This window comes from Mesocricetus auratus, unplaced genomic scaffold (genome assembly GCF_017639785.1).
Source record: "Mesocricetus auratus isolate SY011 unplaced genomic scaffold, BCM_Maur_2.0 Super-Scaffold_15014, whole genome shotgun sequence".
NCBI classification, from domain to species: Eukaryota; Metazoa; Chordata; class Mammalia; order Rodentia; family Cricetidae; genus Mesocricetus; species Mesocricetus auratus.
In genome coordinates, this window is record NW_024429186.1 from 46863167 (window position 1) to 46999178 (window position 136012).

Below are 136012 nucleotides of genomic sequence, written 5' to 3' on the forward strand. Positions count from 1 at the left end.
GAACTTTCTTCAAAAGATAGTAGTTTATTTTGCCAAACCCTGACATGTGGAAGTCTGTTGGGCTTTCACTGGAAGCTGTCCAACCCTAATGGCAGCGACTGTGAGCTCTTTGTGTGTGTGTGAACCAGGTGGTATGGTGTATGTGCGCTTGAAGTCTGGCTTTGGCCTCTGGGGCCCTACTCTGGTCAGATTTTTTCTGGGTATATTTAGAGGAGCAATTGTGAAATAAGTCACCGGATTTTTAACTTTTTATTACTGTGTATGTATATGTGAGTGGTCATGCCATGTCATGCAAATGCAAGTTGCAGACCTCTGTGGAGTCAGGTCGTTCCTTCCATTTTTACATAGTCTGTAAAATTGAACTCAGGCTTGGCAAGCTCCTTTATCCAGGAAGCCATCTTACTAGACCCAGCTAGTTTTTCCTAATATATAAGGTGAAAGGAAAAGAAAAAGATGCCTAGGGATGTTTTCAATCAGTTTGTACTGTGGTGATGTATTATTTATGATTTATTAAAGCTTGCCTGAGGGTTCAGAATACAAAAACCAGCCACAAGCCATAGAGGCCAGGCAGTGGTGGCACACACCTTTAATCCAGGACTCAGGAGACAGAGGCAGGCAGATCTCTGTTAGTTCAAGGCCACACTGAGCTACACGAAACTGATGCAGTTTAAAAGAGAAACAGAGTTTACATAAAGGTGATCTCAGCACTTGGAATCACATGCCTTTAATCCTTGCACTAGTGAGATGGAGACAGGAGTGATATGGCTGGGTGGAGAGAGGAATATGGGGGGGGCGGACAAGAGGCTTGGTGGAGAGCAGTGCAGTCTGCACTGCACTCTGAGGATTCCTGGAGACAGGCACCCGTTTCCGTCTGAGGTAAGAGCTATTGGTCGGCTGCTTTGCTTTTCTGATCTTCAGCTTGAACCCCAACATCTGTCTCTGGGTTTTCATTATTTGTGTTACATTGTACCCACTGAAAAGTTTAAGAATGGAAACAAAGACCCAAATGACTGAAAGGAAAAACAATGTTGATATCGACAGACTCTACTTCCTGCCTTCAAATTCTGCAAAAGGTCTTCTTCTCTTTGTTGAGTGTTACTTTCTATTATCAGGCTCTCATGTCAAAGTTATCTTATGTTAAGATTCTTTTTGTTCTGTGGATAAAATGAAGATTTTTGCCTTTTAGATGTGGCAAGAGGTATGTAATGGTATGTCTGAGTCGCTCAGGGAGAGCCCCTTTAATCCAGCAGATCTGAGAGACAGTGCTAAAAGAGATCCCTCTCTTTACTACCAGCAGAGGCAGAGGTTGGTGGACCTCTGAGAGTTCCAGGCCAATGAGAGCTGTCTAATGAGACTACACCTCAAAAGAACCAAAACAGGTCTCTGAGTAGAAAACCTTGATTTTCAGTCATCTTTGATTATCTTTAAGATGACTTCTAACTTCGGTGCTCTGGAACAGTGATGGGGCAAATAAAAGGGTTGTAACAGTCTTGTTACATGCCCCTTTGGCTGAATTTTACTTAAATGTGTCCACTGAGAACATAAGAGATGTCATTGATCTCTATATTTACTAAACAATAATTAAAATTATGCAAATTACTACTATTTGGGGGCAAACACGTTTTTATTTTCCCTTTACTGAGTCCCTTATTCTGGAATCAGGGACCATGTACATAATGATTATTGACAGGTCCCCGGTTTGGATCTATACTGAATAGATGATGAATTCATTGTTGTTCATAGCCTAACTTAATAACTGGTGGGACTTGGAAAGATTTTGTTGTATTAATGGAAACAAGAGCTTAAATGGTATCTTTCCACCTTTATGATAGGAGTTGTTGTGTGGGACAGCAACTTATAGAAAATGGTTTCTAGTCTTGTAGTAGTAGCAATAAATAGTGTTGTGACCTCCGCATCATCCCCAGAGCAACTGGAACACTATTTCTGTTGAAGAACAGTCTGCGCGTAACATACTGACACATAAACGTTGCTTGCTTTTATTTCTCTTGAGGGTAGAAAGCGTAAATCAATCAATCCCTTAGAGTTTCATTGAAAATTATAGTTGTCCCCTTAAATGATTACCCAATCATGTATGTGTAAAAATAAAAACCAAAAGGCCATGAATTTGAAAGAGAACGGGGGGGGGTTATCGGAGGGATTGAAAGGATGGAAAAGTGATATAATTATAATTTAATTAAATAGAAAGTAAATTATAGTTGCTGTTGGGAAGATGTTTTCGACATGCCATGTCTTGCAGGAGGTTGTGATTTTGAAAAGCCTGAGCATCCAGTGAGGGTCAAGGGTGCTTTCTCTCCACACTGACTCCAACTTCTTTCAAACAGGTGCTGTAAGTGGACTAAAGCTGTGGCAGAGAACCATGAAAGTGAGCAACAATAACATTTATTATTTCCTGTGGTGTTGCTTTGGTTTGCTACAGAATGACAGCACTTGTAACTTTAAGTAAATCGAGGAAGTATGAAATAGTAAATGGGAGAAATGTCAAATAAATTCTTGATTTTTTTTTCTGTTGGAGAACATCAGTAGTAAAAATATTTAACTGTTTTTTTAAAATATTTTTTAAATGCATGTTATGTATACAGCATTCTGCCTATATGCCAGAAGAGGGAATCAGGCCCTGCTATATGTGGTTGTGAACCAAGATCTCATTGCTAGTAATTGAACTTAGGACCTCTGGAAGAGCAGCCAGTGCTTTTAACCACTGAGTCATTTCTCCACCCCTCCCCCAGCCATTTCTCCAGCCCCCCCCCCCACTCCCAGCTGTCTTTTAAAATGAAAAATGTCCTTGGGACATTCGAGTTTTGGGAGATATTATTTTAAGGTGTGGGACTTTTGTTTATGTTGCATTTGTTTAACTCTGTGAAGCTGTGTTACTCTGCCTGTCTAAAACACCTGATGGCCTAATAAAGCGCTGAACGGCCAATAGCGAGGCAGAAGAGGGAGGTAGGTGGGGCTGGCAGACAGAGAGGATAAGTATGGGGAGACATCTGGGAGAGAAAGGATCTGGGAATGAAAGAGGAAGGAGGGGGACTTCAGGGACCAACCACCCAGCCACCCAGCTACACAGCCAGACATGGAGTATGAAGGAAAGGAGCGGTATACAGGAATAGAGAAAGATTAAAGCCCCAACGTCAAAGACAGATGGGATAATTTATGAAAACTGGCAAGAAACAAGCCAAGCCACAGCTGGGAATTCATAATTAAAAATAAGCTTCCATGTGTGATTTACTATGGAGTTAGGAAGTGGGCCCCCCAAAAAAGAGCAAAAACCACCAACAACATCAAGTTATTTTCCAAAAACCATCTTTCGGAAAAATGAAGACAAAATCATTAATATGTAATTATTACATATACATAATATATATTATATAATACACAATAGTACCTGTAAATTCAAATTGTGTTTGAGTTTTTTGTTACATATACAGATACCCCTTTATAGTATATATTTTAATATTTTCTATTTTAATACTTGAAGCAAAAGTTTATGTTCTTCCTGAAAATTGTTAATTAAAATGACTTAATTAGAGCTGAGTTTGATCCCTAGTCCCCATGGGCTGTAAAGAAAGAACCAACTCTTAGAAGTTGTCCTGTGTATACATGCACGGGCCAAGTGCAGGCTTTCACGCACAGAGGCTAACTAGAGAAATGCTTAAAAGATGACTTAACGTTGTAAATAAATGATATATTCATGAGGATGAAAATTCAAATGCTGCAAAAATTCTAAATGAAAATTCTTCCTCTGTTTGACTCACCTGGTTTTGTCCTCATGGTAAGAATCCTGTGTTGCCTTGTAGGCATTATATTTACATACTTAAAATGCCAGCTACCTAAAAAAATGCAAGTGGTATCATCTGCATATTACTGTGTTTTTACTTTGAAGCATATCTTGGAGAATGTTTTACAGAAGCCTGTTTGTTTGTTTGTTTATTTAAAAACCTTATGTTGGGAGACTGAAGCAACTGCTCAGCAGTTGAGATTAAGAGTGTTTACTGCCCCCAGCGGTGGTGGCACACACATTCAATCCAGCACTCAGGAGGCAGACGCAGGAAGTGACTTCCAGGACAGTCAGGACTACACAGAGAAACCCTGTCTTGAAAAAACAAATAAAAAAAGAGTGCTTATAGCTCTTGCAGAGGACTCCAGTTTGGTTCCCAGCACCCACATGGTAGCTCACAACTATCCTTAACTCCATTTCTAGGGAATTCCCAGTCCTCCAGAGATTTTTTGTGGGCACTGAGCTAGCACGTGGTACACATACATATTTGAAGGCAGAACACTCCTACACATAAGAAAAATACTTAAAATAGATAACTTTATTATACTGACTTGCTATTATTCATTAAAGCAACACCATATTCCTACTGTTATATAAAATGGTGTGTATGTGTATGTGTGAAACTATACTAACACTGCAATGGATAACCTTGTCCCTGAATGATTTCACATACAGGCAGTTATGTCTCTGGGACATATTTCTGGAATTTGTTGGATCGATAGTTATGTAAATTTGAAACTTTGATAGGTATCATGTAGTTTGTCCTTGATGGAAGTTGAGACAGTGAGTTCCTGTTTCCTCAGATCTTCACTATCACTATATCTAAGCTTTCTAATCTAATGGGTGATAAATGGTGACAGTATAAGTTTGTATTTCTTCTAATATGAAGGAAATGTAGTTTTTATGTTTAAGAGATATACATTTCCTTTTTTGTGAGATACTTTTTTCAATGTTTTGGGTTTTTTTTTCTTTTCATCATTTTCCCCCTTAAGGCTTAATTCCCCTAATTCATAGGATCGTATCTATAGATTAGGGAAATTAGCTCAAAAGTGAATTGCTGCAATTATGGTTTTTTTCTATCTTATCATTATTGTCTTTTAGATTTGCTTGTGGATTTTTTCAGGCATTTAAAAAATAGATGTATCAGTCTAGATTTTTGTGTCATGTAAGTCTTTTTTTTCCCTCTTAGGTCAACCCCTCCTCCTTTTTTTGGAGACAGGATTTCTCTGTGTAGCCTTGGCTGTCATGAACTCACTCTGTAGATCAGGCTGGCCTCGAACTCACAGAGATCCACCTGCCTCTGCCTCCTGAGTACTGGGATTAAAGGCAAGCACCACCATTGCATGGTCCCTTTTTTGTACATGTACATCTTTGACATATTGGGGATTTCTGGCTGCATAGAGTATGAGATATGGATTGTAGTCGGAATAATAAAAACCCAGACAGATATTGGGGTTCAAGCTGAATATCAGAAAAGCAAAGCAGTCAACCACCAGAGAGTTCTGTTAGTATCCAGGCATCTGTACTGGCCTGTCCTTGGGGTTCTGACTGGGTATGTTCTCAGTTGCAACCACAAAGCACACAGCCTGTGTGTACATTTACTGTGTTCCCATTTAAAAGGGCCCTGTCCACTGGGTGGTGGTGTACACCTTTAATCCCAGCACTTGGGAGGCAGAGGCAGGAGGATCTCTGTGAGTTTGAGACCAGCTTGGTCTACAAGAGCTAGTTCCAGGATAGCCTCTAAAGCCACAGAGAAACCCTGTCTTGAAAAACCATAATAATAATAATAAAATTTAAAAAGAGCCCTGTCCACCACCTCCCATTGTTCTGTCTCTCTCTGTGTCTGTCTCTCTCTGTTTCTCTGCCTCTCCTTCTCTCTGCCCCTCCCTCTTTCTCTCTCTCCTGCTGCTCCTGTCCCCTGAGGCTGGACTTCCCTCTTCCCCCCTTTTCCCACTCAATTCCCCCCCAATATATAAAAGCCCTCCACCCAAGCTCTTTTAAATCACAACACTGCTTCTTAAATGGTAACACTCACTTCTACCAAGGCAGGGGCGCTCCTGTCCTCAGTGTGACTGCAGATTGGATTCCCTGCACTCCTGTCTCCTCCTGCTTTATACCCCCATCTAGTGCTTGGATTAAAGGCGCGCACCACCGCCCAGCTTCTACGGCTGACTCTGATCTTCAGGCATGCTTTATTTTTTTAGATCATAAACAACGTATCACCACAATGGACTCCACCGTTCTTGTTTTTAAATGGCCACTTGTCTAACTGGGAAGCTTTCCTGGTGTCATTCTTGGATTCCCGCCCCCCCCCATGTCATGTGGATCACATTTCTGTTTGCCTAGCTCAGAGATCACAGGGCAGATGCCTGCAGAGACTCCGCAGGTTACATAAAAGGGAGGAGAGTGCCAGATAGGGAGGACAGCCAACTGGAAATGGGGGGCACACTTGTGTAAAAAGGTCAGTCTCTCCACCGCCTGTTTGCGTCTTTGCAGAGATGCAGTAGGCCACGGTGTTGCCAGAGTTTTGAGGATAATGTTGGAGATGGACAAAAAAAAGTAAGCTATTGATAGCAATTTAAAAATTTTAATACTGGCTTGGCTTTACAAAAATGCATTCAGGCCAGATTTGGCCCAGAGGAACCTTCCAATATCCTTTGCCAAGAATAAAACTTCCTGCCAATGAGTTTCCTATGAGAAAATATAATCGCGGTCTGATAATTTGACAGCCTTGTGTTTTATAGCGGGGGTCTGGGAACTGTAGGGAAAATTAAGGACTCTCTATAAACCAGAGCATATTTAGTACTCTGGGAATGTGAACATGGCCATTTATTAGAAGACCTTTAAAGAAACTTTATTGTGCATGTGTGCGTGTGAGGGGGAGGGGCGGGCATGCATGGCACATTTTAGATGTAGAGGTCAGAGAACAACCTGTGGAGTTGGTTCTTTCCTCCTCCATGTGGGTTCCAGGAGTGGAACTCAGGTTGTTAGCCTTGTGCAGACGGTGCCTTTACCTCAGCAGCCCCTGAGGACATTTTTGACACAGTAGATACTTGGATTAAAAAACAGGTATTCTGAGTCTGCCCTTCTTTGTGGAGACAAAATGGTGTATGCTGGGGGAGAACAATGCTCACTACCGATTCTGGACTGAAATTATGGCACACGCTGTCTTTAACAGTTTGCTTCTCCGTTCCCTTCCTCCTTGCTGGTGGCTGGGTGCATGACTGTTCACAGCCTGTTGGAGCAATTTGTTCAGCAACTTTAGTGGGATGAAATTTGGGCGAGTGAAAAAGTTTCCAGAGCTCATGCCTCTTCAACTCAGAAAAGCTTAGGGTCAGAGCATCTTTTCTGGTGCTAATTAGTATGACTGTATGCCAGGATCTAGGTTCTGTAGAACCTGAAATGGAAAGGATTTGAAGGACATGATTAACACAAGAGCTACTTATGAAAGTTTTGTGAAGATACCTATTCTTAGTGATACACTTAGGTGAAATGCCTCGAAACTGAAGTCACCCGGCCCCGAAACCGCGCGCCAAGCGCTTTCCACGTCCCCACGTGCTTTTCTGAAACAGCTATCAATCTCCTAAATATATAAAGGAGCCAGGTAGAGCACAAATTAAATATCCTATCAGACAAATGTCCTTCTCGCCACACTTCCGTCCACTGTCTCCCAGTACTGCGTTCACCGCTCGAAGCTCCCCCGGAGCGGCACGGAATCAGGACTGTCTGCAAGCACTGAGAACGCCGCCGAGTGTGTCTGGCACAGCTCCCACCCCGCCCGGCGCACATTCCCAGGAGACACCGACTACCCTCCCGGTCCCCGGGCCCCGCACCCGGCGCCTTGGCCCGCTCGGCGGCGCGCATGCTCCGTGCTGACCTTCTCCCCAGACTCGGGAGTGCGAGCGCCGGGCCGTGTGGCTCCGAGCCGCGGCTGCAGGGACCCGGAGCTCGGCAGCAGCCCGCGGGGCTGGAGGGGCGGCGGCGGCGGCGGCGGCGGGCAGCGCCGTGCACGCCGGACACGCGCGCCCGCTCGGCCCCGAGAGCCCTCAGGAGGTGACTCGGGCGGGCCCGGCCGGGCGGCGGCGGCGACGGCTGCGCGGAGGGCGGGGGAGGCGATGAGGACACTGCGGGCCGCCGCGGGCCGCCCGCCGCGGCCGTAGCGGGAGTCGGGGCGGGGGCGAGGCCGGCGGGGCTCCGGGCTGCGCACCCAGACAAAGGAGGAGGAGCCGCCCGACGAGCCGCGGCGAGAGCAGGGCGCCTCGGGCCGCCGCGCTTCCTCGGGGCTGCGGGGCCGCCGAGCCTCGGTGAACGCCCGCCTGCCCGCCCGCCAGCCCGCCCGCCGGCGCCGCCCCCGAGCGCTCGGCCGTAGCGGCGGCCCGGGCGGGAGGCGGCGGCCCGGGCGAGGCTCGGCTCGGCTCGGCGGCCCGCGCCCTGCCTGTCAGGCCACCGGGCCGGCCTCCGATGCGGAGGCGCTGCGGCCGGGGCCATGCAGCAGGCGCCGCAGCCCTACGAGTTCTTCAGCGAAGAAAACAGCCCGAAATGGCGGGGACTGTTGGTCCCGGCCCTGCGGAAGGTCAGTGCTGGGGCCGAGGGAGGTGCCGCGCGCGGGCCGGCGGGCTGGGTGGGCCGGGCCGGGCGCCCGCAGAACTTGTAACCGGGAGCACGGGTCGCGCCCGCCTCGGGTCCCCGGGCCGAGCTTTCTCTCTGGCCGGGCGCCGGGTGCTCATCATTGCCTGTTGCATCCCGAAGGACGTTTGCTCAACTTTTTTTTTTTTTTTTTTTTTTTTTTTTGGGCCTGGTCCCGGAAGGAAGGTTTTGTTATGATCATAAAACTGGATTTCATGTTACAGTCATTTCGTCAGGCAACTTCCGCCGTTGACCAATTTGTTGTCCTCGGGCTGGATTCGGGCAAAGACAAAGTCCCGCTGGTTTTTAGTTTCAAAAACGAATGCAGTTTCGCACCGAGGAACTACTTTTAATTAAGTTCTTTGGGGGGGGGTGTTCGCCTCGGGCGGTTTGCTTGCCCATCCGCTCGTGAGGCTTTGCCTTTTTTTGTTTTCTAATATGGATGTGTGTTTCACATGTGTGAAGTGTCAGTGAGTCATAGTATTCGTTTTCCAGCTCTTGAGGTGAATCTAAAGCGCCTCTCCACTTCCTGCAGAAGTCTTACCTGAATACAAGGACTGCCTCGTAAAATTTGGTCAGTTTGTTCACAGCGATGAGAGCTTGCAGTCATCTTTAAGGGACAGTTGGGGGGCAGCTTAAGCAAATCCGTCTTTGAAGTTTGGATGCGTGGCTAGGTTGCATGTCTAGTACTGGTTGGTGTCAGTCTCTTAGGAAGTTAAGTAATTATGCAGTGGTTTTTGTTGCTGTTGTTAAGTTCTTTCTGTAAATCAGACATGGTCTCAGGGTTATCGGTCGTGCCTCCTGAACATGGGCTGCCCCTGAGACATTTTGCCTTTTCTGCAAAATAAACACGATTTAAAGTAACATCATAACAAATAAATAAATAAATAACCCTGGGCTAGCGAGAGACTCAGAAGGGTGATTTGCTGTCCAACAGCACAAGCTTGATGGCTTGAATTTCACTGTTGGAACCCACGTAAAGATGGTAGGATGGTAGGAGAGAAGTGACTCCACAGAGTGTCCTGGTCCTCATGCAGGATCCACCTCTCTCTCTCTCTCTCTCTCTCTCTCTCTCTCTCTCTCTCTCTCTCTCTCTCTCTCTCTCTCTCTCTCTCTCTCTCTCTCTCACAGACTCATGCACGCATGCACACACTCTGGTTAGTTCAAACCCCGCACTTGAGGGAGCCTGAAGATGAGTCAGGGAGTAAAAGTGCTTTTTTTTTTGGCAAGCTTGATCACCTGAGTTCTCGCCCAGAACCCAGGTGGAAGAGAGAACTGGCTCCCAAAAGTTGTTCACATGCTCACACACACTAATAACAACAATAGCAACTACAGTTGAAAAATAATTCATCACCCATTTCTAGGAATGGAAAGATACCTTCATGGTAAAAACATTTCCTGGTACTTTCAGGATTTCCAGTTTTCCATTGACACAATTCTCATGAGGAGGTGTTTATTGGTTTCCTTGGGGAAGCACACCGAGTCATGTCCTTTTAAAGAACCTGGTGGGCATGGAAAGCGTGTTAAGTAGTGGTAATGAACTCTGTCTTGAATTAAAAGCAATGGGGGAATACCCAGATAGTAATTCGCCTTCTACCTCACAGAATGGCGAATGCCTTTATCAGCTAGATCTGTGTTGGTGGCGTGTGATGCAAGGGTATACCCATTAGTACTTCTAACAGCGAAAGCGGCCTTGGACTATATAATCCTTGATGCACAAATACAAATTTAACTTTTTGGATTAGATCAAAAATAAAACGAGAACTAACACCCAACCCCAGTCTCTTGCTTTGGGCCTACTACTGTGTCCTTACGTGGTCTTGTTTTTTTTCAGGTGCTCTGTAGGTAATAGATTACTTCATAGTAATGGAAAGAAACATTATCTGTGACATTTGGTCTTCTGTGGTGAATGTTAAAAGCAGTTAATACTACTTTATTAAATTAGCATTATGGGATTGAAGTACATACCCATGGAAAACATCTAAATTTTAGAAAAAGTTTATTGATTGATACTAATTCATATTTTATGTGGTGTGATATATTCTAACTTTATGTATTCACTTAACATCTGTTGAACACAATTTAGATACTTGATATCATGCCAGATTCTAAGAATACAAAGGTGAATTTATTATTATTATTGTTTACTATGCTTTTTTTTTTTTTTGGTTTTTCGAGACAGGGTTTCTCTGTATTGTTTTGGAGGCTCTCCTGGAACTCGCTTTGTATACCAGGATGGCCTCGAATTCACAGAGATCTGCCTGCCTCTGCCTCCCGAGTGCTGGGATTAAAGGCGTGCGCCACCAACGCCCGGCTACTATGCTTTTTTTGACACAGGGTTTCTTTGTGTAGCCTTGACTGTCTTAGAACTCTGCAGACCAGGCTGGCCTTGAACTCAAATCCACCCATCCTGCTGGCCCCATACTCCCCAGAGCTGGGATTATAGGGGTCCACCATACCCAGCACAAAGACAAATTTTTAAAAGTAAAGTTATTCTCTAATGGCATTTATTATCTAGGCCAAAATTCTGGTTTGAAGGATTTGGCTTATGTAAATGAACAGTTTTGACCATTTTTCTGTAAGGAGTATCTTTCTCGGTGTGTTTGTGTGTGTATAAGAAGCAGTGTTGGCTCAGTTAGATTAGTCTACTCGTACATTTTGATGAAGTCACCAAAGCATTTCAAAAAGCTGAAATCATGACTTTAATTCAAAATGTAAATGAACACACGCCAGTAATTTAAACTTAACTTATTTTTGAGAGAGGTGACACACATAGCCCAAGCTGCCCTCAGACTTTTCACGTAATGGTGGGTGACCTTGGACTTCTGATCCTCCTGTCTCCACCACCTTGGACAGAATCCACGGCTCCTTGCATGGTTGGGTAAGCACTCTACCCGTACATCCCCGGTCTTCAATGTTTTCATTGAAAGATCTAGTAAGATGTTAAAGCCATTAATATGACCATTTGGATATTTATAGGATACTTACTGAAGTAATATTAAAACTATTGGCTTATATATAAAATTAGTTCATATTCTAGTTAAGAACATGAAATAGTAAGCTTTGGCTATCCTTTCCATTAGATAGAAATTACTTACATTTTGGCCAGCCAGAATTCTATTTCATAGACTTGTGAAATAAATTAATCAGTAATCAAAAGTTTAAACTAAGTACCACACTGAAAAGTACCTAGTATTGTTTTTTTTTTGTTTGTTTGTTTTTGCTTATTTTCAAGTTTGGGGTAATTTTTTAAAAAATGAATACTGAGTGTACAGGTTTTTGTGTATATTTAGCAAAATTACCAGTGTCAACTTGAGCATGAAAGGCTTGTTAATTTCTGCACCACTTACATTAAAATTGGAGCAATACATAACTTAGTGAATTTAATTTCAGTTAATGAAAATTGTTTTTAAAAAAGTAAACAAACAAAACCAGAAAACAAAATACTGGGCATGGTGACACACATTAATCCCAGCACTTGGGAGGCAGAGGCAAATGGATCTCTGTGAGTTTGAGGTCAGCCTGCTCTACAGAGTGAGTTCCAGCCAACAAGAGCTATAGTGAGACACTGTCTCAAACAAGCAAACAAATAGTAAAAAAAAACGAGAAGGAGGTGTTGGAGGTTGTAGGGAGAGACTTTAGATACCTGTGCCGCTGACCATGCCCACTTTTGACATGGAGGGGGGGGATCTTCAAGAGGCCACTCGAGGAGTTTCCAGATTGTAAAAGGTTACCTTGTTTGTCTGTGGTCGATCAGCATTCATTGGTCCAGTGTCGAACTTTGCCACATCTACTTAATCAGAAGGCTGAGGTCTTCTATTTGAATCATTCCTAGGAGGAGCATTATTTATAGGAATGCTCTGTCTACAATTCCTTCTTAGATGTCCTATTCTTCCACAGTTAATTTAATATTTCAATGTCTTTTGAAACCTCTGGAGATTGCCTCTCCTACCCAAGCTTCTATATCATCACGGTTAAGGCATTTGGCATCTTGGTGCCTCTTCAAACCTTCAGAAATCGCTTCTCCTATCCAAGCTTCTGTATCCTGATCCTTATATTCAAGGTTAGCTGTATATAGGACCCATTCAAATGTGTGGCTTATTTTATTTTATTTTTATATATGTTTTTATTTAAATTAGAAACATGAATGTTTCACATGTCAATCCCAGCTCCCTCTCCCACCCCTCCTCCCTTGTCCCTCAACCCCCTACCCAATCCCCACACTATTCCCCAGGGAGGGTGAGGCCCTCCATGGGGGGGGTCTCCAGAGTCTGTCTTTTCATCCAGGACAGGACCTAGACTTGCGGTTTATTTTGCAGCGACAGGAGGTGGTGATGGTTAGAGACATGGTTCAGCAGTTGCTGTTCTTGTAGATGACTTGAGTTTGGTTCGTAGCACCCACATCAGAAGATTCACGTCCTCTATCACTACAGCTGCAGGAGAGTTGGCATTCTCATGTGGGCTCTTACAAGCATCTGTGCTCATGTGCACATCCCCATTCACAGACACACATACACATAATTTTAAAAAATGGAAAAAGTAAAACCAGCTGGAATACAGAGATTAGCATGGCCCTTGTGCAAAGCTGACAGCAATTTTGTGATGTAGTCTCTTGAAAGAAAGATAGGAAAATATAAAAGTGCTGACTTAAAAAAAATAGGTAGAAGGAGAGAACCAACTCCTCCTGTAAGGTGTCCTCAGACCTCCATGGCACAAACACACCTACACATTTAAATAAATAAGTAAAAGTTTAAAAAAATGGACAAAATTCAGCTGGGCATTGGTGGCGCACACCTTTAATCCCAGCACTCGGTAGGCAGAGGCAGGTGGATGTCTGTGAGTTCAAGACCACTCTGGTCTACAAGAGCTAGTTCCAGGACAGCCTCCAAAGCCACAGAGAAACCCTGTCACAAAAAATAAAAAAAAAATGGACAAAATTCTCCATATTCTTTAATAAAAGCATCAAATATTCATTGTACTGTGTAAAACATAGAGGTTTAAAGGCAGACTTAGAAGAAGTAATTTTGGAAGTAGAAATGAATTTTTGTTTTCTTTTTAATTAAAAATTTTTCTGGTGTTAAGTATTGGACCTTGTGCATGCTTAGTGTATACTCTACCACTAATAACACTCTCAAACCTTTCTTTACCTTTAAAAAGAAAGCTTCACCTAGAGCATTTAAAAGCATACAGAGTTATAAGCAGGGTAAAATGACTACTAATGGATAACAATATGGATTGTTAACATTACTGCTAAATTATGTATCATCCCTAAAAGAGCCAGGAACTTTATAAATGTCTTTGCCACTACTCTCCAAGAACAGTGAAGCTATCATATTACTTGGTGGCAACAAAAGAACATGGTATACATATAAATGCGATTTATTACCTTTATGTTTAAATGCTTTTGGTATTTTGTGCATGTGGTATTTGATAGTTCATTGAGATAAATCAACACTTTTTATATAAACATTTGCTTTAAGATCATTTAATCAGGGTTTTGAGTCTCACATTTCCCTTTGGTTGATACCTTTTCTGATGGTTCTCTTTATCAGGCTAGCCATGGAAAAGAAAATGTTTGTTGTCTTATCTGTAGTTTCAAACATAAGAGGGAGATATAATTGGTTGAATTCCTGGGTCTAGTTTGATTTGGGTTAAATATTGACCTTCCCATTCTGTGACAGCTTGACCTTAGTGATGTGAGAAAATGTCTGGGTTAATTGATAGTGTGTGGCAAGGTAAAAGCAGGCTAAGAAATACATTTGTAGCATCTGAGAGGGCCTGAAGCTTTGCTTCCTACCATTGCTTCTTGGAGTTCATTTTAGAAGACGACACCAGATCTTTTCTCTCCAGAGAGTCTGTAGGGTGACTTAAGAAAATAGAGTTGGTGCCGCTGATGTATAGTAGAGTCAAGAAGCCACCTTTGATGAAGCTAAATTCCAGAGATTATAGGCAACTGTATTAACTGAGTGCCACCTATGTGTCAGGTGATAGTTTCGATATTGAAGCTCTAGGACCGGTCTTGCTGCCATAAAGCTTGCATTCCCATGGTTGTGGTAGGGAGCTCTGAGAAACAGACCAGCAAGCTAGTATCGGAAAGACCATATGAATTAACCACGGAAGAAAAGATTTGTAGCAAAGGGAAAGATAGGCAGTAAGGATTGTCTTCTGAGCCAGGAGAATAAGGAGATTCGATGTAGATTATATGTAGATCAAATTAAGGTTTTCACCAGAGAATAAGAAGTCCTTTAGGGTTATCATTCTTGTAGAAAGTAATTAGATTAACCTGGTCATAATTGGGTTTGGGAGGACTACACCTCCAGGTGAAATCCATAAACTAGTGTCACATGCGGTGTGAGGCCGGTGTGAGGAGCAAGTGTCTGCAGCCCCAGCAGCTCCAGAGCCACCGCTTGCTTCAGCTGTATCCTCCTGGCCCAGGCATCCAACAGCATCACTGTTGATGGCTCTGAAAGGGCTGGAGGAAGAGGACAAAGAGCCCCTCATCGAGCTCTTTCCTAGGTTGGGAGTGGTGGAGAAAGCATAGGTAACAGCCCCTTTTCACAGAGGCTCTTCAAGATTCTTTGGCCCAAAGAAGTTGTGTTTAGTGTCACAACCATTGACCTAAAAAGGAAGCCTATGAACCTGCAGAACTTGACTCCAGGGCCCCACCCACCATTTATAACTTTCAACAGTGAAGTCAAACGATGTAAACAAGATTGAGGAATTTCTTGAAGAAGTCTTATCCCTGTCCCCTCCCCCCATCAAGTACTTAAATCTTTCACCAAAACCTGCAGAGTCAAATACTGCTGGAATGGACATCTTTGCCAAATTCTCTGCTTATATCAAGAACTCAAAGCCAGAGGCTAATGAAACACTGGAGAGGGGGCTCTTGGAAAATGCTGCAGTATGGAAGAGTATCTGAATCCCCCCTCCCTGATGAAATTGATGAGAACAGCGGGAGGACTGCAAGCTTTCCACATGTAGATTTCTGGATGGCGTTGAGATGACGTTAGCAGACTTCAAACACACTGCCCAAGCAATCCTCAAGGTGGTGGCCAACAAACACCACATATTTCTACAGAAGTGACTACCCACAGAATGCTTACAGTAGGGTTGAGTTCATCAACACTTGCCTACTGATAAAGAAGTAGAAATTGCCTACAGCCTTGTCCCCAAAAGACTTACAAAGTAAACAGCACTTTTGAGAGAGCTACCATCCCATCCTCTAAGAATATGCTTTCCTAACAGACTGCTTTGCCTCCTCTAAAGTACAAGTGTATTTTGCATGAACATGTAGTTACTCAAGACTTTGATTAAGGATAGACAAAGTATAGATAGTAGTTATCTCCAGTTCGCACTCTTAAGCAGTACTATTCTAAAGTCCTTTGCCTGGCCCACCGTCCTGCCCATACCCTCTCCTCTAATTTGGAGGCACTAGTTTCTCACCTGAGAGGCATTTGGTGTCACTCTGGAGTCCTGACTGTCACAACCAGTCACTGTGTATAGATAGCAGAACTTGGGGGACAGTGTTTAACCATTAGAATAGTAGCTGTGACCTCAGTAGACCCCCCACATTGGTGTATAGTACCTGGTACAAGGAATATTTGTGTATTGGGAGAGAGTTGTAATTTTTTTAAAGATTTATTTATTTGTTATGTACACAGGGTTCTGCCTGCAAGTATGCCTGCATGCCAGAAGGGGGCACCAGATCTTGGTGGGTGGTTGTGAGCCACCATGTGTTTGCTGGGAATTTAACTCAGGACCTCTGGAAGAGCAGCCAATGCTCTTAACCTCTGAGCCATCTCTTCAGCCTGGGAGTTGTCATATTGAGTAAGGAATATGCTCAAGTGTTGCAGCTCCAGAGGGAAAGATATCCTGACTTGTTGGGAAGTCAGGCTATACCTGAAGTTGGGGTCTGGTGGGGGATGGTTGTGGTGATGTTTTGTTTTGTTTTAATAAAGCTTTCCTGAATTTCAGACTGCAAAACTAGCCACAGTCATAGAGGCCAGGCAGTGGTGGTACATACTTTTAATCATATCAGTCAGGAAACAGAGGGAGACGGATCTTCTAGGGCTATATGAGAGTGAATCAGTCTAAAGGAGAAACAGTGCTCATGCCTTTAATCCCAGCACTAGGGAGGTGGAGACAGGAGTAATATGGCTGAGTGGAGAGAGGAATATAAGGCAGGAGGAGGCAGGAACTCGGTGTAGTCTAGGCTGTCTGACGAGCAGTGCAGTTTGGAGATGCAATCAGAAGACACCATTGCCCCTTTGGTGTGAGCATTGGTAGAGGTGAGGACTCTAGTGGCTGGCTGCTTTGCTTCTACCCCAATATCTGTATCTGGGTTTTTATTTTTCATGCTGCCTATCGACTTCCCGCAGGATGTGGCAATCCTGTTTCTCTCTGAGAGAGAGTGGTTACTGCTGAGCTCGGCTTTGCCTCGCCTCCCCCCCCCCCTTTCCCCCCCTGCCAAGGGCGTTTCCCAGCAGAGGTATCTGTTTCTTCTCAGCTCCTGCCCAAGATGTTACTTCTTCTGCTTCACTCTACTAAGGGGGAAACCCCTGAAGAAATGTAGCAATCTGCTCTGCTTCCCTAAGGGAACTTTTCTGCCAGGGTGGAGAAGGGCAGCTGCCAACAGAACAGGTATAGGGCTTCTTAGAGGCAGAGTCTTTCCAGGGAGAAGATTTTCAGGGAAGGAATTGAGATATTAATCCTCTTGAGCTTGAACAAACTCGGATTGGCTAGATTTCATGTAAGTGATTGGTTGGTTTTCCAGCTCAGAGATTGATTGGTTTTGTGCTCAGTTGGTCAGGGGCAGATTTGGCTCTGGTTCCTGGTCCAAAGTATGTTTCTCTCACCGGCCCTTTTAAAAACCTTTTGGCTCTAGTTTCAGGGCCTGGGTGTGTTTCTTTCACTGGTTCCAGTTCCAGGGCAAAGTGTGTTCCTTTGGCTCTGGTTCTAGGGCCAGGGTAAGTTTCTTTCACTGGCTCTTGTTTCAGGGTCAGGGTGAATTTCTTTGCTGGTCCTTGTACCCTACAATATGGAAATTACTACTTTCTTGGACATACTGTTTTAATGTATCCCCTGTTTTGGTCCTGGAGTGTGCCAAAGGAAGAGAGACTTCTGTAGAGAGACTTGCTGGTGTTTGGTAGATACTTAATTTTATGTAAAACATGTATCCTTCCTATAAATTGTAACATCCAATAGATACTATGTAGAAACTGAAAGACAGGGTGGGAAGGCATTCTCAGAATTACAGGAGATGGTGAGTGGGTTCTCTGTTCTTGGGTGTGCAAGTTTCACCAGGGTCAGTCATACATTGATAACACTGTTGCTGCCTTCAATGTAACAAACTTTTTCTTCTCTTTTTCCTCTGCTCCCCCCCCTTTTTTTTTCTATAACCTTTGGGATGGAACTCCCGGCTTTGTGCAAGTCTGACAAACTCTCTGTCCCTGAGCTATACCATGCCCCACCTCTATCAGTGTAAAAAGCTCTTTTTTTGGGGGGGGGACCATATATCTTCCTGTCTTTGAGCAGCATTACATAAGCTGAAGCTCAGCTATAGCAGCCCAGCGACTAGTATGTAAAAACTAGCAGAAATTAACCCTGGGCCTGCAGCATGACCTTATTAAAATATCAGGCACACTTAAAAAAAAAAGAAGAGAAATTCAGAAACTGATAGAGGTTCTATGATTTTAAATTTTTATTTATTTTTAACTTGTAGCCTGTTCTGGGTTTCCTAAAGCTGCTGACTATAACAATAGAACCCATGGGAATCATTTGGAATTATTCCAAAGTAATAATGACCCAAACTGACCCAAGGGCCTCAGCCAAACTGAATGAGTATTAGGAATGCATAGTTTGGTGCATTTAGTTCCCTGTCAGCCATGATTTAGTAACCGTTTTCTGTTATCAGTTTAATTTTAGTATGGTATATTTAGAGCAATAATATTCCAGTAAATGTTTTATGCTGTGTATCCAAAGCATTACCTGTGTTAACACTTGGCATAAATCAAATATATGTCTATTATATTAGTCATGGCCCTTTTTTCAAAGGAACAAAAGTTTGATTATATCTTGTGTTAGGCTGCATATTTGAGTAAGGGAGGAATTTTAATGGAACTAATAGAGTTGGTATTATTTCATGTAGTCATGTTAAAATTAACAACCCAAAATTCTTTTCATAAAAATATGTGATTATGGTGATATTTTGTTTATGATCTAACAAATAAAGCTTGCCTGAAGATGAGAGTGAAAAGCTAGCAACACTAGTTAGCCATAGAGGCCAGGCAGTAGTGGTACACATTTAATCCCAGAGGCAGACAGATCTCTGTTAGTTCAAGACCACCCTGGGCTACACAAAATGGATCCAGTCTAAAAGAGAAACAGCTCACACAAAGGTGATCCCAGCATTTAGAGTGACATGCCTTTAATCCCAGCACTAAGGAGGTGGAGACAGGCGAAGAGAGGATTGTAAGGTGGTAGGAGACAGGAGCATAGACAGCAGTCTGAAGCAGGCAGGCAGTCTGCGGATGCAGTCTCAGGATTCCTAGAGATGGATGCAGTCTAGGCAGGAAGACCGCGGATGCAGTCTGAGGATTCCTAGAGATGGATGCAGTCTAGGTAGTCAGTCTGAGCATGCAGTCTCAGGATTCCTAGAGATGGATGCAGTCTAGGCAGGAAGTCTGCGGATGCAGTCTAAGGATTCCTAGAGATGGATGCAGTCTAGGCAGGAAGTCTGCGGATGCAGTCTAAGGATTCCTAGAGATGGATGCAGTCTAGGCAGGAAGTCTGTGGATGCAGTCTGAGGACAGGATGGGGCGCCCTTTGGTCACAGCATTGTTAGAACTCACTCGTGGCTGGTTGCTTTGCTTCTCTCATCTTTGAGCTCCTCCTCCTCCTCCCCCCAATATCTGACTGGGTTTATTATTATTATTATTAATACTGACTAGAATTCGTGCTACATGTGATAATAGGTAGAACGGTTTTTGAAATGTTTGAAGGGTTATGCATTTAAAAGTCACAGCTTAATGCTTAGAGGTGAAGCAACAAAGTGAAATAACATTAAGGTAATTCCAGCTGGTCCATGTCATCTTCATCCTCCCTCCCCTTCCTTCACTTCCTCCCTCTCTTCCTCCCTTCTCTTTCTCAACACACTCCTATGTATCCCTGGGCCCATATAGAAGCCTTTAGTTTTCTTTATTAAGTCACTTTGTAAGCTCTACTGCACTCTTAACAAAAGAACTTTGTAGTTCTTTCTTCATTGCTCCATTAGCAGTATTTGGCAGTTGATCTCTTTCGCCTTACAAATCATTTCAAACAAACAAACAAAAAACACTTATCTTCTAAAGACTTGGAACTCTCCTGGTGTGTCTGTCTCTTTCCATTTCTGCCTCTCTCCTCTATTGGTCTTCGATCTTGAGGTCTTGCCTCCTTAGCCTCATCATTTTGGCCTTCTCAGAGCATAGGGACACCTGTTTCCTTTATCCCTCCCCCCATCCCTCAGTCTTCACATATCATCTATATTTGGTGAGTTCCAAATTAGTTTCTTCTGGTTTCATAATTAATTTCCTCATCTTCCCCCTGCCCTTGCCTTTTTCCTTCTTCTTCCTCCCCTTTTCCCTTTGTATTTCAGACCAAACCTAAGGCTTTGTATAAGCCAATAGATCCTAGCCCTAAAGTACCTAACTTCCTCTCCTAAACTTCAGATTCTTCCGTGATGTTTCCCAGAGTTGCTGTTCCTTCATGTAGCAGCTCCAGGTCAATAAAGAGCTGCTCCCTTCTTCTAGTCACTCAGACGAGTTCTTTTTAATCCCCTTCTCATGCTACACACGATAGCAAGCCCTTTTAGCTCTGCTTGAGACGGTAACTGTTTCCAGTTATCAATTCATACTTTCCCTTTTCTTCCACCTGGAGCCAAGTCACCACGGCACCAGTGTCTTGGAGTACTGAAATAGTTCCCTTTTGGGGCTTTCCTACTCTTAGCCCACTCAGTCTTGACTTTCTCAACACTGTAGAGATGAGATCATGGCACTCTTATTTAAAACTGCCATTGTGACTCAGAATAAAGCTTCCTATATACCTCTATATTCTGATTCTGTGCCCACTCCCCTACTGTCTCGTTTAGACATATAGGATGTGTTGGTCTCAAGACTTTTGTAATTGACTGTATCTTTCTTAAAAATTTATTTTTATGAGTGGGTACTTTGGTTGCATGTATGTGTGTACAGCATGTGTGCAGTACTCATGGAAACTAGAAGAGGACATTGTATCCTAAGGAACTGGAGCTCCAGACATTGTGAGCTGCCAGGAGGAAGCGGAGAATTGAATTAGATCCTCTGCAAGAGCAGCCAGTGCTCTTAATGGTGGAACCATGGCAGCCCCTGTACCTTTTTCTGTGAACACCCTTTTCTCAGAGACTTGCATGGTTTATCTCTTTAAATCTTTTTCTTGAAATGGACTTACCCTGCAGCCTGTGTAAAACTGCTTCAGTCTCCTGTTTTGTTTTGTTTTTTTCTGGACAGTCCCACATACATGTGTATATGTTCACAGAGTAACCCAAACCAAACTCACAGTCTTGTTTCATAAACCTACATCTCCAGTATAAACTATATTGTGTTTGAGTTCTATTCCATGGTAAGATCAGTTCACAGCTAGTACCTAACAACAGGTATTTTTAGCAATCTAGTTCTAAGTAATAAACTTCGGAAGCAAATTATTGTTCCTTACAGTCTAGCAATTCACGAGACTGTTATGATTAGTCAACTCCTGTGGAACTTAACAGTAATGCAGATCAACACCCACCTACCCCTTTGAGACAGGGCTTTTCTGTGTGTATGACCAGTCACCTCCTAAGTTAGGGATTAGAGGTGTGCCACTGTGCACCTTTTTGCCTCTTGGTGATTTAGAGGGATTATCCGGAAGCCAGTGTAAACACTTTATAATATTTGGTCATTTTCTAATCAATACAGTGTGTTTGCTCCATACTAAGCAACATCTTTTAGCAAGAAAATGCTAAATTTGAATAAGAAAGACAAAATGAACTGCAACAATTAAAATTTGCTAAAAAAAAGTCTTTGTGGGAAAAGATACCACACTTGAACTTAAGAAAAACACTTTCACACTCTGGGTCCTTCCTTCTCATCTGGACATCTCCTAAGTCAGGGTTCCTGGGGCACAGCCTCCTTTCTGTTACTTCTCACAAAGTGCGTCTCTGGATGAATAGGCTGTTGCCTCGGTTGAACCCAGGTGCCTCCCTGTAGCTTTGTGTCTGTCCTGGTCCTTTTCCTTCATCTGTTCCGGGAAGCCATCTTGACCCTTACCCTGTTTGCCATGCTCTCTGTGCATGGAAACTCTCTTGGCCTTGACACACTTGTTTGCAACAATGCCAACAGCATGCTGAGATAGTAGACATTCCCAGTTTTGTCATGGCAACGATTGTGAGGCATTCCTTTGTGAATAGTATCTAATCCCTTACTATCTGAGTATCATTCTTGTAGAAACACATGCATGTGGCCAAAGAAACAACTGTTTCCTAAAAGGCTTGGAGAACATGCATCAGGGCCTCTCTTCTTCTGTGTGCTTTGTCATTTGGAGAATTACCTAAGGATTCAGTACAGGTGCCTCTGGCTTAGGAAGACCTTCCCCATACCCTCATTCAATGTTCATTGTATTCACTTTCTGTTGCTGGGTAACAAATGATTACCAAAAATGTAGGCTAAACCTACATCTATTTACTTATATGATAGTTTTGTTTTTTAATCAAGTCTAGGCATAACTTAGTTTGGGTCTCTTCTTGGGGTCTCAAATAGTGAAGTCTGCTTTTTGGCTGGGACTCTGGTTTCATCTGAGGCTTGTGCTTCTCTTCCAAGCCCATGTGGTCTTAGAATTCACTTCCTTGTTAGGTAGAGCATCAAAGTCAAAGCTTCTAAAGGTCATGTCCCATTCCTAGACACATGGTGTTCATCATAGTATGCTCGTTTAAGTTCAACAGGAATTCACCTTGGGATGTTTTGTGTTTTGTTTATTTGTAGTACTGGAGATTGAACCCAGGTCTTGTGCATGTATAGCAAGCATTTTTCTACTAAGCTAAACTCTAGTCCTCTTGTTTTACATTTCTGCATCCACTTAAAATCTTTTTTACCCGATCAGGTTGGGCTCAGCCAGGGTAATCTCTCTTTTTATTAGCTCAGGGTCAGCCGATTAGTGGTCACCTCTTTCATATTTGGTATTTTTTTAACACTTCTTAACTCCTGTGTATGCATGTGTGAATGTATGTCACATGAGGGCGGGAGACTGGAGGTTGAAAAAGGGCTTCAGGTCTCTGAACTGGAGCTGTAGACGGTTGAGAGCTGGGGCAGAGTCCTGGGAACTGAACCATCTCTCTAGATCCACCTTTGCCATATTTGTACCCTCCTTACAGAAATGCTATCCCCTGTATTAGCAGGGTCTGTTGCACTCAAAGGTAAGACACCACACAGGTCATGAATACCAGAGGATAGATAGGGGCTTTGGGATTATTGTAGAATTCTGCTTACCATACTCATTCATTTTATGGAAAATATCTCTACATAACCTAATTAGTAAGACCAGTGGTAATTGCCAAACCATAATCTTGTCAAAGTCCGACTTAATATTTTAGTTCAAATGAATGTATTAATACTGTCATGTCAGCCACCTCACTTCTGAGTGTAAACTATAAGACAGAGAGATAGGTAATGTGTGAAAACTGGCACTGAGTATTTTTTTCCTGGATGAAGTAAGATAATATTGCCTGAAGTATTTCTTAAAGATACACTGTTTGTTTTCTAAGGCCTGTCATCTCAGGAGGGTGTAGTTTTGACAGAAGTCAAATGAATGGAAGGGAGAAAGTACTTAAATGAAAGCAGTTGTAATGGTGTCCTTGTCTAATGTTATAGAATGTAAGTGCATGTGTCTGTATTATGCTTGGAGCAGCATGCCATACCATGAGAGAGGGCATTTGGGAAGGCCTAGGAAAACTGGCCTTAATTATCCCTTGTGAAAGAGTCTACATAGTGTGTGATTGGTGTGGGTATTAAATGAAACACATCTAATAGTTTTGGTCTTTTTTGGTTTCACAAGGAGGAAAAAAGCCATCGTGTGTGTGTGTGTGTGTGTGTGTGTGTGTGTGTGTGTGTGTGTGTGTGAGCATGCGTGTGTATGTGTGTGTGTGACCCTGCGCGCACTCATGCGCGTGCGTGTGCATTATACAGACATGTGGACCAAAGTGCATGCACCCATGCAGAGACCACAGAAGGATGTTGAGTCCATTCTCTTTGAGACACAGGGACAGTTGGCAAGCTCCCATGATCCTCCTGTGTCTTTCCACACACTTCTAGGGTTACAGGTATATCCAGCCATGCTTGTTTTTTTTTTTTACCTGAGTCCTGGGGATTAGAACTCAGGTCTACATTATTTGAACAAGTGTTCTTACCCACTGAGCCATTTTCCCAGCCTAATACTATTTAAATTTTTTCTCTTAATTTTTTTTGTTAGATCTTTGGTGTTTAGTTTATTTACTAGTGAGATTATACATGAAAGATACAGAAGTTTTAAAGAGAAAAGATATTTTATTTTTTGTCTTTTCCTAAAATACCTATAGGCTTTGTTTATTTGTCTTTCGAAACAGGGTTTCTCTGTGAAACAGTCTGGCTGTCCTGGAACTCATTCTGTAGACCAGGCTGACCTTGAATTCATGTTCTCTCCTACCTTATGCTTTCTTGGCTTTATAGACTAATGGCCTGCCTTTATGGAAAAGTGCTTATAGTTTATATGGTATGTGGTTCTACTTGGGAAATTTTTAATAACAAAAATTTTAGACTCAGTAGTCTTTTGTTTTGTTTTTGTCAGGGTTTCTCTGTGGCTTTGGAGGCTGTCCTGGAACTCACTCTGTAGACCAGGCTGGTCTCGAACTCACAGAGATCCGCCTGCCTCTGCCTCCTGAGTGCTAGGATTAAAGTTGTGAGCCACCACTGCCCGGCTCAATGGTCTTTCTTACATATTTGATTATTTTATGCGAAGTCCTTTCCTATTACAAAACTAAGTAGAATCAGATTCCTAGTCTACACTCACTATATTTTAAATAAGTCAGTATATTTAGAGTGTGTCAAGAATGCAGCTAAGAGACTGACTTTGAGACGTGACTGTTAATGGACAGTGGAAGCAGAGGACATGAATAGGAAGTCCCTTTGGGGATGCTGTTGTGGGGTAGCAGTCACTCTTCTCTTCCTTCTGCTTCCCTTTCCCCTCTCTCCTTTCCCCTCTCTCCCTTCCATTCCCCCTCACATTACATTATATATGGTGCTATAAAACCAAAAATTTTATCATGTTCCTAACCACCCCCCAATCTCCAGATAATTTCACTGGGGTCATGAATGCCATGAATCTCTGAAACGTGTTTAGAATTCTTTATGGAAAGGACTATGACTTTAATGACATGTTATGATATGGAATGAGTTTACCTGTGTGTTAGAAACAGAAGAGTGGGACAATAGAAGCAGACCAAAACCAACAGAGGGCTCTGAGTTTATAGTGCACAGTTCTTGACTATCTACCCTCATCAGGAGAATGCTCCCCTAAATATTACATTCTGTAATAGCTATGTTGATGACATAATTGATGTTTAGAAAACTGCATATGCCAAGCACTAGGCTAGCTCCTGGAGTTCAGTTGAAGAGAGGGAGGACGGATCATTTGAACAAGCGGGCTTGAGAGCATGATGGGAGACAACCCCACAACCATGGACCACAGAGACAGCTGACCCAAGCTACAGGGAGCTCACAGACTAAGGACTGACAGCTAGGGAACCTGCATGGGAACGAACTGGGCCCTCTGAATGTGGGTGACAGTTAAATGACTTGGTCTATGGGGGGGCCCTGGCAGTGGCCCCAGGATCTGTCTCAGGTGCATGAACTGGCTTTTTGTAGCCCATTCCCTGCTCAGCCTTGATACAGGGAGAAGGGGCTTGCTCTTGCTTGATGTGCCAGACTTTGTTGGCACTTTGAGGAGTGGATGGGGGTGGGGAGAGGGAAGCCATATGGAGGAGGAGTGGCGGGAAACGGGGAGGGAGTGGGAATTGGGATTGTAAAATGAAAAATAAATATATTTAAATTAAAAAGTAAAGCGTCTAGAGGGAAAATGAAAATAAAACCCTGCATATATTTAAAGGGTATAGTTTGGTAAGTTCTTATAATCTATACACATCAGTTAAACTACAATACAGTGAACTAGAGATGGGAATGGGACACAGACCTGCATGTAGTCCTGCCTCTTAGGCTTCTATTTACCTGTTGTAATTAGATGCTAAGATCATGGGTATTACAAACAAAATTACTGTAAGCATTTTGTGTACAAGTCTTGGCTAATACAAAGACAGTACTTTTGATAGCTTCCAAGAAACTGTCAAATCACATGCGGTGGCACAGGCCTATAATCCTGGCTGCTCAGGAGTCTGAGGCAGGAAGATCATAAATTCAAGGCCTGTGTAGGGTCCAAGCCAGGCTGGGTAACTTAATGAGATGCTGTCTCAAAACAGAATATATATAAAGGGCTTCTGAATGCAACTCAGTGGTAGAGTGCTTGCTAGCATGCATGAAGCCCTCGATGCAATCCCTGGTACAACTAAGTACAAGTCTGACCCCCAAACTAAGAAAATAAATTATGGGGTTGGAGAGATGGCTCAGAGGTTAAGAGCACTAACTGTTCTTCCAAAGGTCCTGAGTTCAATTCCCAGCAACCACATGGTGGCTCACAACCATCTACAATTCAATCTGGTGCCCTCTTCTGGCATGTAGGCAAAACACTGTATATGTAATAAATAAATAAATCCAAAAAATTTTTGAAAAAAAAAAAGAAAATAAATTATAAGAATTTTCCATTGACGCCAGCCTGGTCTACAGAGTGAGTTCCAGGACAGCCAAGGATACACAGAGAAACCCTGTCTTGAAAAACCAAAAATCAAAAACAAAAACAACAACAACAACAAAAAAACAAAAACAAAAAAAAAACTAACAACAACAAAAACTTTTCCAGAGTTTTACCTCCTACTGGCCCTTAATAATTTAACTTTAGCCCTAAATGGCTATGCAGTGGTGTCTTGTGGTTTTGGTTTACATTTCCCTATGGTTAGTGATGGATATTGAGTACCTTTCATATGATTTGCTAGCTCAGCAGCTTTCTCTAGAATTTGTTCATATTAATCCCATTTTGTTTTTTCTTAGTAAATGTTAGATACAAGTCCTTTATCAGATATGTAAACTATACAGAGATTTTCTTGCAGTCTTTTAATGTTTTCATTCTCTTAACGCCAACTTTTTTGTTTTTGTTTTTTTGTTTGTTTTTCCTGCTGAGACAGGGTCTCTATACATATAGTCCATGCTGGTCTGGAACCATCCAGAATTTTATGAAGCGTTGTCTATTCTTTTTAAGACTGTGCTTCTGATATGTCTTACATAATAACTCCTTGCTGAATCTAGACTAGAAAATAAATGCTCTCCCTGTTTTTTTCTTTGGTTTTGGTTTTGATTTTATGAGTCAGTCTCACTGGGCAGTTCAGACAGGCCTGGAATTTGTTATGCAGCCCTAAATTTGTGAGCCTCCTGTTTCAGCCTCCTAAATGCCACAATTATTAGTGTATACTACCATGCCTGGCTCCTAGAAGTTTTGTAGTTGTAGGGCTTATAGTTTAGACTTACGATCTGTTTGAATTAATTTCCTAAATGATGTGCTAATTCTGGATTTGGTGCATGTGTTACATGTGGACAGTTGGCCATCTCACCGTTATTGACAAATGTCTTCTTTGCTAAAAGTCTTTGCACCTGTATATAAATTTCTTGTACATACACATGTACACACTTATTCTGGGTAGTCTGTCTGTTCCACTGATTTTGTTGATTATCTTTAGATCAGTTCCACTCAGCTCAGATGGCTGTTTATAGACACTCTTAAAGTTAAGCCAGGCATGGTAGTTCATGCCTGTAATCTCTGCACTCTGGAAGCTGGGGCAGGGAGACTGCTATTTTCAAGCCACCTGATTATCTAATGAAACTCTTGATTTTGTTTTTGCTATATGATAATGTTTGGTCTATATTTCTTTTATATCAAAGTTGTTTGCATTATTTGAGGCTCTCTCTTCTTATGTAAGGATTTTGAAATCCATGTATCAATTTCTGTTGAAAAGTCTGCTAGGATTTTACATGGCATTTTGTTCAGTGTGTAGGTCATTTGATAGGATTTGGGATCTTATACTGCTGAATATTCTGATCCAGAATTAAAGTCTTTATCTTTCGATCACTAATTTCTTTCTTCGTGTGCATGTGTGTATGGTGTATATGTATGTGTATGTGTTTGTATGTGTGCACAAGTGTGTAGAGGTCACAGGTGGGCGTAGAGGGTGTTTTTCAGTTGCTCTGTCTTATTTGTTTGTTACTTCTTTTTTCTTTTTCAAGACAATGTCTCACTATATAGGCCTGGAACTCACTCTGTAGACCAGGTTGTCTTCAAACTCACAGAGTTTGCCTCTGTCTCTGCCTTTGCGTCCCGAATACTGGGATTAAAGGCGTGTGCCACTATACCCAGTTTCTACCTTATTTGTTTTTGAAGTTAGTGTCATTTTTGGAGAACATACGGAATGGGGACAGTCTTTGAGATTTGAGAGTAACTTTAGAGTGGAGGAGGAGGCCATTGTGGGAGAAAGGTTACCAGTCTGTGAAGAAGTTGTCAGGGAATGCTGAAGGGGACAGTGGAGGACAGTTTCCAAGGGGCTATTATTTTAACATGGCATGTTTATTTTTATGACTTCTCTTATTTGAGGAGATGCAGTGTCTTCAGGGTTGTATGACCATAGACCATTTTCTTATCTGAAATGAAGTTTGGCACAAGAAGCCTAATGTTTAGTGCTAAAGTTGCTTTTCAGGGTATTTACCCAAAAACTTGACTTCAATTAGACATATCTTAGTTTTCATGTATAATATTTCACTGAGTAGGCTCTTTGCCTCTTATGGAAAGATGCTCTGGAGCAGCAGGAGAATGTTTTCATAGAAATAGGGTGTTTATAGTCAGTGAGATGGCATTTGTTGCCAAGCCTGACACCTGAGAACAAAACCTGAACCCACGTGGTGGAAAAAGAGAACTTGACTTCCTCAGGCTGTCCTCTGGCCTTCATATATGCCATGGCATGTGCATGTCTGCACACATTTGTACACACATGTTTACACATACCTATACACATGCACATATGTGCATAAATAAATAGAAAAAAGATTTTTATATCAGGACTATAGTGGGCATGTACAGTGCAGATGTTACCGGATTTCCTCTCATCAGGTGAAGGAAGTACATTGTGGGAGAGGACTTTCCCCAAACCTCTCTGCTATGCGTTCCTTCCTGCCTCCCTTACATGTGGCTGTATATTTATTTTGATTGGTTAATATTCACTTTATATTATTATGACTCATGCTATTTATATTAAAGCACTTTTTGTTTTTAATGACACTAATAATAATCTAGTGGCACTAATAATTATCTTGTTTTCTTGCCTGTTTGGTCTTCTCTGAACTGAGTCTCAAGCTCAGGCTGTCTGCTGGTTGTTTCAATTTTCTTCCAGAATTTTTAGTTCGGTTAGGTATGCTCTTGACTTCATCTGTTGAGACAGTCTTCGAAGTGTTCTGACGTGTTCCAGTCTACACTGGTGACCCTGATGCCTATTATGTGGTTCTTGTCATATAATTTACTTTCATTTACTCCTGGGCATCCCTTTAGCCTTTCCACTATGTTGATTTCTTTTTCATTTTCCTATTTTCATTCTTGATTTATAATTTTGTTGTAGTGCTGTATAAATCAGAGTCTTAATGAGAAGGGATATGTGGGATATATATGTGTATATCCGTGTTATGTCTAAGAATGCCTTTATTTTACCATCATATTTGTTTGATAATTTTTGGTTTAGATAGGAAAACCTTACTGTTAAGCTTCTGGTCTTACTGTCTGGAACTCATTAATGTTTGCTTCGTGTATGTAATCCACCCTCTCTCAATTTTGTAAACTATTCTGTGTCTCCAATATTCTATCATTTTAATTTTATTCATTGAATTGGATGCTAAGGATATTATTTAAAATTATCTTAGGGGTAATGTAGCTCCTTGATTTATCCAATCTCTGTTAAACCATTTCAGCTTGCCAGATGGTTCTCTTAACTTTTTAAACATTTGCTGATATTTGACACAAATCAGAAAACATAAAAAGGATAAACATCAGAGAACATAAACATGTAATTGTCACTCGGGTGGCAGCACATTGGCATCGTTTTACTCAATAAAACACTCCAGCAGGTGCTGTCTTTTATTGGTCTTTTCTCTTTTCCATGTCTTCCTGAGCAGTGGTTAATTTTCTTTTTACTATTTAATACATTTGATTATCGAGACTGGGCCTCACTATGTAGCCCTGTGTACATGGTACATATAGAACTCCCTATGTAGACCAAACTGGCCTAAAACTCACAGATATGCGCCTGTTTCTGCTGACTGGGTGCTGTGTTTAAAGGCGTGGGACACCATCTGTGCCCATCAGTTTTGTCTGATCGTGAGCCTTATCAGATGTCTTCTTTTCACCTGTGTCTTTGATATTGTTTTAAGGATTAAAGCATGCTTTACACAGTTTTCAGTACTATTGTATTTTTTGCTATACTGTTTTGTATGGTCTTGTGAGTGGTCTATGATAACCATGTTTTGCTTTGAATGAGTGAATTTATTAAGCATACAGCAGTATGCTTAGTACATAACAGAGTAAAAGAATAAATAGCAAATGGTAGATTTTGTTAGGTTCCTCTTTGTATTTTCTTCTACATTTTGAAAGTTACCTTGTCAATTGAATTACGAGTTCTTTTGATTGAGATTGTATTAACTTGTGGGTTAGTGCTTCAGGGTGGGTGCAGAGAGGGGCCTGTTGAGTTCCTGGGCACCCATGTTATGATACTGTGTGAGAGGCACCTTGGTGGGAAGCCTCATGGCTGGTGAGGGACAAGCATGCCAGGCAGGACAGAGCTTGCCTGAGAGGTTTTACTGGGGGAAGGGAAAGGGGAGAGAGAAAGTAGAAGGGAGGGAGGGAGGAAAAGAGGGAAAGAGGGAAGGAAGGAAGGAAGACCTGCCTGCCTTTTCAGAGGAGCAGCGGGGAAGAGAGAATTGATATACTTATGTCTGGTAATTCACAAAGGAGATATTAATTTGTTTCATCTTTAATTTCTCTCAGTCTAGTTTTCTGAATAGGAGTCATGTTTTTGGTATGATTTAGTCCAAGGCACATTATTTAAAAAATTATAAGTGCTATTATTTGAGTATTTTTTGGGTGGGGGTTTGAGACTGGGTTTCTCTGTGGCTTTGGAGGCTATCCTGGAACTAGCTCTTATAGACCAGGCTGGTCTCAAACTCACAGAGATCCATCTGCCTGCCTCTGCCACCACCGCCCAGCGAGTTGAAATTTTTATTCCTAGCTTTGTTGATGGTATATAGAATTAAAAGTTTTTTTAAAAAATGAATTAAAACAATTTATTTGTAAAGTATTTTTGTCCTGCATGAGTATATTAGTCTGGAGTTTCAGAGGAAAATAACTAATCACACATGTGCTTATATCCACATTTTAAAAGAGATTTACTATGAAGAAATTGGCTTACACAATTAGAGACACTTGAAGCTGCATGCACGGGACTGGCAGTCTGACTTTGTAATTCTACCAGTTTAGATGATAACTTCATCTGACTCTCAGCAGGACACTCACACATGTTTATCTGGATATATCAGTACCCAGGAATCATCAAAAGGAATAACCAAATCATCTGCAAATTACACTGTTATAATTCTTTTTTCTGTATGTGTGTATGCATGTGCATGTCCGCTAGAAGAGGATATTGGTGTCGGCTAGAGGAGGATCCTGGTGTCCTGCTCAGTCGTTCCCTGTCTCTTTCTCTTAATTCAGGCTCCCCCACGGAACCTCGAGGTAGACTGGTGTCCAGCAAGCTCCGGGGATCCTCCTGTCTCCACTCCCCACACTGCTGGGTTACAGATTTTCCTGTGTGGGGCTGAGCTTTGGATTCAGGTCCTCATGCTTGAGCAGCAGCCTCCATGAACCGCTGAGCCATCCCTCAGATCCTGTCTTTTGAGACAAGGTCTCTCACATAGTCCTGGCCTTTCCTGGAACTCACTTTGCAGACCAGGCTGGCCTCCAGCTCAGAGAGTCCACTTCCTGTCTTGAGACCGGGACCCCATCTGGTACAGACCCATGTAGGCCCCGTGCATGCTGCCACAGTCACCTGAATTCATATGTTCATCGCTCCTGCTGTGTTTAGAAGGCCTTATTTTCTTGGTGTCCTCCATCCCTCTGGCTCTTAAAATCTCTCTACCTCCTCTTCTTCAGGGCTCCCTGAGCATTAAGGGGAGGAATTTGATGGAGAAATCCCATTTAGGTTCCCATTAGAGTTCCAAGGTATCTTACTTTCTGCACATCGTCTGCACATTGTTGTGGTCTTTATATTTGTTCCCATCCACCATAGCAGTACGTTTTCTGATAATGGCTGAGCAAGACACTGATCTGAGTATAGCAGAATGTCACTAGAAGTCATTTTATTGCTGTGTTCCTTTAGCAGAACAGTAGTATTTGGTTTTCCCCTAGGTCTTTGGCCTATCTATCTAGCAGTGTCAAAGATGGGTTCCATCTCAAGGAGTGGACCTTAAATTCAATCCGATATTGGTTGCTTATTTCCACATCTTTTGTGCCAGCAATGTATTTTGCAAGCAGGCCACCATTGTAGATTGAAGGGTTTGTATCTAATGATGCTTACCTTTCTCCTTCGGTAGTGTGCAGAGTGCCCTACAGTGCCAGGAACTCTAGTCAGTAGGGATGAAGGCTCTATCTAGCACCAGCTCGAATGCACCATGTTCTATGAGTTGTGCTGGGATTGTCTTACCATCAGTTTGTGGGGAGCAACCAGTAGCCTCGCCTTGCCTTCTCTTGATCTCAGAGTCAAGCTTTCATTATTTTATCATTATGATTTTATTTTAGTATTCTTATAGATGCCTTTTCACAAATAAAGAAAAAATTTCCATTAAATTAAGGAAACACTTTGAAAAAAAGTTTTATCATGAATGAATGCTGAATTTGTTTTCAGATGCTTTTTCTACATCTGTTGACATGGCTATACATTTTCTTTTTTTTTTTTTTTTTTTGTTTTTTCGAGACAGGGTTTCTCTGTGGCTTTGGAGGCTGTCCTGGAACTCGCTTGGTAGTCCAGGCTGGTCTCGAACTCACAGAGATCCGCCTGCCTCTGCCTCCCGAGTGCTGGGATTAAAGGCGTGCGCCACCAACACCCGGCTACATTTTCTGTTAATATGTTAACATAGTGAATTTTATTACTTGATTTTCCAGCATTAAACCAACTTTCCTTATCTAGAAGAAAACAAACTTGTTTGTTCTTTTGTGTGCCTGCATGCTGCGGGTGTGTGTGTGTGCGTGCGTGCGTGTGTGTGTGTGTGTATGTGTGTATGTGTGTGTGTTGGAATTTAGCTTGCTGATATTTTATTTTGACTTTCCTTTCTGAGTTTTGGAGTGAAGATGGCATATGTATCATTTTCACCTTTTGTTTTTATTTAAGCTAATCTCAAAATAGGTATGTCAGTTTTTTTTTTTTGTTTTCTGAGTGAGTTTGCTTAAGATTGTTGTATTTCTTCTTTAAATGCTTGACAGCTTTGTCAGTGATGCCAACTATAGTGGACTGTGGTCTCAACAAATTTCACAAAACTGAAATCATCAAGTTTTGTGTTGTGTTCTTTTATGCTTCTGGGTATCAAACTAAGAACCTTGACTATACCAGGCAGACACTCTGTCAACGAGCTAGAGCCCCTGAATCTCATAAATGTATGTTTTTGTTACATGCAATTACTGTAAAACCCAATGCAAAGCATCTTCACAACCCTTGTGTAACTCAGGAGTGACAGTACATCCCTGTAAAATCCTAGCACTTAGGAGGCCAAGGGCAAGAGTCTAAGCCACCCTCGGCTACACGGAGATACTTAGCCTCAAAAACAAAACAAAATCCCTTATGTTTAGGAATTCTGAAATAATTCTTGGGTTCTAAAGTATATTAGAAAGTAGGAATTACTTTGATTATGAAAATTTATCAAAAAACTTAGTTTTTCACAAAGGTAGGTTTTGTAGACAGTATACGTGGTAGAAAAGATGAAAGACAATGACAAAGTAGTCATCTCAAGAAGTTAGCAAAACTAAAATGCAGAATACAGATAAAATAGAAATAGAAGAAATGTAAAATAGGAAATCAAGGAAGTCAAGAGTTGGTCCTCGAAAACATAAGTTGGTACCTCCCTGAGATTCTGCTCAAAAGAGAAAGACGACACAAATGCTCATGTAGGCGTGGGAGAAGGAGCCTCACTACCTACCCCACAGACTCAGAGGATGGAAGGCAGCTATGCTCACCACTATGCCACCAACGCCCACTGAGGATGGAATAGGATGAAATACATCATTTTATGCCTTGGTAATTTTCAGGAGTGGTCTACTCTGTATGTGAGGGAAATTTTCATGCTAAATTTTGATAATCAAATTATCTCATGCTAATTTCTTTGTGGAAGGCTTTTCAGTACTGACCCAGTTTGTGAGGATATTTAAGATTTCTGTTCTGTTTTGTATGTCGATAGTACTGATACCCTTTTAATAACATGCCATAAAAAATTGGATAAGTGCCTAGTTTTTTCAACAACTATTTGCAATATTCAGGTATAACTGTTACTTACTGTGTTTTTATATCCAGTCACACTGGATTATTAGGATAAATTACTAGGTTCTGGCTTTAGAAAAAAAATTGTAAGGGCTCAGCATAACTGAGTAGTGGCAGTAAGGGGCACAATGTCATTGTGCAGACTGAGCAGCACCTACTTCAGACTGTCTCTGGGTTTCAAAGGTATCTCTGTCTGTTACTGGGACTAAGAACCTAGTTTTCACAGTCTTCTAGTAAATAAGTAGGTTAAAGATAGCTATAGTTCTTCTAGAATTATAATATTTTAGGGGACTATGCTTTGTCGTATGTGTGTATGCGCATCTATTTATGCTGGAGTGTTTGGGTGATTGCATGAGTATGTGTGTGTATTTGTTTGTGTGGGTGCACGTATTGATGTGGGTGTGTCTGGGTGCATGTGTGTGCATGTGGACACCAGAGATCAGCCTTAGGCATCACTCCTCACCTTGCTTTTTGAGGCAGAGTCTCTCTATTGCCTGAAACTCACCAAGCAGACTAGGTTGATTAGACAGCTGAAATGATCTAGCCAGCTTTACCAACCGAGGGCTGTGATTACAGACATGTACTGTCATGTCCAGCTTTTACATGTGTTATGGGGATGGAGCTCAGGTTCTCATGTATGCAGGACAAGCCCTTTATTGACAGCTGTCTCCTCAGCCTTGAACATGGTTTTTTAATTGTGGGAAGTAGAGGGTCCAATGATGTTTTATAGATTCTCAGAATTTTAAAGAAAGTTTAAAGAAGGTTTAAGAAAAAGAAACACAGACCAACAAAGTGTTTTTATTTACAAATTGTTTTAAATGTTTTTGTTTTTAATTTTGTTTATGTGTATTGGTGTATGTATGTTACATCTGGTGGCCAGAGAGGTGTTGGAATCCATGGAAATGGAATTCCAGGCAGATGTGGTACTGAGAACTGAACCCAGGTCCTCTAGAAGAGGAGCAAGTGCTTTTAACCACTGAGCCATCTCTGCAGCCCCTTTATTTAAAAATATTTTTATTTTATGTGTATAACTGTCTTGCCTACATGTGTATCTGTGCACCAGATGTGTGTGGGGCTCAAGGAGGCCAGAAGGGGATCTGTAGTTACAGATCCAGAGTTACAGACAATTGTGGTTGGTCATGTGGGTACTGGGAACCTAACCATGTCTTCTGCTAGAGCAGCAAGTAGTCTTCATTGCTTAGCCATCTCTCTAGCTACCCTTACATTTTTGGGTTTTAAAATATTCATATTGGTATATAACCATTTTAGTAAAATATTAACTACATGTAGGATTCTTATTGAATTTGCTCATTTCATATTATGTTGCTAGTGCCTTACCTGAGAATTTTTCTTTTCAAGGTTCAGGAGCAAGTACATCCTACCCTTTCAGCTAACGAAGAGTCTCTGTATTACATTGAAGAACTGATTTTTCAGCTGCTTAATAAATTATGCATGGCTCAACCAAGGACTGTTCAAGATGTGGAGGTAAAAGTTATGTTATTTAAAAACCCATGAGATTAATTTTTAGGTCTGATTCTTTGACATTCTAAATTTCTATGAAAACTAAAACCACCCAAATTGCATGTAAAATGTTCGGTTCATTTTCAAGAAATATAAAGGAAAATTGCTAGGCAGTGGTTGGCGCACGCCTTTAATCTCAGCACTCAAGAGGCAGAGGCAGGTGGATCTTTGTGAGTTCCAGGCCAGCCTGGTCTACAGTGATACTCTATCTAAAAACAAAACAAAACAAAACACACCTTCCTCCCCCAGATTTGCAAAATTCTTGAATAGAAACTTTAGAAGGAAGGTTTGCTAATTGTCTATAAGCACATGAAAAATTGCTGAAGCTCAGAGGCCACCTGAAAAATAGAAATTCAAATCACAATGAATTTCTTCACGGCCACCAAAAGTGAAAAAATTTTAAAAGGCTGGTTATATTACATATAGGCAAATATGTAGACTGCCTAGAACTTTACATTATTAGTGGGAGTATAAATGGTATAACAACTATGCAGAATTGTTTGGCAGTTCCTACCAAAGTTACTTCTATATCTAACATATGGCCCAGTAGTTGTACTCTTAGCTATTGAGATTAAAAATATATGTTCATAAGTGATATACACACGAACAAGCAGTTTAATTCCTAATAACGAAAAGTTACAAAAAGCTCAACTTTCTATCAGTAAGAAAGTGTGAGCATTGGTTCCTTATACATAGCTGTCATCAGAATGCCTGCGAGAGGATAGCTTAAAGGCAGAATAATTTATTTCAACTCACGGTTTCAGAGGGTCCAGTACATAACTGCTTGGGTCCCAGTGTTGGAGCAGGTCACGGCAGTGGGAATGGAGCAGGGAAAGAGAAGCCTGCTCACCTCACAGTAGACAGAGCAGAGTGTGGGGTGACTGGGGACCAGGGGTAAACTTCAAAAGCATGTGTTCAGATTTTGTTCTACTTTCTCCAACTTCCCCTACTTCATAAAGTTCACAGATCCTCCCAAAATAGTACCACCAAGTATTAACAAGCATTTCAACACAGGAGTCTACAAAGTATATTTCTTGTTCAAACCATAACATTTCCCCTGGCCCAAAGACTAATTGCCAACTCATAATACAGAGTGCTTTTTGTCTATCTCCAGAGCTTTCAAAATTCTTGACAGTTCTAACATTGTTCATAAGCTTTAACCCAAAGTTTCCAATAAAATCAAAGCAATCTCTTAGTTGTGACCCTCTGTACTTTCAAAAAGAAAATTGCTTCCAATATGCAATGACATGGGGTGAACAGGCCCATTCCAAAAGGGGGAAGAGAGGGTACAGAAAAGCATGATAGGACCAAAGTAAGACTGAAACACATGAGGGAAAACATAAGTATTGCAGCACCATGTCCAGCATCCAGGCTGTGTTGAGAAGTGAGGTCCAACAGGCTTGGGGCAGCTCCACTTCTGTGGTCTTGCCATTTGTACCTGACATGACTTTCTCTCTGAAGCTTACCTCAGTATACATTCCACACACCTGGTATCTCCATCGCAACTTTCTTACAGCTTCACACACTGCCTTCTCAGGGGCTTCCCGCAGGGATCCTAACCCTGCCACTCATTGCCTGCTTTATAATCTGGGTGGAAGCCTACAGGACCTTCATCACTTCTGTATTTTGCATGCCTAAAAAACCAGTACTGTTTGGATAAGACCATGGACTGCCACAAGCTTAAGCTATTGCCAGGTCATATAAGACCACATCAGTAGCTGCCTCTGGGTATCTGAGCAACTGAAGCTGAAAAGCACCTTCCCAGATGACTGGGCAGGGCACCTGGTAGCTCAAAGCCAAGTCTTTTAAACCTCTGTACCCTGAATCTACAGTAGATAGGTTCTGACCAATTCCCTACATGCCTTTGTATCAATTTTCCCATTGCCCTGGTGAAGGATTCTATTTCTTTCTGTGATGTGGGGTGAAGATAGGGCAGCTGTTGAGACAGACTGGCCTTGAACTTACTATGTAGCCTTATTCCTTCCACCTCTCGAGTGCTAGAATTACAGGCATGCACTGACATGTTGGTTTAGTTTTTTTGTTTTGTTTTTCTTTTTTTTTTAATGTGACTAATCCTTTTTCCTAAGATTTATTTTTATTTCATGTGTATAGATGTTTTGCAGAAATGTATGTCTTTGTACTGCATGTATGACAGGTGGCCAGAGGCCAGAAGAGCATGCCGGGTCATTGGATCTACAGTTACAGGTGGTTGTTGGCTGCCCTGTGGGCACTGGGATTCAAACCCTGGTCCAATGCTAGAGCTACTGGGCCACCTCTCCACCACACCACTGATCTTCCTTGTCTGCAGTTTTAAAACATTCCTTGTTGGTCAAACTGCGTGTTCCCAGTCTTTCTGTTTGGCATTTTGCTCTGGATCCTCTTTGTAAACCTAGCTAAAAAGCATCAGTAGCAACTGTGCCACAATATGAACACTGTGCTGTCTTAAAATTTCCTCTGCTACGTTATTTTTAAACACAGCTTTACTCCAAGTCACAGAACACCTTCACAGATTCTTTACAGAATGTAGCATAGTTGACCTCTGGTCTCGTTTCCATCTGGAAACCCGTCAGTGTAGTCTTTACGGCCCACATTCTAGTAGCATTCTTGCCTTCTGACTGCTCCCTAAAGCTAAGTCCTAACTGAAGCACCACAGGCTTTTGCTAGTCTTTGTCTCCAGACCTTCTACAACCCCTTTCCAAAGGTTCCAGAATCACTGCACAGGTTATCATCACAGCAGTGGCCCAGCTGTGTGGTACCAATATCTTGTATTCATCAAACTTTGTCATGGTGATGAAATACCTGATGTGAACAGCTTGGAAGGAGCAAGGACTCATGGTTTCAGAGGGTACAGTCAGTGGTCACTTAGCTCATGTCTAAGTCTGTTAACAAGGCAGTCTATTTTCATAGCAGGAACCTTTGGCAAAGGCTGTTTATTTTATGAAGAAATGAGGGGAAAATACAAGGAGTGCAAGGAGAGAGATACAAGAAAAGACCATAGCAAGATTAGCCTTGTCTCCAAATAATTCTACTATATAGCAAATTCACTGAGGGATTGACACATTGATTAGGTTAAAACCCTTAGGATCCAGGCACTTTATCCAAAAATGTCAACTTGCAAACAAGCCCCTAATACATAAGACTATGCAGAAGATTTCATATCCCAGTAACAAGGAAAAGTCAGGTTCTCTAGAGACACAGAACCTATAGAATAAATATATATTAAAAGGGGAATTATTAGGTTGGCATACATAATATAGGTTAGAGTAGACCCACAGTTGGCTGTCTTCACACAGGAGAGGTGATAGCCTAGTCACTTTTTAGTTCATGAGACTGGATCCTTCAGCAGGCCCAGTCTGCAGCTGGATACATACAGTATTTCTGGAGAGCCACTTGAGGTCACATTGGAAGGCCAAAGAAGTTGATTTCTTGAGACTGGAGAGATGGCTCAATGGTTAAGAACACTGACTGTTCTTCAAGAGGACCTGGGTTCAGTTCCAAGCACCCACATGGCAGCTCACAACTGTAACTTCAGTTCTCAGGGACCCAACACCCTCATTCAGACATACATGCAGACAAAATACCAATGCACATAAAATAAGTTAAAGACAGACATACATATATATACATCTATCTGTCTATCTCCTGGCTTCCCAGGTTAGCAAGGCTGAGAGCATGAGCATGATAGATACAAGGGCAAAGGTAAACAGGCACAAAAGCAGAGGCTTTCCCCTTAGACCTTATATCTAGGCAGCTGCCAAAGGCAGCCACTCTAGGAGATGGTCTTGCTGTCTGAATGTCCTTCTAGGAAATACCCCCACAGGCCTACCCAGAAGCTGTCATAGTTGGTTCCAGATCCAATTACACTGATAACCAAGATTAACATTCCCAGTGGGTAAACAAATACAGTAGATTCATAAAATTAGTATTAGAAATAAAATAAGAAAATGAAATATGTGTGGTAATAGCTGCATTTCACAAAAACATAAGGTACAAAAGGTCATACCCCAAATAATACATGTGATATTTCTTAGAAGCTGCTAGTACCAATGGTGTTAGCAATCAGGGGCCAAGATGGCTCAACATGGAAGGTGCTTGTCACCTGATGACAGAATGATGACATGAGTTTGATCCCTGCAACCCACATAGAGTTAGATGAGGAGAAACACCAACGTTGCCTTCTGACTTTCACAGACATTCTGTGGCACACACATGCACACGCACAATAATAAGGAATGGGGGTGAAGGTCAAGATTATAGAAATGTTCTATGTCTTTTTTGTTTTTTCTAGACAGGGTTTCTCTGTGTAGCTTTGGAACCTGTCCTGGAACTAGCTCTGTAGACCAGACTGACCTTGAACTCACCGAGATCCACCTGCCTCTGCCTCCTGAGTGCTGGAATTAAAGGTGTGTGCCACCATGGCCCTGCTTCTATGTCTTGATTTAGATTATGGTTATATAGGTGTAAAAATTTCAAAATTCATAGAACTGCATACTAAAACTGTTTGCATTTGGGCATAGTAGTACATGCTGATAATCTCAGCACACAGGAAGCTGAGGCAGGAAGAAAAGTTCAAGGTTATCCTGGGTACAGGGCAAAACTCCATCTCAAAAGAAAAAATATGCTCGTTTTAGTACATAAAATATTACTTTGATTAAAGATTAATGTAAATATTATGGATATTTGCTCATTCTTTACATATGTAGAGAAAAACACACACCTCTGTATGTGTATGTCGATATGTAAATCTCTCTGGGTCTACATGATTTAGTATTTTTTGCATTGGTTACATAGAATTTTTAGATTTTAAAAGATATTTATTAATGCAGTTTCTAGAAATTATTTTTGCATTGTACTGTTAACTTTCTTTTGAAGATCATATAATAAAATTGCAACTTTCCATATAAAGGAAAACTCTAATTTAGAATGATTGAGGTATTAGGACTTTTAGGCACTCTTAAAATAAAGACACTTATTTCCCTTTTCTTTGCTATAAGATTTCAGCATTGAATAAATATAATAAAACATCCTTTCAGTAACTACATTTTCCTAAGCTTGGTAATTCAGCTTTCGTATAGGAAACACTACATAATTGGAGTCCGATTCTGATACGTAATTCTTCTTACCCGTATTAGCCGCTGGTTAAATTCAAAATTAGATGAACAGGAGCTTGGGTTGTTTTTATGGAGACCTGTATTTCCACAACCATTCTGAGCACCACATTCCAACAGTATTCTAACAGTCACGTGATAGCTGTTCTTTCTAACTCTTTCCATATTGCTCTAGGGTTACCTCAGGGAGAGAGGCTTTCTGGTGATGATGAGATGACTTCTAAGTAATGATGCTAACATTAAAAATCAAATTTAAAATCACTAACAATTTCATGTTGATATAGATCTCCTGATTCATATTTTTAAAACTGTGCCTAGAGCTCAGACCTGACCCCAAGATTCCCATGTTACATAGGCAGTGTATTCACATATTACACAGGCAGACTGTTGAACTATTCTCCCTACTGCTAACATGATAAACTTAGGAAATTCATATGACAAAAGTATATAACAGAATCTTGATTGTCCTATTGACCTTTTTTCTTTATTTTGAGATAGGATCTCACTGTGTAGCTTGGACTGGCCTCAACTAACCATGTAACCAAGGCTGACTTTGAACTCCTAGTTTTCCTGTCTCTACCTTCTTCATGCTGGGATTATAGGTGTGCCACCATGACTGGTGACTTTTTTTTAAAACAAAACATTTTTTTTCATTCTTGGGATCAGAACATACTACATACCTGCATCTTTTGTATTAAAAAGACTGATCAGGGTGAGTTATGTAATTGTTTTCTATTTATAAACACTTCTGCTGATTCTAAAGGCCCCACTGTGATCCAAACAGGAACGAGTTCAAAAGACTTTTCCTCATCCTATTGATAAATGGGCAATTGCTGATGCACAGTCTGCCATCGAGAAACGTAAACGAAGAAATCCTCTTTTACTACCTGTGGACAAAATCCATCCTTCCCTGAAGGTAATACAAACTGGGGGAGTTCTTTGTAATAAGCAATACTTTATATAGTATTGGTGTGTGTATATATGGTAGTAATGGTCTGTTTGTATATGCATTATAACATGTGTATGAAATAAAAACAGGGAACTAGGGTGTATGCCAGTGATATGCTTTGCCTGAGTGATACTCTGGGTTGAATCCCTAACATGTTGTCCATCCACCCCCAAGGGAAAGAATGAAATATATAAATAAATGTACCCTAATGAAATCCATGACCCATACCCCCTCCATTAATACTAATAATACATTGTGGCACTTAGGGGTATCTTCCAATGACTGCTGCACTACTATCTCTTATCAGTTGTAATGTAGCAGACCCTGGTTCTCAAAGTTTGTTATTAAGCAAGTGCAATATCAAATGGCACTGAGTATTTTTTTTATTTTTTCTTTTTTAAAGCATTTTTTAGATTTATTTATTTATTACGTATACAGTGTCTGTCTGTATACCCACAGGCAGAAGAGGGTGTCAGATCTCATTACAAATGGTTGTGAGCCACCATGTGGTTGCTGGGAATTGAACTCAGGTCCTCTAGAAGAACAACCAATGTTCTTAACCTCTGAGCCATCTCTCCAGCCCGGCACTGAGTATTTTTAAATTAACCTGTATGCTCTGGAAAAGGACTCTAGAGAATAATTTATAGAATATGGTTGGTGAGTGTAGCTTTGAGGACCTTTTGGTAGAAGTAAGTTTCAATAACTCCCTCATTCTAGTTTGTTTTCTGTTGCTGTGATAAATACCACAACCAAAAATAACTCGGGGAGAAAAGGGTTTATTTCAGTTTATGCTCTATAGCCCATCGCTGAGCGAAGCCAAGGCAAGAGCTTCGAGTACAAACTATGGCAAGATGCTGCTTACTGGCTTGTTCTCCACCGCTTCCTTGGCTTTTGTTGATTTTGTTTGTTTTTAATGTAACCTAGGGCCATCTGCCAGTAACGGCACTACCCACAGAGGGCTAAGCCCTTCTTTGTCAGGTCATTAATCAAGAAAGGTCTTCACAGACCTGCCTACAGATAGAAAGAACAACCCTGAAACTCTTCTGAAAGGGACTACAGTGGTTAAAAGATAATAGGGGTTTTGTTTTGTGTTTGGTTTTTCAAGACAGGATTTTTCTGTGTAGTCCTGGAACTCACTCTGTAGAGCAGAGAATTTACAGAGACCCACCTGCCTGTGTCTCCTCGTGCTGGGATTAAAGATGTGTGCCACCACACCAGGTTAAATAATGGCTTTAAAGCAGGGTCCTCGCAGAAAGAAGGTATTTGTCATGTGGTTTTCAATCAGATGTGGAGATGCTATCAGGAAAATGTAGCTCAACATTTTTTTCTGGTCTTTTGTTTGTATAGTATCTTTTCAGATTTTGCGTTTTTTATGGATTTTCTTTGTGTTTCATGCCTTTTTAAAAAATTCTGGCCGGGCGTTGGTGGCGCACGCCTTTAATCCCAGCACTTGGGAGGCAGGGGCAGGTGGATCTCTGTGAGTTCGAGGCCAGCCTGGTCTACAGAGTGAGTTCCAGGACAGCCTCCAAAGCTACAGAGAAACCCTGTCTCGAAAAACAAAACAAAACAAAATTCTGTTTTTTATTTGCTTGCTTTGTTTTATTTGGCTGCTTGTTTTCTAATCAGAAAGATAAAGAAGGCTTGGAGTTAGATAGGTGGGGAGGATCTGGAGGAGATGAGTGAGAGGAAATAGTGATCAGAATATACTATATGAAAAAATTAATTTCAGTTAAAAAATATAACCCCAGATTTTCTGTTAGAATCACCTACTGTTGTTTGATGAGATAGCAGATTTGTTGATTATGTTTTTTGTAAGATTAATAATACTAAGATCAACTGTTAATTTTATATCCTATGCAAGTGGTTCTCAACCTTCCTAATGCTGTGACCCTTTAATACAGTTCCTTATGTTGGTGACCCCAATCATTAAATTGTTTCGTTGTTAATTCATATCTGTAATTTTGCTATTATGAATCATAGTGTAAAAACCTGTGTTTTCCAGTGATCTTAGATGATTCCCAAAGGGGTCATGACCCACAGACTGAAAACCACTGTCCTATGGTACCCATATATTGAGATATTCAGCTTTTAAAAATGTGTTTATGGGGTGGTTGGTGCTGGCACATGCCTTTAATCCCAGCACTCGGGAGGCAGAGGCATGCGGATCTCTGTGAGTTCGAGGCCAGCCTGGCCTACAGAGAGAGTTCCAGGACAGCCTCCAAAGTCACAGAGAAACCCTGTCTTGAAAACCAAAAAAAAAAAAAAAAAATGTTTATGAGCAAAACTGGCAGGTGGGGATTTTTTCTTCAGTGGTGAAGCTTAAACTCAGGGCCTTGCTGCAGCACTTTACCGCTAAGCCACCCAGTGCCAGAGCGGGAGTTTTGAGTGTTTAACTGATATTCGACACGGCTTTTGTTTTGGAATTGAATTATATTTTTTTTAACAGGAAGTTTTGGGGTACAAAGTAGACTACCATGTGTCCCTCTACATTGTGGCCGTGTTGGAGTATATCTCAGCAGATATTTTGAAATTGGCTGGTAATTATGTTTTTAATATCCGGCATTATGAAATATCTCAGCAAGACATTAAAGTGTCAATGTGTGCAGATAAGGTAAGTGTTTAAAAGTACTGGAGCTTAAATTGAGTGTCTATATGGCATTTGCTTTACTCTTTTAAAATTTTAATGGTGTTTCTTCTTAAGTCTATGAAGGTTTTTATATATTAAATACGCACATTTTAGGTTAACACATCAAATATAAGCTGATATTGGAAATACTTCTTCCTGCAATACAAATAATTAGTTCCTTTTGTAGTACTAGGGATCAGAGCCAGCGCTCTGCAGGCTTCTGACAGGTGCTTTGCCACCGAGCTGTGCCTTCCGTACCAAGAACAGGAATTCCTTTTACATTTCTGTGCCTCTCCTGTGAGTGTGTATTTGTGAATGTGTTTGTGCACACGAGGGTGAGAGTGCATGCGTGTACATGTGGAGGTTGGTGGACACCTTTCAGGTATCCTATCTCTCCTTCTACCATGCGCTCAGGGATGGAACTCGGGTTGTCAGGCTGGTGCACATGCCTCTACCTGCTCGGCCACCTTACTGGCCCTCTTGTTTTGGGGACAGGGTTTCACTGTGTAGCTCAGGCTGGCCTTGAACTCACTGTATACCTCAGACCAGCCTTAAATTCACAATCCTCCTGATTAGGCTCTAAAGTGTTAGGATCCTCAACTGCATCACCACATTGGGTTCTTTTTTTTTTTTGTAGATGATGATATTAGGTTTTTGTTTTAAAGCCATAGTCTCACTGTGTAGCTCTAGCTGGCCTGAAACTTGTTTTGTAGATTAGGCTGACCTCGAATTCCTAGTTGTTTCCTTGCCTCTGCCTCCCAAGTATTGGGTTTAAAGGATTGTGCCCTCATACCAGGTAATATATTAGTAAATTTTATAATTCCTGATACTGGAACACAGAAAATATTAGCTTTGCAAAATATGGTATTTCCAGAGTTTAGTGTCTGTGGCAGGGGAGGTGAGTTCTCTTTCCATCATGAATCTTTATAGACAGGGGGACAAAATATGCACAAATCAGTTGAAGAAAAGTAGTTTTATATAATGTTTATTTTATTCAGTTTTTTCTTCTTTCATTGTTTATAATGACAGGGTATTACCATTTTAACTCAGTTTGGCCTAGAACTTGCCTAGACTGGTGTGAAATGTGAGATCCTCCTGCCTCTTTTGTGCTGGAATTCTAGGCATGAGCTACCATACACTCCTGAGATTTGAATTTTTAAAAAGCTAATATGCAGAGTTGTTTCTGGTACATTAAATGTAAGTAATTGTTAAGAACATGCTTTGGCTACTGCCCTCTGGTCGCTTCTTTCTGAATCACCGGTTCCTTCCTTCCTGTCGATAGGTACTGCTTGAGGGAAATTCAGTCTCCCCTCACCTCCCTGTCTCCCCTCTTTTTTCCTCCCTATGTTTCTCACCTACTAATTTGACATTGCCTGAAGGATCCGTCCTGACAAGGAAATGCAGCACTGAATAAGATAGCAATCCTGTGTTAAAGTGAAAATGTCACAAATAAATAACTCAATACAACATGATTTCAACACTATTCCAGTAAATCCAGCGTGCAGAGGAGAAAGCAGTCAGCTCGTGTGAAGCCGAGGAGGGCTTAACAGAGAAGACTGCTGAAGCTGGCGCCTCTGGCCTAGTGCGCGCCAGTGGATGCCAACCTCAACTGACACTACAACCACTAGGAAGTTTTGGCGAACGGGCCATTTGCAGAGATTTAACTGACCCGAGTTCAACTTCGAAGTCACATTATTTTTTGAAAATGCTACTTTTTAAAAACCTATAGTTGAGATCTGTTACTCTGTACTATAATTTAAAAACTGATTTTTACTTGTATATTATTGTAGAAATCTGTCATTTTTATTTTGACTTCTAAAATCATGATTATATACTTTTTGTTACTCTGAAAGTGACTTAAACAGATAGAAAAGCAGGAAGCACAGTACATTCTGAGTCATTCTGCGAGTAAAGTACCTGCATAGGATGCCCTACTGACAAGAACATTTTCCTACAGTATGGTGGTAAGACAGAGTCCAGCACATTGGCCCACCCATGCAGTGTGCTGCTGTTCCCGTGATACCCTTTATAGCAAAAAGGCTTACTTCAGAGTCATACCTTAGTTACTTAGTTGTTATGACTATTTTCTCCTAGAAAAGTCCTTTCTTCTCTAACTTTTATAACCTTGACACTGGAGAAATACGAGTCAGGTGTTAGTAGCCCTCAGTTTAGAGTTTTTCTAATGTTATGTTTTGACTAGAATCAGGTTGCAGTCTTCAGTGGGAATTCGTAGAAGCACACTGTGCTCTCACTGTCTCTTGCCACGTGGCATACAATGTAATTTCAGTGCGATTCATTAGTGACGATGTTGTCTACCAATCTTCTCCTTCAGTCCCTGCTTTCCCTTTTGTGATTAACAAGTATTTGTGAAGTCTTTTGAGACTGTCTATTATTCCTTATTATTTTTTAGGTTTGTTGATTCATTTAAATATGGATTTACAGGTTCTAACTCTACCCAGTGAGTGACAACTAATTATTTAGATGTTCAAATTATCCCAGATTTGACCAGGTCAAGTGGAAGCTCCGACTTGATTTTATTCCTGTCACTTTTTGGAATAATTTCTTTTTTTTTTAAAGTGTAAATCGACAACTTGTAGGTTTACACTTCAGTAGTTACACTGTGGCTATGAGTTATAAATAACAGTATGGAATGAACTTTACTAAATTAGCTGTCAATTCAAATATGTATATTTGTGGTAAGAACATTTGAAATTTATTCTCTTAGCAATTTTGAAACGTACAATACATTTATTTAGTACATTCTCCATGCTCTGCATTAGATATTATTTTTTTCTCCTGTCTAATTGAGACTTTTTGCCTTTTGGCCCTCATCCCCCTGGGTTCTGAACCAACATTCTGTTCTTTGCTTCAGTAAACATGATTATTTTAAATATGTAGACTTTGTCTTTTGAGAGTACTCTATTTCAGCAGTAGACAGTCTTGGTTCATCTTGTTCAATATGGCACTTGCCAAACTTAGAATTAGTTGTTTCTCTAAAACAACAGCAATAGTAATATCCAAAACTTTAGATCCTTTGTAGTACATTGTATTTATAAACCCAAGATGAGGTTAGAGGATCTCATTGCTGTTGGAAGCACACAGTATCACTCATGACAACCCCCCAACCTGTTTCTAGTTCTCTAACCCAGTCATTAAGATTTCATATTTGTCATGGAAGAATCTGACTCTGTTTTTCTTAACATGTCTTCTTATTTGAGCAATCCTCCCATATGTAATCAGTCTCTCTTCTCCCCCTACCACTGTAGGCACCATCCTCCTACCCACTCAGTTCTGTGAGTCTGAGTGGGCATGATCTCTGCTCTAGTTGGTCATGCTCTCCCTAGCCTTCCCTATCTCCGTGCCTTCCCTATTCACCCACCGTGTCCCTGTTTTTCTTAATGTTTATACATCAGTTTTATTTTTGTGTACATGTGAATTTATGTGCACCAAGTGCATGTAGTGTTCACAGAGGCCAAAGACAGTTGTCTAGATTTGGTTTTTACCAACACTGACTATAATCAAATTGTCCTCTCCTTGATGTTTTATGCTCTTTTTTTTAAAGCTTAAGTATTAACTTTTTAAATGTCTGTATAACCCTGTTATTTACTGAGCTTGCAGACATCTGAACCCCTGAGGACTTTTATAAATGAAGTACTCTTCTGCTTTTGATTTCTTCAACTCATACTATGGTTTTTTAAAATTATGAACTTAAATTTAACTGCAGAAAATTTCATACTGTTTTTGAAGTTATCACACATTAAGATTTTTTTTTTTTGGTTTTTTGAGACAGGGTTTCTCTGTATTACTTTGGAGGCTGTCCTGGAACTTGCTCTTGTAGACCGGGCTAGCCTCAAACTCACAGAGATCCACCTGCCTCTGCCTCCTGAGTGCTGGATTAAAGGCATGCGCCACCAACGCCCGGCTCACATTAAGATATTTTAAAAGCCTAATTCTGGCATTCATTTTAGATACCCTATCTAGCTTTTGGTAGTATATGTAAGTTTGAGGAACTTTGTTTTAGTTGAAATGGCTCAATAAAAGTATCTTAAAAGAGCAATATAAAGAATAAGGTTTTAGCTGGGCGGTAGGGGCACACGCCTTTAATCCCAGCACTTGGGAGACAGAGGCAGGCAGATCTCTGTGAGTTCCAAGCCAACCTGGTATACAAAGTAAGTTTCCGGACAGCCAGGGCTACATAATGAAACCCTGTCTCAAAAAAACAAACAAAAAATGTTTTAATACAAATTAAAGACATCTTTCTAGGTTTAAAATGTACCACATTTCTTCTATTACCTCTTGTCCAGTTTAGCATCAACAAATATGTAAAAAGCCAGCCAAAAACTGGGCATGGTGGTATATGCCTATAATCTTAGCACTTAGCAGGCAAAGGCAGGAGGATTGCTACAAGTCTGAGGACAGCCTGGTGTCCACAGTGAATTCTCAGCTAATTCCATTCCAGAATGCATATTAATACTCTGTTTCAGGACGATTAAACAACAGCAATCCCTTGAGAACCCACAAAAGCTAGATAATAACTATTGTCGTCTCTTTTTACAACTACTCATTTTCACCCTGGCAGCACACACAAATATCCTTAAACAAATGGGCATGTGCTGTGTTCCAGTAAAACTTCATGAAAATAGGCAGTGGGCAGGATTTGGCATGTGTACTGTAGTTTGCTGATCCTTGCTTCAGACTTCCTTTTCACAGTCTCCTGTTTGTCACAAGAGACCGTCATGTGCTTAGCTAAAAATGCAGATGACTGTATTTGTGATTCTAGTTATGTGAACGGGCTGATGAGCTTGTTTGACATGGTATGATCTTTGTAAATCTAAACTTGTTTCAAGAGTTCATGAATCATTTGTTTAATAACTGTCTGAGAAACTGATTTCTTGAGATGCTTAATTTCTAGACAAAAACCATGAAAACTTTTTTTTTACATTTACAAATAAAAGCAGTATTTGACTGTTGCAAAGTGCTCTGACAAATCACAGATTACTGAGAACAGTCACATCACAGTGAAGACAGTAGAACTTAGCTTTGATCCTATCTGTCACTACTGAGGAAGGCAGTATTTAGACTGCCAGAGTAGAATATATGCTGGAGGAGATTGCTGTGTAAGATGGGGAGAAGGAGGGCAGAGTGTTTCTCTAAGAAGCTTCATTTGTCAGTCCTTGTGATAGGAACAGGGTGTCTTATTTTTTGTCTTAACTTTTTTATTAATTTACTTTTTTACATTCCAGTTCCAGTTCTCCCTACCCCCTCTTCTCCTGGCTATCTTTTTCTTGCATGGTAATATTCTGTCTGTTCAAAACATACCTGTCTGTCTGTCTGTCTGTCTATTATTTATCTATTTATTGTTTGTTTATTGGCAACACTAGGAATTGAGCCAGCACACACTAAGCAAGCTCTGTAGCATTGGGTCATAGCCCGAGCCCTTTTTACTTTATTTTGGTACAAAGTCTTTGAAATTCCCAAGTTAACCTCAAGTTTGCAGTCCCCTGCCTCAGCCTTCTGAGTAGTTGAGTTTGTAACATTGTCATCACACTCAGCTTGGCTCTGCTTGTTTAGCTTGTTTTGAACATGACTCCCAGAATGCTTTGTATTGTGCTATTCCTTCAGTCATTTGGGGCTTTAGCATGCATTCACACTCGTAGCTTATAACCATTTATGCTTATACAAGCCCTTTAAGCAAATGCTTTTTTGTGCATGTTTTTAAATCCTTAGACAGTTACTGTCTAGTTAAAGAAAACATGAACAGAAATTTCAGTATACATTGGGCAATTCTGTGGGAAGAGAGAAGATTGCTAGTAGGCAGTGGGGAGTCAGAGAGAACCTGAAAAGCGGTGTGAAGTTTTCATTTGCACTAAGTGATGGAAAGATGGGTGGGGTTTGTAACAGGCTTTCTTAGACCACAAGCCTTCAAATCATGACACAGAGCTTCTTATTAGTTATGAATGCTCAGCCTTAGCTCATGCTTGTTTCCAGCTAGCTCTTATAGCGTAATTTAGCCTGCTTGTCTTCATCTATGTTTTGCCTTGGGCCTTTTACCTTTCTTTGATTCTGTATGTCCTATTTTTCCCACTGTTTCCATGTCTACCTGCCTGGCCCTGGGCATCTCCCTCCCCCCCATCCTCTCTTTTTCGGCAAGCCCAGATTGCTCCTTCTACTCCTTCTACTCATTCTCTCTGTCTGCCAGCCCTGTGTATTCCTCCTCTGCCTTGCTATTGGTCATTCAGCTTTTCATTGAACCAATCAGGTGCCTTAGGCAGACAAAGCAACACATCTTTATGTTATTAATCAAACGTAACATATCATTTACATAGTTGAAGTAATATTCCACAACAGGGATTGAATATGTGAGAAAGACAGTCTAGACAGGAATACAGGGAACTGACCAGATTAAGAAGGATTTCTGAGTTAAGAGTCAACAGGATTTGAGGAGTGATACAAAATATTGTTGGCATGATGGTAAGTTGAAGGCAGTAACACATTTTACAAATCTAAAAAAAAACTCATGAAAATCTAGATTCCGGTCTTCGTTCAAAAAGAAAATAACTGACATTGAACAGTAAACTTTTATTTTAGATGTATATACCTTCTAGCTAGCTCTAGTTTTTGTTTCTTATATATCACTATGCTATACATGCATTTTTACTTAGGAGTTTTGGTATTATGCTTTCATAGTCTTTCAGTTTTCTGTTAATGTTATCAAATACTGTCTTTGAGAGGGCTGATGTGGTCTTATAGTCAAGGCTTGCTTGTACCTGCTTCTTTGAACTTGTAATCGGAGGACATACACAAGTGAGCTGCTCACTTTACCATGACCAGGACACAGAGAGAGGATGGTGTGGGGTCCAGTACTCTCTTCTACCAGTGCGTGTGTGTGTGTGTGTGTGTGCGCGCGTGCACGCGCGCGTGCGCGTTCGTGTGTGCACATGTGTGTGTGTGTGTATATTTTTTTGAGACAGGATTTCTCTGTGCAACAGTCTTGGCTGTCCTGGAACTCACTCTGTAGACCAGGCTGGCCTGGAACTCACTGAGATCCACCTGCCTCTGCCTCCAAAGTGCAGGTGTGCACCACCACTGCCCAGTGCTTTTCTGTATGTTTTTGTTGCACATTCCATTATTCTGTTTATTTGTTTACAATATTTCATCTGAACATGGCACAATATTGGCTTCCTCAGACTCTAAAGTGGATGGGATATGGAAGTCGTGTTATTTAGTGACCAGATATTGGCTTCACAGAACCAGGAATGACGAGAAGGATTATGAGGTTAGGAGAGCACATTGTGGTTAAATTGTCATCTGGCTTTATTCTAAAGAAATTAAGCTCTTATGCAGAAGACAGTAAGTCCAATATCATCTTTATATGAAATAAGTTTATTTTTAGGAATATAATTTTTGAAAATGAGATTGGAAAAGACTTTGGTTGACACATTAAATTGTGAGACTTGTGTGTCATTGTAAGAGATGATGACTGTTTAGTTTAAAGCATAGAGGTGGCTGACCGTAGTGGCTTCTACCTGTAATCTCAATACTTAGGAAACTAAGGCAGGATATGGTTACAATTTCAAGGCCAGTCTTGGCTTCATAGTGAGTTCCAGGTTAGCCTAAACTACAGTGTAAGTCCTTGTCTAAAAGCAAAAGCAAATGCCAGATATAGTGGCACACTCCTTTGGTTCCAGCACTTGGAGGCAGGCAGAGGCCAGCGTGGTCTACATAGTGAGTTCCAGGACAGCCAGGACTAGATACTGAGACAAGGTCTCAAAAAGCAAAGCACAACAAAACCAAACAAAAAACTAAGCCAAAGCCATCAGCAATAACAGAATGGAGGTAAACAGGGAAAACTGACCAGTTTTTAAAAGCTGTGGAGTTACATTGATCAAGACTAGGAAGGCAGGGTTCTTTATTCACTACTGTAATTGACCAAGAGTTGGTGCTGTTTTTGGTAACTAATAGATGTTTTGCTGAATGAATGAATATTACCTCTTACTATCTATCATAATTGCCTTCTATCTGACAGGGCTTTGTTTTAAGAGGTATACCTTTCTTTTTTCCCCCTGACTCTTAAAGAAATGAAATTGTGTGTGTGTGTGTGTGTGTGTGTGTGTGTGTGTGTGTGTGTGTGTGTGTGTGTGTGTGTGTGTAATTCACACAGAGGTCAGAGACCAGCTTGCAGGAGCTGCCTCTCTTCTACTGTGATAAGTTAGGGGTTAACTCAGGTTGCCAGGCTTGGCAGCCATCACCCTGCTGAGCCATCTTGCTAGCTCCTTTCCCCTTTAAAACTGTAGAACGCACTTAACTTACTTATTTATGTGTGTGTGAGTGTTTTACCTGCTTGTATGTATGTGCTTGGGGCCCAAGGAGGTCAAAAGGAAGCTTGAGAGTCCCTAGAACTGGAATGAACCTTGATCATTTACACCTCCAATGCCCCACAGGAATCCTGACTCCTCCCTCCCATTCCTTCAGGTATCCCCAGTGTGTCCCCCTCCCCACCCCATCTTTCCTGAACTCTTTTTTAAAATTTTATTTATGTCTATATGTGTGTATCTACAGCAGTTTGTGTGCAACATATGTGTACAGGTACCATAGAAACCAGGGGGCATCACATCCTCTGGAACTGGTGTTATGGGTGGTTGCAAGCAGCTCTGGCTGTCCTGGAACTTACTCTGTAGACCAAGCTGGTCTCAAACTCAGAAATCTGCCTGCCTCTGCCTCCTAGTGCTAGGATTTTTAAGGGCATGCACCACAGATGCCCAGTTTCCTGAACTTTTAACAGTTTTGAATATATAATTAACTAGATCTAATTTAAAAAATAGTATTAAAATATATAGTCACCTTATTCTCTCCCATTGCATTTAGCTTATGAATAGTTCTTGCCTGTTGGCTGACACTTGCACACCGTGCACACACATATACAAATACACATAAATAAAGTAATAATGACAAGAAAATGTTTGTTTAGTACAGAAGTAATTTTCATAAAAAACCTTTCCGATGCAAAGTTGAACGAGAGCACTGTGCTTTAGAAGCTTCACACGATCATAGACACCTGCCTTTATGACGACGTTTTGGTTTTTCCTTCAGTTCTGCCCAGCTGCATACTGCCCTCTTTGCATCACAGTAGGGATGCCTGGTACCAGTTATTTGCCAGATATCATCAATCCTTCCGTTAGTCATGTTTTAAATAAAAATAGGCTTTCATAAGAATACTTATCTATAATCACAGTTGTCTAGGTAGCAGAACTGTGATTTTTTTCCCTAAAAGCACACTCTTTTTGCTCTTGTATACAACTATGTGTATGTGTGGGTATGTATAAGTCATATGCACATTCGCACTTACATGTGCTTTCCAGAATTATTAATTTTTCTATATCCAGTTTAACATCATCTCATTTGACTTTCCCCTAAATTTCCTAATCTAAATTTGTGCGTGCAGTGTACAGTTCGTACTGCTTAATAACGTCTTAATTGCAATACTTTGGGACAATTTTATACAAGGGAGAAAAATAAACTGCTTTCCTGATTTGTGCTTTCCAGGTTCTGATGGACATGTTTGATCAGGATGACGACATAGGTTTGGTTTCTCTCTGTGAAGATGAACCAAGTTCTTCCGGTGAGCTTAACTATTATGACCTTGTTAGAACTGAAATTGCAGAAGAAAGACAGTATCTGCGGGAACTGAATATGATCATCAAAGTATTCCGGGAAGCCTTTCTTTCTGACAGAAAGTTGTTCAAGCCTTCTGTAAGTACTTCGGGTGCTTGAAACTCTGCATATCCCTCAAGCAAATAGCAGGTTGAAATTAATCATTCGTTCATTATTTACCTCTCTAATGTGTAAGTGTTCTTGTTACATATCTCTGAGTTTTAAAACCATCAGAATTGTTTTCTCGGTGTAAGTGCAGTGACAATAGAGACTCAAGGAAAGGGCTTTTCAGTGGAATGATGACATTTCTGCTGCATAGCAACAGGTCTAGTCAGATGTAATAAGATTGAGTCACTCACTTGGAATGGTGAAGAAGATGTCCGGAAAGATATAGCCTCCTTCCTCCTGGTGGGTGCTTGAAGGCTGCCAGCTTCAGCACTGAGCATTTTTAAATTTTGTAGTTTTGCTTTGTTTTGTTTTTGAGACAGGTTCTCACTGTATAGCTTTGGCTAGCCTAGAACTTACTATGTAGTTCAGGCTGACTTTGAACTCATAGAAACACCTGCCTCTTCTTCAGAAGTGCTGGGATTACAGGTGTGTTCCATCAGGCTCACCTAACAGTGGGAGTTTTGTTTATTTACTTAACTTTAAAGATGATTAATTTTGTGTGTGAATGTTGTGCCCGCATGTGTCTGTTCACTGCACGTGTCCCTGGTGCCTGTGGAAGAGAGAAGGGGGACTTTGGATCCCCGGAACTGGAGACAGGTGCTTGTGAGCTGCTGTGTGAGTGCTGGGAATGAACCTGGTCCTCCAGAAGAGCAGCTGGTGCTCTTAATCACTGAGCTGTCTATCCAACCCCAGGAGCAGAAGTTTAAAGATAACATTTTATAAGAATCCGAAGTAAACATCAAAAGCAGTGGTCTGTTTGCAGACAGCACAGGATGGGTAAAGGACTGGTAAGAGTGCCTTGGCCTCTTTTCTCTCTGTAGCATTCAAAGTCAGTCTCTCAGAATGTGAACTTCATAGCTATAGGCCCAGGATTCAGAATACAGAGGCAGGAGGATGGGGAGTTGCAGATCTGCCTAGGTTACATAGTGTCTACAACTCAGAAGCTCATCAACCTTGTCCTAGATCTTTGTAGGACTTGGCCTCCATTTTCCTGCCCTGCTCCAGAAGTCAATGGGCAGAGGGAGAACTCCATCCCTTTAACCTTTAGGGACCTTGTTAGCATGAACTCAGGCATAATCAGAAACACGCAGGAAATTCCCAATGTTTCAGGAGCTCTATCCAAAGAACCAGGACAAAAGCCAAACATTCACATATGTTACACAAGTGGTAGAGTCAGGATTCCATGTGCAGGTTGATCATGTTCATAGCCTATTATATTTCCATCGCAAGATAGCAGGATAATAGTTAACTGTACCCTGGATAATAAGTCATATGGTCTGTCTCAGTCTACAGTGCTCATGACTTAATCTAAATACAGTAGTAATTCAAGCATGGCTGTTTGACGACATCTTTAGTTCCTTTTAAACTTTAGCACATGAACAATAAATTGAACAATCAAATTGTATCTTGATTAGGGTCATTTCATTTTGATCCTAACTGTTGTCATAGCCTTACTCTTCAAGACAGCATTCCTTCATTGTCTTAGCCCATTTTAAAACACACAAATGCATTTATTTTTATAAAGAAGTGCTTATAATGTTTAGAGAGATGTCTATAAGATTTGAGGATTATAACTTCAGGCTATCTGGAATTTATATTTTCTAGTATATTTACTGTCTCTGACCCAAGAGATTCTTTTTTTTTTTTTTTTTTTTTTGGTTTTTCGAGACAGGGTTTCCCTGTGGCTTTGGAGGCTGTCCTAGAACTCGCTGGGTAGACCAGGCTGGTCTCGAACTCACAGTGATCTGCCTGCCTCTGCCTCCCGAGTGCTGGGATTAAAGGCGTGCGCCACCAACGCCCGGCGTGACCCAAGAGATTCTTAAAAGTTTCTTTGTAGTCATGATTGATTTTTACTGTCTTAGAATATACTTTCATTTAAACTAGGTGAAAATACATCTTTGACATTTATCCTGTGTGTGTGTGTGTGTGTGTGTGTGTACGTACGTACGTACGTACGTACGTACATACGTACGTATGGAGATCAGAGGACAACCTGTGGAGATAGGTTCTTTCCTTTACCCGTGTGTCCTGGGAATGGATCTCAAATAGTTATGTCCAGTGGCAACCACCAGCTGAGCCTTCTTACCACCCCTTGAGACAGGCTCCCTCAGTGAACCTGGAGCTCATTTATTCTGGGCTAGCTGGCCTGCCAGTGAGTGACAGGGATCCACCTGACTGCCCCTCCACCCCAGGGTCACAAATGCACACCAGCACACCTGACTGCCATGGGGGTGCTGGGACCTGAACTCAGGTCTGCATACGCTTTGCCGAGCCAGCAGTCTCCTCAATCCACTTCCGTTTCGTATAGTAATGTGCGAGCATGGTTCCCAACCTTATATGCCTTAACCTTTTATTTTTCAGGAAATTGAAATGATTTTCAGTAACATTTCAGATATACATGAATTGACTGTGAAACTTTTAGGGTTAATTGAAGACACAGTAGAAATGACAGATGAAAGTAGTCCTCATCCATTAGCTGGTAGCTGTTTTGAAGATTTAGCAGAGGTGAGTATATAAAATCTTTTCACACTGTCATTAAAGTCCTAAAACATATATCAAGAAATTTAATGATATGTGCATGTATGTGTGTACACACATATATAATTTAGAAAGCCCTGCTGACTACTATAAAAAATACACAAGATTCAGTTATGCTGCTTAAAACTTTAGTTGCATTTTGTGTTTGTAGCTGTGAAGTTCCCACCTGATGCCCCCTGCCTCTCAGGTGGCTATGGTGTAAGATGTCCAGCTAATGTAACTTTCTTTATAGTGTACTAATGATAACATTTATTGTGAAAGCTTATTCTAAAGGAATAATGTAGGAATACTTTAACACTAAGTACACTTAAGATGAAGGGGATAATTTGTTGATAATCATTCTTTAACTTTTATGGGTTCATAGACTTCATTTTCAAAAACCTAAAGAACTGCATTTTTTCAAAGTAAAAATCTCATTTTGTTCTTTAAAGTGATTATAAAATGATATACCTTTTGTAAAAGCATTCATAATTAAAAACATATATATGAACACTATATCTTATAACAAGCATTTCTGATGAGGAATGAACAGCTGTATCATGTTCATTTTGCTCACTATTTGCTGATGGACATTGGAGAATACTGCTCAATATGTGATGTTTTCAGTTACTTGGGGTATACTTAACTATGAGAATACTGTATTATGTGGTAAATATTTTTTTGAAGAACTGACAAGTTGCTTTCCATGGGCTGTACTATTTTAACCTTCCTAGCAGTGGACAGTTCTGCTTTTTCAGTATCTACCTAGCTGAACTCTAGAGTAGGTAAAACAAAGGTATTGATTTTGATTTCTTTAAGAGTATCATTTAGTAAATTCGTTTCAACCAAGGTAACCTTGTATTTATCACTTTCTTTTACTTTAAATTTTCTAGGAACAAAGTATACATTTTAGTAGTTGGATACCATAAAACCAGCCATTTAGTTTTAAGGCTTGTTACTGTATATCTACTGTTTAAGGACCATTATGTTTTTTAAAATGTGTATCCCTTGTAACCATAACTATTATTTTCCCTAAAAATTAGAGAATCAAAGATGGTAAGACCTAGCTGGAAACATGAACAAAATATTGTTGTTAAATAATATGTACCAAACTCGTATAAATATATATTTTCAATAACCTTAACACATAACATTATTTTTTAAAATAGGAGCAAGCATTTGATCCCTATGAAACATTATCACAGGACATTCTTTCCCCAGAGTTTAATGACCACTTTAGTAAGTTGATGGCCAGACCTGCAGTGGCTCTACATTTTCAGGTAAACTTGAATTCAGTGTTGTTATTGCTTTACCATGAAATTATGGAAAAAACTCGCTAGTCCTTCCAATCAGTTGTATATGTGTGGGGGGGGCACTAAAACACAACTTCAGTTATTGTCCTTAGGTTCTGTCCACCTTCTTATTTGAGACAATCTCCCACTGACCTGGCATATACCAAGTAGGTTGTGTTGGCTGTCCAGCAAGTCTAGGGATCTGCCTCTCACCTGTGCCCAGCACTGAGGCTGTAGACACAGGCCACTCTCTCCAGCTGTCTCCACATGAGTGCTGGCAGTCTACTCAATTCCTGGTGCTTCCGCGAAAAGCAGCCCCTGTCTTGAGTTCTTTCAGTCTGTTTTAATGTGCATTCTACGTGCTTAGAGACCGTGGATTCTGAAAGTTTAGATCAGGGGTATACAGAGGAATCTGGTAAGCTATCTTAGTATCTGTAAGAGAAAGATTTGGAGAAGTCAATAGAATAATTTGATATGTAGCTATACTTATTTCTTCATCAGCCATACAGTTTAAAGGAAGTTAGAGATGGCTCAGCCTCAAGAGTACTTGCTTTTCCTGCAGAGGACCAGAGTTCAGTTCTCCCCACCGCACTGGGTGGCTCAGAACTTCCTGTAACTGCAGCTCCAGGGGATCTGACAGCCCTCTTCTGGACTCCATGGGCACGCAAACACACACAGACACAGAGACACACACACACACACACACACACACACACACACACACACGGATTAAAGGTGTGGGCTACAACCACCTGACTAAAAAGTACCTTTTTTCTAAGGAGATAATTACCTTATAAAAAGTGTATGAATATTTGTCTCCTAGTCCTTGTTGCCTTTGGTTTCTTAGTCTTCGTTATGTTATTCTTGTCCAAGTTCTGTTACCAGCTCCTGCTTCAGTGGTCCTGTGCTCTCCTTGGTGACTTCTCCCTCATGTGTGTGCTTGTTATTTCCTAGGTCTGTTTCTAGGCCATAAACCTCGTGTGTGTGTGTGTGTGTGTGTGTGTGTGTGTGTGTGTGTGTCTGTCTGTCTGTCTGTCTGTCTGTCTGTCTGTCTGTCTGTCTGTCTGCCTGTTTGCCTGCCTGCCTGCCTGCCTGCCTGCCTGTCTGTCTGTCTGCCTGCCTGCCTGCCTGCCTGTCTATACACATGTGCACGTTCCTAGAAATTGAACTCAGGACTGTTTGCTAGGTAAATACTCTACTACTAAGCTTCATCCATAGTCTTTTTTTCATTTCTATGTTTTTTGTTTTGTTTCTCTTTTTTGTGTTTTTTTTTAAATTTTTCCAGACAGGGTTTCTCTGTGTAGCTTTGTAGACCAGACTGGCTTCGAATTCACAGATATCCGCTTGCCTCTGCCTCCTCAGTGCTGGAATTAAAGGTGTGTGCCACCACCACTCAGCTTCATTTCTATGCCTGAGATAGGAAATTACTACATTGCACAACACAGGATGATCTCAAATTTGTGATCTTTCTGTCTTGAACTCCTGAGTAGCCAGGGGTACAGGTATACACAACCACACCTGGCTCAAATCTAACTTCTTTTTTTTTTTATTGCTGCCTGCAGGCCAGCAGAGGGCACCAGATCTCATTCAAGGGGGTTGTGAGCCACCATATGGTTGTCGGAAATTGAACTCAGGACCTCAGTCTCTCCAGCCCTCAAATCTAACATTTAAAACTGAATGAACTGTCTTCTCCTTGCCATCTGTAATGTGAATTCCTTTCAGTAACTTCTAGTGTACTACTCTCAGAAATCTGTCAATATAAAATGAAAATTTCATTTAATTCACAAAAAAAGTTTACTTCAAAGTAGGATTCTTTTCAGAAAATTAGTGGTATTCATATAAACCATAAACTGAATAACATTAATTGGTTAGTCCTCATCTAAGAACCTGGTATAATAATTAAACACACTAAGAACATAGTTTTGGGTTCGGTTTTATTTTATTAGGAAGTTGAGTTGTGTTCGTAGCATGGTGATAGATAGAGCACTCATCTAACATGACAGGAACAGCCTTGGTTTCAGTTCCTAGGCCAAAACAAAACAAAGAGCCAATAAGCACCAGGAATTCTTTTCTGTGAGATTAGAATCTGTAGAATCGGGGGGGGGGGGTAGAGAAGGGGTACTTGGCTCAAACCCAGTGCCTTGTGCAGACTAAGCAAACATTTTACTTCTTAGTCCCTAGGATCTGATTTTGTAAGCTATTGCTCTAACTATCCATGAAATAGATAAGATCATTTTTAAGGCCAAACTCATTTGTACTATATTAACTTTAAAATATCATTCAGTGAAGTACTGCATCATTAAAAAGAAGACAAAACCATGTTTAGAAACTGTATAGTGAAGAGTCAGGTTTGGTGATTGAAATGCCTGTATTTTCAGCACACAGGAGATTGAGGCAGGAGGATTGCTACAAGTTTGTGATCTTTTCTTTAAAACAGCAGAAGACAAAAGCAACTGAGAAATAAAGTATAATTTAAGAAAATGATCTCATAGGCTGGGCATGTAGCTCAGTGGCAGAAAAGTTATATCAGGTGCAGGCCTTGGGTTTGATCGTTTCCACATGAAAGATGGTGGAAGTGCTCACATACCCACTTAGGTCCTGAGCAGGTTATCAGCCCCATCTTGAGAGTGTGTCCTCTTATCCTAATTGTAAAACTATTCCATGGGAGTTAGATTTCAACAGAAGCTTTGGAGAGCAGGGGCACCCAGACCATCCAGCAAATACTAGAAGAACTTACTCTCAGGCTGCCTGACAGTCCAGGCTGGCACAGCTGTTCATTTTGTAAGCAGAATTAGCTTTGTCAGTTGATGTATATACCAAACATTTTTCATAAATAAGCTAAATCTGAAATTTGTGTATTTACTGGGGAATTTTTTAGAAACATTTATAGTATACAATATCCTTAAAAGCATTCTTTGTAACTATTTGAATTTGTAATTTCCTCTTACTTATGGGTTGCCATTGTTTCTTTTTTAAGATAGGTTCTAGCTCTGTAGCCCAGAATGACCTGTAATGTGTAACCATCCTTCCTTGGCCTCCCAACAGGTGGAATTGTAAATGCATGCCACCTTGACTAGCCCATCTTAGAGAATACAAAGAATATAAATTGCCAGGAGATGGTGGCCCACACCTTTAATCCCAGCACTTGGGATGCAGAGGCAGGCAGATCTCTGTGAGTTTGAGGCAAGCCTGGGAGTCCCAGGACAGCCAGGGCTACACTGTGAAACTTTGTCTTGAAAGGAAAGAAAAATAAAAGGAGTTTAAATAGCTTTACTTTTTTTGTTTATGATATGTGGAAACCCAGATGTTTAAAGAAAATCTATAAACAACACTATCAAAGTTACTTTGCCTTCTAGCAGATGCAGAAATGTGTGTATTTATCAATAATAGGCAGGGAGTAGGGAGGAGAAAACTTGATTTCTAGCACTTCAATTTCACTAGGATGTACTTACTATCATCAACTTGATACATCTGTATCTTGCATTTTAAAAGCTGTCTCCTAAGGCAGAGCTGCTGCGTCCCTGCTCTCAGATATTGCTGTATCTTTTACTTTGCAGTCCATTGCTGAAGGCTTTAAGGAGGCCGTTCGGTACGTCCTTCCACGTCTTATGCTGGTGCCAGTGTATCACTGTTGGCATTACTTTGAATTATTAAAGGTAAGGCGATAGCTTCTTGTAACAAACTTGTTAGATTTATAAAGCCTGAAACTTAATCTTTGATCTGATGATGTTATTCTTAATACTTTCTTACTCATAATAATGTAGTGTCCTAGGTCTAGGGCTAGAGCTCAGCGGTAGAATGCTCGAGTGCCTGTCATGTGAAGCCCTAGGCTTATCCCTGGCTGGCCAACCAACACAAGAACCCAGAAGGATACATGCTAACATTTCCAACTTCTATTTTAGGATCTTGGAGAAAATCCTATGGATTTTACCCCTTGTTACATTGTTTTCATGTGTAGAAAGATATAAAGAAATTCATTTTTTCTTCAGTTTGTAACATAGACTCTCAGATTATTAACCTTAATGGAAGAGTGTTTGCTTTTTAAAATTAACTTTTGGAGATCCATAGTACCAATCTTAGAAAAAAAAATAGTTTTAACTTTAGAATTATTACAGAATATCTTTTATTATGTGACTATTTCATATCTGTGAACAATGTATCTTTTAACTTTTTACATGTTACTCCCAGCTCCCTCTCCCTCCCCTCCTCCCCACTAATCCCCCAACCTCCCATCCCATCCCCGCTCTGCTCCCCAAGGATGGGGGGATTTTCAAAGTTTGTCATATCATCCTGGGCAGGGCAGTCTGAGAGAGCAATTCTCCAAGTGGAATGGGCTCCCAAAGTCCATTTGTATGCCAGGGATAACTGCTGTTCTACTATCTGAGGTCCCATAGATTGCTGAGGCCTCCTCACTGACACCCAGGTTCAGGGGGTCTAGATCAGTCCCATGCTGGCCTCTCAGTCACCAATCTGGGGTCCATGTGTTCCCCCTTGTCCAGGTCAACTGCCTCTGTGGGTTTCTCCAGCCGGGTCTTGACCCCTTGGCTCATCACTCCTCTTTGCAACTGACTTTCAGGAGTTCAGTTTAGTGTTTAGCTGTGGGTGTCTGCCTCTGCTTCCATCGGCTACTGGATGAGGGTTCTAGGATGGCATATAAGATAGTCATCAATCTCATTATCAGCGGAGGGCATTTAAGGTAGCCTCGATGCCAATTGGTGTCATTCTTGTAAATCTCCAGAAATCTCTCTAGTGCCAGAATTCTCCTCAAACCTATAATGGCTCCCTCTATTATGGTATCTCTCATTCTGCTCTCCTCTATTCTTACCCTGACTCAATCTTCCTGCTCCCCCATGTCCTCCATTCCCCTCTTCTTCTCCCCCTCTCTTTCTTCTATCTCCATCTCCCTCTCCCCACGCTTCCCAGGAGGATACCCTTCCATTCCCCTACTACAGATTACCATGTATATTTCTCTTAGGGTCCTCCCTGTTTCCCAGACCCTGGTGGTGGGATTGTAGGCTGGCACTCCCCTGCTCCATGTCTAAAATCCACATATGAGTGAGTACATACCATGTTTGTCTTTTTATGTCTGGGTTACCTCACTCAGGATGGTTTCTTCTAGTGCCATCCATGTGCCTGCAAATTTTAAGATTCCATTTTTTTTTCTGCTGAGTAGTACTCCATTGTGTAAATGTACCACATTTTCTCTATCCACTCTTCAGTTGAGGGGCATCTAGGTTGCTTCCAGGTTCTGACGATTACAAATAATGCTGCTATGAACATAGTTGAGCAGATGTCCTTGTTGTATGAATGTGCATCTTTTGGGCATATGCCTAAGAGTAGAATTGCTGGGTCTTGTGGTAGACTGATTCCCATTTTCCTGAGGAATCTCCATACCGATCTCCAAAGTGGCTGTACAAGTTGGCACTCCCACCAGCAGTGGAGGAGTGTTCCCCTTTCTCCACATCCTCTCCAGCATAAACTGTCATTAGTGTTTTTGATTTTAGCCATTCTGATGGGAGTGAGATGGTATCTCAGAGTTGTTTTGATTTGCATTTCACGGATGGCTAAGGATGTTGAGCACTTTCTCAAGTGTCTATCAGCCATTTTAGACCCCTCTATTGAGAATTCTCTATTTAGTTCTGTACCCCACTTTTTAATTGGATTATTTGGTGTTTTGGAAACTAGCTTCTTGAGTTCTTTGTAAATTTTGGAGATCAGCCCTCTGTCAGATGTGGGGTTGGTGAATATCTTTTCCCATTCTGTGGACTGTCATTTTGTCTTGTTGACTGTGTCCTTTGCCTTGCAGAAACTTCTCAGTTTCAGGAGGTCTCATTTATTAAATGTCAATCTTGGTGTCTGTGCTACTGGTGTTCAGGAAGTGGTCTCCTGTACCAATTCATTCAAGGGTACTTCCCACTTTCTCTTCTAAGAGTTTCAGTGTGACTGGATTGATGTTGAGGTCTTTCATCCTTTTGGACTTAAGTTTTGTGCATGATGATAGACATGGATCTATCTGCATTCTTCTACATGCCAGCATCAAGTTATGCCAGCACCATTTGTTGAAGATGCTTTTTTCCCCCATTGTGTAGTTTTAGGTCAAAGATCAGGTATTCATAGGTGTGTGGGTTAATATCAGGGTCTTCAATTCGATTCCGTTGGTCTACTTGTCTATTTTTGTGCCAATACCAAGCTGTTTTCATTATTGTAGCTCTACTATAGAGCTTGAGGTCAGGGATGGTGATGCCTCCTGAAGTTCCTTTATTGTACAGGGTTGTTTTGGCTATACTGGGTCTTTTGTTTTTCCATATAAAGTTGAGAATTGTCCTTCCAAGGTCTGTGAAGAATTGTGCTGGGATTTTGATAGGAATTGCATTGAATCTGTAGATTGCTTTTGGTAAGATTGCCATTCTTACTATGTCGATCCTGCCTATCTAAGAACATGGGAGATCTTTCTGTTTTCTCGTATCTTCTTTATTTCTTTAAAGACTCAAAGTTCTTGTCATACGGGTCTTTTACCTGTTTGGTTAGAGTTACCCCAAGATATTTTATGTTGTTTGTGGCTATTGTAAAGGGTGATGTCTCTCTGATTTCTTTCTTGGCTCCTTTATTGTCTGTATATAGTGGAGCTACTAATTTTTTAAGTTAATTTTGTATTAACTTAAAAACTGAAGGTGTTTATCAGCTGTAGTTCTCCGGTAGACTTTTTCTGGTCACTTATGTAGACTCTCATATCATCTGCAAATAGTGAAAGTTTGATTTCTTCCTTTCCAATTTGTATCACCTTGATCTCCTTTTGTTGTCTTATTGGTCTATCAAGAACTTCAAGTACAATATTGAACAGATATGGAGACGGTGGACAACCTTGTCTTGTTCCTAATTTTAGAGGGATCGCTTTGAGTTCCTCTCCATTTAGTTTGATGTTGCCTGTTGGTTTGCTGTATATTGCTTTTATTATGTTTAGGTATGTTCCTGTTATCCCTGATTTCTCTGAGACCTTTATCATGAAGGAGTGTTGGATTTTGTCAAAGGCTTTTTCAACATCTAGTGAGATGATCATGTGGTTTTTCTTTTTCAGATTGTTTATATTGTGGATTACACTGTATGGTAGATTACATTGATGGATTTTCGTATGTTGAACCATCCCTGCATCCCTACTTGATCATGGTGTATGATTTTTCTGATGTGTTCTTGGATTTGATTTGCCAGTATTTTATTGAGTATTTTGCATCAATATTCATGAGAGAGATTGGTCTGTAGTTCCCTATCTTAGTTGTGTCTTTGTGTGGTTTAGGTACTAAGGTAATTTTAGCCTGGTAAAGAGTTTGTCAGTGATCCTTCTGCTTCTATTGTGTGGAACAGTTTGAAGAATATTGGTATTAGCTCTTTTTTGAATTTCTGATGGAATTCTGCACTGAAACCATCTGGCCTTATGCTTTTTTTTGCTTTTTTTTTTTTTTTGGTTGGAAGACTTTTTATGGCTGCTTCTATTTCTTTAGGAGTTATAGGTCTATTTTAAATTGTTTGTCTGTTCTTGATTTAATTTTGGTGAGTGATATCTATCCAGAAAATCATCCATTTTCTTTAAATTTACCAATTTTGTGTAGTACAGGTTTTCAAGATATGACCTGATGATTCTCTGAATTTCCCCAGTGTCTGTTGTTATGTCCCCCTTTTCATTTCTGATTTTGTTAATTAGCATGTTCTCTCTCTGTCTTTTGGTTAGGTTGGATAAAGGTTTGTCTATCTTGTTGATTTTCTCAAAGAATCAACTCTTTGTTTAATTGATTCTTTGTATTGTTTTCTTTGTTTCTACTTTATTGATTTCAGTTCTCAATTTGATTATTTCCTGACATCTACTCCTCCTGGGTGAGTTTTCTTCTTTTTGTTCTAGAGCATTCAGCTGTACTGTTAATTCTCTAGTATGGCATGTAGTCTTCATGTGGGCACTTAGTGCTGTGAACTTCCTCTTAGAACTGCTTTCAGAGTGTCCCATAGGTTTGGGTATGTAGTGCCTTCATTTTCATTGAATTCTAGGAAGTCTTTGATTTCTTTATTTCTTCCTTTACCCCGGGAGTGATGCAATTGTGCATTGTTCAATTTCTACATGTTTGTGGGGTTTCTGCATTTGTGCTGTTGTTGAATCCTAATTTTAAGCCATGGTGGTTCGATAAGATACAGGGGTTATTCCAATTTGTTGTTGTTGTTTTGTTTTTCAAGACAGGGTTTTTTCTGTGGCTTTGGAGCCTGTCCTGGAACTCACTCGGTAGACCGGCTGGCCTTGAACTCACAGAGATCCGCCTGCCTCTGCCTCCTGAGTGCTGGGATTAAAGGGTGTGCCACCACCACCTGGCTCCAATTTTTTTGTATCTGTTGAGGTTTGATTGTTGCCAAGTATGTGTTCAATTTTAGAGAAGTTTCCATGTGGTGCTGAGAAGAAGGTATATCCTTTTGTGTTTGGATAGAATGTTCTATAGATGTCTGTTAAACCCAATTGGGTCTTAACTTCTGTTAGTTCTTTTGTTAAGTTTCTGTCTGCTGGACCTGTCCAGTAGTGAGAGCGGGGTGTTGAAGTGTCCTACTATAAGTGTGTGGGGTTTAATGCGTGATTTGGAACAATAACTTGATTGAATTCACACCTCCTCCTCCTCCTCCCATTCTCCCCTGGCATTTCCAAGACTCCCCTCTCCCCTTTTCATGTCCTCTCTTTTGTTTTGAACCTACATAGTACAGTTATTTCTGCCGGTTGTAATGCTGGCCTATCATATATAAGCAATTAATAATTTTATCTATAATGGTTATCTTATTAAGAAAATCATTTTATATTTTTATTTTATAAGTGTTTTTCTTGCATGCATGCATGCGTACCACATGAATGCCTGTTGCTGGGGAGGCTGGAAAAGGGCATCAGGTCCCTGGAACTGGAGTTATAGATGGTCATAGGTAGCCAGTGGGAGCTGGCTAGGAACTGAACATCGGTCTTCTTCAAGAATAGCGAATCCTCTTAATGTCTGAGCCATCTCTCTAGCCTGGAGAAGATAATTTTGAAGTCCTTATGAAGTATAATGTGCTTCATCCCTTAGTATATACCAAGAGACACATTTGTGTGCATAAGAGAGAAAGGGATGGAGAGAGGAAGAGTAAGTCAAAGTATGGGTAAATTGGTTTTCTGTTTATGAGACAGGATCTCATGTAGCTCAGGCTGGCCTTGAACTCACTGTGTAGCTGAGAATGTCCTTGAAGTCCTGATCCTCCTGCCTTAGCCATCAAAGACACAAGATTGCCAGAATGTTCTATATATGTAGCATAAATAATGATTCTGTTTTAGTTTTCTGACTGGCTCCTGGTCGTAGTCACAGTGGCTCAGGGGACTTCAGTGATTAATTGTAAGAGAAGTGGCCTCCAGGTGAGTCAAGCTGTCATAGTTCAAGTCATCTTGCTCTCAGATGCATGGTAGCAATGAAGGCATCCTTGCAGTCATCCAGCTAGGGTGGAAATAAGGACTTTAAAATGTTAGCAAACTTTACAGTTAGGACAATTGTAAAGTAGTGACAGGACTGTTAAGATTAACTTTTTCAGTTTTTTGTTTTGTTTTTCGAGACAGGGTTTCTTTGTGTAGCCCTGGTTATACTAGAACTAACTCTGTAGACCAGGCTGGCCTTGAACTCACAGAGATCCCCCTGACTCTGTCTCCTGAGTGCTGGGATTAAAGGTGTGCACCACTACCACCTGACTCCTTTCACATATGATTTATTCAAAGTCAAATAACATTCTTGTAGTCCTTGGACATTTCCTTGAAATTTATCAGTAGAATAAAAATTCTCTTCAAGAGGCATATAAAATGTAAGATATATTATTAATAGCTTAATGAGATTAATTAGCCAATATTAAGTTTCTTTAGGAAATAATTTTTACCATTTCCTCTGGAACCCAGACGAACATCTTCCACCCCTAGTGACACAGACATTCTCTTACTTATCTTAATGCTGAAAATCAAAGTAATATTTAGCAAATTATTGAACTGATATTTTGCCACACAACCATTTTTTTAATATACTTCCACTACTGAGAAACTAACTCTCCTGACTTTTTTTTCTGCTTGACAAAGTTGTAATTATTTTATTACTGTTTGAAGACAACATGTGGATTTGCTTGAATAGGCTTAGGAAGAGGGGAAAATTAGTAGCTTTATAACTGAACTTAGGACAGCTCCAATTTTGGTAGAATTTCACTGCTGATAATTGAAGATTTCAATCAATAAAAATAAAAGCCTATAATAGACATTTTATGTCATCAACATCCTTCTTTATTAAAATATATAGAGATATGAGAGAGAGAAGAGAGAGAGAGAGAGAGAGAGAGAGAGAGAGAGAGAGAGAGAGAGAGAGAGAGAGAGGAAGAGAGAGAGAGATTTCACTATGCAGTTCTGGCTGTCCTGGAACTATGTAGACCTGGTTGGCCTTGAACTCACAGAAATCTACATGTCTTTGCCTCTCGAATGCTAAGATTAAAGGCATGTGCCACTATACCCAAATAGTAAGATGTTTTAATGTAGAGCCAAGATGACTCTTTTTGTTAGAAATCTTTTTTAATTTTCACTTTTTATGTGTATAAGTGTTTTGCCTGTATGTATGTCTGTGTACCATGTAAGTGTATTGCCAACAAAGGCAAAAAGAGAGTATTGGGTTCCCTGGAACTAGAGTTACATATGGTTGTGAGTTGCCATTGGGTGCTAGGAACCAAACCTGGGTCCTCAAGAAGAGCAGCGAGTGCTTGTAGCTACTGGACCATCCATCTCCCAAGGCTGAGAAATCTTTATATAGACAAAGGAAGTGACTTTGCTTACTATGTATGATCACCTTAAAATTCCGAATAACCAAGCGCTGAGCCTTTTTCAAACTTTGGGTGGTTTTGGTTTTGTTTGCTCATCATATTTCAGTGTCTGTTTAGTAGTCTAGAGATTAAGACACTACTTCTAATACAATCATTTAAATTATTTTCATTGTTAATCTTTGGGTGGCAAAAGGTATCTTAGGAAAATCCCATGGTTGTGTTCCAAGTGGGAACTGTTTATAGGACAAAAATGAATGGTTCTGGGCCAGATCTACAGCAACAGTCAGTGACCTATGAACTCCTTGAAATATGAGAGAAATCTAAATTTATCACAGATTTTTCTGGTTTAATATTGTGAAATAAATTTGAGTGTTTACATTTTTCCAAAGTGATAATTTTTTCATAGTAGCTGTTGCTTAAATATACATTTGTATTTGTATAATTTCCATATACTATCTATAACTTGGATCTCTATCAGAAAAGTTTAAAATATTGGCATGTAATCTCATATAAATTACCTTATTATAAAGTATTTTTTGTTTTTTGAGAGAAAGTTTTTTCTTCTGAAAGAAATATAAAAGAATTCAGCTGATGAAAAAGCTAAAATTTGAGGAATTAAAAACTTACTTGTAAATTTTATTTCTAAGGATTATTAAAATCTTAAAATATTAACCTTTATGATTTCTTCATACTAGAGTGGTTGAATTTAATGTTATAAAAATATCCTCTTGTGCTGAGTGGTGGTGGCTCACGCCTTTTATCCCATCCCAGCACTCGGGAGACAGAGGCAGGTGGATCTCTGTGAGTTAGAGGCTAGCCTCGTCTACAGAGCGAGTTCCAGGATAGCCAGGGCTACACAGAGAAACCCTGTCTCAAAAAACCAAGAAAACAAACAATTCCTCTTGCAAAGGATGTTTTTCAATTGCTAGTGCTCCCTTGATGGTTCACATCCATCTGCACCTTCAGTTCCAGGGGATCTGGTGTGTATATATACATGTAAACAAAACACCCATACACATAAAATAATTTAAATATTAAAAGTGTACCAGTAAGACCCTTTATAGTACTTACTTAAACACAGCTTATGACATGTTGCAGTGTTAAAATTTATCTCATTCTATTGTATAACAAATATACGTAACGTTTTTGAAATTGCCAGAGCTTAAGTGTTTAACTGTTAGAGAGTCTAATAATTTTGGGAGTTTATCTGATTTTCTGTCTTCATATCAGTGAATAAATGTAGCTTTAAAAGTCTTTTGGTTGTGTGTGTATCGTGTGGGAGGGCAGAGGACAAGCGTTGTGGAGTTGGCTCTCTCCCTCTGCCTTTAAGTGGGCTCTGGTGTTTGAACTCAAGGCATCAGGTTATGCAGCAAGCAGTTTAGCCACAGAGCCGTCTTGCCAGCCCTAAAAGTAACTTTTAAACCTCACGCTTTAAATATTTAAATTGCTTGTATGATGAAAAGTGTCTGGGTCATTTTCACAGTTTCTTCTTCATTCATTGTTATGCTGATAATGCTTTATATCTTCACTGTATTTGTTAAGAAGAGTGTTGGTTTTAAGGGATCAGATGTTATAATTATATAAAGTTATTGCTGTCTGTATTAACTGTGTTAGTCTATTTACTGTGTTCAAATGTCTGACAAGAAACAACATTAATGAGAAAGGGTTACTCTGGTTCACAGTTAAAGGGTACAGTCCACAGTGGTAGGGAGAACATGACAGCATCCTATCAGGGGCAGAGGACAGGATATGAGGACAGGCTGCAGACCTGAGGGTGTGACCCAGTGGTAAGCTCCGCCTCCCGTGGTTCCACAGCCTTTCCCAAACTGCTGCTGGCTGGAACTAAGTGTCCAGTGTCTCTTATGGGAGACGTTGCGTATTCAAACTGCTGCATTATATACAGGTTCAAACATTTGTTGCTGCTTTAACTACAAAGAAGTGGACCAAGCAATGTAATTTTATCTTCCCCCCCCTTAGCAGTTGAAAGCATGTAGTGAAGAACAGGAAGACAGAGAATGTTTGAATCAGGCTATCACTGCCCTCATGAATCTCCAAGGCAGCATGGACCGAATTTATAAGCAACATTCACCTAGACGCCGACCAGGGTAATTCGAGACTGTTTCAAATATGAATGTTTATACTTCCTTCATTGTGTGTGATAGGATGACGCTGTATTCCTAAAAGTTATGCATGTCCATTTTTAGTCAGATAATTATCAAATGCCATTGTTATGGTGTAGGATATATTTATTAATTTAAATGTATGTTTATGCAAACAATGTGGGATTTTCCCCTACAATTTTAATTCTTATGGCTCTAGAAATGTAGTACTTTGACAGTAGTGATCTGGAATCTTTGACATTCAGGGCCAGGGCTAGAAAAAAATAATTGTTAGTAATATAGTTTAATATTTGGTTATGAAGCTTTCGAATGCTTAGTATTCAAACTCAGGGCCTTTTACATGCTAAGCATGTACTCAGCCATTGAACTATACCTCTCAACTCAGCTTATTACTTTTGTTATTTGATTTGGTATTACATAATCAATATAATTGAATAAGACAGATTACCTTGCCTTTTTTTTTCTTCTTCTTTTTTTTTTTTTAGGGATTCTGTTTGCCTTTTTTACAATCGTCAATTAAGAAGCAAGCACCTGGCTATCAAAAAAATGAATGAAATTCAGAAAAACATAGATGGGTGGGAAGGCAAAGATATCGGACAGTGTTGTAACGAGTTCATAATGGAAGGGCCGTTGACCAGAATTGGTGCTAAACATGAGCGGCATATTTTTCTCTTTGATGGCTTGATGATCAGCTGTAAGCCTAATCATTGCCAGACTCGACTTCCAGGTTATAGTAGTGCAGAGTACAGATTAAAAGAGAAGTTTGTCATGAGGAAAATTCAAATCTGTGATAAAGAAGATACTTGCGAATACAAACATGCTTTTGAATTAGTATCCAAAGATGAAAACAGTGTAATATTTGTTGCCAAGTCAGCAGAAGAGAAGAATAATTGGATGGCAGCCCTTATTTCTCTTCACTATCGAAGCACTCTGGATAGAATGCTGGACTCTGTTCTGTTGAAAGAAGAAAATGAGCAGCCACTGAGGTTACCAAGTCCAGACGTGTACCGCTTTGTGGTAAAAGACTCTGAGGAAAACATTGTTTTTGAAGACAACTTGCAGAGTAGAAGTGGAATTCCCATTATTAAAGGAGGGACTGTGGTGAAATTAATTGAAAGGCTAACATATCATATGTATGCAGGTATGCGAAACTAGCAAGTGCTTTCCTAGGGTCTGGGACCAATGCAGAAAAACACATCAGAGTTGATGGGTGCAAATAGTGCTCCCCAATAAAAATAATGAAAAATCAAAAGGACCAAATAAATCATTAAATGTTTCTTAAACGTGTTATTAATTTCAGTGACTAATAAGTGCTCATAAAATATTTATTTGTAAAATTAAAATTGAAAATAATCCTTACTCGAATTTATGAAGAAATGGTTTAGACCAGTGACTTAAGAAGTAGAATAGAGGCAGGAAGATAAGGAGCTCAGGGTCTTCCTCAGCTTCTTAGTGAGTTTTTGAAGCCAGCCTGGCCTACATGAGCTCTTGTCTCTATGGGGGGGTTGGGGGGGAAGAGAAAGGTGGGGGAGGGGGACTGAGGCTCCATCTGTCAGGAAAAAAGCTACACTGGGAGGATCCAAAGTTAAACTAAAAAGGAGAGAAAGGAAAATGTGGTACTCTGAGTTAATTAAAATGGATAAATTAACATGAAATCTATTCTTTGATCTTTCAGATCCCAATTTTGTTCGTACTTTTCTTACTACATATCGCTCATTTTGTAAACCACAGGAATTGCTAAGCTTGCTGATAGAGCGGTAAGAAAGATGTATTTCACTTATGTTAACATTTTTGTACTTTGCAAAGGTCCTAGTCATACTTGATAGTTCTTGAATGAAACAATACTACGGTTCTCTTCAACAAGCTTATGGAGCCTCTGCCAGTAAGGGATCTCTTGAGAATGCAATAGGCTTTTAAGTGGGAACCAGGAAAAACAAGCTTAAATGATAAAAACTGTATTTTAGTAAAGTTTATTTTGTTCCTTAAAGATGTTTTTTTACCTTTTACTTTGCAATAAATGTGTTATGAAAAATTTCAAAATATATACACAAATAGAAGAATATACTAGGCCCTTCTATCCATCATCTGACTTCAGTAACACTGATCTATCTCATATTTCCCACAGACTAAATCATCCTAGCCCCAGGATTATTTTGAGTGGATTATTTCTTATTTTTAAAAATCATGTATCATTGGGCCTAAAACTTGACAATTCCTATATGGCTAATTTCTAGATACTAAGATTTGAACTGGAATTTTTACTATATTTTTAAGTAACATTTTAAATGCTTTGTAGTTGAAAATATAAAATGTTGGCCTTTTCTGTGCTGATTAGTGCTCCTATAAAACTTTTTCATTTTGTTTTGTTTTTGTTTTTCAAGACAGGGTTTCTCTGTGTCATTTTGGAGCCTGTTCTGGAACTCTCTCTGTAGACCAGGCTGGCTTCAAACTCACAGAGATCCACCTGCCACTGCCTCCAGAGTGTTGGGATGAAAGGTGTGCACCACCACTGCTGTGGCTATAAAGCTTTTTTTAAAACAAGAACAAGAATACAAGAACTAGAAAGATGACTCCAGGGTTAAGAGCAGTAACTGCTCTTCCTAAGAACCAAGTTTGGTTCCCAGCACCCATGTGGCTTGTAACTCCAACTGCAATGGCTCTAGCCTCCATGGGCACCTACAAACACATACACATTCCCTCATGCACACATTCATGTACAAATAATAATAAAAATAAATTCTTAAAGAATTTGAAGAATACAAAACCTTGGTACTAAATAGCCAAAGACTGTTTTCTTGTGTGCATAGTTTCTTTTTTTTTTCTCAAACTTTCACAACTGCAGTTTATTGGTTGAGTAAGGAGCAGAGTACACAGACATTTCAACTCTTAACACACACACCCAATCTCTGAAGTAATACACTGTGTTCACAAACCCCAGAGACCTGCATGCTGCTTCTCTTTGAACTTTTCAGTGATGTTCCAGCCTCTCACATGTCAAGTTTTCCCTAAGATCTCACAGAACACTCAAATGTTCACACTCCTCCATCTCACTGACTCACAATTTTATGTCACACCAGTACATACTCAAAATGTTCATCTTTCATGTGCATAGTTTCTTAAGGAGAGTAAAACAGCAATTGTGCTTTTACATAATGGTAGAAAACGGATTGCTTAGCCGAAACCTTTTTTCTGTTGTACCCAAAGTCTCTTTCATAATATATGAACAAATTTCTTTTCCTTTGATTTTATTCTTAGGTTTGAAATTCCAGAACCAGAACCTACTGAGGCAGATAAATTGGCACTAGAGAAAGGCGAGCAACCAATCAGTGCAGATCTGAAAAGATTTCGCAAGGAATATGTCCAACCTGTGCAACTCAGGTTTGACCCAAATGCCACAGTTTAAAATATTTTACTGTGTAGTTCATATACAAGTTCTTAGCTCTTAATTCAAATCCTTCTGTCACTAACTTTATTTCAGCTAAGTTTCCTTACTTCTTTCTCTGTAAAGATAATTCTTAGATAAATGACCCTAATGGAGTTTGATTATTTAAATATATCACATTATTTGTATCATCTGTATATGCCATGTAATAGATTATGTTTATATACTGATATAACTATTTTATTTTGTCTGTATTTGTGGTGTGCATTCATGAGTGTATATGTGTATATGTGGAGTCCCAAAGTTGATATCCAGTGTGTCTTTCTTGATTGCTATCTGTTTATTTATTGAGACAAGCTAGTGTAGCTAGCCATCTTTCCCAAGGATTCTCTGATGTCTCTGCGACAGGAGAATCTGCTGGGATTGTGGATAACCACATATAAACTTGCCTATTCTAGGCCTTTTTTTTCCATATCTCACTATGCTAATATAGTAATTGTGAATGCTTTCACAGCTGTAGCTTTTTTCCTTCTCAAAATATATAGACATTTGATATTCTAAGGAATCTTCATAATAGGGAACATATATTTAATTGCAGTAGCTAGATACTTACTGTATGCCAGTCATTACCCATTAATACTTTATCTCCTCTATATTATTCTTGCAAAGCCATTTTTGTAGTGTTATGGATGTAACATAATTTTATGTGTACTTCATATATAAGGAAATCAAAACTGAGTAAACTAAAGTAATTTGAAATAGTTTATATAAAGGGAGTGGGAAGATAGGTTAAAACCCATACCTGACTTCCTTAGCTAGCATATTTTCTTTTTTTCTCCTAAGCATTGAGAATTTGAAATTCCTTTGACTAGTCCCTATAGCCCAAATGATAGCCAAAGTATCTACTTCTTTCTACTGTAAATCAAGTTATCAGATTAATTGTATGTTTATAACCCTTCTCTCTACAAACACCATGTCCTTCGTTGCTGTTGATCAATAAGTTGCAGCTCTGGAACTAAGTGTGTTAATTATTTATTTTCTACAATAATTGCCACAAATAAATACAGTATCAGGTAATGATGGTGCTGATAGCTGTCTACTCCTAACATGGCTTTCCTTATATAGGTTGAACTTATTTACCAATTAAAAATAGAGAAGTAATTAAGTTTTCTCTAAGAGCTGTAATAATTTGTTCTAATATACAGTCAAATTAACTCTTCTTATATGAGTCATACATTTACGAAATTGCTATTTGGAGAAAGAAAATTATTTTAGACTCAGTCATGTTGATTTTTTTGTGACTTTGCTTTTATACTTATACCAAGTACAAAAATAACTGACTGTTATAATCTTATGGTACCAAAATTCTGTGATTCTATGGTGAAAAGGGATATATGGAAGTTATATGTCATTCTACTTAGAATGCTTCAATGGCTTACAAAATACACCTTTATATATTATAATTTCAGGCCTAGCAGGGCCTGTTATCACAGGCCTGTATCCCAGGTGCTCATAGTACCTCATTAGGGAGATCACAAGGTCACAGTTGGTCTGGGCTGCACAGAAGGTTCAAAACCATCCTAGGCAATTAAGTAAGACCCCTTCTCAAATAAAATGTAAAGACATGACTAGGAACTGAAGATGGAGGTTTCTATCCCGCATGGTCCCACAGCCACTTTGCCCCAAATAAACACAGACACGATATTAATTATTTAACTGTTGGCTGATAGCTAGGGCTTCTTTCTGACTAGCTCTGTCTTAATTATTAACCCATTTCTTTTGGTCTATGTATTGCCACAAGGCTGTACCTTACCTATAATCTGGCATGTTACTCCTTGGGCAACATGGTGTCTTTCTGGGGCTCTCTCCTTCCTCTCCTCCTTCCTCTCATAGCCCCACCTATACTTCCTGTCTGGCTATTGACCAACCAATGTTTTATTCATTAGCCAATAAGAGAAACATATATACAGAAGGACATCCCCCATCAGGTACAATGTTTAGTGGTAGAATGTTTGCCTAACATGCTTAAGGCCTTAGGTCCAATCTCAGCAAAATAATTAAATATTCAAAAATAGTAGAGATGAGGTTGGAGTAGTTAGGGACGACATCTGAAAAGAGGTAAAATTTAAGATTATCCTGGGAGAATGTGTAGAACTTAGATACACAAAGGTGATTGTACACAGAGGAAAATGGGAGATAGCACAGACAAAGGTAAACTTGAGAATTGATGTTAGAGGACAAAGGCCGTGAAATGAGATTATGTGTATGAGTCAAGAGGCTTGAAATACAAACCAGCTGTCAGACCCGTTCTGGGAGCAATGAAGACTTTTTGGCAAAAAAGACTTTTTCAACATCTTTCTGACTTTTTAAATATACAGCAAATTTAGAGAATTTTATAGTGACATCCATAAAACCATATAGATCTGCTATCCATATTTTACTGTACTTATTTATATCACATACATTTATTATTCTGTCATTCCATTACTTACCTAATTTTTTAGATATATTCTAGGTACATATTTTTTTAAATATTTTGGTGTTTTGTTTTAGAGACAGGGTTTCTCTGTGTAGCTTTGGAGCCTGTCCTGGAACTCGCTTTGTAGACCAGGCTGGCCTTGAACTCACAGAGACCCACCTGCCTCTTTTTTTTTTTTTAAAGAAGTTAATTTGTAATTTTATTTATTTATTTTAAGATTTATTTATTTATTACATATACAGTGTTCTGCCTACATGCCAGAAGAGGGCACCAGATTGAATTGTAGATGGCTGTGAGCCACCATGTGGTTGCTGGGAAATGAACTCAGGACCCCTGGAAGAGCAGTCAGTGCTCTTAACCTCTAAGCCATCTCTCCAGCCCCTAAAGATTTATTTATTACATATACACCAGATTAAATTGTAGATGGTTGTGAGCCACCATGTGGTTGCTGGGAATTGAACTCAAGACCTCTGGAAGAGCAGTCAGTGCTCTTAACCTCTGAGCCATCTCTCCAGCCCCCCCACCTGCCTCTTTTTGGTTTTTCGAGACAGGGTTTCTCTGTGGCTTTGGAGGCCCCACCTGCCTCTTAAGTGCTGGCATTAAAGACATGCACCACCACCGCCTGGGTCTAAGATCTAACTCTAAGACACATACATCTTTTTACTGCACCTCAGAAAGATCCTTTGTGCCCTTCTAATAAAATTGTGTTCCATGTCCAAAGGTACTATTTCTCCCTCCATAGACTAGTTTTATCTTTTTTAAGAATTACATTTAAGTGAGTCTTTATTATTTTCATTTCAGTCAGAATGCTTTTGAGGTTGATCCATGTTACTTATATCAGTAATTTTAAATTTTATTGACATGACAGTGTTTCATTGTGTGAATGTACAGATTTGTTCATTTATTCCAATCTTTATTATGACAAAAGCTCCTAAGAACTTGGTCATAAATCTTATTGTGAATCTTAACTCTAACTTAGTATAAACGAATGACGAAGAATGACTGGTGGGAAGTTTTAGGTGTATGTTCAATTATGAAAGAAGTTGTCAAAACTTCCTTAGTATTGTCAGGAAGGTAGTATGTGAGTTCCTGTGTCCCTTGTGGAAGTGTCTGTTTTATGCCTTAACTGTGTGTCTGAGTGTGTAGTTTCCCACTGTGGCTTGTCTCCCTTAGTGATTCATGATAAGAACTTCTTGTTTCTTACTGATTATTCATACTTGTATAGTATAGAAACTGTTTAGAACTTCTTGCCTGTTTTACCGAGTTGTTGATTTTTTATTTTTTAACTGAGGTGCAGGGGGTGAACTGAGAAGGTTGCAGTCTGCTGTATTTTGCCAGAAAAAAATATTTTGCAAGTATTTTCTTCCTCTTGGTGACTAACCCATTAGTTTTCTTACTGATGTTTTGATAAGCAGAAACTTTTAGATTTGATAAAATCTGGTGATGAGACTTTCTTTTTTCATATAGCAACTTTAGAATTGTATTGCTGCTGGAGAAAACAGAGCTACTTGAGTTGATCTAAGCATAATCTAGAAGCTAACAGTTCTGTGATCTCTTGATGTGTTCCTAAGCTGCTGTGCTAACCAACCCCTCAGTGATATGAGGTTGTTGAGTACAAACAGCATGACACGCACTGCAAGTTAACTGTATCCTCTCCTCCTGCTGTGAGGGACAAATAGGACCTAATTGGAAATAGTCATTTTTTGAAATAATGAAACAAAAAATGCTAATGCAACTAATTTATATTACAGTGTGTCTGTGGTAGTGAGTGGAAATTGCATCTGTATAGATGATAAACCTGTGTACTTGCTATATCATAAGTAATCATCTTGTGGTTTTACAAAACAAATGCTCTGTCCAAAGTAGTGTTTTGTCTTAGGAAATAAATTACAAGATTATAGACTTGTTTGTAGCTTACAAAGAAATGATAGCAGTTGAATTCAAAATCAAATATACTAAATGACAGTTTTTCCATTTTTGTAAAAATGTATCAAAAATTGTATTTCAAAAATGATTTTTAGTTGACCGGGGAAGGGTGAAGTCCATAAAGTGTTTACCATGCAAACATGAGGACCTGGGTTCAATCCTCAGCACCCATGTAACAATCTAAATATGATAGGGTGAGCCTACAGTCCCATCTCTGGGAGGCAGAGACAGGAGGATCCTGAGAGCATGCTAACCAGCCAACCTAGCTCAGTTGGTGAGCTCTAGGTCCAGTGAGAGACCATCATGATGATGATGCTGATGATGCTGATGATGATGATGGCCGGCAGCAGCAATGGCAACAATAATGATAATGTAGAAGAATGATTGAAGAAGACACATAATGTTGACTTCTGCCTGCTTGGGCAGACCCCCCCACCCCCACACATGTTCTGTTGAAGAACTAAAAATATATTTTGTACTATGGAGCATGATTCTTTTATATAATAAAGAAAATGTCCTTTTTCTTAACCTGAATGGCTAATAAAGCACAGAAATGAGGTTTTCTACTTGAAAATATCTTTAGGGTATCATTTTAGTGCACAGTCTGAAAACAGCCCTTGTGTTTTTAAAGCATTGTAGTACTGGGTATAGATGAAAGGTTTAAGTGCTGTATTGTCTTTGCATATGGAATTCAGTATATCAGTAGAGAAGTGAAAGAACTTAACTGAACACTTGGTTTCACTCAATGTTTCTTTCCATTTTATCAGGATCTTAAATGTCTTTCGCCACTGGGTTGAACATCATTTTTATGACTTTGAAAGAGACCTGGAATTGCTTGAAAGACTAGAATCCTTCATTTCAAGTGTAAGAGGTATATTATTGAAAGGCTTGATTGAATCTTGTGTTGTACGAGTTTTCTCTAAAAATAAACTAGTTATTCACATTTAGAAAACTGAAATAATACTTAGGATAACTCCCATCTGCTCTGAAAATTGGATGTATTTTAGCACATCTGAAGTCGTAGAACCTTGCCTTCCCAGGTGTTTGTCATCTTCTGCTTTTGCTTTCCGTCAGTGTTGGAAACTGAGCTCGAGCCTGCTGAGTACCAGGCCAGTGCTCTACACTCAGCAACCCCTCATCTTCTCAGGGTTTTGAGAATACTCGTTTGAAGAAGTCAAAGACTCTAAAAACAAATCTAAGCTGTTTAGGGGCTAGCATGCTGCTGTGTCAGAGGACTCACGTCCTGTTCTCACCACCCCATCGTGTTGATTGTTGCCTGAACTCCAGCTCCAGCTCTCCCTCCCCCCCTCCCCCTCCCCCTCCCTCTTTCTCTCTCTCTCCCTTCCTCCCTCCCCCCTACCTCCCTCCCTCCCTCCCTCTCTCTCTCTCCCTTCCTCCCTCCCTCCCCCCTTCCTTCCTCTCTCCCCCCTCCCTCCCTCCCTCCCTCTCTCTCTCCCTTCCTCCCTCCCTCTCTCTCTCTCTCCCTTCCTCCCTCCCTCCCCCTTCCTTCCTCTCTCCCCCTCCCTCCCCCCTCTCTCTCTCATACTCATGAAAAATTATCTTAAGAATTTAACATTTAAGCTGGGCGTTGGTGGTGCACGCCTTTAATCCCAGCACTTGGGACGCAGAGACAGTCTGATCTCTTTGAGTTCGAGGCCAGCCTGGCCTACAAGCCACACAGAAACCCTGACTCAGAAAACCAAAAAAATAAATAAATAATAATAATTTTTTTATGCCTCCTCACCTCAAGGTTCCATTCCTTTAAATAAAAATATGATTAATTTTTCCTCCTATTCTTCTTAATCTTGTTCTTTAATTTTGGACCATTACATTGAAAAAACAGTACTTCCTTCTGGAAAAGTATTGCAGGAAATCCCTTCTGCCCCAAAAGATAAGACTTTCCTGCTTGACACTTCAGAATCACAGCCTATGAAATGAAACTCCAGGACATGATAGTTAAAAATACAGATGTTACCAAAAGGTGTGTTATTAAATAAACACACAGTATTTGACATTGCCTAAAGCCAATATAGCAAGCCTAGCTTTCACCATGTGCTGCTTGATGTTTTCAAAAAAACAGGAAACAAATGTTTCCGCTCACAGCTTCCAAGGGCTCAGTCTGTGCTCATCTGACTCCATCGTTAGGGGCTGTGATTGAAAGAGTAATGAATCAGAGGGTGTAATAGATAAAGCTGCTCACCTCATAGCAACCAGGAAGCTAAGAGCTTACTTGTTCTTGAAGGGAAATATTATTTAAAGTAGAGAGTGCATTCCTTTGTCCTAACTTTGAGATGTCAAAGACAATTTTGTTGTGTATTTGTATCTGAAAATGGTTGATAATACTAAATTAAGTTTAAATTTTATTTTTATTCATTTATTTTTTTAAATTTTATGTGTATGGGTGATTTTGCCTGCATGTGTGTCTGAGTACCATATTCATTCCTGGTACCTGTGGTGGTCACAAGCGTGCTCTGGAACCGGAACTGAACTTACGGTCATGAGCCACCATATGGGGGCTGAGAAGTGGACCTGTCAACTGCAAGAGCAGCCAGTGCTCTTAACTGCTCAGCATCTCTCCAGACCCTCATTTATTTATTTAGAAAGGGTCTCATGTAGCCCAGGCTGGGTTTGAACTCATTCATGTAGGCAAGGATGATTCTGGGCTCTTATTATTCTTTCACCTTCTGTATACTGGCAATAAGTGCCTAAACTATTAATGAGAACAGTAAAATGAATATAATCTAAGCTTTAAAATGTGTACATTCGATTTATTTATTTAGTGTGTGTTAATGTCCTGCATTCTTTCCTTTACAAATTATACCTCAGAATAACCAAATATTTCATGAGAGAAAGTTGATTTTTTAATTGAAGTAGTTCACCTAATAATTGAAGAAGTAATGCTAATAAAATAATAGATCTAGGGGATAGAGAGATGGGCTCAGTGGTTGAGAGTGCTTATTGCTCTTGCAAAGGACTTATATAACTCATAACTGCCCATAGCTAGCTCCAGGGGAGCAAACATCCTCTTCTGGTCTCCAAGGACTCCTGTATACACACACACACACACACACACACACACACACACACACACACACACACACAGATACACACACACACAGATACACACATGTGTACACACACAGATACACACATGTGTACACATACATGGATACATACAGAGATAGATACACATAAAGATACACACAGACACACACACTTATGTTAACATTTTTAAATAAGTTAGAGACTTAGTAAATACCACAAAAAAAGAAAATGAGACATCTTATATTAGAATTAGACTAAGTGTCTATATCTCTGGTTTTAAGAAAATCTAGGGGATAAACATGGCAAATGATGCCATAGACACGAAAATGCAAAAATGCAGCCTTTGAAAAATCCATAGAACAAATAGCACAGGATAAGTGATTCAGTTTCTTCAGCAAATAAATTGCAAGCATTTTGAGTGATAAAAGGGGAACTTGTATATTAAAGAAAATGATATATTGACTTAATGTCATGTTTGTATCCTTTTCAAAATTTTTATTTATGTGCTTGGATGTTTTGCCTGCACATATGTTTGTGTGCCATGGAGGTAAGAAGAACACATTGGATCCCCTGGAATTAGAATTACAGACTGTCATAGGTGCTTGGTACTGAACCTAAGCCCTCTGGAAGATCAGCTAGTACCCTTAATTAATGAACCATATCTGCAGCCCCTTGTGTCATTTTAAAAACAAGTCAACTACATGAAAACATTTGAAAGTTAAATTTGGATACTAGAAAAACATTTGAAGATATTAAGATATCACTTTGCTGGGTGTGGTGGCACATGTCTATAATATCAGCATAGGAAATGGAGGCCCAAAGATAGAGAGTTTGAGGCCTGTGTTTGTATTACATAGTGGGAATCAGTCTGAAAAAAGGTGTTGGGGGGGGAATCAGTTTTTATATGTAACAGTGGTATTGTGAATATTTTGGAGTTTTTAAAATTATCTACTTAAATGTGGACAAAGTGATAAAATGTCTTGTAGTTGTTGAAGCCAGGTGATAGTTAATCCTGCTGTTTGCAGTTGTGCTTGTCAAGTATGCGTGTCAAGTACAGGGCATTTCTGTCTGTCTTTTTCCCTAGGGAAAGCTATGAAGAAATGGGTGGAGTCCATTGCTAAGATCATCAAGAGGAAGAAGCAAGCTCAGGCAAATGGAATAAGCCATAATATTACCTTTGAAAGTCCGCCTCCACCAATTGAGTGGCATATAAGTAGACCGGGCCAGATTGAAACATTTGATCTTATGACCCTTCATCCAATAGAAATTGCACGTCAGTTAACACTTTTGGAATCTGATCTCTACAGGTAGAAAATACTCATTTCCTGCTTTATTTCAAGAATGTTGGATATACTTCTTACTTGTTTTCAGAATATTTTGCTAAGTATTCATGAATGTTTTAAGAATAGCTCTGAGCCAGTACAGTGAAAAGAGAGAACTGGCCCTCCAGGTTGTCCTCCGACCTCCACACACGTGCTTGTGACACACACACCCCTACTCCCCCACTCCCCCCACCCCCGTAAATAATGGTTAAAAAAACAACTTGTTCTTCTGAGTGATGTGTTTTTGTTTTAAGGCAGGCTCTTATGATGTAGTGATGAAGCCTAGGTTAGAGGCTAGGGACAAGAAGATGATGACTAACTCCACAGACTAGCAGCTGCTTCCAAGGCCTCCTGCCCCACTCCTGACGAATCCTAGATTGCTTTAGTAGAGATAGTGCAGTCAGTCAGCGTGGAAGTGAGGTTCTCGGCAGATGAATAGTATTAAGTGATGCGAGTCTTTCCTTTACTAACCAGACCCCGGTGACTACTGTAGACCATGTAGTAACTGCTCCCTGTTCAAAGATAGGCCCCTTACCAGGATTCCTTCACAGCCTTTCTGAACTCAGAAGCCCCTCTGGTAGCAGGCGTCTTTGATGGGATAAGCCTATCGTTCCAGCAGTCATGAGGTAGACAGACAGAAACATTATCAAGAGTACTAGGCAAGCTTTGGCATATGGCAAGTGTAGGGCCAGCCTGAGCTACATGAGACCTTGCCTGAAGAAAAAAGAGTAAACACAAAAAAGTACAAGTATCCTAGAGAAGTTATCCTCAAGAGGAGATTTTTTAAAAATAAATTTTATTTAAATTAGAAACAATCTTATTTTACATACCAATCCCAGTTCCCTCTTGTAATGGGTGGTTTGTTTGTGTGATATCTGCATCATGTTGCATGCCTGTTGCCTGAGGGTATTGGATCCTCTGAGACTGGAGTTACAGACACTTGTGAGCCACCATGTGGGTGCTGGGAATTGAACCCGGGTCCTCTGGAGAAAAAAAAAAGAGACAAAAAACAAACAAACAAAAAAGTCTTTTTAACTGATAGCTCATGTCTCCAGCCTGGCAGCCTTTTTTATTTTATTTATTTATTTATTTATTTATTTTTGCAATCACACTGGGAAAAGGCAAGGCTATGTAAACATTAGTGCTCTGGATACTGTAGGAGAGAAGCAGAGATAGACCATCTTCATTAGAATTGGTATCAGTGGTTTGCCTAACTGTGCCATTTAGAATCTGACCTGCAATGTGCCACCAAGAGTTTGTAAACTTCTGATTAAGAATATCATGCTATATTTTAAGTAATGCGGAATTCGGTTAATCTTCAAAATAGATGTGTGTTATGATTTGTGACAGGCAGGCATAAAGGAACTTGTTACTTGAGGCAGCAAAGCAAATAGTACTGAATAAAGTTCTCCCTCACGATTGAATATGAGATCAGTTTTAAAAATGAGGTGGATATCAGTTTTTAAAAGTATGTAGTTTTGTGTAGGCATGCTTGTGGCATGGAAATTTATTTCTTTTTCTGTGATTCTTTTTTGATAGAAGAAAGGTAACATACAGACATTGATACTATGGGTAAATGTCTAGTGAAATACAGTTCTTAGTAAGAAACGTTATTCTGAAAAAAGCCAGATATATTGGCGCATGCCTGCAGTCCCAACACTTGGAAGGTTGGAGGGAGAAAAAGCAAAAGTTCAAGGCTGTGTTCTGAATCAGAGAGAATCCAAGGCCATCTGGACTATATGAGTCCCTGTCTCAAGAAAGCAACACACACTCCAAAAACTGTTAGCAAGTACCCATTTGTCTTCAAGACTACTGAAACAAAAAGAAGTTTTTAAATATTGAAAACTAAAGGGCATTGACGGCAATGACATTGGCCAGTTTTTAAATTATGCAGTCCTGACTCATTAATGGTCTAATCTTCTCTTCTGATTTTAATAGTTATTTCAAGCATTCCAGAAATACAGATAAAAATGAGTGTTCATGAACAACAAAACATTACAGATAAGATTGAAATTCTTAAAATTCTCCCTAATTGTGCTGTTCTCTGTTCCTTCCAAGAAATTACTATTACCCAGGACTTGATGTTTATTCTTCTTGTTTATAAAATTAGGTGTCTGTGTGCATAGCCCTAAATGATGCATGGTATTATCTTACATATCTTAAAGCCTCATATATTTATGATACCACTCTGTACCGAGTTTTTTATTTAGATTGTTTCTGATATTTGTTCAAGTTGATGTCTAATTCAATTTACTTACTTTAGCCAGTCATAGAATGTGACTATTCTTTGGTTTCTCTAGTTTCTTGATACTGAGCTTTTCTAGATTGGGGTTTTTTGCTTTTGTAAATAATATGACACTGAGAATAATTGTAAGTACATTCCTACTATTGTGTACGTTTATCCTTGATCTATTCATAGAGACTGAATTGCTTAGTCAGTTAGTATGTGTCTTCAGTGCTGTAAGATATTACTAAGTTGTTTGTCAAATGGTTGGTGTACCATCTTTACCTCAGTACCAGCATTGGAGACTTCCTGCTTTCTACCTTAGCTTTTGGTGTTATCATCAGACTTCTGTTAGTTTGACAGGTATAAGATGAGATCTTATCATAGGTTTAAGGATTTTTCCCCTGAGTGATAAAGCGTTTTTTTCATGTTTATGCCTGATTGGGTTCGTTTCTATGTGACTTAACTTGCACATATATATCTCAGTTTATCTTGTGGAAGCATTTAGATAATCAACTACTAATCTTTTGTAGGGTGAGTTGTATTGACTGGTGATGTTTTACAGGAAAGTCCAACCTTCTGAACTTGTAGGGAGTGTCTGGACCAAAGAAGATAAAGAAATAAATTCTCCAAACTTATTAAAAATGATTCGCCATACAACAAACCTCACCCTCTGGTTTGAAAAGTAAGTTTTTATTTACTCTATCTTATTGTTCCTCAGTAGTAATAATTTAAGTCATACTTAAGCTAAAACCCTGACTTTATAAAGAGGTTTCTTGTTTTCCAAGTGAGGTGAAGAAGTTTTTCTAAGGCACAAATATTTTGTTGTTGGTTAGATGCATTGTGGAAGCAGAAAATTTTGAAGAGCGAGTGGCAGTGCTCAGTAGAATAATAGAAATTCTGCAAGTGTTTCAAGATTTGAATAATTTCAATGGCGTGTTGGAAATAGTCAGTGCGGTCAATTCGGTATCAGTGTACAGACTAGACCACACATTTGAGGTAAGTTTTAGCTTCAATATTTCATCTTTTGGGAGGGCAGATAAAATTAACATGAGATTCCTTCTACCTATTCTTAAGCAAAATTTTTTAAATCTGTCCTCTCCCTTACATATAGAGGTTATAGAGGTAGAATTATTAAAGTATGTATCAGCATATACTTACAAGTGTGGACTTTTTTCCAGTGGCACATTGGTAGTCTCATAAATGACAAAGAATTTTAAGAATATAGTCAGTATACAAATACTTCTTAGTTACTTTTAATGTATAGTCAAAAAAGAGATAACCCTTTCTGAAGTCTAAAATGTTATTTTAAATTACAGATTGTTTTATTCTCAATTGTGAAGTAATGTTTTATTTCTTTTAGAAAGTTTGGGAGATACAGAAGTATACAGATATTTTGTGTCTTTTAATTTGAAAATGAACACCAATCATATTGTATGTAGATATTTATGACATGCGTTTTATTTTTATATGTTGTTCTGTTTGTTAGTTTGTCTCTCAAAACAAGGGTTTTGTGGGGGGTTTAGTGGCTGCATAGTTTTCTGTTTTGTAGATGAATTATAATGTAGTCTGTCATTCTATTTGGGAATAACTAGGTTATCTCTGATTTTCATTTAGATGTGTAATTTATCATGGAGCAATCATCCATTTACTAGTGTCTCTGAAGCCCCATTTCTTTCTCTAGAATCAGTTTCTAGAGATGGAAGTTCCAGGTCATTTTCAGATTTTTGGTACTTTTGCTAAGGAGTTTGTTATCAAGAAATGATATGCGCCCTGGATATTACTATATTAAATTTTTACAGATTTCATAGGCCAAAAATAAAAGTTCTAATTTTTTATTGTACTTAAAAAAATAACTAGGGAGGTTACTATTACTAATGTATTTATTAGCCACTTCCACTTTTTTCTTTATGATTTCTCTAGGCATGCCCTCTCATTTTTCCTGTGGGTATTGTATTTTACTTTCTTATATAGACTTCTGAATCTGTTAAGGACATTAAAACATACTATCTATAGGCCCCTAGTTTCTGTATCAAGCAAAGTCTCTTCACTGTGGTTTCTTCCTTTGTTTTTGTGCCTACAAGGGTTTCTCCCAAGTGAGGTGAAGACAGTAGGATCTCAAGTCTCTTATGATGAGGCCTTCAGAAACATAGGTTCTTAGCATCACTCTGAAAGTCAGTCTAGCATCAGGTCTCTCTTTCCACCATGTGGGTCCTAGGAATCAAGCTCCGCTTAGAAGTCTTAGAAGCACACACTGAGCCATGGCGCTGGCCACTCAGACTATCATCTACTCTCTTTCCACTTTAGACTGAACAGTGTCTTAGGTGGGCTTCTAGACCATGGCAACTCTTACAAAGGAAAAACATTTAGTTAGAGTGGCTTGTTTACAGTTCTGAGGTTCAGTGCATTCTCATCACGGTGGGAAGCAAGGCTGCATGCAGGCAGGCGTGGTGCTGCAGCTGAGAGTCCTTACATCTTGATGCAACCGGAGGGGGGGGGCGGGCTGGAGAAATGGCTCAGAGGTTGAGAACACTGACTGTTCTTCTAGAGGACCTGAGTTCAATTCCCAGCAACCACATGGTGGCTCACAACCATCATATATAAGGAGATCCCACACCCTCCTCTGTCCTGTACATGCATAATAAATAAATAAATCTTAAAAACAAAAAGAGGCTCATGATAACATCTTGATCCAACAGCAACAGGAAGTGAACTGAGACACTGGGCAAAGCCTGTCTCCACTATGACACACTTCCTCCAACAAGGCCACACCTCCTAGCACTCCCTTTGGGGACCATTTTCTTTCAGACCACCACAAACAATCATGAATTTTATGCTTTTAATTTCCTTCCCCTATTTTTAATATTTGTATCTATATCATTTCATTTGACATTTTTCTTGATTTTTTTAAAAGTGGTGTGTGTGGGGTGCACATGTGTGCAAAAGCATATAGACCTGTGTACATATATTCCTCAGGACTGTATGTTGACAGAATCTCTCTCCCTAGAGCCCTGGGCTTGCCAGGGAGCCCAGGGACCTACCCATCTGCCTCTGCCTCCTCTGCACTGAGATTACAAGCAAGGGCCATGACACTGGCCTTTATGTGATGCTGGGTTCAGACTCGCCGTCATGCTTGCATAGGCTCAGATGTCACCTCCCACCCCAGCCCACCTGTGTTCTGTGATGTTCGGTTCAGCAGGACCCCAAGGCCCAGTCTAGTGCTTTGTCTTTCCTGACCCTCAAGGCCTAAAGCAGGAGAATTGGGAGGTCAAGGCAATCTTTCACTGTATAATGAAACCCATCTCAAACAAGACTAAAGAAAGATCTTTAATTTAGTTGGAAATTCATTTTGAATATGGGGTAAGGTGAGTTTTGATTTTATTTTTGTTCTATATGATCGCTCAGTTGCCCTCACACATTTATTCAAAGTTCATTTTTTCCCCTACATTGACCTATTTTGCCTGCTGTATCATAAACTGAATGTGCATACATTGGTTTGTTTCTGCTCCATCTATATTTTAACCTCTTTGATTTTTTTTCTGTGCTGCATGCCTAAAATATCATTACTTTAGAATCAACCTAAGTTTCACATTTTTAAAGATTTTGAAGTTTAACAGGAGTTGTGTTTAGATCTAAGTCACTGTGAAAGACGTGACAGTTTTATAGCAGTGAGCCCTCCGAACTATGACTGTGGTGTATCTCCATCTGTTCCCATTTAGTACTTTTTTGATTTCCTGACAGACACTGTTACTCTTTTTTTATCTATATCCATGTCTCTTTAACAATTTCCTTTTTTTGTGAAAAAATTTTATATCTGGAAATACAGTTGAATTTTGTTTGACTTTTTAATTTTTTTAATTTATTTAAATTAGAAACAAGCTTGCTTCACATGTCAATCCCAGGTCTCTCCCTTCCCCCCCTAAACCTGCCAACCCCCCATCCAATCTTGGCTCTCCAGGGGGGATCTCTACAGTCTGTCATTTCATCCTGGGCAGGGCCTATGCCTTCTCCCATGTGTTCAGGCTGAGAGAGCATCCCTCCATGTGGAATGGGCTCCCAAAGTTCGTTCAGACTCCAGGGATAAATACTGATCTAGTACCCGAGGCCCCACAGATTTCTGAGGCCTCCCCACTGGCACGCACGTTCAGGGGTCTGGATCAGTCCCATGCTGGCATCTCAGCCATCAGTCTGGGGTCCCTGAGCTCTCCCTTTTTCAGGTCAGCTGTTTCTGTGGATTTCACCCGCCCAGTCATGAACTCTTTGCTCAAATTACCCCTCCCTCTCTACAACTGGGTTCCAGGAGTTCAGTTCAGTGTGTAGCTGTGGGTGTCTGCCTCTGCTTCCAATCAGCTGTGTTAGCTTTTATATACAGCAAGATTGTTAAATTCTCCTATTAAAATTCCTATTAACGTATATGTTTGAGCTATTTTTCCTCAGAGATAGTTGAGTATGATGTCGGGGAGGTGGTAGTATTATTCCCTGGTCTCTTATTGTCCCTTGTTGGTGTAGGCAGGGGCTTGTGCAGAGTATTGACTAAGAGCTATTTATTAAACAGCGACATTTGTGTTCTTCTTAACATAAAGGAAATAGATACTTGGTTCTCAAGCATGAGGTTACTATGGGTTTGTATTTAGGTATATGTGCTTATACTCCTCATTGCATTGCAAATTATTTTATTTCCAGTAAGAAAAATGTAGTAATGAAACAAAAAAGAAATGCCTATGTTTACTTCATTCACTAGATTTTCTTCAAGTTTTCTTACCTTCCTACAGTTTTCTTATTGCTAAGCTTTGCCCTCAACCTAAAAAAACAATTTAGTCAAAGAGCATTTAGTCCTAAAGATCATAGTTCTTCTTTCTGACACTGCAATTTATGCCTGGGTGATTAAAATGTTAACAAATAAGGTCCATGAAGAATTTTTTATTCCTTAGTCTTCTAAATTGTCGTAGAAAGAACACATTCTTAGTTTTTATATTTATAGATTAAAAAACAGGATTACTCATTTTTAGCAATTTCCAAAGGAACAAGACTCTCAATTTTTAAAATCATTTTAAGTATTTGCAAAATTTCACAAATTCTAAAGTTCTATATTTTATGGATCCTTATATGATTGAATTATATTGAACTTCCATGTTTTAAAGGCATTGCAGGAAAGGAAGAGAAGAATTCTGGATGATGCTGTGGAATTAAGTCAGGACCACTTTAAGAAATACCTAGTGAAACTGAAGTCAATCAACCCACCATGTGTGCCTTTTTTTGGTAAGTTACTAAATATAAACTGTATTTTGAAGATGAATGTGTTGTAACCAAAAGGGACAGGGTTTTTCTAGATAGGCTGTCCTTATACATATGAATTTATTATTTGTCTGTACTGATAAGTAAAAGGCAAAAATCTCTGTTTCCTTCTCTGTATAATGAAGATCAAGATAATTACCTCCAGAAGTTGTCACAGTCTTATGAAGACTCTGATGAAGTGCAGCTATTATTTTTATTTTTCTGTATCACATTTGCAGTGCTTCAGTGTTTGTTTTTAATTATTATAAAGTCTCAGAATTATACCATTACTATTATATTGGGCAGAGCTTTAGAATGTGAGCTTTTCTTAAGTATGAGTATGTGGAGCCACAAATACACATCCTGAGAAAAGCATCATTGCACAGGTTTTGTGTAAATATCAAGTACACTTACACACACCTAAGTGGTGCCAGCCAGTCATTTATTATGACCGCTTTGGAGTTGTTTCCTTTGTTGTTGTTTGTTTTGGATGGAGTCTAGCTTATATTGCCCAGGTTGGCTTCAAATTCCTGGGCTCAAACAGTTCTGCCTCTCCCAACATGCCATGCCTTTAATATGGCCTTGAGATACAGTAAATGTGAGACAAATGAGACTGGTCCAGTGTAGCACAGAACACTGTTTTCCTTATAGGTAAAACTACACTTTAACTGATAAAACTCTAGCATAATAATGTGTGTGCAAGTAACATACCCATTTGTTATGATTACGAAATATTATCCACCTGACAGTTATATTGCCATATGTTCATATGAAGGGTCAGCAGCAGTCAGTTGTTTATACCAAAGTCACCAGAAACACCCGAGTCATGCACTGTCCTATAGAATTACAACTGCAACAATTCCTTCGGCTGCTTTTTATTTTATTTTTTATTTGTGTGTGTGTGTGTGTGTGAAACTGGTCATTAAATATATACTATACCCCAGCTCCTTTTTGTAATCTCATGGTACCACTGTTGTATATATTATCTGTGGTTTAAGCATAATTATATGTCATGTGACTGACTTCACTATTGTAACTGGATGATTTATTTAAGTCAAAAGTTTTAACTGAAGCACTGTTGATTGAAGTTAAGAGGGGAAATTGTGGTGAAGGGCTGTCAGTTACCTCGTAAAATATTTAGCAGTCTCCTGTTGTTTAACAGCTAGTGGTAGTACCCCAGACTTGTAATTACAGAATGTTTAAACATATTCCCAACTCTCCCTGAAGGTCAAAATTGCCTTTATCAAAGAACCACTGATTTAAATGGATCAGTGATTATGCATAAAAAGGGATTAGAACCTTTTTCACTGTCTAAGTGATGGGCTACAAGAAGCAGTTTGTCTACTCTTCTTAAACAAAATTGCTTACTTTGTTAATAGTCACTTAAAGATCATTGGCATTAATTTGTTTTTCTCTTTTTGGTTTTTTGAAACAGGGTTTCTCTGTGACTTTGGAGGCTGTCCTGGAACTAGCTCTTGTAGACCAGGCTGATCTCAAACTCAGAGAGATCCACCTGCCTCTGCCTCCCGAGTGCTGGGATTAAAGGTGTGTGCCACCACCGCCCAGCGCCATTAAATATTTTTAAATCAACTATTAAAATATTTGTTCCGACTGAGGGTTGTTTTTTTTTTTTTTTTTTTTTTTTTGGTTTTTCGAGACAGGGTTTCTCTGTGGCTTTGGAGGCTGTCCTGGAACTAGCTCTTGTAGACCAGGTTGGCCTCAAACTCACAGAGATCCACCTGCCTCTGCCTCCCGAGTGCTGGGATTAAAGGCGTGTGCCACCAATACCCGGCTTAGACTGAGTTTTAACCCGTGGGGTTTGGATATGTTTAGTTTGCCATTTCCTAGAATAATAGCCTTTGATTTTAGTGAAACATAGTCTTCATTTTCTTTTTATTTAAACTTTGTGTTACAAATTAATAACAACCCTGGGCCTGGGAGTTTTGCCTTTTGGCCTCTTCAGAAGTGACTGCTGGGTTCTGCAGTGTCTTTCTGCTCTCCCAGACCAGGCATCTTACCCAATGATTGATTAAACGAGACTAGTCTTAAAATAACTTGACGTGCTTTTTAACTAGGAATATATTTAACGAATATTCTGAAGACTGAAGAAGGGAACAATGATTTTCTAAAGAAGAAAGGGAAAGATTTGATCAATTTCAGTAAGAGGAGGAAAGTAGCTGAAATTACTGGAGAAATTCAGCAGTATCAGAACCAGCCATACTGCTTACGGACCGAACCAGAAATGAGGGTAAGTATTTCTTTGTCTTTGAGAGAGATGGCGGTAAGTCCTATGTAATTGCTAAGAAATGTCACAGTGATGCAGTGTTCTCTTTTGCTTTTGGAAGTAAGTTAACTTTCAGCTAGCAATGTAAATATAGGTGTCTACACTGCCAGCACTCACTACTGTCAAGTAAAGGTGTCTACACTGTTAGCACTCACTAATGTCAAGTAGAGGTAATATACACTGTCAGCCCTCACTACTGTCAAGTAAAGGTGTCTACATGTTAGCACTCACTAATGTCAAGTAGAGGTAATATACACTGTCAGCACTCACTACAGTCAAGTAGAGGTGTCTATACTGTCAGCACTCACTAATGTTAAGTAGAGGTGTCTACACTGTCAGCACTCACTAATGTTAAGTAGAGGTGTCTACACTGTCAGGACTCCTCATTAATATCAAGTACTTTCTCCTGGGAGTGTTGCTTCTTTGTGCATCAGTTCAAGCATCTCTTCTAGAAAGTGACAAAGAGAATGGAACACCCATACAATAGAATAAAACCCCACTGCTGCTGAGTGATAGCCAGTCTAGATATTCCACATATGTCAATACAACATTGAATGATTCGTCCCTTCATAAGATCACTGTGAAGTTTTGGAGAATAGTAGGTATATATGCATCACAGATTTTTTTTAACATTCTGTCATTTAGTGTTCCATTTTGAGTAATAATATTTAATGTTGGTTATACAATACCACAAAACATGGAATTAATTCTAAATGAGAGTAAATTATAATGCCATCTTCATGTAGAGTTTTATGGTATTGTTCTTGCTTGAGGTTGAGAGCTTATTGTAACTATCAGTCCCTAGTCACATTGTAACTGTCAGTCCCTAGTCACGCTGTAACTGTCAGTCACTAGTCACATTGTAACTATCAGTCACTAGTCATATTGTAACTGTCAGTCCCTAGTCACATTGTAACTGTCAGTCCCTAGTCACATTGTAACTGTCAGTCCCTAGTCACATTGTAACTGTCAGTCCCTAGTCACATTGTAACTGTCAGTCCCTAGTCACATTGTAACTGTCAGTCACTAGTCACATTGTAACTGTCAGTCCCTAGTCACATTGTAACTGTCAGTCCCTAGTCACTCTGTAACTATCAGTCACTCCTCACATGCAGACAACTAAAAATACAGAGCTTCTTTAAAGCCCAGATTAGAGTCTGCAATGCATTTCCCATAGAAGTAATGTCATACTCTGTCCCGCGCTACCGTCTCGCCAGCAAGAACGACGCAGAACACTCGGATCCTTCTGCAGTAAAGCTTTAATGCATCTTGAGAGATAGATGATCAGCTTCTTAGAGGGAGACCCCAAGCTAAGAAACCCAGCCCCTTATATAAGCCTAGGAGCTCCGAGTGAGACGTGTAGAGCCGGGATTGGTGGTTTGCACATCACCCCAGATGACGCCACGGGAGAGGCACAGCTTAAACGGTTAACTCCAACTGACAGCAGATGTCAGCGCCATCTTCTAACGGTTAACTCCAACTGACAGCAGATGTCAGCGCCATCTTCTAACGGCAATAGCGATAGCGAGGGCGGCTCCTCACATCTCCCCTATTCATTTATTTTTGAAGCAATAGGACACCCACAACTTTGGAGTGGAGATAGAGGTCAAATCCCCATGTGCAAATTCGAACATGTACAAAGCTCCTCTCCAGGGTCTTATCCCCAGAGAGAGCCCTGACCAGTCCGATGTCGTTTTTCTGGGGGAAGGAGATCATGACATAGAACCTTCATGCAAGATGACTTATCTCCCAGGAGAAAGTCGTTATACCGCAGACCTCTCCTGTGCAGTGCTTAGCCTTGCAACTCCTTGGGCTGCTGAAGCCTACCCACTCTATCCCGTGCAATGAGACTAGCCTCGTGGGGTGCAAGAGCTGGGAGGCCAGCGACCTATTGCTTTAACATGGTTAACCAAATGTCAGGGGAGGCTCCGTGTTCTAAGGCAGCAAGTGCTTGTGCCACCACCACTTTGTCTCTTTTGTTTGGGCTCTGAGCTTACACACCATCCAAAGCATCAACACTATTCCACAGCAGAGAACTAGGCTAAATGATCCTACCCCCACCCATTCCTTAAAATAAGAAAATGCAGATGAAATCCAGGAGGAGAGGCCTTCCATCAGAGAAAGATCCAGATGCGTCGAATTCACTTGCAGGATCGCCATTCTCAACTCACGGAGTGTCTGCTCAAACTCAAAAGTCCAATTCTGTAATAAATGTTGAGACAGAGCTTGTGACAGGTTAGCTGCTCTTGTAAAATTCTCATATTGTACTGAAGTGACACAAAGGCCAGGCAACTTTTGTTCACATCCCAATTGGGCCATCTGCCACAATATATCCAATTGTTCCTGAACCAAATTAATCTGTTGGTTTACCAACATCAGGCCTCCTTGTATCTGAGAATTGGCAGTGGCCTGTTTATCTAGGACCATGGTCACAGTGGCCTATAGTTCATTAATGGTTTGAGTTGTCTGCACAGTGGCAGAAAGTGCAAGGGCCGAGGCGGTAACCGAAGCAGTAACCGCGGCGGTGGCTATCAGGCCCACAATAATAGCAGAGATCCCAAAAATCTCGCTTTTCCCTAAACAAACTCAAACTACTTGGCACCTCAACAGGAACTGGAACAAATCAAGGCATGCGCATTACCAAAGCAAAAGGGTGCTTAATAGCATCCCAGCATAATACATAAAAACAATTCTAAGCAGAGAAATTTATTTCTTTCTGATTCTTACCTAAGGTATCATTACTCACAACCCAAATAAAGGGCAGCTGAATAATTAGTTCTCTTAAAAGGGGTATACTTAACATTGGAGGAGGACCAATCAGATGATCCATAGCTCTGTCCCTCACTCAGACTGTTGCCTAATGCCCCTTTCCAATCAAAAGTAATCTGTCCCTTCTCACTATCATAGGAGAAAGATCAGTACAGCTTCCATTAATTCAAAAGGATTAGCATTAGATCTTTCTGGATCCATATGAATAAAATTATCCTTTAATGAAGAAATCACAGTAAAGCACAAGCTTCCTACTAATGACAAGGTTCTCTCATCCTGAAAACTCTGTATCTGAGGATCTAAAGGCAAAAAGGCAAGCCCCAACTCTCTATTAGTTGTGAAAAATCTAGGGAACACCTGGGCATTCTGCATCACTGGCATCGGTAGGGGGAAGGTAGACATGATGGCCCACCGTAACTCTCCCATCATACTAGGAACCATCATCCCGAGTAGGAGAGTCTTCATCACCCACTTGGCCTCCATCCTTCTTATTCTGGAGTTGTGAAGGAGCTCTTCGAGTGAGTCTTTCAGGGATCCACAGGGGGTTTTCTTCCTCCTGTGGAAAAACACACACAGCTCCCCTGGATCTTATAAGAATAGGATCCGGGCCTTTCCAGAGATCAGTCAAGACATCTTTCCATTTTACCATTTCTTTTGGCCTATCAGGCTCTAAACTGTGGCGATCGGCCGCAGTGTGGCCTTGGGCATCAGAGTTCAAGAAATTAAGGGTAAAAAGTGCCATGGATACAGCAACTCTTGGTACCGAGGGTAGAACATCCTCAATACTCCCCTTTTGTTTAATCAGATATGATTTGAGTGTACGATGGGCACGTTCCACAATGCCCTGTCCTTGAGGGTTATAAGGTAGGCCAGTTAGATGGGTAACATCCATTTGCCGACAAAACTGTCGGAATTTTTGAGAGGTATATGCTGGTCCATTGTCTGTTTTTAAAATTCTGGGTTTTCCTCAAGCACTCCAGGCCTCAAGGCAATGTTGAATCACATATGAGGCCTTTTCCCCTGTTAGGGGCGTGGCGAACATTACGCCAGAACAGGTGTCAACAGAAACATGAACATATTGAAGCCTTCCAAAAGAGGGAATATGAGTAACATCCATCTGCCACATCTGCAATGGTCTAATGCCACGTGGGTTTATTCCCATGTGGGGAGTAGGTAAGAATTCGCAGCAATTCTGGCATTGAGTAACAATTTCCCTAGCCTCTTTCCTGGATAGAGCAAAACGACGGCGCAAGGTCTCAGCCGTCACATGAAAGCGCTTATGGAATTCTTTTGCTGCTTGTGCATGGGTAGACAAGGCAGCGGCCACCAGCTTTGTAGCCTTGTCCGCTAAGTCATTCCCTAAGGACATGGGACCTGGGAGTCCAGAATGTGCTCGGACATGGGTAATGAAAACAGGAAATCTCCTATTTAACAAGGCAGCTTGTATCTTTTGAAAGATGTTAGCAACTCTGCTGGAGGATCTTATTATTCCAGCTATCTCAAGGAGATTAACTGCATTAACCACATAAGAGGAATCTGATACAATATTGAGGGGTCCTGGAAAAGCCTCAAGAACCTCCAGTACTATCAGACATTCTACAACTTGAGGTGAAGTTTCATTATATTGTTTAGATATAACCCTATCCTTGACCACATAAGCTCCCATACCAGTTTTTGATCCATCAGTGTACACCACAGTCCCATCTGGGAGTGGGTCTTTAGCTGTCACTTGTGGAAACACTATAGCCTGGTTTAGGGCAAACTGTAAAATTGGATGCTTTGGAAAATGATTATCAATTTGTCCTGAAAAGGAAGTAACTAAAACTGCCCAATCACTAGATGTGGCTGCCAAGGTCTGAACTTGTGCAGCAGTATAAGGCACAATCAAGGAATCAGGATCCCTGCCAAAATGTGTAACAGCTGCTTTTATTCCGCGAAGCGCGAGCTGTGCAACAGCATCAGGGTACCAGTCAATAATCTTAGCAGGGGAAGCATTTGGATGAATCCAAAGTAATGGTCCATGTTGCCACAGGACTGCAGTTGGCAATTGAGCTGTCTTAAAAACACACAGATTAAAAGGTAGTGACTCCTCAATACGTTGTAATTGTGCTTCCTGTAAGGCCTCTTCCACCATCTGTAAGGCTCGGTGGGCGGCAGGGGTAAATTTTCTGGGTGAGGAGATATGAGGCTCACCCTCCAGGAGATCGAAGAGGGGTTTTAGATCAGCAGATGGAATTTTTAAAAAGGGCCTCAACCAATTTATATCTCCCAGAAGTTTCTGAAAATCATTTAATGTTTGTAAGTGGTCTTTGCGAATTTCTATTTTCTGAGGAACTATATTTTTGGGAGTAATCATTGAGCCCAAAAAGAGGCCTGTATCTGCAATTTGAACCTTTTCTGAGGCAATCTCTAATCCCCACTGTTTTAATTCAGCCACCAGCATGGGGAAAGCCTTTTGTAAAACATCTAACTCTTTGTGACAAATAAGAATATCGTCCATATAATGGATAACGATTAAAGATGTAAATTGCTTCCTAATTGGCTCCAAAGCCTCCTGCACATACAGCTGACATATTGTTGGGCTATTGGCCATGCCTTGCGGCAGTACCTTCCACTGAAATCTCTTGTCTGGTTCCATATGATTAAGAGAAGGGATAGTGAAGGCAAACCTTGGTCTATCCCGTGGGTAAAGTGGAATAGAGAAGAAACAATCCTTAATATCTATAATAATAAGCTTCCAATCTTGAGGAAGTGCAGAAAGCAAAGGAAGGCCTCTTTGAACAGGGCCAAAAAGATGCATCTGATTGTTAATGGCCCGCAGGTCATGGAGTAATCTCCACTTCCCAGATTTCTTCTTAATAACAAAAATTGGTGTATTCCATGGGGAGGTAGAAGGCTCTAGATGCCCCAGCCGTTCCTGTTCTTGCACTAATCTTGTGACAGCCTCTAATTTTTCAGAGGATAGAGGCCATTGAGAGACCCATAACGGCTCCTCTGTTTTCCATGGTATGGGTCGTGAAGCCTCAACGGCCCCTAAATAAAACCCAGTCCTTTTCTACCCCGATTTCCGTGTTGCGTAATGGGTTTTATTCTGCCTTGTTCTTGCCTACCCAAGCCTCTACCGTTTGTATACCCCATCTTTGCCATAATGGCTGATGCCTGGGGGGAGTATTCATTAGTTAGGGTCATGCCCATGGCTTGTAACACATCCCGTCCCCATAAATTTACAGGGAGTGGCAACACATAGGGGGTAAAACATCCCTGTTTGCCCTCAGCATTCCGCCAGGTTAAGGCTGAGGCACTGATGGCAGGAGAGGACTGGTATCCAAGACCTTGTAGAGAATGAGATGAAACAACAGTGGGCCAAGACTTCGGCCACCAATGGAGTGAAATAATGCTTTTGTCTGCTCCCGTATCCATTATCCCTTCAAATTCTTTTCCATTAATTAACAATTTTATTGTAGGTCTCTCATTTAGGGGTATAGCCAGATAGGCTGAATCACTTCCAGAAGATCCCATAGCCCTTTTTTGTAAAGTGTAGGTTTCTCCATCCCCGAGGGAGGGCAGCAACACCAGTTGTGCAATTCTATCTCCCTGCTTTATAGAAAATACACCCCGAGGGCTAGAACAGAGAACTTGAATCTCCTCTTTATGATACGGGTCAACAATTCCAGGATATATAATGAGTCCCTGTAAAGTTAAGGAGCCACGGCCCAGAATAAGCCCAATGGTGGCAGGGGGCAAAGGTCCAGGGGAATGGACTGGGACCGGTTGAACATTCATTTGGGGCATGAGTAAGAAGTCGGAGGCGGCACGCAAGTCCATTCCGGGGGTTCCTCGGAAGCCTCTACTTCCTCTTGATTGCTTTTCTGAAATTGGTTCCCATATTTCTGAGGGCCCTGGGACCATGGGCCCCGTGACCCGTTTTTTGATTGGGGTACCTTGGGTTCTTCAATAGGGGGCAGAAGCCTCCCTTTACATCCCGGACTGACCTGCATTCGCTAGCCCTATGATAACCTTTACCACAACGATGGCAAAGCTTCGATTCTCTTGTTCTTTCAGGGGCTTGACAATCTTTCTTAAGGTGCCCCATTCTCCCACAATTAAAACAAGCTTTTCGACTAGATAAATCTCTATACCTGTGCGTTTGTAAAATGGCGGCAGCTAGTCCTGCATTGGTTAGGGGTCCCCCCAGCTCCCTGCACACTCTGAGCCAATCTTGTAAACCTTTGCTTTTGCGAGGGGCGATAGCCGCCGACATTCCTGGGTTGCTTGTTCATAGACAAGTTGCTCAATCAGGGGCATAGCTTGTTCTGAATCACCAAAGATGCGACTGGCGGCCTCTGTCATTCTGGCCACAAAGTCTGAAAATGGCTCTTGGGGTCCTTGGACAATCTTTGTAAGGTGTCCACTGGACTCTCCTTTTTGTGAGGGCCTTCCATGCTTTAATAGCGGCGGCCGACACCTGACCATAGACACCCCAGATGTAGTTGGTTTGATTAAGGGCATGTTGACCCTGACCTGTCAGCATTTCAAATGTCCACTGCCTCTGATTCTCATCTTCAGCCGTGGCATTAACTCTAGCTTGTGCCTGGGCTGCATCATACCAGAGAGCCTTCCATTCCATGTATTGTCCCATGTTGGGAAGCACTGCTTTCACTGTCGTCTGCCAGTCAGTGGGAGTCATGGCAAAATTAGCAAGCCTTTCCACCTGTAATGTGGTAAAGTTAGCATTGACCCCATAATTACGAACGGATTCGGCCAATTCTTTGATTTGATTGTAATCTACAGGGGTATGTACTCTTCCGCCTTCCGCATTCTCGAATACTGGAAAAGCTACTTGTATTTTTCTCCGTTCCTCTAAAGGTAAAAAGGAGTCAGTACCAGTATTCAGCCGAAGCTCATACTGCGGAGGCGCTGAGGGGCGTGAGCCCGCCGGATTTATAGGTGGTGGCCTCACATTCATTTTTGTTTTCAGTGGCCGGTGTCTATCAGGGTGATATCTTTCTTCCTCATACCGTGCCACCTCCTCCTCTAGACCACCTTCTTCGCTAGAATACAGAGTGTCAGAATCAGAATTATCTAGCTCCAAGGCTTCTAGCTCTACTGTAGGGTATAGACTAGATTCTGGCTTTTTCTTTTTCTTAGATTTGTTAGGGGGTGAATGATCACTCCCTTCTTTCTCTCCCCTTTCTTAACTTCTTGGGGAGGGCCTTTTTTCTTAGACATGTCTTTCCTTTTGCGAGCTCCCATTCTCTCACTCCGTTCAGTTTCTGACATGCTATCCTGAACTTCCTCTAAGGTTCCCTGACTTTCTATTATAGCAGGGTGACAGGCCTCATCCTCCAAGCAGTTTTTAACTAGCTTCCAAATGGCTTTGGTACCTAAGTGGAGATCTCCTTCTGCATGCTTCCTGTCTAGTTCTTTACCTAGCTTGTTCCATGAGGCCACAGTGAGGGACCCGGAACAAGCATACCATGGTGCCACTCTATCTACCTCCTTCACAAAATTTTGAAGTGTTCGTGGTGCAATTTTAAGATCTCTTTGTTTTAGCACAGTCTGTAGGGCAGTAACCACTGACTGTGACAACCCCATCGCGCTAGCGGCTTATCTAAAAAACGGCGCTCAACTCCGTTACCAGACTGACAGCACCAGACTGACAGCACCAGACTGACAGCACCAGACTGACAGCACCGTTCTGTCAGCACCGTTCTGTCAGCACCAGCCACGATGAAGGAGAAGGACAAACAGGACTAGCACCAAAGCCTCCACTGACCCGTCCCACGGTGATGACAAACTAAGGCCAAAGTCGAGAAAGGGGGTGTTCAGGATAAAGCATACCTCTCTGAACTTACGTCCCTGCAGTTCTGAATCCGCCCCGTCTTCCGAGGGGTCTCCCGCGGCGCCGGCGATGTTGAAGAGTTCCCGGGTTTCGGCACCAGATGTCCCGCGCTACCGTCTCGCCAGCAAGAACGACGCAGAACACTCGGATCCTTCTGCAGTAAAGCTTTAATGCATCTTGAGAGATAGATGATCAGCTTCTTAGAGGGAGACCCCAAGCTAAGAAACCCAGCCCCTTATATAAGCCTAGGAGCTCCGAGTGAGACGTGTAGAGCCGGGATTGGTGGTTTGCACATCACCCCAGATGACGCCACGGGAGAGGCACAGCTTAAACGGTTAACTCCAACTGACAGCAGATGTCAGCGCCATCTTCTAACGGTTAACTCCAACTGACAGCAGATGTCAGCGCCATCTTCTAACAGCAATAGCGATAGCGAGGGCGGCTCCTCACAATACTCTAGTTGAGTATATCTCCTCCTGCCTCAGCCTCCCAAGTGCTGGGATCACAGGCATGTGCCACTATGCCAGCACTTGGGAGGCTGAGGCAGGAGGATCTCTGTGAGCTCGAGGCTAACCTGGTCTACAAAGCTACACAGAGAAACCCTGTCTTGGAAAACCAAAAGAATAAAAATAAATAAATAAATAAATGGTAAAAAGACAGCTAGGCATGGTGGAAAAAAAATAAGTTAAGCTAAATCCGTAATTAGATTCCAATGCTTTTTAAAAAAGAAAGCATGAGAAATGTGTTGAAAAATTTGTACACAAAGAGTTTAGAATTATTAGCATAACTATGAATTAGAAAATAACTGTTTGAATGACTGAATGGAGATTAGTGAGATCAGTCCTAGAACATTTATTAGATGATTAATGTATTCACACATGATAAGGGCCATTAGACACTCTGTACTGAACTAGAAACAGTGATGTTTCTGGTTAGAGGAAGAACTCTTTCTTTTCCCTTTTTAGTTTTCTTTCCCATTATAGCTACATCCCAAGCCCAAGTGTAACTAACTCAAATATTTTCATTATTTTATAGTTTAAAAGCTGAGATGCAGAGCTAGAGAGATGACTCAGCATTGAAGAGCATGTTCTGTATACTCAGGACCAAGGAGCTCCAGGGGCTCCACAGACACCTGCACTCATATGTGCACACAGACATTGTTTGTTGGCATTTTACTAAGTCACTTCACTTTTCTGCTTAAAACCTTAGATTTAAGCTTAGAATATATATTTGAAGTAAATATTTTTGTATAAATACATTGTTTTGGTTACTTACAAGGTAGCACAGAAAAGTTTAAAACTATAATTATCTTTAAAATTACTTTTAAATGTACTTTAATCCAGTTGCCGTCACACTTTTTCCTGCTTATCCACATCCTGTGGTTTTCAGTCATAATCTCCATTGTAAACTCTTTTGGTAGATGAATGGTGATAACTTTGTTATCATAGTGAGAATGAATATAGTTGTTAAGAGACAAGTGATACTAATGACTGAGCTGAGAATCCGTGCATAATAATTAACTACATGGCTAGGATATAACTTCCTCAGAAATTGTACAGTCTTGGTCATAAATAGAGAGTAGAATAAGCAATCTTTATGAACATCTCAAATGCTGTGATTTCTTAATTTGTTTTAGTGATGTTAATAGGATCTTATTTTAGTAAGACCAAAGTTATATACATGTATTATTTATGTGTTTAATTCTAGAGATTTTTCGAAAACCTTAGCCCCATGGGAATTTTATCTGAAAAAGAGTTTACAGATTATTTGTTCAACAAATCGCTAGAAATAGAACCCCGAAACTGCAAACAACCACCTCGATTTGTAAGTTCACTATAATTATGGGAATTTTTTCTATTAAAAAATAATATTTTCAGTGTTTAACAACCTGTTCTCTTAAAATTGTTATGTAAATCAATTGCTGTTTTGTTGTTTTACTTTACAGTGCTATTCTATTTCTAAAATAGAATACAAGGTGGGGATGGAACTCAGAGACGAGTGTTTGCCCAGCATTCATGAGATCCTTTTGATAGAAACTGCTTTTCTAAAAGTAGTACTGCATATAGAAACTAGGTCCACGTGAATGCAAAGTATCCTTCATTTTAGTACCATTATTTATCTGTCCATTTTTTTAACCCCCTGATTTAAGAGGAAAATTATGTGAGGCCTACAAGCAAGTAGCTGGATGGAACAAATAAAAATACCAGGGAAAGTGACTCGCGGTGCTGGTGCATGCCTTTAACTGCAGTACTCGAGAGGCAGAGTCAGGCGGATCTCTGTGAGTTCCAGGACAGCCAGGGCTACACAGAGAAACCCTGTTCAAAAAAAAGAAAAGAAAGGAAGGGAGGAAGGAAAGAAAGAAAGGCCAGCCAGGGAAGGAATAAACAAAAGCATCCCGTACGTCTAGCATGACTATGGCTCCTGCCATCAGGGTTCAGTGGTTACACTGGAGATTTGCAGTGGCAACAGCGAGAGTGGAAATCCAATCCTAAGTAGCCAAAAGTGAAACAAGGTGTGGAAAGAAAAACAATCAGAAGAGTGGTTCTCAAACTTCCTGATGCTGGCGACCATAAATTGCTTGTGTTGCTGCTTCATAGCTCTAATATGCTACTTTTATGAATCATAATGTAAATATCTGTGTTTTCTGATGGTCTTAGGAGACCCCTGTAAAAAGGTTGTTTGACTCTCCTAAGATGTCGAAACCCACAGGTTGAAAACACCTGCTGTAAAACCTCGTTGATTCCCTTAGTGTAAGAAGAGCCAGGTATCCTCAGCCGTGTGCATAGAGCCTCTTTGATTTATTGAGTACCCAGAAGGTTCTCAGAAAAACTAAGTGACAGAGCTCTGGGAGGGTGATGCCTCTGTCCTCTGGGGATGCTGGCATCAGCCAGGGGCTCAGGGGCTGTCTTGGGCTCTTTAGACATTGACTGTCCTGTTGCAGTTTGCAATACCTGTAGTCTCCACAGGCACCTGTACACATGCACACATGCACACATGCACGCAAGCATGCATACATGCATGAAGCACAAACACAATTAAATAAAATAATATAATAAAAATGAATATGCTAAAAAAAATGAGGCTCAGCAGGGTAAAATAGCCTTTTTAGGGCCACATGGCTAGGTAGTTGACTCAATTTTTCTGACTCAGAACTTTGTTTTTTTCATTAGATTACCACTGTCAGGGTTCTAAAATCAAGCAATTAGAGTAGGAACAATGACAGTACCTTTTACTGAAGTTGTTAAAATGCTGGTGTAGGGATGGTTTATTAGCTTAAGGTCAGAAGAAACAATTATCTTCCTTTAAAAAATGAAGCACAGTGGAGGGCCAGGGTTAGCACCACTGTTTGCTGCTGCAGAGGACCAGACGACAGCTCACAACCACCTACAGCTCCAGTTCCGCAGGGCCTGTGCCTTACTCTGGCCTCCATAGGCACCAGGAATGTGCGTGTTACACATGCATACATGCAGGCAAAACACCTATTCGCATAAATAAAACTTAAAAACTGAGGTACATATACATATTATGTCACATAAATTTTGTTTCCTGTAAATGTTTGTGAAATTAACATACAGGTGATGTGAAAGAGAAATTTAGGGTCAAGTATTTAGGAGCAAAAAAGTTGTTTACACAATAATTTTCATGAATTTTATTGCTAAAATTATGTTTAAAAAGATTTATTATGGAGCCCAGGATAAACAATCTAGTCAAATTGGAGATTACTATAAAAATGCCACAGATTGCACTTGAAGATGGTGATTTTATCAAACCCTTCAAAGAGTATACTTAAAAAAATACAATAGCTGTCAGTTATAAACAAATTGCATACACATTAGTGCTATTTAACTATACCTACTTACTTCTCCTAGCCTAGGAAATCAACTTTTTCCTTAAAATCTCCTGGAATAAGGCCTAACACAGGCCGACATGGCTCTACCTCAGGCACATTGCGAGGTCACCCGACACCTTTGGAAAGAGAACCGTATAAGATAAGCTTTAGCAGGATCGCTGAGACTGAGCTTGAGTCGACAGTGTCCGCACCCACCTCTCCAAACACACCGTCCACTCCCCCTGTGTCTGCTTCTTCAGACCACAGCGTGTTTCTAGATGTGGATCTCAATAGTTCCTGTGGTGAGTAGATACATAAACCTCTTGGTGAGAAGAGGAATTCTTGCCAATTGGGGAGCTGTAGAACCCTCGGTACTCATGTGTGCTGGTCAGTTTTAATTGTTAACTTGACATAATCTAGAGTCACCTGGGAAATCTTACTGAGGGGAGTGTCTAGGTCAGGTTGACCTGTGAGCAGGTCTGTGGGGAACTGTGTTTATGACATGAGTTGAGAAGGGCAGACCTGACCACTGTGAGGCATCATTCCTTAAGCAGGAGATTCAGAATTACACACAGTGGATGTAAGCCATCTTGGCATATACCTTTGATCTAGTGCTCAGGAGGCAGAGGCAGGTGGATCTCTAAGTTCAAGACCAGCCTGGTCTACATAACAAGTTTCAAGTCTGCCATGGTTGCATGGGATATACTGTCTCTTAGAAAGCAGTGAATGTGACTGAACATGAGCATACAAATACTCATTGCTCTCTGTTCCTGGATAGGAACTGTAGCGGGGAACTGTAGGCTCAAATAAGCTCTTTCTCCTCGGACTTGCTATTGTCAAGATATTTAGCACAACAACAGCAAACAAGACTAAGATGCTCTGTTGGTATGGAGAGTGGCATCCAAGTATGGAATGCTCTTAATACAAGGAGCAAAGCATCACTTATGCAGTGTGTGTGTTCTAATTTGTTCATGAAGATTTTTTATTACTTTTTGGAGTAATGATAATAAAACAAGAACATAAATTCCATAAAAGAAATTAAAAGGGATTATGATAGAGAAGAATTTACTTAGTCTACAAAAGGAAAAACATCCTAGGCACATTGTGTATTAAGTTCAAATGTACAAACTAGCATGCAGAAGATGGTGATGGAATTTTCTGTTTATTTGAATAGTGCATTTTACTTTTGCAGGGGAGTGATGGTTTTAAGACAGGGTCTCTCTACAGAGCCCTAGCTGTTCTCAATATGTAAATAAAGCTGGCTTCATATTCACTCTGTAGACCAGGCTAGCCTCATACTCACAGAGATCCACCTACTTCTGTCTCCCAAGTTCTGGGATCAAAGGCGTGAGCTAGTGCATTTTGAAGTGAAACTATCTAAAGAGATCACGCACGTTAGCTTTCTGTTGAGATGAGTGTTTCTCTTTCTAACAGGCAGCAATACCATCTTTGCTCCGGTCCTCTTGCCACAGTCAAGTAAGTAAGCTATGTTGGTTGCAGTGAAATGATTGTGAAGATCATAATCTGGCTGACTGAAGGTGTGCTTACACATTTAAAGAATAAATGAAACAAATGTTTTTCTTTCATCATTCCCTCTGCCCCCCCACACCACTCCCAGACTCCACAGATGCTAGGCAACTACAATACTGAGCTGCATCCCCAGACCAAAAGAAAAATTTTAAATGATCTGAATTACTTACAACTTTGTGCTGTTAAATTTTAATTTTTGTTTTAGAGACTGAACTTTTCCAAACTAAGTCTTCAGACTTCTTAGGGATCAAATTAAGTAACTACAGAGAACACCCAGAATGTGTCTTACCTGAGATGTAGAGTAAGGCCATCTCAGTTGCCTGGCTTCTTACCACTTCCAATTGGTTTCCCCAGAGAAGACACATGTCAGTTCTTCATGTCTGTAGGGTACCTATCTGCATTCAACCAACCACAGTCTGAAACGGTGTTAGCCAACAGGAGCTGCACCTGAACTTGAACATACAGAGGCCTTTGTGCCATTGGCATCATTCCCTAAACAATAATTTAATTAAGGGTTACATTGTGGTGAGTAAGGTAAGTAACATCTAGTGATAATTTAAAGTCATAGTCTCCATACATACACTCTGCCATTTTATTTAAGAGACTAAAGCATCAGTGTATGCTTATATCCACTAATGCCATCGAACCAGTTGCCAGATACCAAGGGACAACTGTACTAAATAGTTACCAGTTTCCCTAATTAGCCTTTCTTTGATTATTTATTCTTCGTATCTTATTTACTTAAAGCATTAAGTAAAAAACTATTCTATTCCTATTTCATAATCTATTATGTAAACATGAATCCCCCTTTTTAAAAAAATCTGTGTAGTAATGTATGGGTGCATGTTTGTGTGGGTACTTTCGTATGTGAACAAGTTTGACTGCATTCATGTAGAGGTCAGAGGTCAACCTCAGATGTCATTCTTTGGGCAGGATCTCTCACTGGCTTGGAGCTCACTGATTAGATTGAACTTACTGGCCCTTGAACTCCAGGGTTCCACCTGTTTCTGCCTCCCCAGTTCTGGGATTACACTGCATGCTACTATGCCAAGCTCCCTCCTTCTTTCATCTCTTTCTTCCCCTCCTTTCTTTATCTTTTGTGGGGGAGTAGAGGGAGAAAAGCAGTATTAAAGATTTATTTGTAGGTATATTGATGTGTCTGTCCACTTTGACATGTATTGAGATCAAGTTCTCATGCGTGTGCAGCAAGCACACTATCGGCTGAGCATCTCCAATGTTGTTAACTTCCTGTATGCATTTGTTTAACAAATCACCCAAATAGGATCACAACTTTGGGAATAATTCTCTCCATCTGGAAGAACTCTGCATGTAGAATAGTGAAATGTATGTGATTTAGACATCAGCAAGAGTCCCTATGGGAGAAGAAGAGTACATGTAGTCCCTTAAGTGTTTTGTTTCATGTATTTGTTCCATATATTTTTGAATGTTTATCAAAATGACATATGAAAAGAATGTTAGAAGCAAATAGTGCCACCAGGCACTTAAAATGACCTTAGCAACAGTTCCCTGCCTCTTGTCCTCCTGCTTCTTGTTCTTGGATAGCACGTTCATGTTCCTAAATGATGTTTCTATGTTGTTCTCCCTTCTGGATTGTTCTTTTAGACAGTTAGGCTATGAGAGCGGCACATTCTTCCTTGTCTGTGTCATATGTGGATCTCCGCTAAGTCGTGTGTAGTAAGCTTGATTGCACTGCTTTGTAGTGCACCTGTTTCCTGCTAAGAATTGACTCGTTCCCACTTTGTGCTGTGCTCAAACAGCTGTCGCTTCCGCCCTCCCATGTCCTTTCAGAGCAGTTTTCCACGAAGCCAGGCCACATAGGAAACTTATCTGAGTTTTTACAATTCTTTTCTCTTTAACCTGAAAATGTGTTTCCTGGTGTCCTTCTTTGTGTCTCTGAGGCAGACTCTGTCACTAATTGAAGCTTCAGCTCTGCACATTTCTTGGCTTTGTTGAAGTTTATTTAGGTTTCTTTTGTTCTGTGGTAGAAACATCTGTATTCTGTGTATCAGTGACATACTTACAGCACTGGGCCTAGCTCTGCCATGTCATTTTCAGAGCAAGCTGACTTTCCAGAGATAAGACTCCAAGTCAAGTGCCCAGTGAAACTGCTGCATGTGCAGTGAGGAAAAGGTTTCCTTTCTAAAAGAATCGTAGAAGCCTGTCGTTAGGGCTGGGGGTGCTATGGTACTTGCCTAGCACTTACTTCTAAGGCCCACCAAACAAACAGACAAAACCCAGTAAAAGCCCCACAGCTTCCCAAGTCAGAGAGAAATAGCCAAGATGTTTCTATTGTATCTTACTCATTTTAATTGTCCTGATGCTTGGCATTGCTAAATTGGTGTTTATTCATTATTTATAGCTGTGATCATTTACTTTTCTAAATAGTCCATCAGATGTGCACATTTGCTTACTGTGTTTGGTTGAGATACAGTGGAGCCCATTAGTAGTATTTATATTACCAACTCTAATTTGGGATTGCTTTTTTATGTGTAATAACTAGATTTACTTTGTATTTGAAATAGAGTTTCTGTTTAGAATGGTCTTACTCTGGAAGCTAATGTGCCATATGTACAAACACATATGTACATGTACACACACCCATTTTTAGTTTTTTTTTTTTCCCCTTTAGTTTTTCAAGACAGGGTTTCTCTGTCGCTTTGGAGGCTGTCCTGGAACTCCCTTTGTAGACCGGCTGGCCTCGAATTCACAGAGATCTACCTGCGTGCTGAGTGCTGGGATTAAAGGCTTGCGCCACCACCGCCCAGCTTTTGTTTTGGATTTTTAAAAGGCTTTTAGAGGAGGATTTTTGTGGTGATATCTTGCTTGTACAAATAAAGCCTGTCTGGAGGTCAGAGGATAGAGCTTGCCTCTAACTAACCATAGGGATCTGTACAGAAAGACAGGAAGTGAGCTAACTGGGTGGAAACAGGATATAAGCAGAGAGAAACAGGAAGTCCCTTTGTAGACCAGGCTGGTCTTGAACTCACAGAGATCCACCTGCCTCTGCCTCCAGAGTGCTGGGATTAAAGGCAAGTGCTTCCACCACCACCCAACTAGCTCAGTCAGTAGAGCATGCCACTCTTAATCTCAGGGTCGAGGGTTCATGCCCGACATTGAGTACCAAAATGCTGATGGAGTTCTTAATTGGTCTAGGTAATAAAAGCCTGGAGTCAGGTATAGAGGAAAATGCTTAGAATTTCAGTGGGGAAGACAGATCACAAACAACTATGTGAGAATAACGCATTTGACAGCCATGGTAACATAGAATCATAAGCTGTTGTGGAGTTTTGTTCTGTACCTGTACTGTGAGCGTAACCCAGTCTCTTCTCCCCCAGAGACTTTCTTCAGCTCGTGTGGAAGTTTACACAAACTGAGTGAAGAGCCACTCGTTCCTCCTCCGCTTCCTCCTCGAAAGAAAGTTGACCATGATGCTTCAAATTCCAAGGTAGCCGTCTAGACCTGGGTTTGCCTCAACTCACGCAAAGTTGTGAATCTTCAAAATCATACTCGTCTTTAGAGTATTTTTAGAATGTGTTAATCATAATTTAGCCACACTCTATGGATTTTCAACATTTAGATTGTCATATTTGAAAATACTTTAAGTAGTCATTTAATACAATTTTTAAAAACTTTTAAAAAGTGGGAAAATTCAGATAATCAGAAGTACATTGTCTTTCTTGTACAGATTTGGTATGTGTATGTGTGGGGGGGGTGAAATTCTTATTTGAAAGAACCTGAAAACTTTAGACTAGTGCTTCTCAAATGTAAGGACATGTCTGAATCACCTGGAAAATTTACAAATGGGTTGTTGAGCCCCAGGTTATAGGGCTACAGTTGGGCCTGGTAATTGGCTATGCTAAGCCATCTCCTGCTGGGACTGACACTGCTGGTTCCTGAATCCCACTTTGAGATCCATCACTTTAAGCACCATGGAGAAAAACAGAAGTAGATGATCAGTGAGCAGAAGGTAGGAATTAAATACCACCGGCAGCATGTCATTTTGTGGCCGTAAAAGTGTATCACTTTTACTGACCCGTGGCCATAAATAAGCTTTATAAATCTCTGGCATGTTGGAAACAAAGCAAGACGATATGGGGCTCTATGTTTTTAGCTCTCAGTGAAAGCATCTTATATATCCAAATGTTAAACTGAGCCCAGAATTAAATGAAGTAATTTAGTTGGGAATGTGATAATTAACCACATTCATTCAATTTGGGCCTCTAGATTTAACTTGACACAGAAGAATTATCTTACACAATTTTAAAGAGACTAGACATACCCCTTTTTGTTTTGTTTAGGGAACATTGAAATCTGATGATGACCCTCCTGCTATTCCACCAAGACAGCCTCCTCCTCCGAAGGTGAAGCCAAGAGTTCCCGTCCCCACTGGTGCATTCGACGGGCCTGCGCACAGTCCACCTCCACCCCCCCCAAGAGAGCCTCTTCCTGACACCCCCCTCCAGTTCCTCTCCGGCCTCCAGAACACTTTATAAACTGTCCATTTACTCTTCAGCCACCTCCACTGGGACATGCCCACAGAGACCCAGACTGGCTCAGAGACGTTAGCACATGTCCAAACTCACCAAGCACTCCTCCCAGCACACCCTCTCCACGAGTGCCACGCAGAAGCCATCTGCTCAGTTCCAGTCACAACAGTCTCGCTCATCCCCCAGCTCCTCCTGTTCCACCAAGGCAGAATTCAAGCCCTCACCTGCCCAAACTGCCACCAAAGACCTACAAACGGGAACTTTCACACCCGCCACTGTACAGACTGCCTTTGCTTGAAAATGCAGAAACTCCTCAATGACCTTAGCCATGCACAGTCATTGACACTGGAATAGTATTTGTAAAGGTTTTTAATTTATTCAAAAGAGGCATAGTATTTTAGTACTTTTTACAAATAATGCTCTTACAAAAATGCTACTGATCAAATAAGCTTTTAAGAATTAGAAGAATTGTCGGGCATGGTGGTGCACACCCTTAATCCCAGCACCCTGGAAGCAGAGACAGATGGATTTCTGAGTTTGGGCCAGCTTGGTCTATAGAGCGAGTTCCAGGACAGCCAGGGCTATGCAGAGAAACCCTGTCTCAAAAAAAAAAAATCAAGAAAAGAATTGTAAAAATTAAAATGCAGAAGCCCTTCACCATAACCCTCAGGTGATCAGTAGCATTGCCTTGTCTCAGCCTCTCAGTGCTGCCCAAAGGCCAGTATAATGAATTTCTATTTGCACTGTAGACTCTGCTAAAATACGGCTTAAAATGATACTGACTGCACTGAAAGGGGATAGTGTTCTGGAGGAATTTCTCAAATTTGAGTAATAGATGCCTTTTTACGGCAACAAATTTACACAGATACAGAGATGTACTGTGATGTTACTGGTTTTTAAACCCTCTTTGACTATCTTCTTATGTTTTAACTTTATTTGGTTTTTACATCTAGTGAATAACACCCACTGTTCTTAAACTCTCTGATGCCATGTCTTAAATGCCAGTATTTGCTGCTGAAGACAAAAAACAAAAACAAACAAAAACACGGAAAATAGAATGGAAATAATAGAATGTACTGTGTTTATTATTTTGTTAAAATTACAAACAATTCTACATAACCCAATTACAGAAGAAAAGGGGCATGTATCTCATTACAATGCACCTTTTGTTTTGCAGTGTATGGTGTCTTTAGCTAATGATTTGCCTCTTGTTTGGGAAAACAAAGTTAATATGCCATGTATGTACAGTTTATTTATATTGTATATATTTAAAGATAATGCTAATAACCTATATAAATTTAAGTGACTTGAGGCCTATAATACAATCTGCTATTTTACTAATTTGTAAGTCAAGAACAAAAGTTTCTTATGGCATAGGAACCAACTGCCAACTGCCTTGTCTTCAAAACCTATTAACTTTCTTTAATCTCGTGTTAATTGAAATTTTTTAAAAGTTTTTCCAGATTGGTAATATTTAAACAGAAAATACTTAAAGCTTTATTAAATTTTTAATCAGGCAGATTAAAGCTTTTGCCTTTTGGACATTCTCGTTCGAAGTGATCAAAGTATGTTATGCTGATAGAGCAGTAGCAGCAGTTGTAAAGTAGCCAAAAGCCACGTTGTTTATCTACTGGTCTGTGGCCTTTTACTGTGCTTTGTATCAGAGTTCTTAACAAGATTAATAAATCACCTCAGTCTTAATTTTTAAAAGATTTGCAATACTGTTTTTCATCACAAAGAACAAAAGGAAGCCGGGTACAGCGGCACACACCTGTAAACCCAACATTTGAGAGGCTGGGACTGAAGGAGCTGGAGTTCAAGGTCAGACTCAACTACATAATGAGTTTGAAGCCTACCTGGGATACAGGAGACCATCCTGCAAAAACGAAACAACCAACAAGGCTGACAAGAGAAAATCTACAAGAATCTCTCATCTTCCTCATGTATATAGATAGATAGAGACATCCATCCATACATCCATACATGCATACATACGCAATGTGTCTATCTCTCATCTATCCATTTACCGCCTTTGTGTGAGTATTCATGGGGTGTGCGTGCCACAGATCCAGTGTGAAAGTCAGGCCAACCTTCCGGAGGCAGTTCTCTCCTTTACTATGCGAGTCCTGGAACTCAGGTACTTGGTCTTGCTGGTTTAATTATTAGAGAATTAACTTTTCTTTACCTTTGAAAGCAAGTTCCCAGCCAATCTTTTTTATGTACTCATATGAAATGATAGATGCACAGCAGGAAACTTCTTGAGCATAACCATTTTGATAGGACCTGGGAAGCTGCCTAGATCTATAGCCAACAGCTCTGTGCGAGCCATTCTCCAGCCAAGAAAACCACTCTTGCTTCAGTAGCAGCCAACCCGGGGGGGGGGACCACAGGTAAGTTCTGCTGGCTCCTGCTGCCTGCAGGGCTTTGAGACTCACGCACGCGCTGTGGACAGCCGCTCTGCCGCTGGGAGGCACGGGCCGTGCGTGGGCGTGACGTCACCACGTGCCCCAGCCTGTGGCGGTAGCAATGGCGGCGGCCGTGGAGTCAGCGTCGGAGCCAGAGGCGGAGGACCCGCTGTGGAGCTTTGTGCGGGTTCTGGAGAAGCGGGATGGGACGGTCCTTCGCCTGCAGCAGTACGGCTCCGGAGGCGTGGGTTGTGTTGTGTGGGACGCCGCCATCGTCCTTTCCAAGTACCTGGAGACGCCGGGGTTTTCCGGCGACGGGGCCCACGCGCTGAGTCGCCGCTCGGTGCTGGAGCTGGGCTCGGGCACCGGGGCTGTGGGGCTCATGGCCGCGACCCTCGGGTAAGAGCTGGCGGGAAGGCGCTGGTCGCCCGGCGTCAGGTCACCGGCCGCAGCCACGAGCCTGTTCCCAATCGAGGTTGTTTTTTAGGGCAGATGTTGTAGTCACTGATCTTGAGGAGCTGCAAGACTTGCTGAAAATGAATATTAATATGAACAAGCATCTTGTGACTGGTTCTGTTCAAGCCAAGGTACTGAAATGGTTTGTATGGCCTTTCAGCTTGTTCTAAGATAACCGCTTTCATTTGCTTTAAATTGCCTTCTGCTCAACGCGTGGTTAATGAGGGAAACTTTCTGCTTCTCGTTTTCTCGTTCTGAAATGAGTATTTTGAATTGTTAAACACCGGCTAAAGACATACGTTTGGCGTTTTTAAGGGGGGAAGAACTAGAAGACGTCACTTCACCGGACTACATACTGATGGCTGACTGCATATACTATGAGGAGGTGAGTGCTGAGTGAGCTGGGAGCCCACATTTCTTCATGTCGTAACAGCTCTGGGTGTCGGATATTTGCTGTATAGATGATTAAAGAGAAGACGGGCTCATCATGATCAACGTGTATATACAGTTCAGGATCAGCATACAGGCCTGTGAAGAATGGTTGAGAGAACTTACATGCATTCTGCTGGAGGCTTTTTGTAAAATTTTAAAAGGATTTTCCCATTTGGATTTATTATGAAAAGCTAACCCATCCCTCCCTCCCTCCTTTCTTTCCCACTTACTGTTAACCATGACATTGAAAATTAAGATGCAAGTCTGGCATGGTGGCTTACACCTGAAATCCCAGGACATGGGTGGATGGTTGCCATGGATGCTAGCTAGGCCAGCATAGGCCACAGAGTGAGACCCTCCCCAGAATTAGTTAATTTTCAGTGACAAGATTTACTACACTTGTGGAATGAGTTTTCTTTACATATTAATTCATACAGTGTTGGGCAGTGTTTATTTTTGTTTGGTTGGTTTTTTTTTTTGTTTGCTTGTTTTTCGAGACAGGGTTTCTCTGTGGCTTTGGAGGCTGTCCTGGAACTCGCTTGGTAGTCCAGGCTGGTCTCGAACTCACAGAGATCCGCCTGCCTCTGCCTCCCGAGTGCTGGGATTAAAGGCGTGCGCCACCAACGCCCGGCTGGGGGCAGTGTTTATTTTTAAATTAATAACTGTTGAGCCAACTGATGTTCAAATTAGGGTCAGCAGTTATGAGCACATACTCTTCCAGAGAACCTGAGTTCAGTTCCCAGCACCTACCAGCTCCAGGGAAGTCCAGGTTCTCTGGCCTCTGCAGTCACTAACACCTGTGCACATGCCCATACACAGAGACACACCGTGCACATCACTAAAGTAATAAAAATAAATCTTACACCATTAGGGTCAGGCTGGCTTTTGTTGAATATATTGTTGATTATTTAAATACCACATTAACTTAGGTTAAATGAAATTAGACTTTTAAGATTTGCTAGCTAAGCGTGGTGGCACAACTCCTGTATTCCCAGAACTGGGGAGGCCGAAATAGAGGAAACTCTGCAAGTTCAGTGTCAGCCTCGTCTATTTAATACACCCCTATTCAAAACAAAAAAGAAACAAGTCAATTCTGCTTGCTTTCCTGTGGAAACAAGATCTAATCCTTAGGATTTTGTTGTTGTTGGTAGAAATCAGTATAATTATTGATTAGTCAATGGTTATTTAACAATCTAGTTGTGGAATGTTGCTGTGTGGCATTGATTCAGAATGGTTGTATTACAGGATCGTTGGCCTCTTCAACTCCTGCCTCCTTTGAATAACAGGAAATTCTTGAAGTAATAAATTGAAAATTGTACTTTTTTTTTATAGTCCTTGGAACCATTGCTAAAAACGTTGAAAGAGCTCAGTGGATCTGAAACTTGTATTATATGTTGCTATGAACAACGTACAATGGGGAAAAATCCAGAAATTGAGAAGAAATATTTTGAGGTGAGTATTGTGTGTACCAGTTATCCTCTGGGAAGTTGTATGTGGTTGCTCCGACAGTTTCATTTGGGGAACGCTTTCTCTTATAACCCGAGGAGAAGATCCTCCACAGCCCTCCTGCACAGAGCCCACCATTCTCGGATCTTCCCAGTTCTGAGTCTTCTCTGCTCCCAGTAGTCCATATTGTTCCACAGGGCAGTGTGTCAGGGACTGGTGATGACAAGCCTATCTTGTCTGAGACAGTTTTCAAGGCTGTTCAACACAGACTGGCTTTGAAGCTTATCAGCGATGTAAGAACACCTGATACAAATGTACAGATGGTGAATTTTATTTCTGTGTTTTTATTACACATTTTACCTCGTTAATCACTTTCAGGGTTTTAATCAGGATTTATCCCTGGTACATGTACGTGAACCAGCTTGTTAGAGCCCATTCCCTGTGAGGGAATGCCATGCTCAGCCTTAATGCAGCAGGGAGGGGCTTGGCCCTGCCTCAACTTAATGTGCCAAGCTATGCCAACACCCATCGAAGCCCTTACCTGTTGGGGAGAGTGAATGGGGGTTAGGCTGGGGAGAAGGTAAGGGGGGTCCCGGGGGAGATGAGGGGGGCAGGAGAAGACATTTTTAAAAAGGAGGCACTGTCCTTCCCCTATCTGTCCTTCACTCTCCCCCAAGCGGTGACCTAGATCATTTTATGGGCACAAATTCAGCCCATTAAAAATTGGCTTAATGACAAAAGCAAGTATATGACTCCCTCAGCATATGCTAAGATGAGTTCCATGTTTTTCATGAATAAGAGAAAATGTTACTGAACTTTTGAAATTATGTATAATTAAAATAATTGTATTCAGTTAAAACATGTCCAGAGCATGTATATCGAGTTCTCAGCTGATGCATTTTCATCCAAATAACTGCTCCAACATAAAGATACAGAGTGTTTCCAGCCCTGAGAAGGTTTCTACCTTCTCCAGAAATGACTGTCATCCTAACTTCATTACCATAAGTCTGTCCAAATTACTGAGCGTAACATGTGTGTCCTTTAAATTTACAGCTCCTCCAGCTAGACTTTGACTTTGAGGAAATCCCTTTGGACAAACATGATGAAGAGTACCGAAGTGAAGACATTCGTATTGTCTACATCAGAAAGAAAAAGTCGGTGCGTGCATTCACAGCTCTTCCTGCTCTGAGATCTCATCAGCTGGTCCTTGTCGGGGCTAAGGTGTTGTCCAGTTCCTCACCTCCACACAGTGACATAGCAGCGGTGACTGCAGGCATTGACACTCAAGATTTCCATCTCTGACCTGTCCTGCCTTGGCTTCTTGGTCACAACCCAGAACCCGAGAATGGAAGGCAGTGCAGTTGGAGGCCAGGCTGGGCTACGTAATGAGACCCTATCTATCTCAGTAACTACGCGGCCAGCTTTGTTTCTGCCATGCTGGGGATGGAACCCATGTCCTTGCATGTGACGGGCAAGCTGTCTACCACTGCGCTAACCCCCAGCCTGGTGGGCCCTTTTAAAGTCCTTTTCAGCAGTAAATTAAATGGCTGTGTAACTGAGTGTGTTCCTCTAAGACGGTAAAATACAGAAAAGTTTGTCTTGGCCAGTTTCAGTCCTGGGTCTGGTTGGCCTGATCTGTTGAGCCTGTGAACAAGCTGGAGGTAATGGCGAGAGTATGACAAAGGAGACCTGCTCACCTCCGCCTGAGGTGACTAGAGAGAGGGAGGAGCAAAGTCCAAAACTAGTCCTCAAGGGCTTGCCCGGAAGACAAGGGTCCCAGCACTCCTCCAAGTGCTCCAGCTGGGGACCAGACCTTTGAGGGGCATTTTTCCAAACTATGGCACTAAACATAACCTCTTCCTCTTGACTCTCTGACTTTTTAAAAGGCTAGCTGTAACTTTAAACTTAGTCATTGTCCAAAGGCAGTTGGGTGGGCTGGTCTGTAAAAGACAAGTGCCGCCAATTAAATAGAGCTTTATATGTGCCCCTGTCCTGCGTCCATGTTTATGTGGATTGCCTCTGTCGCTCGCCCCTGCTGCTCAAGACTGTAGAGGGGAGATGGTGTCTCCATCTTGTACCCCTGCTTGTAGCTGCGACCTCAGTTTGACTGATGAGGCTGAAATTTAATGAATTTCACTTCTTGCTGATGACTTTGCAATGACTGGATTTGTTCACTGTGTTTTCTGATGATAAGGATTCTAGCCATAGTTTAGGGACCAGTGGTGGGTGTTAAAACTCAATCTAACGACAGGAGGGTAAGAGGGTTATAATCCAGGTTGGCTGGTGTTGATGTGGAATGTGCTAAAAGGCCAAGAAAATACGTTTTTTGCCTTAACGGATTTCAGTGTTTGCTAAAGCTGCTGTACTTTTTTAAAAGTAGATTTTTTTTCCTTTGAGGCATAAATATTTTTATGTTTCTGGATATAAAGAGTTGTTTAGTTTTTTCAAAGACCTATTTCCTTTTCAAATTGATATAACTCATTACAGAGCATACATTTTGGTGTTTTTAGTATATTCAGAGTTGTATAAAGCACCACTTCCTAATTTTTAAGTGTTTTCATCACCCCAAAAAGAAATGCCACTAGCCCTCACTACGTATTGATCACTCTGTGTGCTTTACAAGTATAATCTCAGTGTGTATCCTTTTGTGTCTGGGTCCTTTCATTCAGCAAAGTGTTTTCGGGATTCCTGCTTCACCTTATACTCCTTTCTGTGTCTGGTTCACATGCTGTGTGTGGCTCTGATCGCCTTATCCACCCATTCATTCATTCATTCATTCATCAACTGGTAACATTCCCCTCATTTGCCTCTTGCCTGTAAGGAATACCGCCTCTGTGAACATTCTTGCGAGTGTGTAGTTTTCCAAGTCCTGGTCCGTGTGAACCTGCATAGGTATGGTGAGGAGTGGCCAGACTTTCCCCAAAGCTGCTCTACTGTCTTTCGTTCCCACCATTGGTACGCAAGGCCCCCATGGCTGCCGTGTCCTCACTAGTGCTTGCTCCTGCCTCTCACTATGACCGTAGCTATGTAGTAGATGTGGAATAGGATCTCACTGCAGTTTTTATTTTCTTTTTCTTAATGATAGTCAATGTCTTCTGTGTCACCAGAGGAATACTTGCCCATTTTCATACTGAGTTGTCTTTAATATTCTACAACTCCTTTGCCTATTGATACCAGATGTGTAATTTGTGAATAATTTCTCCTATTCTGTGGTTGTCTTGCGTTTTTTGGTAGTGTAGTTCTCGCAACACAAAGGTTTTTAATTTTGGTACTGTGCATACATCTGCTTTCTCCTTGATTGCTTTAAACGTCAGCTAAGGACATCTCTAAACATTGCACATGGTTCTTGAATTGCATTTAGCCACTCCTGGGTATAGCACATAGTGTAAAATACTTAATAAATAGTTGGTGATGTGAAATTAATGTTTACCCCCCTTTCCTTATAGAAACTGCCATCCTGAAACCCTTTTCCATCTCACCCACGCCCCCAACACCTGCATAAGATAAAGATGGGAATGGAGCATGTGCATACAGCGTGGGAAGATTGCATTTACATTTCTCCAGCATGTCCTTAGAGATCTGGCACATGGATGACGACCACTATGGACTGCAAGGCCTGCCTGCAGTGGGCTTGAAATCCAGCTTCAGTTCTGTAGCTCAGCACCAAGGTCTGCTTAAAAGTAACACTGGGATCACCCAAATAAAAATAAATTTGAGGTTGGCCTCAATCTGAAGCAGCATGGTTGACTCAGTGCATTTTCAAGAAACTAGAGATAATCCAATTTCTAATGATACCTACCTGTCACTATAGAGTAATGTTTTGAGGACTGGTCATGGTGGTGTACGACTTTAATTCCACTACTGGGGAGGCAGAAGCAGGGGAATCTCTGAGTTCCAGATCAGCTTGGTCTACAGAGTGAGTTCAGGCATAATGACACCTTGCCTCAAGAAGGAAAAGGAAGGAAGACTAGAGATAAGTTGACCCAATTAGCAATCATAGTTATCTCTTACCATGTAAGCAATAAATTTTAGTTTTTCTTTCCAGTAAATTTCAAAGACAGTCACACTTTTACTTAGTTGTGCAGTAGTGTTTTTTTTTTTCCTTATATTTTAATACTTACATGTTCTTTTAAAGGAAACTGAAAATATTCTCTTTACTGGCTGTACGTAGTTTCGTTTCCTGCATCACAGGTTGGTGAGTTATCTCGAGAGGTAAGGGTGCCTACTGTAGTGAGTCACTAGACAGATGCCGGTGTGAGGAAAGAAAGCCAGTTACAGGTGTTGGTGTTCACAGGCTCAGCAGTTTTCTTTTCTATGTCTTCCAAGAAAATCTGATTTTAAAATAGACATCACGTTTACACAAAACTGATTTTTTTCAACTAAAAATTAGTTCAGTGCACATTTGTCAAATGCTTTTTACTATGTTTTCTCCAGTTTTTGTTCCAATAATCATCTGCTCACGTGGACTAATCTGTCAATGACTTGAACAACAGCACCAATTCCAAAAAGTAGTAACCAGATGGAATTCTGGAATTTTCAGTCATTGGTGCTAAATGGCACATTTCATGTGTTGATGAAATAAACATTTTTGAAACCTTGTGACTCTGAATGCTTCCAAATGGCTTTGAAGAGATGAACATTGATAGCAAATGACTACCTTCCAGAAAGCAATAGCAGTTCCATTTAGAGACACTGAGAGGAGACTCGGTTCAGAACAGTGGTGTATTCAGAGCTTTCTTCGGTTTTTAAAGCTTGCTTGCTGCTACATTTTCAAAATCTGTGTCCAAATGTGCCTCCTCTTGAAGCAGCTTGCCCCAGGCAGTCAGTAGAAGCCGAATGTGTGATGCTTTGGAGGTAATAGTTTACACTTTGCAGCTTGCTCTGTGACGTGGACCTCATGCTAATATTGACCTCAGACGCCCTCGGATCCTCACACCCCTTCCCACCCTGCTTTACTTCAATTTCTTCCTCCTTGGAATTCTACTTTGCATCTGTAGTCCAGCTGGCTTAGCCACACAAAGCAACTTAGTACCACTTTTCTGGAAACCACACCCTGCTTGCCTGCCCTCCCTGGGAGTTCAACCCACTCCCTAACCTGTCCTGCAGCCACTCCCCCTGGGGATCTGACCTAAGGGAGTGACAGACTGGAGTTAAGTAATTTGTAACAGAATGAAATGGATCTTAAAATTCCCTATCATGGAATAAGGCCAACACTGAGCTCTACTGCAGGACTTAACTGAGGGGTGCCCTTCCAGAGAACACTTTTAGTGCCAACTGCATTCCGCACAGAGAACCCCTATCTATATTGGAAGAGTTGAGTATTTAGCACAGGGCCTGTTGATGGATCAGGGCTCTGTACTGGGGAACCACCAGAAGGACATGGGGTAGCGGGTTCACTGCAGGGGAGACCAGCCTCTCCTCGGACATATGGACTGGATGAGTGACTTCACTGATTTAGACCAGAGCTTGGGGCAGAACTGGACTGTGAAGCTGCAGGACTTCACCAGCCTGGCAATTGATCTGAGTCGGGGCCTGGAAGACAGCAGCAATGTGTTTGTCCAGAGAGAGCTGCCCAGTGCATAGCTAGAACCCCAACACTTGGAAGGTGGAGGCAGTAGGATCATGGGTTCAAGGCCATTCTGGGTCACATAGTAACAAGACCCTATCTCAAAAGATAAATGGCAGGTGCAACAACGGGTAAGGTGATGCCACTAGCTGAGCATCAGCCAGAGCGTACCAACTGTCCAAGTAATTGCTAGTGTTAAGGAAATTGCTAGAGATGAATCAGGATTCCCTTGAACAAGTAGGGCCTGCTGCTGTGGACAGTGGGGCAGTTCGCCACTTCCAGAATGCAGGCAGAAGTCAGCTGGGAAGGGCTTGCAGCCCTGCACTGACAAGATGAGGTCACCTGGGAAATTGGAAGCAAGCAAATGCCAAAAGCTATGCTATGCACAAGCTTCATCCAAACCCAATTAAACAAGAGGCGTGATGTTGTTGAAGGACTCCAGTTAGCTTAAAGTTGATCTTGAATTGAGAACATTGCCATAAAGTCACTGGTGTCTGCTTCCCACGAGGGAGGGCAGAGAGGAGGGAAAGGAACATCCAAAGCTGAGATGGCTGTGACTAGAGGGGCCTGTCCTGCACACACAGCGAGAATTGGATCTAAAGACCCAGGGAACAGCTTCAGAGACCATCAGAGTGCCAGAAAATGGAGAGAAACCCGAGGAGAGAGAGGGCACATGTCAGACTTCATCACCAGTGACCCGAGTCGTCTGTCTCCATGTTCTGTGTAGAACTTTAAAGGCCTTCGTGGCTATGTAACTGTCTCCTCTGCTCCTGTTTACAGCTGTGTGTCTGTGGATCATATCTGGTGGTTTTTAATTACTATAAGAAGACATAATCCAAACGGTAGTGGATCTTTTTATTTTTCTTTGACACCCTTTCCTAGAGCTTTCTGTAATGAGTACGATTTTTGGATATGAATTCAGCGTGTGGGACATAGAACTGGGACTGTGGTTCCAAAGGTCCCCTGTAGGTGGCATGCATGTCTTTGTCTTTAAACGGTTTCTAACTAGGTGGCTGCAAAAATGGGATTTTTAATTGCAGTCGCCCTCGGATTTTAAAATTGGACTAAATTTGATTTTTGAAACAAGCCTGCCCATTAGGAGTTTCTTGCTGAAGAAAACATGACATGAGATCGTTTTCCTAGGAAGTTGTATGGGGTGTAGCTCTGTTTCATTCTGTTCAACCTTTGTCATTCATGAAGTTGCAGACTTTGTGATTCATAAATCGTTTTCTCTGCTGTCGATCCGTCTGTACAAGGAAGAGAGACCTTTAAGAATCTAAATCGGTTCTAATTAGTACAGTTCTGAAAATGAAGTTCACCTTAAACTTCATTTTCTGTATGAAGTGCCTAGATGTACTTAAAACTTCTAATTAGTTTTAATTGGTTCTCCAGATCAGCATTCCTTCTTCATTAGGGTAGCAGATTTCATATCAAAAGACTGAAGGGTCTGTCAGCGGCTCTCTAGCAATCCTATAATCTTAGGGTGAACACAGTTTCACTGAAAAGTAATAGGAAAGCCAAGTTTGTAATTTTCCACAATTCTGAATGGGAAAGCAGAGAGGTCTCAGGGCGGTTTTCAGGGGGATCTCTGTGGGGCAGAGTGCAGGACCCCCAGCCACAACAGCAGTGGTGAGATACTGTCACTCTTAATAACAAGATGCAGCTTGTATATAGCATAAAACAATATGCTAGAACAAATCCTTTGTCTGATACGGTACGTAAATCCTTCGTGTGCATTTGGAATAAAGTGTTAGACTGTAAACCACATGATCCAGATTTGACCGGAAGGTCTGTCACTCACTGCCTTTGAGATCTTAAACTCTGCCTTGCTGTCCTCATGAGGGACATTTAATTAGGTTCATTTAGGGGCCTCAGAGGTTCCCATGGGAATTCAAGTCGTTTGCTATATGTAGTGCACCTGGGCACTTGGCAGATAGTAAGTGCTCAGTAAACACCATTGCAGCAGAAATGGATTACAGGTAGGGACTTGGAAAACGTGTGTGTGACGCCAGTTGATTTTATGTGTTGCATTGTGAAATCCAGACATCTCGTTGGGAGTGAGGAATGCATGCCAACATGCCTCCCCTATCACGGGGTAATGCTGCTGAGACAGGAAGAAGGTTGGGAACACTGTCCACAGTGCTGTTAACTGAATGAGTCAGCCACGGTAGAAAGGTAGAAGGTAGGGGAAAAATCATTGCCGTTCACTTAGAAGACGGGTATGTGTAAAGTATGTACTATAGTACCAGGCTTTGAACTTCCAGCCTAATGTGTCCTGGACAAGTGCCTTACCACTGAGCTCCCTCTTTTCTTTGAAATCTCAAGGCCAGGTCTCATTAGGTCTCCCAGGCTGGGAGTACTCACTGTGTACTCTGGACAGGCCTTAAATTTGCCCTCCTCCTGCCTCTGCCTCCCAAGAAGCTGGGATCACAGGCCTAGGCCTCCAGGCCCAGATCATTTTTATAGCTGTAAAGTAAGTGCCATGAATGTTAAAAGGCCAATGGGGATGAAAGAAAAATCCTCTTTTCTAAATATGGGTGCCTAAATGTGCTTTGGAATCTGCATTCCATTTCTCTGGACCCTTACCCAAGTCTTCCTTGTGTGGCTTTTCTTTATGCTACACCTGGGAGCAGTTAAGTAGCTGTTATCATGGATTTAGTCCTGGTAACTCACACTTGAAATCCCAGCACTTGGGCTGAGGCAGGAAGGCTACTGAGAATTTGAAGCCAGTTTAGGCTGCATAATTCCAGGCCAGCCTGGACTACAGTATGAGATCCTATCTGTAAACCCGTCATTTCTCTTCCATCTGGGACTTAGTCTGTCTTCATAAGTATTTTCAGAGCTGAAGTGTATTCGTTGTCTTTAAAGCATGTGGCTGTTCACAGATAAATGCTCTTGTTTTGTTTTTCAAGATGGTTTCTCGGTGTAGCCTTGGCTGTCCTGCAACTCACTCTGTAAAGCAGGCTGGCTTTGAACTCAGAGATCCACCTGCCTCTGCCTCCCTAGTGCTGAGATTAAAGGTGTGTGCTGCTGCTGCTGCCGCCGCCGCCGCCGCCGCCGCATGGGGGGGCTGTGTATACACACATGTGCCGTATACACACGTGTGCCTGTGCATGGGGGGGGCTGTGTATACACATGTGTGCCTGTGTACATAGACTTTAACAATATCAAGTCAGGGATAGGTTCGTGGGCGTGGGCGGCAAAAATAAACCAGGGTCTTGTGTGTGTTAGGTGATCACTGTACAATTTAGCTACATCTTAGTCTCTGCTCGTTTGAGAGAAGGTTTCACTGTGTAGTCCAGGCTGGTCTCAAACTCACTACCTTCTGAGTGCTAGAATTAAAGCATGAACCACCATGCCTGTCCTTTTGACTGATGAGAAGAGTGTTGTCAACACTAAATAGCTCTTGATTTTTGAAAGCTTTACTGTCGGTAATGTTACTTTGATGATGTATCGTCAGTTCACATTTTTAATATTCATAAGGTTGAAAGCATTGGCATTTCTTCCTTGCAAAACAAGATTAGGCATTTTAAGATGGAGCTGGCCTACGTGGAGATCTTGAAGAATTCCTTCAAGCTCTGATGAGCCACCAATTGTAGTCTGTCAAACTCTTCGTGGGCTGCTCTGTGGTAAATTTTAGATACTTACCTTCTTAATCACCCGAGGGCCAGGCCTGAGCAGGGTGGGTTTCAGATTGTGTGCTGACTCATCGCTGCATTGTCAGAATTGTGTGCATTGTATCAGCAAACCTATGTAGCAGCCTTCAGCCTTTCGCCTTGCCTTTCTAAAGAATGCCTTCCGAGCAACCCGCTCATAACACAAGTGCACAATAGCCAGCGTCTGGCGGGCCCTGACCAGATAAGCTCTGCCCAAATTGTCTTAGTCGGGGTTTCCATGGCTTCGATGAACCACGATGGCCATGTGCAACCTTGCTTCCCTGTCACAGCCATCATCAAATATAGTCAGGGCAGGAACCTGGAGGCAGGGAGCTGATGCAGAGGAGTGCTGCTTACTGGCTTGCTCCTCAAGGCTCTGCTCAGCCTGCACTCTTACAGCACCCACGGGTGACCGTGGACCCTCCAAAGCAATCACTAATTAAGGAAATGCACCACCACAGGGTTGCCTAGAGCAGATCTTAAGGAGGCAGTTTCCCAGTTGAGGCTCCCTCCTCTCAGATGACTTGACTCTAGCTCTCCTCAGCTGAGATAAAAGAGCCAGCAGTCCAGTGTTTGAAAGAATCACCTCAGAATTCAGGTTACCCAGGATGCAGGGCTGGTTTCTAAAACCGAAAAACAAGAAAAGCAAGTTTAACAGTCCTCAATAAGAAAAGCTGAAGCAGAGAAAGCTTTTGGATGTCAGTGACACTTAACGGATATAAATGCAACATGTTTGTTTGTTTTTTAATAGCTATTTAACACCTATAATCCCAGCACTTAGGAGACAGAGGCAGGAGAATCAGAGGGTAGGGTCATCTTCAGATATATGGAAGGTTTAAAGCCAACTTGACCACTCTTGTGTCAGACACACACACACACACACACACACACACACACACACTAAATAAAGTAGCTATTTTTCTCAGTATTGCTACAAAGGATTTTTAAAATATTGTTCTTCACCAGGCATGGTGGTGTACAACTTGAATCCCAACACTAAGGAGGCAGGGGCAGACAGATCTCTGTCAGTTCAAGGCTAGACTGGCCTATATGGTGAGTTCTAGGTCAGCCAGGGCTATGTAGAGAGACAATGTCTCAAAAAACAACAACAAAAAAAGAATGTTGTTGCAAAGTTATTTTCACTCCTGAAGCACGTATTAGACGCCCTCCCCACGTCTGCCCTCTGTGAAGGGTGTCTGGCTGCCAACAGGAGAGGCCTAGGGCAGCAGGCCTGAAATCCCTGTGAGCGTTGCAGGGATAGCCTGATGATTTTTGCTTATTTGCTTCCTTACTTTTTAAGGCAGTCTCCCTCTTTGGGTCAGGTTAGCCTAGAGCTCACTGTGTAGCCCAAGCTGGCTTTGAACTGGTGGTAACCCCCCTGGCTCAGCCCCGCAAGCTCTGAGATAACAGATATGAACCACCACCCTGCCTTCCACATCAGGTCTAAATCACCTTCCCAAAGGACCCACACGTGAACAGTTTATTTTTCTCTTAAGGGGGAAATGACACAAATCTCTGCGCAGTCTTGAAGGGTGGTGCCACTCCGTGGAGTCCAGGACTGGACCGCACCATCCATTGCTCTGTTTCCTAATTCAACACAGCGAGTGAGGGCCTCAGGACCCTGTGGCTGCCCCGCTGCAATGGGCGTGCCCTCGAACAGAGAGCCTAAGTGTTTTGTTAGAGTATTTTGTAACAGCAATGAGACAAGTAACTGTAGCATTGACTAACTAGCATTGTGACAGGGAGCCTAAGGTGTGTGAGCAAGGGAAGGAAAGAGTCAGGCTCCTCGGCCAAATGCCCATTCTGAGTAAGACTGCAGTAGCCCAAAAAGAGACAAAGCCACAGCGGTCAGATGCCGAGTTTAGCAGTGTGCCACCATACACCTTTATGTCCATCCCGGACGCCATCGCTTCTTCTTCTAACTCCACCGTCATCATAGGAGAGCACGGAGTCACAGGGAATCCTGTATGGCAAGGCATGGGAGCAGTATTAGTAGGGTGTGGTGTTTTTACAAAACAGAGAAAACACAGATGTCCCAGTACAGCAGACTAGAGGGGCTGTGGAGGATAGAGCTTAGCAGAGAAGTTCCTGGAGACCCATCAAAATACTACCGCCTCTAATATCCATGATCCATAGCTATGATCAGAATGGGGGCACTGAGGGTAGCCAACAGCTTCTAATTGGACTTAAGGCCCATCCAACCAGAGGGAAACCAGGCCCGGTACTGGAAACCTAGACAACCACCCTGGGCTAGTAAGGTCGTGGATCTTACAAGAAATCCTACTACCACTACTTTTCAAATATCCTGACTGCACTGGAACATCACATCTGGAGGTCTCTATAACATCTGCACTCTTAGGGCAGCTCTGTCTCCTGTCTAGTGCCTCTCCTGGCTTGCCCTGGAGGAGGGGCGATGGCCTTGTCCTCTTCCTAGCACCTAAGACTGTCCCTATCCTCCTCAGACTCCTGCATCCTTTCAGGTCCTTGCAGAAGGTAGAGTTGGGTGTCAGGTGGGATTCCTGCTCTGACCTCTCACTTCCTGTATCCTAAGTAGGTTGTGCTCACACTGCCAGACTCTCCCCCAAAGATGGGTAACTATAGCGAATTACAACAGCGAATTAAATGGAGCCTTCAGTACGCAGGTACCATCAGCTCCATCCCTCACTCTACTCCTCAAATCGCAACTCCAAAACCTGTCCCAAAACACATTGAAGCCCCTGCTCAGGCACCCCACTCAACAGGGTTAACCCATCCCGGGTTGAGGTGTAGAGTCTTGTCAGTGAACCTGTAACGATGGCCACACCTCCTTGGGCGTGGCCTCAGGCAGATGGAAGCAGAAAGAGGAGCTTGAGGCGTGGCTTTCCTTCTGGTGGATCAGCGGATTGGTAGGAAGCCCAGAGAAGCGTTCCTGCTGTTCCTTGTATTTTTCTGGGTAATTGTTCCCCAATTAACACCCGTTTTTTATTTATCTTGGGTTTAGTGATATCATTACATCCTTGCCGTCACCGGGGCCCACCCTTTCCTTGTTGCTGAAGTCATGACGGAAAGCATTTGAAGAGTCTACCTTTATTGATTCCTTTTCTTCTAACTTGCTTGGGTATTTCTCTGGGTCTTCCACTGGCCTTTTCTCCAGCTATGATAGGAGTGATTTGTAGACTTCATCATTAACCGTCTTCTGACTCTGAACCTGGACGGGTATCTGCCTGCCCCCCAAACATGCCAGTGCTGTAGAGTGTTCAGACTGGGCACCACAGAAGAGGATGCCTGTTTTTACAATTAAACCAAGGAACACGTACACTGTAACTGTCGATTCTAAAGTCGTACAATGTGTATACATGACAATTTCCTGGCAGGTGTCGGTAAAGCCTGTAGCTCTAATAAGTATTATAACTCTTGTCTGGCAGAGAAAAGCCCTGTTGTGTACAGGGTGCTTTGAGGCCTACAGGGAGGGGCCTCGACCCCCTCAGCATACTTCTTGGACATGTATGACTGGCTATGTGGTTTTCTGTCAGATGCCACAATGGCTGTCCACTCTGCCCTTCTCCTCTGCTCCCACAGCTACAGGCTAAGTTCAGACCCCACCTCCCCAAGTCTCCACTGACGTCTTCAGAATAACTTTTTGTTGCCCATATAATTCAATTTATACTCCTAAATATGACATGCAGATGGTTCATGCTCTTCCCCCTCCTCCCTCCCCAATAACTGAACATGTCCAAAGTACACTGACCACCCAGCAACAGCAGGACTGTTTGATGCAGCTGCATGCATTTGTTTACAGCATCTGACAGACTTCCCTACAAATTTCATCCCACCCTGCAGCAAAGCAGCCTATGACTGCACGAACCATGGCACGTCAGGAAGTACTTCATGGTGCTCGACCCCTACTCTGGCTCCTACATTCCTCCCATTTCCTGCCCCACCGTCTTCTCTGACGATCAAACTCAGCTTGTTCGTCTTGACAGCAAGTACCTGACTCATTCCCTCTTAATTGTAAATTTGTTGTACCAAGTGCTTAAGGTCCTTATGCCATGACCATGCAGCAGTCTGAGCCCAAAAAGGAGGAGGAAATTCTAAAAGAATATGGTAGCTATGCCTATAAGCAGGCTGGGGTATAGCCAGGCGATGGTGGCACATGCCTTTAATCCCAGCACTCGGGAGGCAGAGGCAGGCAGATCTGTGTGAATTTGAGACCAGCCTGGTCTACAAGAGCTAGTTCCAGGTCAGCCTCCAAAGCCACAGAGAAATCCTGTCTCAAAAAACTAAAAAAAAGAAAGAAAGAAAGAAAAAAGAAAAAGAAAAGAAAAGCAGGTGGGGGTATCCTGGGCTACAAGGTGAGTTTGAGACCAGTGTAGAATACATAGTGAAACTGCCACCACCACCACCTGCCGCCAAAAAAAATAATAATAATAATAAAGAATTTCGAAACTTTCCAGAAAGATCCTTGACTTTCACGGGGGTTATCTTTTCAAAGATATAAGAGAGCCATTCACTATTGTTCCTAAGAGCAGCATTGATGACAGACATATGATTGGCTGTATTTGTAGGAGAATTAAATTACCAACCAGTGTGCAAGCAGATGCTGGGGTTGGAGAAAGGTATGCTTGAGACTGTCCAAATGGGCAGTCTCAGCGTTGCCTTATACGACTTGGTTTAATGCAGTCATTAGGGACAATGCAAGATCCTAATTGGTATTTCTTCTTAGCATTCAGAGCTGTGTTTTCAGATCAAGACCCCCTCCCTCCCTCCCCATATCTCTGGCTAATGAATTGTGAGCAGAGAGAAGATTGTGTGTGTGGGAGGGTGAAGGCCATGAGACCATTAGAGTGGATTGCTAAGACCAGGGGAGTCTGTGGCGTTGCAGTGTCTTCTGAACAGGAGAGTTGAATCTGGAAAAAGAAGCTCTCCCTGCTCAGCCTGCCTGGTTAGGAGCTGACCCCCCCCTTCCTCTCCACTCACTGCTTTGTTAAACTCTCCTTGTTTAGAGATTTCCCTAGACTCTCCCCCTCGGGTTCTCTAGGCATCTTTCCTGACACTCAATATTGCACATGGCTGTGGTTAGAAGAGGTACGGAGCTTCAGGTCACCCTTCACTCTCCCCATTACAGCTTTGCTTCAACACTATTTAGTGTAAGCTCCTGACAAGTTATAGGCCAGAAGTTAAAGGCTGGGCTCCCAGGCCCCGTGTCCCGTACCCCCCACCCCCCCCACCCCCGCCGCTGATGGTGGCTGTTGTTCCCAAGGGAAGTCTTTGGCCTGCTTGTCAATCAGAGCACAGCAATGGTGCACAGAGTTCTTGGGATGCTCAAACAGAAAAAGAATTGAAGAACCAAGCATCACCCTGAAAGGTGTGTGGATTTGTAAGTTCCCATGACTGGCACAGTGGACGAATGCCCTCTGCCCCCTTCTCAGCCGGCATATACCATTTGAAGTTAGTTCTTCAGAGGCGCAGCTGGCTTCCTCCATTCACAGCAGCTGTGGGGAGGAGGCTCGCAGGATGAGCAGGATTCTCTGAGGATGCTTCGGAGAGGGGAATGGGGGCGGGCAGAGAGGGCTCAGCTCCCCCAGCCTCACAGCCTTCTTTTCAGACCTTGATTGACCTTGGAGCAGGTCTTAGCAATCTAGCTTGCCTCCTTCTCTCTCTTCTGGAAAAACGACCAGAGTAAGTGGTCAGCATCTTCTTTTGTAAGCTCACTGGTCTTGGTGGCTTCAGGGATGCCAGCAGGTAGCACTGTCACACAAAGGAGCCACTTCCTGAGTGGCACTTTGCAGGACAAGGCCGAGACCGTCGAATGCGGGCTGTTGTTTGAAGGTTTTGTATTCTCACTGCGAGAGCATAGAGAAATGACTTAGACTTCCAAATGTATTTAGTTTCACTCCTTGGAGCAATATTTTTTGGTTTGTTTTGAGACAGGGTCTCACTATGTAACCCCTGGCTGGCCTGGGACTCACGGAGATCCGCCCAACTCTGAGTCCTGAATACTAGGAATAAAAGTGTATGCCACCACACCCGGCCCTCAGCTCACTAATTTCACTGTTCTTGGATAAGTGAGGGACCGTGGGTCTATTCAGGCAGAATAAGATGTCTTGTGGATAAGTGAGGGACCGTGGGTCTATTCGGGCAGAATAAGATGTCTTGTGGGCGTAGGAAGCTTTGCTGAGGAGACTCAAGGAGGTGTAGTCGAACTTTCTTTGTGCCGTCAGCTCCCAGAGATGGCACTGAGACTTGTTATTAGTTATGAATGCTGCTCGGCTATAACTTACACCGTTTCTCTTCATCTATGTTTTGCTTCGGGGCTTTTTACCCTTCTTCCTCCCGTATCTTACTTTCACTGCTTCTCGTGTGCGGCTGGCTGACGGCTGCCTGGCTTCTGGCCCTGGCGTGTCCCTCTCCTTCCCTTCAATCTCTTCTCTCTCTTCTTGATCTTACTCTGCCAGGCCCGCCCATTCCTCTCCTGCCTAGCTATTGGCCATCCGGCTTTTTATTAGCCCAATCAGATGCCTTAGGCAGAAAAGGCGGAACAGATACAAGACATCTTTACATAATTAAACACACATCCTTACATTGTTAAACAAATGCAGCATAAACAAACATAACACACCTTTACACAGTGAAAGTAATATTCCAAAGCATAAACAAATGTAACACATCTTTGCCTAGTTGATGTAATATTCCACAACTCCCCACTGCTGTCCTTAGATTTTCTCTGTTAAATGAATGAAGGAGGCCAGGCATTGGTGGCGCACGCCTTTAATCCCAGCACTTCAGAGGCAGAGGCAGGTGGAGCTCTGTGAGTTTGAGGCCAGCCTGCTCTACAAATAGAGTTCCAGGACAGGCTCCAAAGCTACACATAGAAAGCCTGTCTCAAAAAAAGAGACAGAGTGAGAGGGAGGGAGGGAGGGAGGGAGGGAGGGAGGGAGGGAGGGAGGGAGGGAGGGAGGGAGGGAGGGAGAGACCTGGATTTAGCAACATTAACCCAGAAGTGGCCAGGTGGTCTGACGGGGATGGCGGGCAAAGAGATGTGTAATTGGAAAGACAGGTATCTTCAGTACCGCCTACCTTGTCACTCAGCCACAACCCAGGACTCGGATACCGAGGCCCCCAGGGTCACTACATCTGACTTGTTCAGTAAAACATGTTCTTAAAGGGCAGTGACTTTGCACACCTGATGATGTTCCAGGCACACTTTGTTATGAGTTAGTTGCCAAGTACGTTCTCTAGATAAAGCAGAACTTTACCCTTGTTGTGGGCTTCCGTGTGTCCCCACCAGTCGTCATATGGTGAAACCCTAATCACCAGCACCTCTGAATGTGACTGAGATAAGATAGGGCCTTTCAAGCATAATTAAGTCGAACAGGGTCATTAGAGTGGATCTTAATCCAGTATGACGAGTGTCCTTATGAAAGATTAGGACACAGACTCCCAGAGGAAAGGCCATGGGAAGCCGGAACATTCAAGATCAAGATCCCCGCAGATCTGGGATCTGGAAGGAGCCCTGATTTTCAGGTGGGACCTTCTCCCCATGTCCTGACATGGTAGAAAGTAGAGAAAGAAACTCTTGTGTATTTTGCTAATGTTATTGATACCACTCATAGGAGCCCCCCCCCCCCCCGTGGGAGCCGGGCCATCTAATTTGGGGTTAGTATATGAGTGCTTGTCAAGTAAATCTCCAGACGAGGCAAAAGCCCATGGGGCAGTCTCACTCAGCAAAAGTCCATGGGGCAGTCTCACTCAGCAAAAGCCCACGGGGACAGTCTCACTCAGAAAGGACCAGGGGACTTTGTGACAGCGCAGAATACTTCTGGGACCAACCGCACAGCCTTTGTGCTCTCTTCTCTGGTGATGATTCTTTTGGCGGTTTTAGTGTCATTTTGTCAGTCATGCATGGGAAAAATGTGATCATTCCTGGAAAACTCATTTTTTTCCCCTCAAATATCTTCCCTAAAAATTCCTTGGGAGCTGATATTTCTCAGGTTTCTTGTCTAGGGATGCCAGCTGTCACTCCAGACCCCAGGAACTGACAGGGTAGGAGGTAGACCACCCCTATTTCTGTAAATATGTTTTGAACAATAGTGTTCTTGAAAATGTGTGCCTATGACAATCACCTTTTGATTTTGTAAAGACAGGATGTACCTGATTCCGTATATGGTCAAGCTAACACAGTGGTAAGTGTTGCTTTGAGTTTAAAGATGTTTTGATATAAAAGCTGGGGAAAAACATATATGATGTATTTGTTTTTGCGGGAGGTTAACATTGGAGGATGAGAAAAATTCATTTGTTAGTATGGAAAAACATACTTGTTTTTGATGCATAAATAAAGGCGGCTGGAGATATTTGGGGCCAGCCACTTGTGTGAAACTCATCTGATGGTCATACACTTCTTCTTCACGTTGACACCCCTACTGTGTCTCAGGACCTGAGCCCAGGCTAGGGCTAGACCATGGCACACAGCTCCCTGCCCCCCCTGCTCCCCCCTGCCGTGACCTCCTCACCTCCCTAAGGCCCTATCACACCCTATCTAATGGGATGGCATTTAACAGGAACAGTTCATAGTAGGTTCTGTGTGCTAGACACCACCCCAAATGTTATGCCCTGAATTCTCATATCCCATGGTGTATATGAGGTTGAAAGTGCAAACTCCCTTGGGGTCTAGCCTCATCACTAGGGTGTGCCCATGTTCTGGCAGACCCAGTAAATCTGCCATATCCCAGCCACACACCCAGGCAAATGGCTGCACTTTTCCATTCCCCAGTCTTTTCATTTGTAAACTGAGAACACACTGTGTTTCACCTTGTGGGGCTGTTGGACAGATTAAATGAAATGTAGAGAGCTTTGCATACAGTCCTAATGGTTAGCTATTAGTATTCATTCAGGAAATATAATAAGTAAAAATAATATTGAATATCATACAACAGTGTTTGTAAAGTGCTTCTAGCTTTTCAGATGAGGAAACTCAGGGCAAGAGAAGCCAAGTTACTCAGGCCTGGAAGCAAGTAGGACACTCAACCATTTAACATTCCATGTCCTTGACATTTGCTAAGCTCCTATTACAACTTTGTGTTTTGTCTATGTGTGTGCAAGTTTACCACAGAGTATAAAAACAGAACAGACATGCAGAGGGCTGGTGTTTGCCATGTGTGGTGTTGTCTGCTGTTATAATGAATTCACCAAGACTGGGCCTAGCGATGGATGTCTGTTCCCAGCATTTGGGAGGTGGAGGCAGGAAAATCAGGAGTTCAAGGTTATCCTCTGCCACATTGTGATCTGAGGGTTAGCCTGGGCTATAGAAGCCTTAACTTAAAACAACAATGAACAAAACACCCTCGCAGAAATATCAAGAATAATATTTAACCCAGTATCTACACACTTTGGACCAAACACATGTTTTTATCTATATTTTTTTTCAAGGATTTGCAGCAAAATCTTGTGCAAAGCTCTGACCGCCCTGGAAGGATGAGAACCAGCTGTGGGATAAGTTGAGTCTTTGAACCCAACACTTTCATCCTTTCTTCTTCAGAAGAAAAAATGGTGGTAGGGGAATAATTTACTTTGTTTCATTTAATCTGCTGTCTTGGGTCAGACTGGCAAGGCTGTAACAGGTCAATATAGTTGTGTCTTTTTTGTCACTTCTTTTGATATGGTTGTAATGTCTTAATTACATATTAATTACAAGCTTGCATGCAACTTAATGAAATAGAAAAGAGGCTTACAACCCGCTCTTTAATTATGATACTTGATTAGGGTTAGCTTGACCATTGCCCTCCTCCCCTTCGTTGACATTATGGAGGTAGAACTGCTTGTTTCAAAACCAGTTGAAGGTTTCTTGGGGAGATGGCTTAGTGGGTAAGAGTTCTTGCTGTACAAATGTGAAGGACATGAGCTTGAACCCCCAGAGCCTACATAAAAGTGAGGGTAGTAGCACATCTGTACCCCAGTTCCTGCAACAGGATGAGAAGCTGAGACGGGGCAGGGGAATCCCCAGACGTTCCAGGGCCAGCTGACCTGGTGTACACAATAGCAAACGGCAAAAGAAATCGTCTCTGACAAGATGGAAGGCGAGGACTGACTGAGTCTACCTAGTGGTATTTGAGCTCCTGTGAATACAGAGGGCGAGGGGAGAGAGAGGGGGAGGGAAGGATGGAGGGATGAAGGGAGGGAAGAAGCAGAGGGGAGGTGAGGGGAGAGGAGGAAAAACCATTCCATATCTGCACATGATATAAAACTAAAGCCCAAGTTCTATGCCCAGGGAAACAGGGACATCTTTAATGTCAGAGACACAGTTTTGGAAGCCAGTACACCACTATTTGGTGGCAACATGCCTGAAGCGCCCAGGCAATATTTATCCTCTTTAGGTATTAAAACTATGACACAGAAAGCATGAGGCCACATCATCGTGACATTATTAAGGTTGTTGTGATTGTCGGGTAAGAGGCTACTGTTGATGTGTGGAGGTTTTGCCTAGCATATCCAACACAAACACCACTACCATAGAGGTCCTCAGCTGGCCAAAGACCTGAAACTTGCCAAATGGAGATTCCAATCACACTAACCGACTTACATTCCTGTGGCTCTCTGTGTTTTTTTATTACATTTATTTTCTTATTTATTATGCGTGTGCTTCTATGGGCACACATGTGCCAT

The 136012-nt window shown here is 41.3% G+C and overlaps 2 protein-coding genes and 1 pseudogene across 2 annotated transcripts; all 3 read left to right on the plus strand.

Annotated features, from left to right (window-relative positions):
* The first annotated feature begins 8193 nt into the window (after nt 1-8193).
* Sos2 (SOS Ras/Rho guanine nucleotide exchange factor 2) lies at nt 8194-113123 on the plus strand. The gene is given in 24 exon segments (XM_040742999.1): nt 8194-8369; nt 35577-35702; nt 41631-41762; nt 44242-44406; nt 53965-54171; nt 56602-56745; nt 57927-58037; nt 61607-61705; nt 70857-70984; nt 71485-72140; nt 72675-72756; nt 74255-74377; nt 79554-79657; nt 82916-83138; nt 85943-86062; nt 86214-86376; nt 90519-90636; nt 92727-92899; nt 103254-103370; nt 105416-105677; nt 106810-106851; nt 110262-110371; nt 111225-111375; nt 111378-113123. Coding segments are annotated over 24 exon segments (3999 nt in total). The 5' UTR covers nt 8194-8282; the 3' UTR covers nt 111734-113123.
* Nucleotides 13306-16111, plus strand: LOC121139352 (annotated as a pseudogene).
* Nucleotides 113124-113899: 776 nt separating the features above from the next.
* Nucleotides 113900-120751, plus strand: Vcpkmt (valosin containing protein lysine methyltransferase). Its single transcript, XM_021228824.2, has 6 exons — nt 113900-114217; nt 114306-114416; nt 114590-114659; nt 116039-116158; nt 117206-117310; nt 119599-120751. The coding sequence occupies exons 1-6, from the start codon at nt 113940-113942 to the stop codon at nt 119611-119613; spliced, it is 699 nt and encodes a 232-aa protein (XP_021084483.1). The 5' UTR covers nt 113900-113939; the 3' UTR covers nt 119614-120751.
* Nucleotides 120752-136012: the final 15261 nt, after the last annotated feature.

Bases quoted from the DNA above. Each gene is read 5' to 3' on its own strand.
- Vcpkmt (XM_021228824.2), top strand. From the start codon at position 113,940: ATGGCGGCGGCCGTGGAGTCAGCGTCGGAGCCAGAGGCGGAGGACCCG. The intron at 114,218-114,305 runs GTAAGAGCTGGC...GTTGTTTTTTAG, and splicing joins CTCATGGCCGCGACCCTCGG to GGCAGATGTTGTAGTCACTG. The intron at 114,417-114,589 runs GTTTGTATGGCC...GGCGTTTTTAAG, and splicing joins CAAGCCAAGGTACTGAAATG to GGGGGAAGAACTAGAAGACG.